This window comes from Hippopotamus amphibius, chromosome 12 (genome assembly GCF_030028045.1).
Source record: "Hippopotamus amphibius kiboko isolate mHipAmp2 chromosome 12, mHipAmp2.hap2, whole genome shotgun sequence".
In the NCBI taxonomy this organism is placed as follows: Eukaryota; Metazoa; Chordata; class Mammalia; order Artiodactyla; family Hippopotamidae; genus Hippopotamus; species Hippopotamus amphibius.
In genome coordinates, this window is record NC_080197.1 from 237447 (window position 1) to 372686 (window position 135240).

At 60.3% G+C, this 135240-nt stretch overlaps 9 protein-coding genes and 1 non-coding gene across 41 annotated transcripts in view; 5 read left to right on the forward strand and 5 right to left on the reverse strand.

The window, feature by feature from the left end:
• The first annotated feature begins 10210 nt into the window (after positions 1-10210).
• SOX18 (SRY-box transcription factor 18) lies at positions 10211-12076 on the forward strand. Its single transcript, XM_057703913.1, has 2 exons — positions 10211-10650; positions 10796-12076. Exons 1-2 carry the CDS (start codon positions 10302-10304, stop codon positions 11605-11607), a joined length of 1161 nt encoding a protein of 386 aa, XP_057559896.1. The 5' UTR covers positions 10211-10301; the 3' UTR covers positions 11608-12076.
• An 8345-nt stretch (positions 12077-20421) lies between these two features.
• C12H20orf204 (chromosome 12 C20orf204 homolog) lies at positions 20422-21512 on the reverse strand. The gene is given in 7 exon segments (XM_057702156.1): positions 20422-20568; positions 20687-20839; positions 20922-21213; positions 21286-21302; positions 21305-21402; positions 21405-21430; positions 21475-21512. Coding segments are annotated over 7 exon segments (771 nt in total).
• A 3261-nt stretch (positions 21513-24773) lies between these two features.
• On the reverse strand, positions 24774-58497 carry PRPF6 (pre-mRNA processing factor 6). 3 transcript variants are annotated; one of them, XM_057703038.1, is made up of 21 exons: positions 58319-58497; positions 57417-57585; positions 56056-56174; positions 53488-53566; positions 52839-53015; positions 52444-52599; positions 47242-47336; positions 46659-46815; positions 45709-45871; positions 41487-41605; positions 40450-40668; positions 35046-35168; positions 33025-33146; positions 31450-31588; positions 29962-30081; positions 29558-29734; positions 29149-29282; positions 28411-28502; positions 27450-27564; positions 25437-25563; positions 24774-24994 (listed from the first exon to the last, which is right to left on the reverse strand). In XM_057703038.1, exons 1-21 carry the CDS (start codon positions 58387-58389, stop codon positions 24848-24850), a joined length of 2820 nt encoding a protein of 939 aa, XP_057559021.1. In that variant the 5' UTR covers positions 58390-58497; the 3' UTR covers positions 24774-24847. The 3 variants fall into 3 exon arrangements, with proteins under 3 accessions (XP_057559021.1, XP_057559020.1, XP_057559022.1); XM_057703037.1 differs by having other exon boundaries at positions 24774-25000; XM_057703039.1 differs by lacking the exons at positions 24774-24994; positions 25437-25563; positions 27450-27564 and adding an exon at positions 27896-27988.
• On the forward strand, positions 50704-50810 carry LOC130834251 (U6 spliceosomal RNA). The gene has a single exon (XR_009048634.1). It is a non-coding gene; the product is annotated as a U6 spliceosomal RNA (small nuclear RNA).
• A 144-nt stretch (positions 58498-58641) lies between the features above and the next one.
• Positions 58642-64532, forward strand: SAMD10 (sterile alpha motif domain containing 10). Of its 2 annotated transcripts, XM_057704243.1 has the most exons (5): positions 58642-60188; positions 62024-62205; positions 62286-62457; positions 62804-62944; positions 63151-64532. In XM_057704243.1, exons 1-5 carry the CDS (start codon positions 59825-59827, stop codon positions 63171-63173), a joined length of 882 nt encoding a protein of 293 aa, XP_057560226.1. In that variant the 5' UTR covers positions 58642-59824; the 3' UTR covers positions 63174-64532. The 2 variants fall into 2 exon arrangements, with proteins under 2 accessions (XP_057560226.1, XP_057560224.1); XM_057704241.1 differs by lacking the exon at positions 63151-64532 and having other exon boundaries at positions 62286-62938.
• Positions 64533-66722: 2190 nt separating this feature from the next.
• ZNF512B (zinc finger protein 512B) lies at positions 66723-76990 on the forward strand. Of its 7 annotated transcripts, XM_057701820.1 has the most exons (17): positions 67521-68349; positions 68980-69105; positions 69393-69535; positions 69800-69928; positions 70022-70734; positions 70840-71066; positions 71184-71255; positions 71349-71495; positions 71660-71784; positions 71855-71947; positions 72156-72254; positions 72334-72504; positions 72736-72930; positions 73132-73233; positions 73509-73571; positions 74070-74168; positions 74440-76990. In XM_057701820.1, exons 1-17 carry the CDS (start codon positions 68088-68090, stop codon positions 74686-74688), a joined length of 3015 nt encoding a protein of 1004 aa, XP_057557803.1. In that variant the 5' UTR covers positions 67521-68087; the 3' UTR covers positions 74689-76990. The 7 variants fall into 7 exon arrangements, with proteins under 7 accessions (XP_057557804.1, XP_057557803.1, XP_057557799.1 ...); XM_057701816.1 differs by having other exon boundaries at positions 69800-70734; XM_057701819.1 differs by having other exon boundaries at positions 69800-70734; positions 72171-72254.
• Positions 76991-77971: 981 nt separating this feature from the next.
• On the forward strand, positions 77972-89632 carry UCKL1 (uridine-cytidine kinase 1 like 1). 12 transcript variants are annotated; one of them, XM_057701831.1, is made up of 16 exons: positions 78038-78169; positions 79172-79476; positions 83847-84037; positions 84256-84362; positions 84618-84788; positions 84865-84936; positions 85628-85817; positions 85893-85954; positions 87590-87609; positions 88257-88355; positions 88439-88532; positions 88616-88678; positions 88762-88884; positions 88995-89102; positions 89180-89302; positions 89419-89632. In XM_057701831.1, exons 4-16 carry the CDS (start codon positions 84300-84302, stop codon positions 89569-89571), a joined length of 1341 nt encoding a protein of 446 aa, XP_057557814.1. In that variant the 5' UTR covers positions 78038-78169; positions 79172-79476; positions 83847-84037; positions 84256-84299; the 3' UTR covers positions 89572-89632. The 12 variants fall into 12 exon arrangements, with proteins under 12 accessions (XP_057557813.1, XP_057557812.1, XP_057557807.1 ...); XM_057701832.1 differs by having other exon boundaries at positions 78044-78169; positions 79354-79476; XM_057701830.1 differs by lacking the exon at positions 79172-79476 and having other exon boundaries at positions 77972-78169.
• Positions 89633-91429: 1797 nt separating this feature from the next.
• LOC130833010 (basic proline-rich protein-like) lies at positions 91430-93073 on the reverse strand. Its single transcript, XM_057702163.1, has one exon. The coding sequence runs from the start codon at positions 93071-93073 to the stop codon at positions 91430-91432; it is 1644 nt and encodes a 547-aa protein (XP_057558146.1).
• A 5595-nt stretch (positions 93074-98668) lies between these two features.
• On the reverse strand, positions 98669-123967 carry DNAJC5 (DnaJ heat shock protein family (Hsp40) member C5). Of its 5 annotated transcripts, none has more exons than XR_009048353.1 (6): positions 122213-122969; positions 101138-101255; positions 100148-100361; positions 99414-99585; positions 99258-99330; positions 98669-99018 (listed from the first exon to the last, which is right to left on the reverse strand). XR_009048353.1 is itself a non-coding variant. In XM_057701319.1 (6 exons), exons 3-6 carry the CDS (start codon positions 101242-101244, stop codon positions 98915-98917), a joined length of 597 nt encoding a protein of 198 aa, XP_057557302.1. In that variant the 5' UTR covers positions 101245-101255; positions 122213-122386; positions 123719-123966; the 3' UTR covers positions 98669-98914. The 5 variants fall into 5 exon arrangements, 4 of the variants coding, with proteins under 4 accessions (XP_057557302.1, XP_057557300.1, XP_057557301.1 ...); XM_057701319.1 differs by lacking the exon at positions 99258-99330 and adding an exon at positions 123719-123966 and having other exon boundaries at positions 122213-122386; XM_057701317.1 differs by lacking the exons at positions 99258-99330; positions 122213-122969 and adding an exon at positions 123719-123967.
• A 3043-nt stretch (positions 123968-127010) lies between these two features.
• TPD52L2 (TPD52 like 2) overlaps positions 127011-135240 on the reverse strand; it is a 16703-nt gene continuing 8473 nt past the window's right edge. For 2 of the 8 annotated variants that reach the window (XM_057701429.1, XM_057701427.1), the window contains 3 exons: positions 133884-133985; positions 129086-129134; positions 128339-128583 (listed from right to left, as the gene is read on the reverse strand). In XM_057701429.1, coding sequence (XP_057557412.1) covers positions 128488-128583; positions 129086-129134; positions 133884-133985 — 247 coding nt within the window. In that variant the 3' untranslated portion in view covers positions 128339-128487. The other 6 variants (XM_057701423.1, XM_057701422.1, XM_057701426.1 and 3 more) reach the window with 6 other exon arrangements.

Here is a 135240-nt window from a genome sequence, read left to right on the forward strand (position 1 = left end):
CGCCTAACCCGCGCTTTCCTCCTGACACCGCGCGGGGGCGTCCGGGGGCACGCTGGGGTCCGTCCCCTCTCCCCGCTGCCTGAGCCCTCCTCCGCCACCTTCCGCCTCCCGAGGCCGCTGCCCGACCCCCAGCCCTGCGCGGACCCCTGAGCGCTCTGGCCGGGACTGTGGCCTCGGGGCCCTCCGGGCATGGTCGAGGGGGACCCTCAGGCTGGTTTTCCGGGGTGTCTGAATGCCCGCCCCCAACCCCCAGCACTTTGACCTCCTTTGCCCTGCGGAGAAATCAGATGGGCACCGGCCTCGGGGCTGGCTCCCCAGCAGTGACCTACTCCCGGGGGCTGTGCTGATGGCCTCGACCCTGCCCCAGCTGGTGCCTCTGCCGGGGTTGGGCTGTCTGGCATGAACTCCCCCACAGCCCACGGGAGGCTTCTGAGAGGCCTCTCCTGATCCTGGCCTTTCTGACCCTAATCTTAGGGACCGGAAGCTGTTTTGAGTTCTCTCCGACGCACATCTGCCCACTCCAGAGGGGAGAGGCTGAGTGTTTTGCGGCATGTTGACACTCTCTCCGCTGTGCTCCAGCCTTTGTCAGAAGCAGTGGCTGAGCTCAGCATCTCAGGATGCCCTGTCATGGTGCTTGGAGGGGGAGTTTCCTCCTATCAGCCGTCAAATCAGCTTAACTCTTGTCTGTTGGGGAGGCCTTGCTGGGCAGCCTCCTCTTGCCATCACAGGGCCTCTGCCCTGGCAAACCATTGCTGCCTATGAGGAATTCCATGCTTTTTTCCTTAGGATTACTGAGGGATCTCGTAACTGACCATGTTTCTCTTTTCACTTTGACTGCTGGGAAGCTCAGTCATGTCTAATTAATGCCACTCTCAGTTCACGGCATGGTCACCCAAGGTCATCCGGACATCCCATCTGCCACCTGGTCTCACAGTAATTTGGCCTAATTTTCAGTGACTGTGGGGCCCACACCACTATAGACATCAGTCCTGGGCCTCTACCCTGTCCCAGAATTGCACCCCCTACAGCACACCACCCAGCCTGTGCATCACTGAGAAGGTGACAGACAGCTGGTGGGGATGCTGGCCCTGCCCCTCTCCCCGCCCTTCCGCAGGCCAGCATCCCTCCAGCTGAGGGCACTCTGGCCCTTCCCAGGGACCTCCAGCAGCAATGGTCATGACAGTCCTCTTGCTCATGCTCTGTCCCCTGCGCTGTTCTTGGTGCATGACGTGCGTCAGCTCACATCATCCTGACAGCTGCCCTGTGAGGCGGACACCGCCACCATCCCTGTTTCACAGACGGGGAGACGGAGGCCCAGAGAGCCTGGGATTTGCACCTGGTAGCTGGCTCCAGAGGCAGGGGCCCTGGCCACGCGGCCTCTGCAAGCCCCCGGGTGCCTTCCTAACCCCATCTAGTGCCAGGGGCTTTGAGTGAGGGAGGCTTCTACGTGTGTGGCTGGGTTGGATGTTTTAAGCCATAGAGACTCTCAAGCATGACCTAGGAGCCGGTTAAAAAGGAAGAGCCCTGCCCTTCGTCCCCCAGGGGTGGAGCCCTGTCCTCTGTCTTCAAGTGGCAGAAGCACTGGCCCCCAGCCAGCCAGCTGGACACTGAACATTGGGCACACAGAGGAGGGCAGGGGCTTGGGGGGTTGAGGGCTGTATTCCAAGGGTGAGGAGTTTGTACCCCAGCCCCCGTGGTGACTGTATCCAAGCTGCCGAGGGGGACAGAGGCAGCTGCAGGACAGGGACCAACGCGGGGTGGGGGGAGGAGGAGATGGAGACAGGGCAGGTCTGGGAGCTGAGGAGGGGGACTGAATTGGGCAGGAGGGAGAATAGGACAGGGTGTCAACCTGGGGGTCAGGGACCAACCCCCTGGCAGAAAAGAAACCCGGTGGGAAAGACTCCCAGTCACCTCTGCATTGCCCTCTAGGAGACACATGTTGTCCCTTCGGTTACACGTGAAGCAGTGAACCGTGTGTCACAGCAGGGCCGGGACTGACCACAGCACCAACTAGAGCCACTTCGTGTCACAGCCGTCCTGCTGATGCTCCAGTGTCCTGCCAATGCCCACTGCTGCCGGGAGCTGCAGCAAGAAAGAAGCACTTAGGTTCTGTGTCACACATTTTAGAAAATAACTTGGTAACTGTGTTTCAGTGTCATTGGTTTCTATGGTAACCCCATGAGCTTATTTTGTGTGCTGCCCGGTGATGCAGCACCAAAGCAAGGACCGGGCGGGGGAAGGGGCTGTCCGCTGAGCACCACGGCGCTGCTCCGGCCCGGCCAGCGTGGAACACCCAGACCGCCCACCTCGGGACCTCCTCCTCCTCCTCCACGAGAAGCCAGGTGGTCTCTACCTGTGGGGCCTCTGGCAAAGGCCACAGAGACAGCTCAGCCGCAGCCTGGCGTGTCTCAGAGGCTCTCGACGAAGGCCGCCGAGGCTGCAGGCGAAGGGAGACCAAGGCACCACGGCCCTCAAGAGCAGTGGCCAGGAGGTGGGGGCTCCTGCGGGAGGAGGGCCCAGCCCGGGGAGCCTGGCCCAGGGCAGCGCGGGCGCTGGCGAGGTGGGGGTGAGCAGGCTGGGGGTGGGGGGGGTGGCAGGGGAGGTGGAAGGACTCCCAGCAGGGTACCTAGGGCCCACGGCCCTTCGCCCCGTGGCGGGAGCCCTGAACCCTGACGTGGTGCAGTCCCGCGTGGAAGCCACCACCGTAGGGGGAGGGGTGTGACCCCACGCGGGGTCCGGGCCTGGGGACCCGCCTTGTGGCCTGCAGGCCCCACAAAAAGCAGAGGCCTCTAGGTGGCAGGAGGGAGCCACAGACGGCCTGGGGCCAGGCGGCCACCACCCTCCCCTCTGGAGGTCCAGTTGTGTCTGGCCGCAACCTCGAAGCAGCCCAGGTGGGGCTGTGGTCAGTCCTGGAGAGGGACCTCACATATGGGGTCTGTCAGTGGGTCCCACCCTGGCCCAAACCCCCGACTCCCCACCTCAGAAGTCCCTGACGCCCAGGCCCCTCATGAATTCACAGCCCCCGGAAGCTTGCTCAGGAGCGTCGTAGCCCACCCAAGACCCCCTGGGCCCTACCCAACCTTGGGCCCGTCTTCCTCCAAGGAAGGTCCCCCAACCAGCTGCCTGGACCCCTCGGCCCTCCCCCGCCCTCAGAAAGCTGTGCCTGCAGGGTGACGTCACGCCCCAAACCTGGCCACAAACACAGCAGGGTGCTCACTGGGACCCCAGACCCCCTGTCCTCTCTGCTGCACCTGGGGAGTCGGCACACAGCCCGAGTCACGTGGGGGAGTGCGTGAAGCTGCCCACGTGTGTGCACACTGGGCACAGTACAAGTCACATACGTGCACACACGAAGGGGCCGTCCGTGAGGCGTCTGTCTCCCCAGACGCTCAGCCAGGAGAACCAGGCCTGAGCGTCACCCTCTGCTGCATCCCAGCCCCCAGACACCTACTGGGTAACAGAGGGAACGTGGCACCGCAGCGGGCGCTGGAAAGAACGCACACCTTCCCCTTCGGGCCACCCCCCACCAGGGAAGCCCCAAAGACACCCACCCCCGCCCCAGAGAGGCCCGCTCGGGACGGCCATGCCTGCTGCTCTGGGCTGGAGCCCTGATGCCCAGACCCTCCTGGGACCAGGCAGGGCCCTCTCCCCAGGACCCCAGCCCCTCCACCTCCTGCTGAGATGGGCCCAGGAGGAGCAGGCGTGCGGCACGGAGAGTCGAGGGCCACGGACCCCCAACCAGGAGGCGCCAGGCCGTGTGTGGAGACTGCGAGCCACAGCACGGGGGGCGTGGGCAGGGCTCCTGGTCAGAGGTCGCGCTGAAGAATCAGCGAGGAGCAGGGACGGAGCCCCCACGGGTGGGGAACACCCGAGCTCGGCTTTCCAGACCCACCCAGCCCCCTCACTCCAGGACGGCCTCCGGGACACCCCGCCAGCCCACTGCCAGGCGGCCTCCCTCCGTCCCCGCGATGGTCCCCAGGGAAGCCCCTAGTAGAAGCCCTCTTCCTGCCCCCACCCTGGGACTGAGTTCCCAGCCCATCTCAGGGGTTGTTCCCCCCGGGCAAGGGTCTTCCACACCTGACCCCTTTATGGCAAGAGATACGCGGGTCTGCCCTCAGGAGCCCTGCTCTGTAGGGAGACTGGCCCTGCCCTGGGGGCTCTGAGGGGGCAGACACAGCCCTGGCAGGGTTCTGGGGACGTCCCAACAACACCTCCAGGGTCCATCCCACACGGGATGGGCTGCACCTTTGGCCCAGAGACCTGCCCCACCCCCACCCTCCGTCCGCGGAAACATGGGAAGCTCAGGCCATTTATTTTGCTCTGTGTGTGTCCCCCACCACGTGCCGCCCAAAGCAGGCCCCAGCAGGTCAGATCCGCGCTTCCCTTCTGGCTGGGGCGGGGCCTCGGTGGGAAGGCCAGTGCTGCCGCACTCACCCGGAGCCCGCGTGCCCTCTTCCTGTGGCCACTGGCATGGGGCAGGGAGAGCGTGCAGCCACAGGAGCCCCCACCCCTCCCCTGCCACCCTGCGGGCAGCCCAGCCCGGGCCCCCAGCTGTTCCTGTACCCTATTTCATCAGAGCCTCCAGCCCACCCTGGGGGCTGCAGGTCCCCCCCAGAGCAGCTTTGTGGGGCTCGGACCCCAGCCAGCCCCATCCAGGCCTCCCTCAGATCCCGGCCTCTGAGGTCAGGCAGGGCAGTGACCAGGGACCAGGTCCAGCCCGAGTCCCCTGTCACATGTGCCATCCAGCAGCCTTCTCTCTGGGCCTCAGTCTCCCAGTCTGCAGAATGGGAAGAACCGCCGCCCCCAGCAGCCTCTCTCGGAAAGTCCCAGCCCAGCCCGTAGCCCTGGCCCAGGCCCAGCTCCCTCCCCCAGAGGCAGCACTTTGGGGGAGGCAGGAGGCGTCCCCCAGAGGCCACCAGTTGGGCGGCCCTGGCGGCCTGCTCCAGGCTCGCTCTAACAATGCGCTTCCCCCACACAATTCCCAGAAACACCGCCCTCCCTGCCCTGCCAGCCCGCCAGCCTGGCGGCCACTCCACCCTCCCCCTCCCCAGGGGCTCCAATGAAAGCAGGAGGTCTGACTCACAGGGGTCCCCAAGGCAGTGCCTCCCGGGGGTCCCGGCACACCAGCGCTGTCCTGGTGGAGAGAGACAAAGGAAGCTCCTGGGAGAGGCAGGCTGGCGGCTGAGGAGCCAGGCCTTGGGAGGGGACCTTGGCCAGGCCCTGCTCTCAGAGCAGACCCCTGCCCTCCTCTCCTAGTGGTGAGTTGGCGGGTCCATCCTTCTGCCTGCACAGGCCCATCTCCACAGAGCCGCTGTGGAAAGCTAAATCAGATCACACCCCTCCTCCGCTCTGAACCCTCCCAAGCCACCCAGCCTCCTTCAGATAAGGAAGCGAGACCCTCCCGGGCCCCACACAGCCCCTGGTCCCCTCTACAGCACATGTCCCTGCCCCAGGGCCTTTGCATGTGCTGTTTCCTCTGCATAGAAGACTCGTTGCTTTCAGATGTTTCCTTCAGGGTGGGCTCCACAGTCACCCCCTGAATGGGCAGGCAGCGAGCGCCCCGACACAGCCCCTCTCTCCTCCACAGCCTGGAGCCCCAGATTCGCACTGGTTTGTGGATTTGTTGATTGATTGCCTGTCTCTCCAACAGAATGGAAACTCCCCAAGAGAAGGGCTTGGGTCCGTTTTGTTTGCTGCTTAAATCCCTATCTCCTGGAACAGGGCCTGACCCAAGGTGGAGTCAACAACCAACGGGTGGGTGGACGCGTGGGTGACTCCTGGCCCTGAACGAGAAGGGGTAGATGGTCCCCAAGAACAGAGGCCTGCCCCCCACCCCGTGGGCAGCCCCAACCCGTTGGACCCTCAAAGCCATTTGTTACCAAAGCCAGGGCATCAACAGAAAAGAAACACACAGCTGCAGGACCCGCCAGGCCCCAGGGGCTGGAAACTGCCTGGGGCGCTCTGCTCCTTCTCTCCATGCTTTCCAGGGCAAATGAGAACTGTCACCAGAGCACGGCAGGGGAGAAGAGGAGCCGGGCCAGCCCAGGGCAGGGCAGTCGGGGTGGGGGCCCAGGATACCCAAGTGTGTCAACACACAGCCCCCCGGGCAGGGCACACAGAGAGCCCCAGCTCTGCCTCACCGGGAGCCCCAAGGGGCACCAGGGCGCCACTCCTGTAGGACCTGGGCTGGGGGCACTGAGGTCTGAACAAAGGCAGACTTCCCAGAGGCTGCCTGGGGCCCGAATTGAGTGGCATGGGGGCGGAGCCAAGGGCAGGAGCTCTGGGCCTGGCTGGTCAGCCAGGCCGGACAACTGGACAGACAGAGTGTCTGGCGCCTGCTCAACCAGGCTGGCCCTCGTCTGCCTCCTCGCAGCTGCTGCCTTCCTTCCTGAGCTGGTGTTTCCTGGCTCCTCCCTGCTGTTGCCATGGAAACAGAGAGCAGCCCGGGCCACCCCCCGCCCCCACCGCCGCCTGGTTCCCACGGAGCCCCCGCTGAGCACCAAGTGGGGCCCACACAGGACACAGGACACTGGAGGACGAGCATGGCCCCGACACCCCAGGACGCCCCCGCTCAGCACCCCAGCTCCCGTCCGGCACAGAGACCCAGCGTCCGGGAACGCCTCTGCGAGACCCCGACACCTGGGACACCCACAGAAGTGACCCAGCTCGACCACCCACAGCCCACCTGCCCCCCTGAAGCCACCATCACGGGGGCTTCCTCACACACACTGCATTCGGTGCCCCCCCACCCACAAGGCCCCCTCAACCCAGAGAGGCCCCCCACCCACTTGGTCCTGCTGCCCCAAAGCACTCAGGGGCAGACCCGCTCCCCTGCATGACAGCCCTGAGACCTGCAGCAGTGCTAGTCTCTCCACGTGCTCAAAATGCCCCCGGGGAACCCCCACGGGCACACGGACACCCTAGTTCCCACAGCACCCAGCTTCCCCAGGACTCCCAGGTCCCCACAACGGTGGCAAATCACGCACTGACCCCGGCACTCCTGAGAGCATCACCTTCCCAGTGTGAGCACCGTGCCCGCTCCCTCGCACCCCCACGGCCCTCTGCACACTGGGCCCGGCACCCCAGGACTGAGAGCAGGAAGGCACGGGCGAAGCAAGCCCACGGCCCCAGGCCTGAGCCCTAGGGTCCACCAGGATCAGGCCTGCCGCTGGGTGAGAGACGTGCACGTACGTGGGGCGTGTGCCCATCGGACTCTAGGCCGTCGGGCAGCCTCCCCAGAAGCCACCCTGACCCTCACCCCCACCCAGCCTTCGGCGCAGCCTCAAGGACGGGCAGGAGGATCCGGGCCAGGCCGGGAGACCCGGTGTCCAAGACCACAAGCAAGAGTCTGCACTGGGCGGCCTGGCTCCAAAGTCGAGGTGTCAGGAAACCAGAGACCGCTCCACCTGGACCAGCATCTGACAGGGACCCCCCACCCCACCGGAAGCAGGAAGGCCCTGCCCTACAGGACTCAGTAACTGGTCCCAGCCCCGCTGCTCCTGCTCCTGCAGCAGCCAGGCCTGGGCGGCTGGGAGCCTGTGAGGTCTATGCCCCGGGCAGTGCCTGGGAGGTCCGCCACCCTCAGAGCCCAGCCAAGCCCCCGCTCAGAGCCGCCGAGGGGATGACCCAGCATCCTTTGCAGGCTTCAGCCAGAGCCTCGGGGTCCAGTCCAGGCTGAGGGAGGGAGTGGGCGGAGAGCCAGGAAGCCAGTGTCCACTGGATGTGAGCCCCTGCTCACAAAGCAAGCTTGCCGTCCACCCCACCTTCTGTCTGGGGTGATGGGGGCTGCAGGAGACCTGGACCAGGCCAGCCTGAGGTGGGTCCTGGAGACACAGGAATGCCCCCAGACTGTGGATGGATTGGGGGCCACAGCTGGGTAGCCAGAGAAGTCTTGGGGAACCCCTCCCTTGGTGGGTGTCCAGGGCCAAACCTCTACTCTACTCCCTGCAGGGCCCCACCTCCTCACGGCAGAGTCCAGCCTCACACCCACACCCAGGCAGACAGACACGTACACCCAGGCCACACACAGATGCAGAGACACACACCTCTTATGCGCAACGAGCCACGCCCATGCCAGCTCCCCTACGGGCCCCGGGGAGCACCCCCAGCCCGGAGGCTCCAAGGTCAGGGCCACCCTGACTGCAGCTCCCACCCCACTGTTTTCCCATCTGGATGGTGGGCCAGAGCCACCGTCCTCGCCCCTGCCAGGCGGCACACAGGGGAGGGTAGCCTGACCCCGAGGAGGTGGGGGGTGACCCCAGGAGGCTCTCCCCTTGCCCTGCCCAGCCCTGGCCCACAGGACATGACAGCCGGACACCTGAGTCCCGCAGCTCAGCCAAGAGGGAGGGTCACTGGCTGGTGCCCGGCGAAGCAACCATCCTTGGGGGTGGGGGGCGGGGGGGGGTCACTGGTGGTGAAGTAGTTCTGCGCACTGCCGGCCACTGCACCCCCAGGGGCTCGAGCAGCTTGGCTGTCAGGGACTGCACGGGGCCAGGCAGGGCCCCCAGGGGAACCGAAAATCCATCCCGAGGTAGGGGCGGCAGTGGAGGAACCCGGAAGCCTCCTTCCCAAGCCCAGGGATGGTCATCCCAGACCCACAGCTGCCCAGACGGAGCCGGGCCCTGGTGACCCCAGACCGCACCCAGAGGGCTGCAGGCAGAGGCAGCTTCTGCCAGGTGCTGGCCCCTCGGACCCATCCTTCAGCCTGGAGTCCTCCTCACACATCTCTCCCCGCAACCCCTGCAGGCCACCCAGTCCACCCACCCACGCTGGTCAAAGGGGAGCTGGCGCCACGGGGAGTGTCTGTGTACCCGTTCAACCCCAGGTCCCCCATTCTCGCCTGCCTCCCAGGAAAAGCCTCCCATCTTACCCCCCGACCCAAGAGGACCCACCGTGACTGTCCCCAGGGCACCAGCGGGGGCTCGGTGTCCGTGAGTCAGGCGCCAGGGCCCGGGAGATCTGGAAACCACTCGGAGCCACCCGGCCCTACCTGACAAAACCTGCCGCGGGGACAGGGTGCACACCCAACCGCCCTCGTGTCAGAGGACCCCTGTGGGGGCGCCGGCCTCGCCCCAGGACAGCTCAGCAGCAGCTGCTGGGGGAGCTGCGGGACCCACGGGGGACCCGCCACACTCTTAAGTGCTGACTATGGCCTAGAGGAACTACCAGGGACAGAGGACCCAGAAGCTCTGGCCACACAGACCCAGGGTCACCGACACCTGTGGTCACACACGGTGGCGCTCCCAACCCATGGGGTGGGGCTCTTGATGTGGTAGTGGGGCTACGGAGCTCCCAGGTGTCCCACCCCCAAGAGAACCGCCCTCAACCGGAGGGGCGGGGAAGGAGCCTGCCCCCGGGGAGACCTCGCAACGTCTGGAGCCCTGACGGGGTGGGAGGAGGCTGCAAGCTGCTCTGGAAGGCCCTCGGGCTCTGATGGCCCAGGGGAGTCCCCTCTTCCCCCCACCTACCCCACCCTGGGGTCCTGCCTCACTCTCTTGCGGCAGCGCCGGCCTGGCCGACGGTCCCGGCAGGCCCTGGGGAGGGGGATGAGGCCTGGGGCTCCACCCACTCTGGACCCCCTCCCTCCGGCTCTGCGACGGGTCCAGGGTGTCCACCCTTTCCCTCCCGGTGCTCAGCTGCGGCTCGCCCAGTTCCCAGTCGGTTTGCGAGTCGGGTGGGGGACACGGAAACCATCTTCTCCTTTAACCCCATGAACAGGCCTGGGGGCGGGGCGGGCTTCAAGCCCCCAGCGCTGCAGGTGCCCCGTGTGGGTGGAGGACGCAGAGCTCGCCGCCCCGCGTCACCCAGAGCAGCTGCCCCAAGACACAAGTGCTCCTCCCAAGCCCCCTCCCTTGGAGCCAGCCGGTCGGGAAGGCAGCCTCCCCCGGTTCCTGCGTCGGGGTCTGACGCCGTTGGGGGGGGGGGGTTCCTCTCTGAAAGCCTGACAACCCCCACGAGGAGGCCCCCTGCCAAGCTTCGGGCCACAACAGCCACCCTCTCCCACTCAGGGACCGCTCCTTCGGAGGGGGCGGGGGGCGCTGCGCCGAGGAGGCCACGGCGGAACCCGGCTGGGCCGAGAAGAAAGGGAGCCCCCGGGGGGAGGGGGCGGCCCCGGCCCGCCCCGCCCCGGCCCGCCCCGGCCCGCCCGTCACACCGCCCAGGGGCCCCGCGCCGCTATATCTGCGCGCCCACCCGGCGCGAGGCCACCGCCGTGCCCACCGCCGCCCGCCCGCCCCCGACGTGCCCGCTGCCCACCGTCCGCGCTCCAGCGCTCCGTTCCGCCCAGGCCGCGCCCAGCTGGAATGCAGAGATCGCCGCCCGGCTACGGCGCACAGGACGACCCGCCCGCCCGCCGCGACTGTGCATGGGCCCCGGGCCCCGGGGCCGCCGCTGAGCCGCGCGGCCTCCCTGCCGCCCCCGCCGCGCCCGCCGCGCCCGCCTCGCCGCCCAGCCCGCCGCGCAGTCCGCCGCGCAGCCCCGAGCCGGGGCGCTATGGCCTCAGCCCGGCCGGCCGCGGGGAACGCCAGGCCGCCGACGAGTCGCGCATCCGGCGGCCCATGAACGCCTTCATGGTGTGGGCGAAGGACGAGCGCAAGCGCCTGGCGCAGCAGAACCCAGACCTGCACAACGCGGTGCTCAGCAAGATGCTGGGTGAGTGGCTGCGGGGCGCCGGGGGCGGGGGCGGGGCGGGGCGGGCGGGGCGCGGGGGGCCTGCACGCCAGGGCCAGGGCGCGAGCGGGGCTCGGCGGTGCGCCCGCCCGACGGCACCCGGCTGACCTGCGCCCGCGGCCCGCAGGCAAGGCGTGGAAGGAGCTGAGCCCGGCGGAGAAGCGGCCCTTCGTGGAGGAGGCGGAGCGGCTGCGCGTGCAGCACCTGCGCGACCACCCCAACTACAAGTACCGGCCGCGCCGCAAGAAGCAGGCGCGCAAGGCCCGGCGGCTGGAGCCCGGCCTCCTGCTCCCGGGCTTGGCGCCGCTGCCGCCGCCCGAGCCCTTCCCCGCGGCCTCCGGCCCGGCCCGGGCCTTCCGCGAGCTGCCGCCGCTGGGCGCCGACGTCGACGGCCTGGGGCTGCCCACGCCCGAGCGCTCGCCGCTGGACGGCCTGGAGCCCGGAGAGGCCGCCTTCTTCCCTCCGCCCGCGGCGCCCGAGGACTGCGCGCTGCGCGCCTTCCGCGCGCCCTACGGCCCCGCCGAGCTGCCCCGGGACCCGGGCGGCTGCTTCGGGGCGGCCCCGGCCGAGGCGCTCAGGACCGCGCCCGCCCCCGCCGCGCCGCTCTGCGGCCTCTACTACGGCGGCGGCCCCGGCGCGCCCGGCCCCGGCCCCGGCCCCTACCCCGGCCCGCTGTCGCCGCCCCCCGAGGCCGCGCCGCTGGAGGGCGCCGAGCCGCTGGGGCCCGCCGCCGACCTGTGGGCCGACGTGGACCTGACCGAGTTCGACCAGTACCTCAACTGCGGCCGGACTCGCCCCGACGGCCCCGCGCGCCCGCACCACGTGGCGCTGGCCAGGCTGGGCCCGCGCGCCATGTGCTGCCCGGAGGAGAGCAGCCTGATCGCCGCGCTGTCCGACGCCAGCTCCGCGGTCTACTACAGCGCCTGCATCTCCGGCTAGGCCGCCCGGGGCGCCGCGCGTCACCGGCCCGCCGCTCCGGCTCTCTCGCGGGCGCAGTTGCCGCCGCCCGTCCTAGCCACGCGGGAACCGGCCATGCCGGGCGCCGCCGGGCCGAGGGCGCCCCTGCGGGCCGGTCCCCCCACGTCCCGGGCTCGGCCTGCAAGTCCGGGCCTAGGACGTGCGGGCTGGCTCTGCCGGGGCTGGGTTTTGGAAGCGCCTGATTCTTTTCTTGCAGTGTATTTTCTAGAACTAGGCTGTATTTTGTACTTTGCCGTTTTTATATACATGAGACAATATATTTAATTTTTAATGAAACTGTTAAACTTTTTCTCCCAAGGGGTTTCAGTGATGCAAAGCACCAGTGTAGCAAGGGCTTTTCAAATAATGTTTGTTTGCTGTAAAGGAGGAGCGGGGAGCCGGGTCCCGCTGGGCCAGGCGGGGCCACAATAAAGCGCCTCACCTTTCCTCCCAGCTCCGTGTCTGTGGTTGTTGGGGGAGGGAGGAGCAGTTCCCCCCGGGGCCCCGGACCTGCCCTTCCCTCCAGATTCCCAGAGAGCAGCTGGGCCCCACAGCATGCGGCTCTCCATCCTTCCAGGACCCTACCCCAGACAGAGCTGGTGGGAGGCAGGAGGTGTGGGTACGCCCCGCCTTCCCTGCCTTCCATTCCCATCCAACCCTCATTTTAACTGGAGCTTAATAGGGGTCAGACTACACCCTGAAAGCCCCCCCCCCACACCCTCACCCCGGTTTCACCATCCTCATCTCATCCTGAAAACTTTCTTCAAGCCCAGTAAGTGCCCAGGACAGCGCCTCTCTCTGAAGGAGGCTGGGGTGGGGTTGACGCCTGTCTGCAGACATGACGTTCTGGGACCCCCCCCCCCCCCCAGTCCATCATTCACACTCAATTCAGTGTCCCCAGAGAGGACAGCACCATGACAAGTCCACGCTGCTCCCCAGGTGAGTTGTGCAGACCCTGCCAGTGAAGCACGTCAGTGACCAGAGTAGGGGCTCAGGCCTCACTTCTGAGGCCTCCAACTCTGAGACCCATCCCACTAGCCCTGTGCCCCCTCCCAGCAGGACCAGACACCCTCTTGCCACACCGCCTCCTGGGTCCCCCTAGTGCCCTCTCACTGGGGAGCCCACGGGTGCAGGGAAAGTCTGCAGCGATCACCTTGGGCAATTCCTCTTTCCTGAGACAGGGTCCCGCAGTGAGGCCTCTGCACACTCGCAGCCTTCGCAGGGCCTGGCAGGTCTCCCAAGCCGAGAGGAGGGGCCGTGTGTCCCCCTGACCGGTCCTTTCCCAGTAGCACATGGGGGGGTCCAGCTGATTTCTCACAGCCCTGATGAGGTGCGTGCGCCCGGGGACGCGGGCATCTCGTGACGGTGTGCGCTGCTCTGTGGCTGCCCATAGCCTGAATCCGACTGCACGTGTGTGAGTGCGTGTGAGCATCTGTGTGCACATGCTGCGAGCACGGCTGTGATGCTGTGACGGCGTGACCATGTGACTCAATGTGAGCCTCCTTGAGGGTGACTGTGACACCCAGCGTGTCTGAGACTCCGTGCACGCATGTGTCTGTGTCAGCCTGGGTGTTCGTGCGCACGGGTCTGCTGCCTGAGTGTGTGTGCAGAGGTGAACAGGGTGTGGGGCTGTTCTTACAGGTGTCCCGCCTCCAAGAGGCAGGGTGACGTCAGCTCTCTGTTAACTGGAATGAGCCCCACACCTCAGCTGGTGGAGTCGGGGAGCGGCACCTAGGCCCCCACCCCCACCTCACTGTGAGCAGCGCCCGGAAACCTCAAAGGCACAGAGAAAGGCAGGCTGGGAGAGTGGGAGAGCGATTCCGAGGTGGAGAGAGGAGCCTTGGTCAGGTGGAGGCACAAGGCAATGGCCTGCAGGACACCAAGGACAGTGCTGGTACGCAGGAAGGCGGCGGGGAATGAGGCCCGAAGGCACAAGAGTGCTCCAGTCCAGACGCGTTTGTTGGGGGAGGGGGGCTCTGAGACACCAATGCTGAGCCCTGGGCTCACGCACGAAGGCTCCCATCACCCATGAGTGTGTACACTCAGCTCTCACGGACCCGGACTCCCACTCTGGGCCTGCCGCTGGTATGGGGACAGGTGACCCACCCACCGGAGCCCTGGGTCAGCCGGGCCAATGCGTGCCTCCCCCCCTCCCACCGCGGGGACGGCCTCTGTAAGGATGGAGACCCACAGCAGCCAGAGTCCAGGAGCCTCTGCCTCCCCCCACTCTGGGGGCAGACCCTCCCATCTCAGGCCACCCCCTGGCCAGGGCAGTGGGAAGGGAGGACCAGCCCAGCCTCTCCTACTGCCTAGAACCATGTGAACAGCCCCTCGGAGGGCCCCCCTGCCTGGGCCCAGGCCTAGCCTCACCTGTGTCCCCACCCCAGAGATACCTACGGACACACACACAGAGGTGGCGGACGGGCAGGCACAGCTGTCACTCTGGTACACGGAGCCCTTTTCTAGCATCCTCCTCACCCCACCCTCGGGGTCAGCAGGAGGGGGGCCTCGAGATGCCTGGGGTGGCACAGGTCCCAGTGTCCAGGTGGCGAGGGGCCAAGTAGCTTGCTCCCCAGAAGCCCCTCCCTCAGTGCCGGGTGGGAGGCGGGAAGTGGGGAGTGGGACCGCAGCTGCAGCGGGGCCCAACTTGGACCAAGTCCCTGGAGCCAGGGGCTCGGGGCATTCAGGAGCAGAGTCAGGACTGGGGCCACACACACACACACACACACAGAGGGCAGCTGTTTTCAGGGAGTGCCTCAGGTGGGCACCATGTCTGGGGCCCTCCCAAGGGACCCAAGGCAGACTGGGCAGCCCTCCTCGGCAGGACTACAGGCCCGGGGCCTGGGTGGTTTCAGCCCTGGTCAGGCTTCCCACCCCTCCCCCTCCTGGCTCCACCCACCTGGCTTCCCCTAGGGTCAGGGAAGGGAAGTCCCCACCCCCAGCTCCCGCTGAGTCAGGCCCGCCAGGAACAGACCCAGGCGACCTGGCTCCTGGCGGGAAGTTCTAGCAGCCGGGCCTGGCCTAAGCCACAGCTCCCACGCCCAGGACCCAGCTTAGCCCTGGGGTGACCTGAGCTGATGTGTGGAAGCCTCCCCGGTAAGCTGCCCAGAGGAGGACGTTGCGGGGGCAGAGTAGGTAAGATGCACCCCTCTCCCAGTAGACACAGTCATCACCTCAACACCCTCAGGAACACCCCACACACAACCAGCCACACACCACACCAGGACCAAGGCTGTGCTCGCACGCCCGCCCCCAACAAGGCCAGGCCAGGCAGGTGAAGAGGGACTTTGTCCACTCGGTGGACAAACACGCTAGACAGTCCAGCTGCTCAGCTCACTGCCCACAACACCTACAGACACTTCTAATCTGTTCCTGGGGTGGTACAGCTAATGACTACTAACTTCAGCACTTTTCTATCACCCAAAAGAACCTCGTCCCCACTAGGTGTCACTTCCCATCCTCTGTCCTCCCAGCCCCTGGGAAACACTGATCTGCTTTCTGTCTGTGCACGCACCTATCCTGGACTTTCCACATACGTGGAATCACACAATAAGCGGCCTTTTGAGTCTGACCTCTCACTGAGCGTCGAGTCTTCAAGGTTCACCCATGTTGCAGCCTGAATCAGTACTTCATTCCTTCTTAAGGCGGAGTAATACTCCACTGTATGGATGGACCACATTCTGTTTATCTCTTCACCAACTGATGGACATTGAGGTTATTTCCATGTTTTGGCTGCTGTGATGACTGATGCTGTGAACACGCCTGCGCAAGGTTTTACGTGGACGTGTTTTCAGTATAAAGTAACATAAATGTGTGTCTCTAATGACCAAGTCTGATCAAGTAGATTAAGTACCTCGACTTCATATGCTGGAGCAGCTACCGCCAAAAGGGGGGACCAGAGCAGCTGACCTCCAATCTCAACGGGGACCCTCACAACCAAGACCCAATCCTGCACCCCGCCCCAAGGAGCAGGCCCCAGTCCAGTCCACAGAGAGAGCTTTGGCCAAGTGCGTGGGAATTCCTGGCTCAGGACAGGGGAGGGATGGGAGCACCCACGTTCCTCCTCTTTGTGTTTCGGAACACAGCCCACTCCGCTTCCTCCCCCCACCTCTACCCCTGCACGAGCACCCAGCCTTCCAGGGAAGCCCGGCGGCAATCCTCACCCTCCGCCTCGTTGTCCACTGCCCCGCCCCGCCCCGCCCCGCCCCGCCCCGCCCCGGCGAGCGCAACCCCGCCCCGCCCCCTGGAGCCCTCCCCCACGCCCCCGCCCCATGCCGCCGTGACTCCACCCCTTGCCTCACAACCCGCCCCTCCCCCACGCCCCGCCACACCGCCCAGCCCCACGACCCCGCCCCGTCTCCCACGACCCCGCCCGCCCGCACGAGAAAACAGGAAGGGGCCCCGCGGCGGCGGCGGCGCTGGAAGGAAGCGCAGGAAGCGGCGGCGGGTGCGGCGCTTATCTCGGGCTGCAGCCGGACCCCTGGCCTCACGCCCCGCGCAGCCCGGGCAGGGGACGCGGGGGCGGCTGGAGGACAGGCCTGCTCACCTGGCGGGGGGCCCTGGCCGCCTTAGCAGCGAGCCACAGCTGTCACAGCTGGGCCATGGAGGGAGGCGACAGGACCGGGCCAGGCTGTGCCGGGCCAGGCTGTGCCCCTCCAGCCCGGTGACCCCGGGGCTGATGTGCAGCCCTAGGACGCCCCACCTCGCGCACAGCGCTCACTGCCCTGCCCCGCCCCCGGGGCCCGACCTCCCCGTCTCCCCCCACACAAGGACTCGCTTCGCCCGGCAAGGGAGTTTGACTTCCGGGCGTTAACTGGGGGCGGGGGGAGGGGGGCCGCGGTGGTTGTTTTTGTGTTTACAGAGCTGGGTCTTTTCCCGGGGAGGGGGCAGGATGGGGACTGTCCCTGGGCACCCCCCAAGGGTCCCGCAGGCCCTGGCAGGGACAATGGGCTCCAACACCTGGCACTCTCCCCCTCCCGTGAGCATGTGCTTTGCTTCCTGGAGTGAGGGGCCCCGTGTGTTTCCGCGTCAAGCACGGGCTGGAACAGCGCCTCCGCGCACACCTGCAAGGCAGGGACCCCACACAGGCTCACAGGCCAGGGCGAGGGCCCTCGGGTCCGGTGCAGGTGTTTCCTCCCGCGCCTTCGTGGCACCCAGTGCCCCATGCAGAGTCCAGCCGACTCACGTCCTGTCCCAGGGCCCTGGCTCCGTGAACACAGGAGGTGCGTCTGTTCTGGGCCTGGCATGGTGGGCACCCGTCTTTCCTACAACCTCCCGCCGACTCCTGGCGCTCAGCTGGGCTGGGGTGGTGGCCCGTCAGGGAGGGGACATGGGGAGGTGCCGCTGGAGCCCATGCGTGGGCCCCCGGCAGGGCAGAGGCACTCTGCTGCCCTCAGAAGGACCAGTGCTCTAGGTTGGCAAAGACCCCACCCCTGCAGTCTGTTGGCAGATTGGGAAGGGGCAGAGGTGGGGGTGGGGAGAGAGGGGCCTGTGGGCAGGGGTGGGGAACACACACGTGGCACAGTTGGGATTCACTTTTTGGTTTTCCAAATCCAGAGACTAGTTTGCCTGTCGCCCGCGTTCCAGATGTTCTTTCAAAGGCTCCCAGTCTGGGGAGGCCGTGGGACCCAGACTACCCTTCAAAGCCTGCCTGGCTCCTCCTTGCAGCGCTGCACATGGGGGGTCTGGTTCCCTGGCCAGTGCCCTGCAGCCCCATCTGCCACCCTGGCACAGCCCCTCCCCCGGGGCCCCAGCCCCAACCCCGGTGGAAGCAGCTGAGAAGACATGCGTGTAGGACAGGACACCATGGGGTGCAGGCCCCAACCCACCACACGTGTACCCCAGGAGGTGTTTAATGGAGGAAGAACCGGGCTCAGGCCACATGCCCAGGGCCTTGGCAGGGAAGGCAGAGCACTGGGGCCTGGCAGATGCCTCGAGTCCACAAAGGGCAGGGCCCATCCACCAGGTCACACCACCTGCACTCAGCCCTCGGTGGCCCCGTGACCCATGGCCACTGGCTCTGTCCTCACTGTTGAGTCTCTTTCCATGTTGCTGTTGGTTCTGGTTAGTTCCAGCCAGCAAACACTTGGGCAACTCATGTGCCCAGTGCCGAGCCTGCACCTCAGGTCTGAGCAGGGCGGCCCCAGCCTTCCCTCCACCTGCCCCAGGCGTGGTCTGGCTGGGATGTCCCCGCCCTGGACAAGTGAGCTTTGTCCCAGAAGCCAGGGGCCCACCCTGCATGAGCAAAGATGCTGAAGTGAGTTGAATGGTGGCCCCAGAGCTACATCCACCTCCCAGAACCTGTGAGTGGGCCCTTATTTGGAAAAAGGGTCTTGGCAGGTGTAATTAAGGATCTTGAGGTGGGGAGATCATCTTCCTAGATTACCCAGGTGGCACAAAGTCCAGTGGCAAAGATCCTCGGAGAGAAGAGAAGGCCACGTGAAGCAAGAGGCAGGCATTTGAACAACGTTGCCACAAGCCAAGGAATGCCTGGAGCCACCAGAAGCTCCAAGAAGCAAGAATGGGTTCTCCCCTGGAGCGCCTGGAGGGAGCACAGCCCATCCGCAAAACACCCCATTTCAGGTCAGTGATACTGATTTTGGACTTCCGGCCTCCAGAACTGTGAGAAGAAATTTTTATTGTGTTAAGCCACCTAGTTTATGGTAATTTAGCAGCTCTAGGAAACTAATATGGATGATTTCTGAGATACGAGGACAGGGGCCCATGTCCCCGCCACCACGATGCTGACCCATCATCTAGGGGGTGGCAGAAGCAGGCCTGGGCAGGAAGTGAGATGGGGGAGGGGCCCCTGTGGTCGTCGAGCTCAGGCCACAGGCCTCCCGCCCCCACTCCCAGGTGGTCAGTTTGCCCGGACAGACGAGGGTTAGACATCAGGAGGGTTTGCCTGAGAGAGGGGAGCCCTGCCGGGCAGGGCGAGGCAAGAACCTGGACCCGTGCGCACTCGCACATCCCCGTGTGCACACACTTCGACGTGCACACTTGTGTCCACTCACACACATGCCCACTAGCGAGGAGGCTCTGGCAGGAGACCCCAGGGAGGACCCGCGGGGCTGGGGTGCAGGAGCATCTCGTCCACTCCTGTGGTTGCTGCCCAGGACTCAGGTGGGGATTGTGACCCCGTAACTGAGGCCTCTCTCCTCCTAGCCCTTCTGACACTGGGGTTTGTTGGAACCTGCCTCAGGCATGGGTGGACGGAAGGGCTGCCCACTGCCCGCCCACCATGGCAGCAGAGAGTGCTGTGGGTGGACAGCAGCCATGACGGCCCAGGAGGCCACGTCCAGGTGCCGTTAGGAGGAGCACTGTCCCCACAGGCCCTGGGGCTGGGGCAGGTGCCTTGGGAAAGCAGGGGCATGGTGGGAGCCTCTGTGGAGGGCCTGTCTGCTTCCAGTCCCTGCACCCAGACCCCCAGACTCTCTTACTGACCTTATCCAGGCCCAAGTCAGCTCCCCCATGCCTTGTGCTCCAAACAAAGCAGGCCTTTCCCCCCTCCTGGACACCTGGCCACACCCCTAAGCTTGCACAGCAGGAGCCAGCGATGTGACTGCTCCCCTCAGCCTGCTCCTCCATCAGTGGTCCCCAAGTTCAAGATGAGGACTCACCCAGGGACTCAGGCCAGGGCCCTGGGGTTGCCTTGACCTCCCCTCAACCCATTCAGGTCCAAGCCCACCTCTTTCAGCCTCACCTCACTCACACAGTTCCCCTGCACAGGCCCGCCTCCCACTCAAGAGTGTGGCCGCATAGCCTGGAGCCTGTGAGGCAACTGAGTGCACGCTGAGGCCTGCATCACACACACAGGGCACACGTGGGGTGTCACTCTGCCCGGGGTCTGGCTCTCGTCCCGGCTCTCACACTTCCTGGCTGTGAGACCTGGGGCAAGTCCTGTAACCTCCTGGTGCCTCAGTTTCCAAGTGTAGTTCCTGCTGCTCAGGCTGAAGGTGTCACCCACACAGCGGGGGCAGTCAGGGCCAGCTGTGCCCCACTGACAGCTCCGCCACCAAGGCCTGCCTCGCCTCTCTTCTGCCAGGGTGCCCAGGGCCAGGCCGGCTTCGGTGCCCACTGGGACTGCCCACCTGCCAGGGAGCAGGGAGGAGCACGACGACCGGTGTGCCGACCGGGGACCCACCCTGGCCAGGTGCTCTGCCGGTCCTGCTGCACCCCTTCCACAGGTTGTGATCTGGGAGGGGCCTCGGGTCTCCAGATCTACCTGGCTGTAGGTGAGGGACTCCGGGGATCGGCCCCCCACCCTGCCACACAGACACAGGGTCCCAGGCCACAAGGCGGTGGGTCCCTGGCCGGCCTGTCTAGTCCTGCAGAGGGGGCTGCTGCTACCCTTCCCAGGCCACAGGAAACGGCCTGGCCCAGCTCGCAGCCAGGGCCGCAGCTCGCTTCCCTTCAGGCCCGTTTCCTTTATCCGGTTGTTTTGCTCCAAATCCACAAAGCTCAGCCTTCCCCTCCCCTCCATTTCCACCCTTCCCCCCTCCCGGAGCGGAGCGGAGCGGGACGGATGCGACGCTACGTTTCGGGGCCGGGAGCGCCCCCGCCCGCAGAGCCGAGCGCGCGCGCGCGCGCGCCCCCTGCTGGCCGCGCCTGGGGGCACCGCCGCGGCCCCCGGCCCCCGGCCCCTCCCCACCCGGGCGCGGACCCGGGGCGGCCGGGCCGCAGAGCGGGCCGGCGAAGAAAGGCAGCACCGGGCCGCGGCACCAGCTCCGTTTATTGGGGCCTTGCTTGGGGAAGGAGGGCCGAGGCCGGGGGCGGCCGGCCCGCGCGCCCGGGGCGCTAGGGCCCCCAGGCGCCGTCGGCGGCCGCGGCGCGCAGCGAGAAGAGCTTCTCCCAGCAGGTGGCGACGGCGTCCAGGGCGCGCAGCAGCAGCCGCCTCCGGCCGCCGCGACGCCGGGCCGGGCGCGTCTCGGGCCGCCGGCTCCGCTGTCGGGGACGCGCGGGTCAGGGCGTGGGCACGGTCCCCGCCCGCCCCCGCCCCAGCTCGCGTCCAGGCCCCGGGGAGGGAGGCCGTGCGGCCGGGGGAGCGAGCGGGGACGCGCACCTGGCGCAGCGTCCGACAGTGGCGCCGCATCACCGCCTCGGTGCGCACGGCCACGGTCCAGGCCGCCTTCTCCAGAGCCCCGCGGCGGCCCCCGGCCACCGCCCCACGCAGGGTCCGACCCAGGGCCGCGATGGACAGTAGGATCCTGTGCTCCTGGGGAGAGGCGGAGACGGGGCCTGGGGGAGGAGCCCCGCGGGGAGGGGGCCGGAGGGCTGGGGTGGGGGTGTCTCCGTACCTTCTGGGCCCCGCAGGAGGCTGCCACCCGGCCCCGCCGTCGCGAGGCTGCAGCTCCAGTCAGGTTTCTCTGAAGGAAATGGAGTTGTCCGGAGCCCGGCCGGGTCCCTTCGACCCCTGGCCCGGTCCACCTCACCGCGGCCTGCAGGTCCTCGAAGATGACCGCGCGGTAGTGGTGGAGCACGTCAGGGACGCTGCAGGCGCCGCGCCTGGCCCGGCCTGGGGCAGCCCCCAGCAGTGCCAGCAGGAGCACCCAGAGCGCCGGCTGGGGGAGCCCCTGGAAGGGATACCGGCTCAGAGCCTGTGGAGGAGCCGACCCTCTCGCAGCACTGCGGGCAATGTGCTCCCCCCGCCACCCCACATACAGGGCATCTCTGAGCTGTCATACAACGGAGATGTTGCCATGCCACTGAACGAATGCTCTAGTCACCGGGCTGGCTGGTCTCGGGGAGAGACAACAGCACCTGCAGTTCTGGTCTGCAAGGTGTGAAGACCCACGTGCCCACAAGACTGGAGAGCAGGGCTCACCCTGACCTGGGTACAGCAGGAAGTACCCTCTGCGCAGCCTCACCCCGGCCATGCCCTGACGCATGCCCACCGGAGCTAGGCTCTCCTCTGGCTGGGCACCTCCACCCCCCGCAGTCTGCTCACCTCCAGGTGCCCCACAGGAGAGGGCAGGACTGACCTGTACCCCCTCTATGGCTGGGCAGCTCCCCGCCCCCCCCCCAATGGCTCAGCTACCAGTTCTGAGAGCCACGGGAGCTGGGGTTCCCCTGTGCCCGCAACTCAATCAGGAGAGGGGTGAGGGCTCAGAGCTCAAAGTCACACCCCTTGGGAAGGAGAAGGCTTGGGAAAAGCCCGAGGTAAAGGGAGAAAGAGGACCATGTTCCTCCCCACCAGGCCTCCCCTGCCCCCAAATGCAGATCTGGCTCTCACAGGGAAGAAGCCCATCCCAACTCAGAAGCCCAAACATCAAGAAAGAGCAGCTCTTCCGCAGGCTCCCAGCCCCCAGGCTGGAGTCAGACAGCAGCTGGAAAATCAGTCATGCGAACCCAGTGAGACTTGGGACTCAGACACAGGACTCGACTCTGCTTCACAGCCCGGCAGGAGAGCCTGACCACGTGGGGCTCCCACCTGGGGCACCCGGTAGCGCCGGCCGGAGGATCAAATGCAATTAGCTGTGGCCCTTTCTCAAAACCCACCCCCTCCCCAGAGACCCTTGGCACAATGGCCAATTCAGTCGCCAGTTCTGTCTCCTGAGGGTCAGAGATCCTAGTAAGAACAAGAGCCGTTGGTGCTGGGAGGATGTCCAAGTGGGGTAGGTTCGTTGCCCAAGGGGTCCTGGGAAGGCCCATGTGCCCCTGCCCAGGGCCCAAGGCTCAGGCCAGTCCAGCCTGCGAGGACAGGGTGGCCCCGGCACTAGGAGGGCAACTCCCTCCCCCCGTCGCTGCCACTGCCAGGAAAGCCAGGCAGGAGCACCCAGGGCCAGGCTGCGGCCACAGGAGCCAAGGGGGATTTCCCGGTGGGAGCAGAGCAGGACAGCAGCCCCTCCCGGGCTGTGCAGGCCGCCTGCCCCTCGGCCGCAGTCAGCCCCCTCCCCAGCGGCCCACAGCTGCTCACCATGGGCCTCTCAGGATCAGGCCCTCCCTCACGCCCGCCAGCGGGCCTCGGACATGATCCTGGGGTCCTCAGGTGGGGAGTGCGGCTGCCCCTCCAGGTCCTGCTCCAAGCCCAGCCAGCAGGGCTTCCCTGGACAGCAGGAGGACGGGCGGCAGGCGGACAAGGCTTTTGAAGTTGGCTCCTCTGAGCAAAGGAGGGAGGGAGCAGGAGGGAGGCCCCTGGATCCCAGCCCTGCCCCCCTCCCTCTCCCCACCCCCTATCCAATCGCTTCTTCAATTAACCTGACCCTGGAGCCCAGCCCCACCGGGCTGTCTTCCCACCCAGTGCATGGTGGATTAAGCCATGGGACCAGATCTTCTCTGCCGAGGAGGGGGTAGGGTGCTCGGTGGGCAGAGAGCAGCGTAGGACCCAGCTGGTGCGGAAGGGGGGCCCGGAGAGGCAGGGGCCTGCCCACACCCTCCTCCTGGGCCTTCCTCAGCGGTCAGCAGGTGCTGCCTCTTCCAGGAACCTGGCCGCCGGCAGGACCAGGTAAGCAAGACTTAACCCTCCCACCCTCAGCTCCCCCACCCTGACGTCCGGGGGTCCTGCCCCAGCAAGTCCCAGGCAGGGGACTTCCCGGGCTCCCCGCTGGCCCAGCACTCAGGGCAGAGGTGCCTCCCACTGCCTGCCCCTCGTGGGCTGAGGGGGGCCTTTCACTGGCAGAGCTCATAGCCGCTCGCCCAAACAGGCTTGCAGGGAGCTGGGCCATAGCACCCTGCCGGGCGGTCTGCGGGTGCCGCCCAGCCCTGCCCCCAGCAGTGCCTCGGCACCAGGGAAGCCTAGGAACTCAGCTAGCCTAGAGCTGGAACTGAAAAACGTCCGTGGAAGAAAAGCTGATATGTTTTCCCCAGGGAGAAACGCAGTTTCACCACCACCTCAAAGCATTGAGAGAAGACAATTGCACGTGGACACTAAGATGCTCTGGAACCTTCCAAGGGCCCTGCGGGAGGCCTCACCTAACCTGAGATCACAGGACGTGTCAAGGGGAAGCCACACCCGACTGAGGGCTGCCAGCTGCCCCATGGCCACGGCCAAGTCACTGCCCCTTCCTGGGCCTCAGTTTCCACATCTGCGCAGAGACAGGCTGGCTTTCAAGCTCCTAAAAGCTTCCGGACTCACTTTTCAGTGCAGTGGGCAGCGTCCCCTCCCACCTCCACCAAAAGAGAGCAAAGGACACGCGTGAGGATCCGTGAAAACACCCAGGAGTCTCCTGCACGGCTGTCTGGGAGGAGCGGAAGGATTTCCAGAGTCACAGACCATCCAAGAGCGGGGCCACCCCGGCCGCCAGCCCTGGCACTGGCAGTTCCTGACCCCACACAGGGATGGTCCAAGCCCGCCCCAGGCTGGCCGTGTCCCTGCAGCTCCCAGAGCATCAGCGGTGGACCCGGCAGGGCCCGCACTCTGCGGGCAGGTGCCCAGGCCCGTGATGCTGACGAGGAGGGTGTCCTCCCCGACCTCGGCTGCTGCCAAGGGGCTAAGCCACGGCTCAGTGACTGGCCCCAGCACGAGGCACCGAGGAGCCCCTCTGGGATTACTTCTTACAAGAATGTGTGGGAACAACTGCCAGCCGCCCTTCTTGCCACCACGTGACAAGCCGCATCTCTTCTCCCTGGCCCACGGCGTCTGGACCACCCCGACCTCCAGCCAGATGTCTCAGCTGTGGCCAACACACCCCCTTCCAAGAGAACTGGCTCGTTTCCAACTGGGCATGCACACGGGGTCCAGGGCCCGAGGAGGTCTCCTCGCCCCACTTGGTGAGAACACACTTGCGGGTCTCCCACGCAGTGAGGGAATGTTCCGTCTCTCGAGAGGACAGTGACAAGCACTTTAGGATAAAACTGCTGACTACAAATCAGCAAATATGAGTTCACCTGCCAACGGGAGACCCTCTTACACACCAAGGGCAGCACGTCAGGGGCCAGGCGCAACGGCACTCAGGAAAGTCACCGACCCTGGGGCACACGCAGCCTGCCGCTGTGGAGGGCAGGAGAGCGCCTGTACCCGCAGGGGCACTGGAGTGCCTCTTACCAGGAACATGAGTTCCTGCCACCGTCTCCAAAAAGCCCCGGAGAGTCACACTGCTCCCCTGGCGTTTCCTCTGTGGGGCACGGGCCCTCCGGGGCCTCCCGGAAAGCAAGCCCCGTCCCGCGTGGGGGAAGGCTCGGAGAATACCCCCCAGCACAAACCCAACAGCTACAAGAAAGCCTTTAATCAGAGACCAGGACGGACAGCTGGCCCCCGCCCCCACCCCACGCGAGGCCGCAACAGTCAGAAGGTGTTCTTGATACGGGCGGCCACCAGCACCAGGATCTCCCCAATCTTCCGCTGCCAGTTGGCGATGTCCTTGGAGGTGGCGCACCACAGCTCCCCGTGCCGGGGCTCGGCGTTCTCGCAGCGCCGCCTCACCTCCTCCCGCTGCTCCTGGGTGGGGACCGCAGGCGCCTGAGGCAGCTCCCCCACCACCAACCCTGCCGCCCCCAGCCCCACCCCCGGGGGAGCAGGCCCACCGCATCCCGCCGGGCCTCACAACCAGGGCCCGCACCTGCCCCCAGGGAGGAGCCGACCAGGTCCACCAAGCCTGGCTTCCATGTCCCGTGGGAACCCGACAGCTGGGCTCCAGGAGGGTTCTGCCCAGCAGGACAGGACCCCTGAGGCACAAGGACGACCCAGCTCTGGCCCCATTTTTGCCACGGCCCCGAGCCTCCACCACAACCGACTCACGAGAAGATGCCCCCAAACATCTAAACCTCAAGCTGAGAGGCTCCAAAGCTGCAGCTAGAAAGCAGCTGTGGAAGCCGAAACAGCCAGCGGCACTGTGGGACCGTTCAGGCGAGGACGGCGGACAGCGGGCGCTCACCTCCGTGCCGTGCTGCAGCTCGAACTTGTAGAAGAAGGCCCAGGCGTCCCCCAGGTCTGAGTCGATCTTCACGGTGCGGTGGAACCACTCCCGGGCCTTGGTGATCTTCCGCTCACTCCAGAACAGCCTGTAGGGAGGCAGCAGGACAGGACCGACTGAGCGGCCACGGGACGGCGGGGGAGGCCTCTGGGGCCACAGGAGCCACACCGGGTGGGCTGGACCATGGGCCTGGGGGCTCACAGCAGCGGCACGGAGCCTGGCACAGGTGCCGCTGGGCCTTGTCCTCTCCCTGCAGAGCCTGGGCCCCCCACAGGGTGCGGGGGAGTGAGGCTGGGCCACCCGGACACCGCTCCAGGTCGCTGACCTGACACCCTCCCCCCTTCAAGTGTCTAACCAAAGCATCGCTTAAAAAAACACCCACAGAGCAAGAACTTCAAACTCCCTTAAATTATTATTTTCCCTTGAGTAAAATACAGGAAGATGAAAATAATAAACCTGACAAAAAACTAAATCAAGGCTTTGATCAAGGAAAGTGAAGTTTCCGCCTGCTCCTCCACATCACCTTCTAGAAAGCTCTGCCCTACCAGGCAGCTCCAGCAGGAACCCAAGCCAACACCAAGAACCTGGGCCACAAGCAGACACAGAAACCTGAAAGCTGGGCCCAGGAGAGAACCGACAGCACCAGAAACCAAGGCAGGGCCCAGGGAGCCTGCCTGCACACCAGCGAGGAGAAGGCGGGCCAGGCCGGCGGAAGGCACAGACGGAGGGCGCCCTGACAGCCCGGGCCTCGGGGCGGCTTCCATCCTCCACCCAGCTCCACGACCAGCAGCCCCAGGACAGAGGTGCACCATGCACCCTCCAGGCAGCTGTTTGGGCTGGTCTCAGCAACAAAATGGAATCATTTCATGCTCTGATAGCCTGATTGTTTTTTAAGCCTTGTGGTATTCTTAATTGCTTAGTGTTAGATAAACTGTGATTTAAAGAGCACAAACCCAGATAGCAGCACACCGAGCACCAGCCTGGGAACAGCCAGGAGGGAGCTGTTTACTTTACAAAGCCTTTTACGAGGTTTTATGGCAGCCCTATCAGAGTGGAGCGGAGAGGGAGGGGAAGCACGGGGGACTGGGGGGTGCCCCAAGCTGGGCCTCAAGAGCCTGCGGGAAGCCCCACCACAGTGCCCTCGGCAGCCTGGGAGGAGGTGCTGGCAGGAGCTGAGGAAGCAGGCGGGCCAGGCTGCTGCCAGGGCGGCGACAGCACAGGGGCGCCCCTGGGCCCCACCCAGCCCGGCGCCGAGGGGAGAGCCCGTCGAGCCCCGCACCCGACCCCAGCCACCACCCAGCCCGACCACCCCGATCCCTGCCCAGCGCTCGGGTCCTGCTCCTCTCAGGCGCGCGTCCTCCTTCTGGAAGGGAACAGGGACCCTGTGGGGTCAGGAGGTTCGGAAGCCCCCGCGCCTGCCCAGGGAGTCCGGACCCAGCACCTGCACACACCGGCAGCGGGAGGTCGCCTGCTCACCTCCTCTCACCCCCGAGGCCGGCACCCTGAGGGAGCGGTGGCCTCCACACCCCAGGCACACTGACGGCCTGACCAACAGGCCCTGGACTGTTCCGGGGTCACACAGGTCAAAGGTCTGGTTTCCAGCCTCAACACGATGGAAACAGTCACCTTGCTTACAGCCCTCTGAACCAAAGAAGGTTCATGTGGGGCCTAAATGCCGTGTGGACCCGCGTCAGCAAGCCTGTGTCTGTCCTGCAACCCAAGGCCCGTGTAGGAATAAACTGAAAAGCAGTAGAGACTGCAAGAGCAGAGCCACGAGGAAGCAGCAGGACAGAGGGAAGGAGGGTCGGGGCCCAGAAAAGGTCGCCCTCTTGGCTCTCTGGGACGACCCAGCCATCCAGGTAGCCGCCGTCCGTGTGGCCTCTACCCAGAGACGCGCTCCGTCGTGGAACTGCAGCGACCGAGGACAAGGGGAGCCCAGCGAGAGGGCCCGCACCGCCGCCAGCACCCACTCACTTGGCCACAGCCAGCAGCACGTGGGGGTCGTGCTCACACTTCTTCAGGGCGTCCACGCTCTTGGTCTTCCGCTGGGGCCTCGCCTCCAGGAAGATGGCTTCAGACCAGAGGACCCCTGAAATCCAGACATGGACGCCCGCCTCAGCGTTCAGAAATGTGCCCATCCGCACACAGGCTGCCCAAGGGCAGCCTTCAAAGACTCAGGGTGTCCGCAGCTGCGCCTCGTGCATGGCCACTCACCTCTGCTCGGGAGAAGAGCAGAGGCTGCCTGTGCCGCCCATCCCGCTGCCCACCCGGACCCACAGGGCCCCACTGGCAAAGACGGGACGACGTCCTGGGGGCGGGGCGGCGGGACGTCCCAACAACCTCCAAGGTTTCATTCCCAGGGACTCAGGGACTTCACAGCTGAGAATTTATTGTAACAAAATAACCAAAAGGGCTACCTACTAAAGATTCAGGCAGCAAGACAACCTGGGATTGACACCAGCCTGCAAATCAGCCCCCAGGTGAATGGTGTATTCTGACATACCCCAGATAATCTACGATGCCACCAAAAAAAAGTACATTCATAAGGATTCAATGATGAAAAATTTTCAGCTTTAAAAAAGGGCACAAAACTAAACACACAGTATGACTGACTTTGCGCAATAACACAAGTTGTAAAAATACGAATAAGCCAAAAGCGGTGATTCCCAAGCACTGGCCTTACACGTGATTTTCATGTCCCCTTTTCTGCTCTAAATCTGTTTATACTGCATGTGCACTAACTTACAGACTTGGGGTAAAATAGTAAAAAATTAAATTCTAAAAGAAAAAGGTACGGTAGCACCTCAGAACATGAGGTCACATTCCCCAGGTTGAGACGTGAGCTCAACTGTCTAAACAACTGAGTATAACGGACGTGTTTTCGTCTGTTTGAACCTGACGCCTGCTGCCCGCAGCCTGGGAGCAGGGCGCTCACCGGAATTGGGGCACTCCTGCAGCGCCTTGGCCATGAGCGTGCTGGCGATGTTCTTCAGCCCCGCGCGGTACTCCAGCCGCACAGACTCCAGCCTGAGGAGAGAGGCCCGAGTGGGGGGACCAGCGCCATCCATGGCAGCCCGACAACAAGCGGAAGGTCCTGGGGGGCCGCAGCGGCTGGAGTTCCCTGCTCTGCCCAGCGGCTCATCCACCAGAGGCGGGAGACACTGGCAACCCCACCCTAAAGCTCACTGGAAGCCACAGCGGCTGCCAAGACCTGGGACTCTGATGTCATCCAGGTGCGAATGGAGACGGGCGGGATGAAGACACAGGCCTGCTGGTGGCTGCTGGGGCACCTCAGGGAGCAGACACCCTGAAGTGCCACGTTGTACCTCTGTGTGCGCAGCCGCCTGTGAACAAAATGCCATCTTCACCCAGCAAACTCCTATTCACCCCTCAAGGCCTTTTCCAGATATCCCCTCTTCTATACAGTCTGCTTCCTTGGCGTCATCCACCTCTGATGCCTCATCATCAGCTCCCAGCTCCCCCGGGGCACCCTCAATCGGACCACAAACCACACTGCATCAAACTACCTTCAGGCCCGTCTGAACCTCCCACGGCCAGGACCAGGACCCCTCATGGCAGTACCTTCCCACAGAGCCTGAGCTGGAAATGCTGCGCCAAAGGACTCGGCCCGAGCATGTGAGCAAGGCCAGCTCGCAGGGGCGTGGGGACTCACCACAGACCGGGGTTCTTCGGGTTCTTCAGGCGAGACTTCTCCAGAATGGCACGAGCTCGGGTCAGCTGCCCAACTTTCTCTTCCAGCCGGGAAAGCAAAAGCCACAGGGGTGTGGAATGGGGACATTTCTTCAACTGCGGCCACAGACACAAGTGAGAGAGGGCTCAGCTGGCGTCTGGGAGGGGCTGTGACAGCCGCAGTGGCTCCTCAAGCCGGGAGTCAGGGCCACCCGCGCTCCCCCGAGACGTCCCACCCAGGCGTGTCTACACGTGCGGCCGTGCTGTGCCCATGTGCACACGGGTGTGAACTCAGCGGCCTGGGCCTTCCAGGGGCCGTGACCCACACAGCGCGGTGGGGGCAGAAGCCCGGGGCTGGGCTGTGGACGGGCCTGCCCCGGGCCGAGGCTCACCCCCTGGCCGTAGGCGTCCCGGGCCTTGTCCACGAGCTCCTGCTGCTCCTCGACCTGCCCCTTCATCATCCACAGCTTGGGGAAGTCCTCGTAGAGCTGCAGGGCCTCCGCGCACAGCGCCCGGGCGGCCGCGACGTTCCCCAGCACCCACTCCAGCTTCACCGACTTCATGAACACCTGGCGACCAGACTGCCTCAGCCCGGCTCCCGCGCTGCGGCCGGGCGGGGCCGGCCCTGCCTGGCCCTCGCCTCCCCGAGCGCTCACCCCGAATGCTGTCTCGTGCCTTTCGGGACAAGCTAGGGCTACACGTGCGAGCACGTTTAAAAGCCAAGAGTGAACAGATGAGCTCCGCGTACCGAGGCCTCGGGGCAGGGGGCAGGCGGCGGCAGGGCGGCGGGGCTTACCCGGGCGGTGGGCGCGCTGCTCCGGGCCTTGGCCAGCAGCCTGCGGGCCCGCTCGTACTCGTTGTTCTCGGACTCCAGCTTCACGGCCGCCAGCCAGATCTCCTCGCTGTTGGGGTTGGCCTGCGGGGCGGGCGCGCAGCATCAGCCGTGCGGGACGAGGGGACCCCAGTCAAAGGCCGCCAGCCCAGGAGCCGGCGGGGCCTCGCTCTGCAGCAGGACGGTCCGCCAGGCGGGCATGCCCGGGGCTAACAGGGAACAGAGCCGAGTCCAGCCCCAGGATGGTGACCTTCTCACAGACCAGCAGCCGTCTCTCTCGCTGACACAGACGCGCGGCCTCCGCGGCACTGGGGTCGTACGCCAGCCGCACCCTCTGCCTGCCGACGCGGGTCCCCCAAGTCCCACCCAGCCCTGCTCTCTCCTGAGCCCGGCGACAAGGAACCAGCCGTTGCAGTGTGTCAATGTGGGTAGGACGGAAGGATGCCCGGGGCATCTTGGACAGTGTGGAGAGGCTCCCGGGGTCGGGACTGCGTCAGGTATAAACCAGAGTCCAACAGGCGCGTGGGCATGCCCTCCGACCTCCCGCATGTGCAGCCAGCTGCTGGCCACACTCAGCCGGATCGTGTCCCCAGCCTAAGAAGCAGCCCCATGGTGACAGGTAAGGAGAGGAGAGTGCAGGGGCGGAGACAGGCAGCACTGCCCAGGCAGTGGCAGGAGAGCGTCAGGACCACCTGGAGAGGAGCAGCGTCCTCCACCCTGGGCGCCAGACAGACAGCTGAGAGCAGGGACCCAGGCCAGCCTCCTCCATGTATTTACTCAGGGAAGGACAGGCTTTATTATACCAGCCTGGGTGACAACAACAAAGTGACACTGACTCTCTAGTTTATAAAAAACCATGCTGCAAACCACTGACACCTGTGTTGTCATAAAGTATTAGGATGTTACACGTGACAATAAAAAGCAGGTCCTAAGAAAATCGCACAGCTCCCAGCATCAGCCACGGTAAGCCTGGCCTGGCGCAGCTGTCGGAATGCAGCTCCACCCACTGACAGGCCTGGGCAGCACCAGGTGGCCCATGTGTGACCCCAATGCAGGGGCCTGTGCTTGGGTACGGGGGACAGGTCTTCCTTCTGCAGGGACCGGACACCCTAATGTTCACGTAGGAGTGTGGCTGTTGCCGTGCCCTCGTGTGGGGAGGTGGTGCTCCGGCTGCTGCCCCGTCCCTCCTGTCTCCCTGAGTCGCTGCTGGGGAACACTCAGCCCGAGGTCACACCGAGTGGTGGCAAAGGAGAGGCAGGTGTCCATTGTCTGGGCCGTTTTTCCTACTCTCAGGCCCCCTCAGGGCCCCAGCTGCCCACAGAGCAGCCCAAGTCCCACGTGGCCTGACCACGCTCGGCCCCTCTCGGGTTAGCTGCGGTCGTCAAGGAGGGGAGGGCTCGAGAAGAGCAGGGGACCCTGGAGCCCTCGAGCCAAGGCCCACCCCTCACCCACCTGGAAGGCGAGAGCCAGGATGCTCCTTGCTGCGGGCACGTCCCCGGCCAGCCACTTGGACTTGGCGCCCATGAGCCACAGCACCTCTGCTTTGGGGCAGTGGGCCACGGCCCGCTGCAGCAGGGCCTCCAGGGACTCCCTGTAAGACAGAGGGCTGGTCACCACCAGAGCACACGGGCCGCTCGCAGCCAAGCCGCAGGCGCTGAAAAGACAGTTACTGCTTCAAAGTTCGACGCTGTAAATGATTTACCAGACTTTTACAATGGGGAGAGTGTGGGGAAATCTTTTCTCTCCATAAAGGCTCTAAAATCAACTACTGAAGAGGGTGCTACAAAGCAACGCATTGTTCAAACAGCAGAGTCTGATGGAACTTCTCAAGAGAGACTTTTACAGCCGTGTGTCCTGGAGGCGCGATAACTTCGAGGTCTGGGGCCAGGGGCCTTTTCATCTCTAACCACAGAACCGCCGATAAAGATTACGACCCGAGTCTACTATTTGGCATGCAGAGAAATTGTCTTATTGGAAGAAAGTTATTTTAGGTCACTATTAAGCAAGAAGCCTGGCTTTCAGGTGTGAAGCCCCAACCCCTGTGCGGCCCACCACCCCTGCAATACCCCCAGCACAGACGAGTGCGCATGGGATCCTCTGCGGGGCATGAAGCCTGGCACCAGAACCAAGACCCCCAGGTCCTGAGTGCTCGGCCCGCTCACCCCACCAAGGGCGACAGAGCCGGGGGTGGGGAACTGCCCCTGAGCCCAGGGACCAAGACCCTCGGGAGAGGCCCTGCTCTAGACAGGACTGTCTGGGTGAACTTGTACAGGGTGAACCAGCACAGTCACTTCAAAATGTCCCCAAAGGAGTTAACTGCAAAACACACAGCAGCTGGTGGGGGTGGGGAGGTAACAGGAGCTTCAGCAGCAAAGACTCCCTGGAAAGCCTGAGACTGAACAATGAGACAAAGAAAAGAAACGGGGTCTCCGTGCTCCCAGCTGCAGCCCAGGTGGGACCAGTAAGGCCCAAGCACAGGGGACGTGGCAGAGGACTCAGGCAGAGGCTGCCCACCTAACTGCAGACATTGCAACATCTAACTTAATCAGCAGTTACAGCCAATAAGGCAGACCCAAAAGGTTTTTTCAATTAAAGAGGACAATTAAAGAAAATTGTCAAGGACCTCCTCGGAGCGCAAAAACCAGCCCAAACCCAAATCCAGCACAGCTGAAATGAAAAACAGGCCTGCCTGGGCCCAGATGCTGTACCGCCCATGCTGCCGAAGCCAGAGCCCCACAGACATGGGACTTTGGGCTCCAGCCCTGCCCCAGGGACCCCTCAGACCACCAGCACCCCCGGCTCAGCTGTAGACACTTGGGCAGGCAGGCCCCGCAGTGCCTTGGCTCCTCGACTACACAACAGCAGCAATGCTACTGCAGAAGGTGCCAGAAAGACAGCCTAGCTGAAAGGCCCAAGTGCTGCAGGAGCTCCTGGCCCTTGCCACAGAGGCTGGACCTCAGACGAGGTCCTCGCCCACCGGGGACATGAGGCCTGAACTGAGCGCAGGGCGGCGGGCCCGCCACATACCTGGTGCCGTGGTTCTTCTCGAAGTATGCGGCCCGCAGCCACACGCTCTTCTTGCTGGGGAAGACCTGCAGGGCGTAGGCGTAGATGGCTCGGGCGCACTCCAGGGCACTGTGGGCCACGCACTAGGGTGGAGAGAGGGTGTGAGGGGCAGCCGGCACCCACCCAAGAGGGGGCACCCACTCTGTAACTCCCGACCCGGGCCCCAGAGGCCAGTGACAAAGCCTCTGGGGCCTCCGTGGCCCCACAGGACCAAGTGACAGTCACCCGGGGCCCGGGCGATGGGCGAGCCGGCCCGTCCCTGGGGGTGAGCCCCGGAAAGCTCCAACCCAAGCGAGGAGACGACAGAGAAACGGGAGAACGTGGGAGGACGTCTGAAGGGGCTCCCGAGTTTCTGCTCCCACGATCTCTCATCTGCAGGGCGGCCCACCGAGGCCCCCATGTGGTCAAGATGGATGAGGTTAAGTAAGGAGAAGCACAGAGTTAAAGTCCACCCTCGGAACTGAAAGGGCTCAACGACCACAGGGAGCTGGGCTCTTCCGCACGTCAGGGGTCTCCTCCCAGGGCAGAGACCGTGGGAGTCTGTGAGGTCATTCTTCACACTTTTCTGTCTTAAATGTCATGTAACAAAAAGCTTGGAAACCACGACGGCCGGCCCTGGAGCACCTTTAGAGCTCACAAGGCACCCAGGTCACACACGCAACACCCCGTGAGTTCCGCGCACAGCGGCCACGGCCTGAGTCCAGAAGGAGCAGCAGGCAAGCGCCTGCGTGAACAAGGAAGCAAGGAAAGCTCCGAACCACAGGCGTCCAGCTACTCAACTCTCGTCAAGTGGAGATGCCACAACATTCACAAAACCAGCACCCGACAGACACCACAGTCATAACTGACACAGGCCAAAGGCATCACTAAGGGACCCTCAAACTAGTCGGTCAAAGTTTGGTGAGAAACAGCATGTTTACATGGTCTCAGTGTCTCCCCACAAAATACTGACTAGGTGCAGAGGGCCACAGCAGCCTCCAGCGGCGGAGCCTGGCAGACACCACCCGAGCTGCCCAGAGTTGGATGTGCCCCTCACCGACCCAGCAGCACAGAGTCCTGCGAAGATCAGAGCCCAGCCATGAGGACACAGCATGGAGAGCAAACCAAGGGGCCTGTACCCTCAAAAACTCAGTCTCATGAAATAGCAAGACAGACCAAAGCTCTCCCCCAGACTCGGGGCCATGGAGACCTACAGATGTGACCCTGGGCAGCTCGCCTCAACCAGAACACAGCTGGGTTTCTCCCTTCGCCAAGAGGCACGGAGCGAGCTAAGTGGTGAAATCCGAATAAGGCCTCAGGTTACATCACAGTCCGACATCAACACTGATCTCCTGAGTCTGATAGCTGTGCTGTGGTTGCATAAGAGACGGTCCCCTTTTAAAGAAATACACACTGAAGTGTTTAGGGGGAAAGGGCCACCACATGTGCAATGTATTCTCAAACCGTTCGGGGAAAATAAGGGGCATGTGTGTGCAAGCCTGTGCACATGAGGAGAACAAAAGCCAATATGGTGACATGGGTAAACCCGGGGGACTCTAGGTGAGGGCATAAAAGAGATCTTCATACAGTTTTGCAACTTTTCTGTAAGTCTAACGTTATTTAAAAATAAAAGCCTATTAAAAAGAGAGGGCCACATTTAAGATATGAAAAGCCTCAAACGTGTTTATCGATGTTGAACCCATAATCTCTTCTCTGAAACACCACTCCAAAGAAATCCTCTCTCAGTGGGCAAGAGCTTCATATGCAAATGTTTTCTGAAGCTCAGCTTATGGCAGAGACCAGGGATGAGCAGCTAGGAAAGCGTGGAGCTGGATTCCAGGTCCAGGTTACTAAGTGCTCAAACTCTAGCTCTGCAGAAGTGGGTTACTAGAAAACTGTACTCCTTACAGTGGCAACTATGTTTAAAAACCAGCAGAAAGATTTCCAAACCACAGCCAGTGCCCCACAAACACAGACTCCACATCCACCGTGGCCATACTCACACTGTCAGCATCTTCCATCCACGTGTGCTTCCGGTCTTCCTCCTCAATTCCAATCCCGATCACGGCACGCATGACCGCCTGGCAGGTGGCAACACTCCCGGCCTTGTCACACTCCTCGGCATCCTGAAAGAGGGACACAGAACTGAACTCACTGCCCAGAGCGGCCTGTGGGTGGACTGTGCCTGGACGGAGAGGGCTGCAGGCGACGGGCCCCGAGGGTCCAGTGCCTCGCAGCCCCGCCGCCACCTGCCAACTGTGAGGCGTCCCTCCCTGCCACGCGGCAGATGATGCTCCACAAGTCCCTAACGTATCCACTCAACCAACGTTACAGAAGTCCCTACTGAGTACAAAGTACCACAGTAGGCAACCACGTGGCCATAAGGGGTTCCTACGCTAAGAAAGTCCAAAGCAGTAGGGGTAAGAGACGAGGTCACATACGCTCGTACAGTCGGCCTAGACTCCAGATTCAAAATGGACAAAAGGAACAGCCACACTAACCCAAAGAGACAGACGTGTAGTGGGGAAGGAGCCCAGCACACAGAAGGTGAGACAGAAACCTGGGGTGGGGCCAGCCACCGGGGTGCTCCGGCAGGCAGGGGGGCAGGCTGACCAGCAGAAAAGCACTGGACTTCAGGAGAGCAAGGCTCAGGACAAGCAGAAAGACAGTCGTGGTTCGAGAGACGAGACACCAAAGGCCACTGAAGCCTCCTGCGTGGCGGGTGAGAAGGACCAGCAACGCAGAGAGGAGGCTCACTTACGCGTCAGACCAGCCACATCGATGTGTGCAGGCAAAGGTGGGGACAGAGGTGTGTGCACGCGGCTGCAGACAGACACAGGGACAAGCTCTGCCAGGGCAACTCCAAGCTCTCTGTCAAAACAAACTCACAGGCTGACCCAGCAATGCCTTTTAAGGAACATACTCCCATTCGTGCAAGATGACAGGTGCGCCAGGACACTTCTATAGCGCTGTTTGCAACGGCTGAAGACGTAGGAAGCACCCTGCTGTGGCCCTCGCCGAGAGGCCCCAGGCTGGCTGGACACGCCGAGCCAGGCTTCCCTGGCTGTGAAGGAAGCACAGCACAGCAGCCCGAGCCCGAGCCCCTCGGGCACAGTAGACACCAGAAAGGCGTCCCGAGCAGAGTAGAGCCAAGGGCAAAGGCTCAGGAAAGGGCACAGGCTGACCCACAGCCGGGGGGCAGAGTTCAGCGCTGCGCGAGAGCATGGAGGGCAGAGCACGCAACACCAGGCATGGGAGAGGAGGGCCGCTCAGGGAGGCAGCCCTGGGCGTCCGCTCTGCAGATGGCCCCGGCGGGCTCCACTGAGCACCACCCCGCACAGGAGGGCTGGGAAGAACGGTCCTCGGAGCACACCTGGGTCCAGGAACAGCACCTGTTCCCAATGGCCAGAGTGGAGACCCCCAGGAGACACAGGGCACTGAGCAGAACACCAGAGAGGCTGCCCCCAGAGGACATGGAGTCCCAAACTGCACCACATGGACTACGGTCGGTTCCACCCAGCAAGTGTCGAGGCAAGACCCACGGGATCAGAACACCTCCAGTAACAGGACTGTGCTCCAACACCAAAGCCCAGAATGCTCACAGCAGCACAAAAGCATCTGGCACCCAACAAGGGAAAATGCGGTGTCTGCAGCAAACCAAAGATCATCAGGTGTGCAAAGAAACCGGGAAAGGCAATTCACAACGAGGGCAAAATAATATCTACCAAAATTAACCCCAAACTGACACACATGTTAGAATGAGCAGACAAGGGCACTAAAACAATTACTGTAACCATGATCACCTGTTCAAAATGTTATATGGAGACATGAAAGACGCGAAAGGAGGTTTTTAAAAGGTTTTTAAAAAGATCAAAATTCCTAGAAGTGAAAACTACAAGATCTGAGATGAAAAATGTCCTCAATGACATAAACAGCAGATTAGATGTTACAGAAGAAAAGATTAGTGAAACTTAAGGACAAAGCAACAGAAGTCATCCAAGACGAAACTGAGAGAAAAAAAGAGTATTTCTATCACTGACCAGAACATCAGAGAGGGTATGAGCTCCCAGTACGCCCACAGGAAAGACTAGACGTCCCCCAGGACCAGGACCAGGACCAGGACCAGGACCAGAGGTAGGGCTCTCACCACTGCTCTTCAGCACATCCTGGAGGCTCTAACCAGGGCAAGTAGACCCGAAATAAAAGGCATTCATGTTGGAAAAGAAGTAAAACTGCATTTGCATGCAGCATAACCCTATATATAGAAAATCTTAAAGAATCCACTAAAACTATTACAATTTAATAAATGATTTCAGCAAGGTCACAGGACATAAGATCAGTATTTAAAAAAACCTGTAGGGACTTCCCTGGTGGTCCAGGGGTTAAGACTTCATCTTCCAACGCAGGGGGTGTGGGTTCAATCCCTGGTCAGGGAGCTAAGATCCCACATGCTTACAGCCAAAAAACCCCCCCAAAACATTAAAAAAAAAAAAAAAGGAAGCTATATTGTAAGAAATTCAATAAAGACTTTAAAAATGGTCCATATCAAAAAAATCTTCAAAAAAAAAAATTTAAAAATCAATTGTAGGGACTTCCCTGGTAGTCCAGTGGTTAAGACTCTGCTCCCAATGTAGAGGGCCCGGGTTCAATCCCTGGTCAGGAAGCTAGGTCCCACATGTTACAACTAAGCCTGCGCAGGGCAACTACTGAGCCCACTTGCTCTAGAGCCCTCACGCCACAACTAGAGAAGCCGAGCGCTGCAATGAAGACCCAGCGTAGCCTAAATAAGAAAGTAAATAACTTAAGCACAGAATTACCATGAGATCCAGCAATTAAGATATACTCCAAAGTAAAAGAAAAAAAAAAATCAATTGTATTCCTATACACTAACAACGAACAACCTGAAAGTGAAATTAAAAAATAATAAAGTACTTTAGAATATATAAAATAAGTGCAATACTAGTACACTGAAACATAACTGGAAAAAAATTTTTAAAGAACTAAATAAATGAAAAGACATCCCATATTCATGGATTGGAAGTCACTATTGTTAGGATGGCAAGAGTCCCCCCAGCTGATCTATAGACTCAGTGCAATCTCTATCAAAATCCTAGCTGCTTGAAAAAGGATGGAGGGGTCAGGGAAGGGAGGGAGTACGGGGATGTGTGTATGCAAACAGATGATTGAACCTGGTGTACCCCCCAAAAAAATAAAAAATAAAAAATAAAAAAAAATAAAAAAAATAAAAAATAAAATAAAATAAAAACGTAATAATAACTTAAAAAAAAAAAAAAAGAAAAAGGATGGAAAAAAACATGGTGCTAGCACAATGTGATACTCATATGCCAAAAAACAAAACAAAACCTTCCCATCCATAGCTCTCTCCAAGTACAAAAAAAAAAAACTTGACCTAAATTAAAAAAAAAAAAAAAAAAAAAATCCTAGCTGGCTACTTTGCAGGATCTGACAACTTGATCCTAAAATTCACATGGAAACACAAAGAACTAAGCATAGCCAAAACAATCTGTAAAGAACAAAGCAGGAGGACTCACTCTTTCTGACTTCAAAGCGTCCTACAAAGCCACAGTAAGCAGAGCAGTGTGGTGCTGGCGTAAACCAGATGGGCAGCCTAATGGAGGAGAACTGAGACTCCAAAAGTAAACTTTCACATTTATGGCCAACTGGTTCTCCACAACAGTGCCAGGACTACTCAAGGGGGGAAGATCTAGTGGTACGGGGACAACGGGACACACTAGTAAAAGCATGAAGTTCAACTCTTCTAACGCAAATGGATCACAGACCTAAATGTAAGCATCTTAGAAAACACAGGAGTAAACCTTCATGATTTCGGGCTAGGGAAGCCTTCTTTGATATGACACCTAAAGCATGAGTAACAACAAAAGAAATAAATAATTTGGACTATATCAAAAACATCTGTGCTACAAGCAATACACTCAAAGTGAAAAAACACTTCACAGAATGGGAGCAAATATCTGCTAATCACATAGACTGATAAACGACTTGCATCCAGAAGATATATAAAAAATTCTTACAACTCAATAATAAAAATGGATAATAATAAAAAGATAACCCAATATACTAAAACCACTAAATTATACATTTTAAATGGGTAAATTTTATGGAATGTTAATTACAGCTTAATAAACTGTTAAAAAGTGCAACAGAAAAAAAATTTAAAAAAAGAATAGTTTACCATGAGCTATAAGACAGCTTCAAGTAGCCTGATGAGCATGTAACTGTATCTGAAAGAGGTTAAGTTGAAGAAACAGGGGACACAAACTTTCCAAATTTAATAAAATCTGTAAATCCACAGATCCAAGACACTGAGTGAACTCCGCAACAGAAACATGAGAAAAAAACCACACCAAGTCAAATTACAATCAAACTGCTCAAAATCAATGATACAGAAAAACATCTTAAAAGCAAGGAGAAATCTTTTAATTTAGAAATTTAAAAAAATTTTTCATTAAATTAAAAAAAAAATGCACAGAGGATCAAAGATGACAGCAGGTGTCTCTCTGGAAATAACACAGGCAAGAACAGTATCTTTAAAATACTGAAAGAAAAGCTGTCAACCCAGAATTCTACACCCAGAAGAAATATCTTTCAAAAACAAGGATGAAATAAAGACTGTTTCCATACATTTAAAAACTGGAAGAACTGACCATCAGGCCTGCACTGTAAGAAATGTTCAAATAAGTCCATCAGGCAGAAGGAAGATGACACCAGCTGGACACCGGGACTCACACAAAGGAATGAGAATGTCAAAAACGGTAGCAACGTGGTGAAACACAGTAAGTAAGCAAAGGAGCTGACTCTGGGTGACGAGATTCTGGGGGTGCACATGAGGCCTTGCACCTGAGACTTTAAAACACCGCCCAAACACAGGACGGGAAGAGAACAGGAGCCGGAAGCAGCACCCTGACGCCGCCCCCTCAAGAGGAGGGGGATGCTGCAGCAGCTCCAGCACAGCAGCTGGGGCCGCTGGGAGGAGGGTAAGCAGAACTGTGGCGGGGGGGGGCACAGGACGGGAGGAGGCAGAGGTCTGGGGCCGTCTTCCCAGGCTGAGGGGCCGCGGGTGAAGTGACGGGGCTGGCTGCAGGGCCCCTCCAGGCAGAACGAAGCAGAGGGAGGTAAAGAAGCGCTGCCCCTGGCTGCCCACGTGCTGCCTGGCCCACGGAGAGCTCGTGCAGTGGGAGGAGGCAGCAGGAGAGGGCACCTGGCCTCGTGGCTGGGTTAGAATACTTTCAGAGACCTCGCTGGCCACGGTCTACAGAAGTTAAAAGATAGGGAAGAGTGATTGCATAAGGAGAGGCCACCCTGCAGTCCCCACCCTCGGAGGGACATCCATGTCTAAAGCGGACACCACGGCATCTGTGACCTCACCTGGATCCACTGCTCGCGGTTGATCTCCACGCCGTTGGCCCTCAGGGAGGTGATGGCCCGGTCAACGATCTTCTCCACCATCTGCGTGTTCCCGTTGGCCTCCTCCAGCTTGGCGGCCGTGATCCAGATGTGCCGGTCCGTAGGGATGTTCTCCCGGGCCTTATTCAAGACCTTGCGGGCATTTTCGTAGGTTTCTAGCCTCGCCAGGGCAAGCCAGAGCTGCACAGAGAGACCCACCAGGTCAGCAGGGCCCTCCATGGGCCGCAGCACTTGCACAAAATCCTTTGTACAAGCTCTCGGGGACCCTTTCGGCAGGCCCAGGAATGTGCAGCAGCACCTTCCACCTCCTCTGAAAGCTGCTTGGTTATGCTTCTGACTTACCTAGTGACCTGGTTAACATGAATACTTGACGGGTTCTCGGCCCTGCATGCCAAACACTGGTTAAAGGTACCAAGTGTTAGGACAGAGGTGAGCAGGGCGGGACTGTCACCTTCAGAAACTGAAAGGACACGGGTGCTCAGCCGCCTGGACTTCTCACACCCCAGCTTTTGATTCTGCAACATTTCATCACCAGAAATGTGTATGTGCTCCATTTATGTTTATGTAAATAAATGAAGATTAATTTTGTTTGGAGAATTTCACAACACCCCTTAGGATAATTAAAGACAGACTGGACATCATAAAACCACAACTAAAAATCACTTCACAGAATGCTGTGAACCAGAAAATTTTAAACTAAAGCAATCCAAGTAGCTGAGGCAGCGCCAACCTCCTGCTGGGCCGGCAGAAAGATGCACTAGTCTTTTCTGTCACCCCCCACCCTTCAGGTCCCACTGAGAAACTCTGAGCTGAACTGAACTCCCTGTGGGGTCGGGGCCAAGCTGAGACTCTGCACTTCTACGGGAGCACAGGGACCGTGCTGCCTGGCAGCTGGGCCACGGGGTGGCAGCCCAGGAGTCCCTGGGTGAGTTCAAGGCCCAGCGGACGGCTCCGACAGACGATGGCCTCGGGCTGGGGCCTGGTGGGGCAGGGCTCACCTCCACACTGGTGGGGCAGCACTCCACAGCGCGGCTCAGCATGATTCTGGCGTCTTCGGGCTCTTCCAGCTCCACAGCCGCCTTCCACAAGCGAACCGAGTTTGGAACATGCTCAAGGGCTGGGAAACCAGATCATAGAGAAAGGGAAGTGAGAGTAGGAGAAGATGCTGCCAGCAGGCCCTGGTGACCGGGCTGGGACCTCACACGGGTCCCTCGGGTCTGGGCAGACACCAGCGAGACCAGCATGGACGCCCCGAGGCAGCAAGCAGGGTGGCAGAGGCGGACCTTGCACCGTCTCTGCCTGGTCACGCTTGGAAATCGACGTCAGAAAAGGAGGCAGCGCAAACCAGGCACCCGCTGCCCACGAAGCCAGCCGCACAGGCTGCATGTGAGTGAGTGTGCAGAAGTCACGGGGACAGAAAGTACCAACGGCGGCGGTCCGTGTCTGCTCGGGCTGGCCGAGCAAGGGCTCCTCCCTGGACCCCAAGGAGCAGGCGAGCAAAGGCACTACGTGCTGCACCGCACTGGAAGCTGCAGGGCCTCAGCTCACACAAGTGACAACACGGGGCGGGGACCAACTGCTAGGAGAGGCTATGACATCCTGCAGTCCAGAAATTTCCAAACCTCTGTTTAAGCACCAGAGCCCTTCCTTCAGATGCAATTTACCAAAAAGGCCAAAACACTGGGCAGCTGAACACAGAACCCTGCAGCAGGGGTACTAGGGAGGCTGAGATGAGGCCTCCAGTGAGCCCCTGGCAGGAGGGATGGTGGCTAAGAGCTGACGACAGCAGGAAACCAGAACAGCCCAAAGGAGCTCTTCTTTCTAGAAAACACACGGGTCAAGCTTGAGGGAAACAGACCTAAGACTCAACGGTGCAGAATCGGTAGACCCACAAAGTTTCTCACGTTTCTCCCTCCGCCAGAAGCAGCCCCCTCCTGCTTCTGGGAGATGGTCTTCCCTCCTCCACAGGCCCTGTAAAGACGAGACAGCCCACTCCCCTCTAGAGGCCCTGTAAAAAGGGATGCCCCTGCTCTCGTATGGCCAAACCGGGCGGCCGTCGCTCCAGGTGACCACGTGCCACACCAGCCCTGGTAGGGGAGCAGGAAGCAGTGCGTGCCTGAGGTGCCCACGGGCAGCGGGCCAGACGTGCGGAGGCACACCCCAAGAGCCCCAGGGGCCCACCCCCGTGATTCCAAAGGTTCCCATGGTCTAGGGCTCACGGGACCTCCCCGCTATGATGGAAAACAAGCTGCCACTCCGGAACCACCTGCCGGGGAAGAAGACCCCCCAGCCCGGAGCCCAGGGCTCTCTGCCAGGACCACAGCGCCACCACGCCTGCCAGAGAGGCACAGCCAAGGCTTGGCCCCTGGGCTTCCCTGTTACCTGGCCCAGTGCCAGCAGGGCGCCAGCTGGGGGGCCCCTCACAGCAGGCCACACTAGGGACCCCCAGGGCAAGAGGGAGCACCAACAGGCAAGCGGCCCCGGGAATGCATGTCCTTGTCCCTGGGGAGGCCTGCTCCCTGGCCCCACGAATTGGAACTCGGCCATGCAGAGGTCTTGTCCCAAGGGATGATGTGTCTACCCAGGCCCGCAGCTATGGTTCTCCTGCACTGGAGGCTGAGGCTGACCCAGCTCTCTGGCCTCCAGGTGTCGCTAGACCAGCCCCGGCTGGCGAGCTGATCCCTGACCCTCACGGCGAGACCGAGCTGCCACTGTGCACGGGAGGGGAGACTGCGACCACAGCCCAGAGCGTCCTGAGGCCTGGCTGAGCAGTCCCACTTCCCGGAGTGACAGTCACCGGGAAGCACAGCAGCCCAAGAAAGCCAAGACCACCAAGAGGACAGCCCAACAGCAGTGATGTCAGATAAAGAGGCCCAGGGGGCCCGCCCTGCCCATTCCCTCCGCGTGGCCACAACGCACACCAGTGGCCGTGGAGACAGTAACTTCACACAGTGATGGGCACGATGCCCAGGACTGTCCCCGCTTTTCGGGAAAGACCAGGAACTCCTCTGCTGGCGTTTCATCAACAGCCCACGGGACCGGAGCCGAAGCCGGTCACTGCTGACCAGTCCGGCTCTTGCCAAGGTGCTCCCCAGAAACCAGCCACCACGCCGGGTCAAGGCAATCTCCAAGAGCCGTGGCCAGCTGGGGTGGAAGGGCCCGCCCGGGCAGGAACGGAGCAGTCTGAACTAGATCACCTGTGCGCAGAGGCCAACGCGCACTCTGGCCTGCGGCCCCATGGCGGGGCGCACGGTGCCGGCCCTGCACTCACTTCATGGACGGTCTGGTGACAGTCCCTCCACTGTTCCGAGCCTGCACAGCTGGCAGAGGAACAGCATGCTTGACACCTTCATCGTGAGCAAAGCCCACGTGAGGCAGCTGCAGCCTGGCTCCCGGGGCGCAGCGCTCACAGGCCCACGGGTGCCCTTCCAGATGACAACACGCAGCTCGAGGCCAAGCACCTGCCCCGCGTCACTCAGCCGCCTATGGCCTCAGGCCTCAGAATAGCACATGAAGCTCAAGTTCTCCCCACAAAGGACCAGGACATCCATGGAACCAGCTAGGACCTGGAGCTCGTGCAGAAACTGAGGGCTGGCACGGAGTCCTCCGCAGTCACTGACGGAAGTAACTGTCCTCAGTTTCCAAACGTCAGCTCCTTCGAGCAGGAGCCATCGGGTTCACCAAGAGCTAAAGGAAGCAGTGCCAGCTGTGCCCCAGGCACCTGGAGAAAGAGCACTGTTTTTGGAAACACTCAAAGGATGGGGCAGGCCAGGACCGGGACTAGGACCAGGGAGCAGGATGAAGGCCAGCTTCGGGGCACCATGAGCTCCCCACCTCCACGAAGCCTGAAAGAAAGCAGAGCCAGCAGGCCTGCTCCCGAGGCCCAGCACAGCCTGGAAACGAACCACTTGACACTCCCCTGGAGGCCCCCTTCCAGGCCCAGTCCCCTCTCCAAATCTGAAGCCAACTGGAAATGAACCCAGGTAATCTGGGGGGTGAACAGGGAGCGGCCACAAAGCCATTCTGACCATTCATCACACTGTGGCAGGGGAAATTCAGTAGAGTGTTCCTAAATAAATAGTGCTAATTACCCAGACTTTAATGTGTTTGTCATTAGAGAACTATTCTCCTGGCTGAAAAGAGATGAGCTGATTTCTGTAAACCAAGACAAGTGCTAACTTTCTGCCCCGGCCTCATTCTAAGTGCAGCAGGACTGCTATCAAGAAACCAGACCCAAGAGAGGAAAACACACTGGAAGGCACACACATTCACGCACGGTCAGGGTCACACACGAGGTGGTCACCACCTAGCCCCTATCAAACACAGAGAGTAAATAAAGCATCAGAGGCTGCAGCGGACAACCCCTGCACGTCTGACATCACACGCCTCTGACGGTTCACGCAAACGCACACCTTAGAAACGAGAGCTGGAAACCACCCGTGGCAAGCTGCCCTCAATTCCACAAAACACACCTATTTTACCCACGCTACCAATTCCAGGGGAACAAGCCGTCTGCACAGGCTACTCCAGGTCAGCCCTTTGACAAGCAGGTGCTGAACCTGGAACAAAGAACAAAAGCAGCATCTCCGCTACAACTCCAGTGAAGGGAGCAACGCTGTGCTTTTCTCACTTCTGCAATAATGAAAAACCACCCACAAAAGCTCCACCTTGGTGGTGACTCCTTGGTGGACTCGGTTTCCCTGGCGTGCAAACCGTTCCGTGTGACACAAACCAATGGCACACACGCCAACACGCAGCCCTGCAGGAGTTGTACGAGCCGGGAAGGAGCCAGTCAACGTGCTGCTCTGGTAGTTAAGACTCAGAACGCAGCGGCGCCTTCTACCCGCCGGGGGCGGAGACGGGAACTAGCACCACGAGGCCAGCTCAAGCAGCTCCCTCGCCCTGCACACAGCACCCCTTGGGGCCACAGAGCACCTGCCCTCACTCAAGGTCTCACAGCAGGAAAAGGCACACGTGAGCTCTAAGCCCAAGCACCTCAACCAGAAGTTTCCCTGACAGAGGGTTCAAGGGCAGAAGCAATCCAGCCCGAAAGAAGGCCTGGAAAACGTCCACTGCTCTCTGATCCCTCCCAGTGAGCCCACGTGAAGCAGCGGTGAGGCTGCTCCCCGGGCTGGCACCGGGACGGAGAGGTGGCACCCCTTCACCTTCAGGGACGCAGCCCGGTGGCAGTGTTCCTGCCAGGTCCCTAGGGAGGCTCACCTTTTCGAAGAACCCGCTTCTTGGCGCGGATGTCTGTTTCCAGCTCTGCTGCCCTGATGTAAATCCTAACGGACTGTGGGAGGTGACGGACAGCTTGGGCCACCACGGCCTTGGCTGTGTCCCCGGGCTGCAATCTGGCTGCCTCCAGCCACACATCTTCACTCTATGGGCAAAGGGGCAGAACAGTAGACACGTGTGCAGGCCGGCAGTGTAGCAGACGCCCCAAAGGGCACACACAACCCTCAGAAACAGGAGGGGCTGGGCTCCTCACACCCACAGAGCCCGGGGTTTACCGTCAGCCGGGCCTCCAGCACACCTGCACCAGAGACCCCTTGAAACCTCCACATGTGGAAACATAGCTACAGCAGGTCTGTGCCCGCATAGGGGAGGTGCACCACCATCCTCACACCGTGAGGAGAGGACAGCCTGCCCTCAGGGTAAGGAGTCAACCCACGGACGAGGTGGAGACACACAGGCAGGCAGCCATGCGTCTGCCCGCAAGGTTCGGACAGATGCTCACGTCCTGGGGGAAGAACTCACAGGTCACCTCTTGCTGTGAGGGTGCCCCAGTCTTCACAGGGAGCGTACAGTCCCTCAGAGGGTCTCAGGACTTTCTAGAGCTGATCGAATCACGACCCCTGGAGACAGGCCCACCTTCAGGTTTCTGACGTCAGGGAAGGGAAGAGCTGACCAGTCCTGCTCTCTCTAGTTAAGGGTATCTTGCTGTTGAACTAGCGGCAGTCGGGCTTTCACTCCAAGTGAAAATAAGCAGGAAAAACCCTTTCCCACCTTTTTTTCCCCTCCTCATCCTCGCACATCCCACTGCCTGTAGCTTCAACACCAAAAGGCAGGCAACACCTCTAAGTCCCGCTCACTCCCATGGTGTCCTGTGTGGCCCAGACACCGAGGCCCCGCAGGGCTGTGATGCAGCCTCGGGGAGGGCGCCCTACCTTGGGGCACATCTCTGTCCCCTTCATGATGAGGTTCCTAGCCACTTGCAGTTTCCCAGTGACTTCCTCCAGGCGGGCTGACGCGATCCAGGCTGGCGGGTGGTGAGGGTTTGTCTCCCGAACAGACTTGAGGAGCAGCCGCGCCTTCTTGATGTCACTGTGCAGGTGAGAAAGCACAGGGTCAGGCCACCATCTGCTGAGGACGTGCCCAGCCCACGACGTCCCAACTGTCACATCTGATGCCCCTGCTGACAGAACCAAGTCAGAACTTGGTCAGCACCCCTCCAAGCCTGCTGCACCTCCACGCGCACAGGCACCAAGCACAAGGGCGAGGTCCGGAGCACGGGCCCTGGTCAGCAAGCTGCCGGCCGGCTCAGCCCACACAGGTTGGGATGTCATCTGCAGCAGGTTTCACGTCCACAATGAATGGGTGCAGATATATCTTAAGTGGAAAATAAAATGATTCCACTCAATCCTTCTTTGAACATCCACATGCTATTCTGGCTGCATATTTTTCAAATAAACCCCAGCACACTCCCAGCAACCTGAGCCCGCCCGGCCGCTGGCCCTGCAGGTCACTCACTTGATGTCCCCTCCGTGGGTCGGAATCATGGAGTTCAAATCCGTCAGATAGCCCTTGGGGTCAACCACAGTCTGCCCGCTCACTGAGTCAGACACCTGCAAGACAGGCCAAGCCCGGCTGGTCGGACAGAGCCAGGAATGCCTGGAACAAAGTCCTCTGAGGGTCCCTAAAGCCCGTTTCCACAATCCCAACGACCAGTGGACATAGAAACTTTTAAGGAAGAAAAACAACAGTTACCTATTAACTATTAACTCAAACAATAGTTTATAACGATAATAAGCAAATGTCACCTACACAGAGCAAAGAGATGTAAAACAAAGAAACCATAAGGGTCCCGGGGTGGGGGGACACTTCCTTGGTGGCCCAGTGGTTAAGAATCCACCTACCAATGCAAGGGACACAGGTTCAATCCCTGGTCCGGGAAGATCCCACATGCCAGGGAGCAACTAAGCCCATGTGCCACAACTGCTGAGCCTGCGCTCTAGAGCCTGCAAGCCACAACTACTGAGCCCTTGTGCCACAAGTACTGAAGCCCATGCACCTAGAGCCTGTGCTCCACAAGAGAAGACAGTGCAATGAGAAGCCTGCACACTGCAACTAAGAGCAGCCCCGCTCACCGCAACTAGAGAAAACCTGCCTGCAGCAACAGAGACCCAATGAGCCAATAAATAAATAAATAAATTTTAAAAATAAACAAACTGTGACATTAAAAAAAAAAAAAGTCCCGGGGGGGAACCTAACTGAACATAAGGTCCATCTAAGAATGAGTGAAACCCAGAAATCACAAAGATTGACGATTTCAGCTAACAGTCTTGAAATTCTCATGTAGCAGCTCATTGCAGCATTCTCTCGTGCGTTGTCTTTTTCCTATTAATAAATTCATTTATTTATTTTATTGGCTGTGTTGGGTCTTTTTTGCTGTGTGCGGGCTTTCTTTAGTTGCGGTGAGTGGGGGCTACTCTTCACTGTGGTGCGTGGGCTCCTCATTGCCATGGCTTCTCTTGTTGTAGAGCATGGGCTCTAGGCGCGTGGCTTCAGTAGTTGCAGCACATGGGCTCAATAGTTGTGGCGCATGGGCTTAGTTGCTCCGCAGCACGTGGGATCCTCCTGGAGCAGGGATTGAACCCGTGTCCCCTGCACTGGCAGGTGAATTCTTAACCACTACGCCACCTAGGAAGCCCCCTTGTGAGTCTTAAAGTTACCATGACAACAACAAAAAATCTGAAAAAAAAAAAGGGCAAAAATGCAGCAGGACAAGAAAAGAATGAAAGGAAAAAATAAAACTCCCTTTGTTTGCAGGTAACTTGATTTCATAGAAATCTGAAAGAATCAACAAAAAACTCCCGTAACTAATAAGTAATTGCAGCAGGGCTGTAGGATACAAGGTTAATATCTATCACCACCCTACACACCAGCAGTGAACAGGTGGGATCTGAAATTAAAAACACAACATTTACATGAACACCCAAAACTGTAAAACACAGTGGACCCTTGAACAACACGGGTTTCAACTGCACAGGTCCACTTATACTTGGATTTTTTTGCCCTCAACACGTACCACAGCACTACATGATCTGCAGCTAGATGAACCCACCGCTGTGGGACCACCCATAAGGACAGCCCCCGACTGCATTACAGGGTCAGTTCCCCTAACACCCCACATTGTTCAAGGGTCAACCATACCTAGACACTCATCTAATAAATACATACAGGATCTATAAGAGGAAAACTACAAAATCTTAACAAATGAAAATCAAAGGAGAGAGATTCCATGTTAGTGCAGAGGAAAACTCAGTAATGTCAAGATATCAGTTCTTTTCAACTTGATCTAGAGATTCAACGCATTCCCAATCAAAATCCCCACAAGTTACTTTATGGATATCAACAAGCTGATGCTAAGTTCACATGGAGAGGAGGTGAAAGATTCAGAACAGCCAACGCAATATTGAAGCAGAAGAACAAAGTTGGAGAACACGACGCAATTTAAAGACTTGGCTATAAAGGTACAGTAATGAAGACAGTGTGGTACTGGCAAAAAAAAAAAAAAGACAACTAGATCAGTGGAACAGAAGAGAGGACCCAGAAACAAATCCACATAAATACGGTCAACTAACATCTGACAAAGGAGCAACGGCAACGCGATGTGGAAAGAATAATTTTTGACAAATGGTCTGAAACAACTGGACATCCACGTGCTAAAACGTAAACCTAGATGCAGACCTTGCACCTTCACCAAAGTTAACTCAGAAGGAATCACAGACCTAAACATAAAATGCAAAACTATAAAACCCTTAGACAATAACATTGCGGAAAAGCTACATGACCTGAGGTTTGCCAATGACTTTTTAGATACTCCATCAAACCCACAATCCATGAAGGAAAGAACTGATAAGCTGGACTTCATTAAAATTAAAAATTTCTATCTATGAAGGACACTGTCAAGAGAATGAAAAGACAAGCTATAGTCAGGAGAAAACACTTGGAAAAGATATATCGGATAAAGAACTGTTATGCAAAATACACAGGGAACTCTTAAAACTCAAGAAAACAAATAACCCGGCGAATTCTCTGGCGGTCTAATGGTTAAGACTCAGTGCTTTCTCTGCCAAGGGCCCGGGTTCAATCGCTGGTCAGGGAACTAAGATCCCACAAGCCACACAGCATGACCCAAAAAATAAAAATAAAATAAAATAAAAACAAATCCAAAAACAAAAAAGGGGAAACAACCTGAACAGACAGCTCTCCGAGGAAGAGATACAAGTGACCGATAAGCACATGAAAGGCTGTTCTGTGGCCCCAGGCAGGGAAATGCCAACAAAAGCACCATGAGCTGCTGCTTCACATCCACGTGGACAACCGCCGCCGCCGCCGCCAGTCACCAGAGATGACCAACGCTGTCAACGATGCAGAGAAACTGGACCCCCTGTGCAGTGCTGCCCTGCTGGAAATCTAAACTGGTGCAGCTGCTGTGGAAAACAGCGTGGTGTTTCTTCACAGAAGTAAACCTAGAATTACCACGTGATCAGAAATTCCACTTCTGAATTTATACCCAAAAGAACCGAAAACAGGGATGTGAACAGATACTTGTACACCAAGGCTCCCAGCAGCATTACTCACAATTGCCAACAGGTGGAGGCAACCCAAGTATCATGACAGGTGAAGAGACAAACAAAATGTGGTTTATACATACATACAATGCAGTATCCTTCAGCTGTAAAAGGAAGAAAATCCTGGGACTTCCCTGGCAGCCCAGTGGATAAGACTCTGTGCTCCCAATGCAGGAGGCCTGGGATCAATCCCTGGTCAGGGAGCTAGATCCCACACGCATGCTGCAACTATGAGTTCACATGCTACAGCTAAGGAGTCCACCTGCCGCAACTAAGGTCCTGTGAGCCGCAACTAAGACCTGGTGCAACCAAATTAATTAACACACATATATTTTTAAGTACTAAAAAAGGAAGAGTGCTCGCTTCAGCAGCACATATACTAAAATTGGAACGATACAGAGAAGACTAGCATGGCCCCTGCGCAAGGATGACACGCAAATTCGTGAAGCGTTCCCTATTTTTTCGAGGATGGAAGATGCCTTAGAGGACTGGGACAGGGAGCGTGGGGGGGACTTGAGGGAGGGTGGGGGGGGAGCCGAGGGAGGGAGGGAATACCGGGATATGTGTATAAAAACAGATGATTGATTGAAAAAAACAAAAAACAAAAAAAACAGATGATTGAACTTGGTGTACCCCCCAAAAATAAAAAATAAATACAATGTACTTGGGGAAAAAAAAAAAAAAGGAAGAAAATCCTGACCCCTGCTACAACATGGATGACCCATAAGGACACAAATGAAGCTAAGTGAAATAAACCAGCCACAAAAGGACAAACACTGTATGACTCCATTCACGTCAGGTCCCTAGAGCAGTCAATTCACAGAGACAGAAAGCAGGACGATGGGTGCCAGGGGCTAAGGCAGGGGACGGGCAGCGAGTGTTCACTGGGGACAGAGTCTCAGTTTGGGATGACAAGAAAAGTTCGGGAGATGGTGGTGGTGAGGGGCACACCATGGATGCACTCGATGCCCCTGAGCTGTACACTTAAAAATGGTTACCACTGTAAACTTTGTCTTATACCTATCTTAGCACAAAAAATTACAATAAAGCTTTCTTTAAAAAAAAATTTCTATAGTCTACACACAAGTGTGAAAGACAAACAGCAAACTAGATCCATGCAACACAAATGATGCTCAACTGCACCACCACCAAGGAGGCAGGTTAAGAGGAGTCTCGGTGGAAGGGATGGGTTCTGCCTCTCAGAATGGGCAGGCTGCCAACAGGGCGATGCAAGCCAGCTCCCCCATGCTGCTGAGTGGGAAATGTCCTGCCTTTGAGAGACAATTTGGCACCTAAGTGAAAATATGCCAGTCCAACAACTCCACTTTGAAGATACGATAAAAATGCTTACCTAAATCTGCAAAGATAGAAACACAAGTTCATCAAAACGTGGTTTGTGACTACAAACAAGCAGAAACCACCCAAAAGGTCCATCAATCAAAGACTAAACCGTGATATTCACAATGAACTACTCTCCACTTTATAAAGTAAATAACACATACCTAGTAACATGAAAATGTGCAACTTTTTGGATCTGTAAGCTACCTTTTTTTTTTTTACTGTAATATATCTGCTTACAGTAAAAAATTCAAGTATAGGGTTTTTCCCTGGTGGCACAGTGGTTAAGAATCCGCCTGCCAATGCAGGTGACACGGGTTCCATCCCTGGGCCAGGAAGATCCTACATGCCTCAGAGCAAGTAAGCCCGCGAGCCACAACTACTGAGCCCACAAGCCTAGAGCCTGTGCTCCACAAGAGAAGCCGCCACTCTGTGCAACGTGACAGGGAACTGGACACATCACAGGTCTGTTTAACAGGTGACAAAGCACTTCAAAAGGTGAACTTTTCACAAATACATATTAGTTTTCTAAGCAAAACCAAAAATTCTTTGGGACTTCCCTGGTGGCGCAGTGGTTAAGAATCCACCTGCCAATGCAGGGGACACAAGTTCGATCCTTGGTCTGGGAAGATCCCACATGCCGAGGAGCAACTAAACCTGTGTGCCACAACTACTGAGTCTGCGCACCTAAAAAAAAACAACCCCAAAATTCTTCACTGTAATCTATAGGAAAAGAACGCACGACATGAGCTCTCACCTGGCTCAGCCTCATGTCCATCAAAGTGTTCCTGGCTTGGCCGATCTTCCTCATGTCCAGCTCGCCTGTGCCAGGGGTCATCAGTCCAGGTGTCATCCCACCTGGGTACGGCGTGTTCAGTCCACCTGGATAGGGTGTGTTCAGACCTCCGAATTGCTGGGGGAACAAGGACAGAACGCTGGCTTGTGTTTTCATGCCTTTCATTCTCACTTCTGGAAAAGCTTTCCACTGGAGCCAACATCTGAACCCTCGGACAGACACCCGCAGCCACAGCACAGCTGCTGAACTGCAGGAGCAAGAAGTCCAGCCCCAGCCCCCGCCCACCCTCCGCTCACACCACTGATCTGCCCGACCAGATGCAAGGAGCCCCGTCTGCCTTCTCTGCAGGTGCTCACAGTTTGCCGGGGATCTACTGACGTGTGGTTCTCTCCAGTCTGTAAATGTTTGGCAAAGAAACTGTCGGGAACAGGCGTCAGCTTCTCGTAGCGGGGGTTCCGCTGGCGTTTGTTTCTGGCGTCGCCGACCTCAGGGATGCTCAGCCACTCTTCTTCTGTGACTTCTGCCAACTTCCTCTGGAAACACCCGGCCCCAAACATTAATTCTCCGGCAGACTTTCACATGCACGTGAAAAACTATATTTTCCCTGACCCCTATCGCCCAAATCACAATGCCGTTGGGAAGGACTCTGATGTGGACGTGGTTTATCTGCTTCACTCAGAAAGATCAACCTGTTGGATCTGCTCTACTTCACTCAGATGTAAACTGTTCTGTCAAAGCCCAGAGGACACAGTTCAGAAAACCTGATGTCTAAATGGACACATTCACGACGTTACAAAGAAAATCAGCCCCTCTTGTCCCACCTTTTCTGGGGAGGAGAGGCTTTCTGTACACACGTGCAGAATTAAGCACACCCACGAAGGGCCCTTCTTCCACCCTCTGAATTAGACAAAGAGAAGAGTGAGCAAAGTCTCATCAGCTGTGCCCCAGCGTGTCCGCTCTTCCCTGGGGAGGCCGGGAGGAACCACAGGCCACCCATCTGCTCACCTTGAGATCTGAGAACTGCTGCTGGATTTTGGGGCGCTCCATACGGTATTTCTCAATTTCTTCTTTCTCCCTTTGTTCCCTAGAAGTAAAATGTGTGCACACGTTAGAAATCCTCGGTGTCCATTTTGAAACAAAGTCAGTTTATTACCCTTCCTAATTAAATCACCAAAAAGAGTAATTCCACACACTAAGCAGCTAAATCAAATCTACTTGAAGGCAACAATGGATACGTTCACAAATAACTCAATTCGCTACCAAATGAAAACATGCAGAACTCACTAAAACGAAAACAAGTTGTCTTACTCCAATAAATACATGCATTTGAACACAAGTACATTTACTGCTTTAAAATTCTATAAAATCCTGAAGGTAGGGCCAGCCTATAAATAACTCAGCTTGGAAGAAAAGCTGAACCACTGTCCTAGTTGTCCATCCAAATGGGTTCCTGGTGACTTAGGACCAGGTCACATGTGAACACAAAGAGCAGTGGGCAACGGTGACAAAGTATCAACCAAGCTGGGTAAACCAGAGTAGAGCCGGACGTCGACACTGACATTTTCCTCCACGAGGTTAGATAGGAATTTGAATGTTATCATGAAAAATGATGTGCTTGGAAAAGACAAACACCTCTCCATGGGCTGCAGTCTGTCACCACAGCTCCTGATGGGAAGCAACACACACACATGCACCGTCAGGTTTTCTGGCCAAAGACGTTCCACCTGATTTGAATCAAGCCTCAGCCTCCAACTTCCAATCCACAGGAAACGCTGAGAGCGTAACAAGTAAAAGGGCGCCCTGAGGAGATGGGCAAACATTCTGTAAAGGGGGGTGGCACCTAGGAGACATGCCCGAGAAGTGCTTCTGACTGTGTCCTGGCTCGGAAAAGGCAGTTCTATGATGTTCTGGGGACAAGCAGGGAACAGAGGATGTGGACTGGCTACCAGGTAACAAAGACAGACTGCTCAGCACTGGGGCAAACTGACCCCGATGGGACCCAGTAAAACCCACCTAAGGAAGCATTAGAAGCAAATGTGCAACTGAATAGAGCAGACGACGTGGGGGCACACACACGTCTGCTGCACGATTCTTTCTGCTTTTCTGTACTGTGAAGTTTTCAAAAGCCAACCACTTCCCTAAAACCACTTACTGCACAACTTTCTGTGTGTGTCCATATCACTCAGGATTTTTATTTTTTTATTTTTTTATTTTTTTTTTTGTGGCACGCGGGCTTAGTTGCTCCACGGCATGTGGGATCTTCCTGGAGCTGGGATCGAACCCGTGACCTCTGCATTGGCAGGCGGATTCTTAACCACTGCGCCACCTAGGAAGCCCTCACTCAGGATTTTTAATGAATAAGTTCCAGAAGACTGGAATCAAGCCTTCTTCAATATGCAAAACCACTTAATTATGATACATATAAAATTGTGCACATCAATTAAATAACGTGCTTTTAAAAAACTCTCCTGAAGAATGGTACTTCACTCTAATATGATCTTGAGAAAATTAAAAATTCTGTATCTGTTATGAGAAGTAAGAAAGCTGTCTGTATAATGAGCAATAGAAAGAAAAAAGTAAACTAAAATGTTAACTGTCAACTTCCAGGCTTATGAATAAACAGTATCCTCTTACTACACTTAAATCTCACTGCCCTAACGTTCTACTGTGAGAACGCATTCCTTTTGTAGTAAACAATATAAAAAACTTATAAAGCAATAAAACTTACTATAGTTTGCAAGATCCTGTGCTGACTTTGCATAAATTTCCCCCAAAAAAGGACAAGGTGGACTTCCTAGGTGGCGCAGTGGTTAAGAATCTGCCTGCCAATGCAGGGGACACAGTTTCGATCCCTGCTCCAGGAAGATTCCACATGCCACGGAGCAACTAAGCCCGTGTGCCAAATAAATAAATAAATAAATAAATAAATAAAAGGACAAGGAATCAGGAAGTTTCCACTGAGGCAATGTCACTATGACAGATGTGCCGGCCCAGGTTCAGGGCAACACACCCGTCCCCACCAGCCCAGGTCAGCAATGACATGGGCGCCAGGACCCTCCAGACGCAGCCTCCTGCCCACGAGGACTGCGATGGCCATTTGCCATCTTCAGCGAACCTCCAAATTACGTAACACCCATTTCAAAGATGGTAACCCTGATGCGCAGTCAGAATAATGCCCCCAATTCTGTCGATTTCCAGAAAGTCAAACCCGGAATTCTTAAGCTCTCCACTCCAGTCCCCAGGCCCCACGGCTACTCTGCACAGGCCAGGGTTTTCCAAGTGTGGCTGCCGCAGACCAAGCCTCAGGCAGCCTCAAAGCTGAGCAGACACACGACCTATTCTTGCAACTTTTCTACAACTCTGAAATAAATGAAAATAGAACTTTTTTGGGACTTCCCAAATGGTCCAGCGTTAAGACTCTGTGCTTCCACTGCAGGGGACACCAGTATGATCCCTGGTCAGGGAACTGAGAGCCCGCCTGCCACCTGGTTCGGCCCAAAAACAAACAAACAAACACTTTTCTTTTTTTTTAAGTTGGATAAACACCGCATGAAGAGTGATAATTTGTCTTACCGTCTCTCTTTCCTTCTTTCATCCATCCTTTTGTCCAGGGCTGCATAGATAGCATCTGCTTCCTCATCGTCCTTTTCATAGGGCCCACTGGAGAAGAGGCTCCCAGCATAGCCGTTAAACTGAGACCAAACAACACGCTTAGAGCATCAGCTATTCTTCCAACACAACCCGCACCAGCAGAAGTATCAACAGAACACGTCTAGCTGCAAGATGCCTACTCAACCACTGTTTTCAATCAGTTGAAGCAAACTGAAGGATAACAAAACAGCTGATGAGTACACCTCAAAAGTGTTAAGGGCACAAAAGAGAGCAGCCACACCATCAGAGGAGACTGCGGGGCACAACAAATGCAAGGCAGCTCCTGGAGTGGGTCTTGGCCAGAAGCAGGACACAGGTGGCAAAACCAGTGGAATTCAAGTAAGATCTATGGGTTAGTTAATAGCGCTGTGTCAATGTTAACCCCCTGGTTTCAATAACAGCACTAGGGTGCACAGAAAACTGAATTCAACATCCCGGGATAAACCCTAATGGAAAAGAATATAAAAAGAATGTATACATAACTGAGTCACTTTGATGTACAGTAGAAATTAATACAATACTGTAAGTCAACTATACCTCAAAATAAGAATAAAATAAATAAAAAACTTTAAGAAATAAAAATAGGGACTTCCCTGGCGGGCCAGTGGTTAAGACTCTGCACTTCCAACGAAGGGGGCACGGGTTCGATCCCTGGTCGGGGAACTAAGACCCCACATGCCATGTAGTGTGACCAAAAAAACTAAAAAATGAAACTATTTTAAAAATTAAAAAATTTAAAAACTCTTAAAATTTAAAAATGAAAAAATTGTAACAGTACTAGGGTCCTGTAAAATGGGCAAAAACTTATAAAGGGCATGCAAGAAGTCTCTATGTTATTTCTGAAAGCTCTCTGTAACTTCAAAATAATTTCAAAACTGAACTTTTAAAAACCTGTTCCTCAGAGGGAAAATGTCATCTGCTGTAACATACCTGTAGAAAGCTTCAACAGACCAAACGTGAATTAGCTAAGATGAACACTAAAGCAAAAGAAGCCAAATATCACCACCAACGCCACTGAAAATTTTCATCACTAAAGACCAGCCGAGACACAACACCAACGCACCGGCTCTCACGTTCACAAGCACCTCTCTTTAGAAGAGACCACAAAAGGGCACACTTCTTTATGTTTTTCCTGCCCCTCTCAGGCTCTGTTCGCGTGTACCCTGGTCCCCGAGGAGCAGAAACAGTGCATGCGCCCGCCACAGCAAGCGGCTCATCCCAGGCACCCAGCGAGCGGGGCTGGGAAGCCGGCCGCCGGCCAGGGCCACCCCCCACCCCCGCACCTCGTCGTAGTTGGTGTCGTTCAGGTCCTCGTCGTCGTCGTCCGCAGCCTGGCTCTTCTTCATCTGGTCCCCCACGGTCCTCTTGCCCGGGGGTGCGTGGCGGTCATCCACAGGGTCGTTGGCATCCCGGGCAGGCCCGATATCTGAGCGTGTGGTGAAGCCGGTGGCACTGTAGGCAACCCAGAGATGCCCATTTACCCGAGTGGCCTTGTTCCCGTGCCACGGCCCTCCACCGCTGTCACCTAAAGACACCTCTTTTTCTAACTTCTCTGGGAAACCCCCAAAGAGCCCAGAGGCAGTGAATGCCACACAGCTGTGCTCTCAAACATCGCCAGCCTGTCCTCTTCAAGAGAGAGACCTGAGGAGGTTCTGAGGCTAGCTTCTGCCACCCCACATTCTCCTTGAGGGAGATTCGCCCGGGCACCAGACTTTCCTGCTCCCAGGTCCCACCCTCCTGTTTCCACCAGCACCGCAGGGGAAAAGCGAGGTACCACCGGGAGCGGGTACACGGGACTCCAGCCCGGATCGCGGGGAGGGAATCAGCCACGCTCAAGACGGGGGTGGGCTGGGGGGCTCGGCCCGGCCTGGGGCGGAGGGGAGCGCGGCGCCCCGACTGCAGGACGGGGACCCGAGGCCTCGCCACTGCGGCCTCGCAAGGCGGCGCCGCCCCCCGCCCGGGGACACCAACCGGGCTGAGACGGCGCGCCCGGGCTGAAACGGCGCGCCCAGCCCGAGCGTGCCGCCTCCTGGGGACGGACAGACTCCCTCGGCTCTACCCTAACGCAGAGCGCCGCTCTCCCCACGAGGGTCAGGCCAGCCCTGCTCTCACCCTCCGCGTCACCCGCGGCGGCCGCCCGGCCCCGGGCCCCTGCCCGCAGCGCGCGGCCCCCCCCAGTTCTCACCCCCGGCCCAGCCCCGGCACGTAGCCGAGCGGGGCGGGCATGCCCAAGAACGGCTTCTTCTTCTTGTTCATGGCGCCGGGGACGCCGACGGCCACGGCGGGAAGGGAGGAGACCGCGGCCGGAGGCGAAGGGCCACAGGCGTCCGAGGTTCCGAAGCAGGAAGGGAACGCAGCTCGCGTCACCCGCGCCCCGGAAGTAAAACCCCTGGTCCGGCGCGGCCCCGCCCGCCGAGGATTCCCCGAGCGGAAGTTCTCGGAAAGCGACTTCCGGCGGCTCCTGGCGGCGGCCGAGGAGCCCGAGACGCGACGAGCGCATGCGCGGGAGCGCCGGCTGCTGGCGCGCGGGGCGGGTGAGGTGTTCTTCGACTAGGCCTGCGGGACCTCAAGCCTGAGCAAAAGCGGCCCTGCTTATCGCGTGTTCTCGGCGCATTTCCGAGACCCACCTGTACGAGCGGGACGCCCGGGGCCCTCTCCTCCCTCAGTCTCCCACCGGGCCCTTCAGAGTCGCTGTGGCCCCGGGGCAGGGCCTAAGGCACCCGAGCCGGTCGCACGCCCAGCCGGCCGCCGCAGGGCCTGTGCGGGGGTCGCGGGCCTCGCGCGCGGACGGCCGCCCCAGCTCCGCGCGCGAGGCCCGGGCCCCCTCATTCCCCACCCCCACCCCGAGCGTGCGGTGGCGGGGGGGCCCGGGCCCTGGGGAGCTCCCCGAGGGCAGTGGATACACGCGGCAGAACACGCCAGGAGGCGGGCCTGGGCGGTCACGGCTCGCGGGCGGGCCCCGTGTGTGTCGGGCGCAGGTGCTAGCAGGCCGCCTGTACCCCCCTGCGGTAGGGGGGCGCGCAGGACCGCTCTCTGCGCACCCGCCTGCGCGTCCAAGCGCACCTTTCCCGAGGTGGCTGCGCGGCGCTCCCAGGGCCCCGCGTGCACGTGGGAGAGCCCTCGGGCTCTTCGCAGAGCAGGCACGACGCCAGTCCCAAGTCTGGCCTCCTGCTAGGCCAGGCCGCCCCCAGCCCAGCCTACCACTCCCCGCTGGAGGCCTGGAGCGAGCACGTCCCTCCTGCCTGCTGCCGCCCTCGGACTTTCTACCGCCTCCCCGTCCCCTTTTCAGCCCACCCCTTTTCGGCACCACATCCTGGGCACCGAGTCAGAGTCGGGGGAGAGGGGGAGACCCTGACGTCCTCCTGAAGTTCACGGTGGGGGGGGGGGAGTTAAGAGAGGGTCAGACTGGCTTCTCTGGGGAAGCAAGTGCCCATTCGAAGGAGAGACCTCCGGAGAGGTCTGGAGAATGTGTGAATAAAGGAATGAGTGAGTAAACTGACAGGACCGTGGAAGGAAGAGGTGCGTCTGGCCCTTGACCCAGGCCCCAGGGGGCAGAGGGCCCCAGGAGCAGGTAGGATCCCCCCTCCCCTCCACACACACAGGGGATTGAGGCACCCTTCGGTCCCTGCCTCAGACGCTCCTGCAGACGCCTGGACCCCGTGCGGCCGCACAGTCACTCGTCCTTGGAAGCATGCCCAGGTGCGCACGGCCGCCCCTTGCCCTGGCAGACGCTCTCCGCGCTCGCGGATCCGCGCGCCGCCGACACCCCTCGGAGCTCCCGGAGCGCGCCCCGCTCTCAGGGCTCGGCGGCAGGTGCCTCGCCGCGCAGACTCGCCGGGCGCGGGGACCGGCTCGGGCGCGGGGTCGGCTGGGGCGGGGCAGCGGCGCGCGTTCCCCGCCGGCCACACGGGCCGCCCTGCGCCCGGCGAGGGGCGTGTGCACCGGTTGGGGACCCGCGGGCCCCATGTTCACGGAGCTGAGGACCAAGCCGAGCCCCCCACGAGGCCGCGCCGGGACTGTACGCGGCGGCTTCGGGGAGCGCCGGGATGTGGACGGTGAGCGGGGCCGGACCGGGGCGCGGAGCTATCGCGGCCTAGGGGCTCGAGGACCGGAGGGACAGGGGAGGGTCCTCGCGGACTCCGAACGCAGCCGGTCTCGGAGTAGAGGGCGCGTCCCGGCCGAACGGGGTCCCCGGGGTCTTTGTCCCGCGCCGGGGCGAGGGGAGGTGGCCCGGTGGTCAGGCCTTGGGGATCGGCGCACCCTGGCTTGGGGGAGGTGACCCGCCGGGGCTCATGTCCCCAGGCTAGCACCCCCCTGCGGTCACCTTTTCCTTCGTGCGGAGAAAATCTTCCCCTGCCCCTTCAGTGGGTCCCAGGGGGGGCCGAGGCCAAGAACGGCTTGGGAGCCCCCTGCCCATTTCCTCCTGGAATTCTGCTGTTGGGGCTGTAAGGGAGGGACGGACCGACGGACGGACGCGGACGGAGAGCCCTCCCCCAGGGCAGGGAGGAAATGGGCGGGGCCTGGCTGGCCCAGGACAGGTGCGGAGCGGGCGGAGGAGTCCGACTAGTTCTCCAGTCTGGAGGCCCCTCCAGGCGAAACCCTGGGACTTGGGCGCCCGACCCCTGAAACGTGCCGGCTTAGAATGAGAATCCTACCCGCCCCCCACTAAAACCCACCTTGGCAGCGGCAACACCAGCCACACCCTCTATCTGACCACAGGTCTCAAGTTTAGAATTGCCAGAGGCCATCTAATTCCTGAAAGTTGCAAGAATGGGGAGGAAGGAGGGGGGAGGAAGATGCAGGTTTCCCTCATTACTGAAACCTCCTGGGCACATCACCCAACCCTGCCCTCAATGGGGGTGAGGGCCTGCGTCTGTGATAGGAGGGTCTCTCATTCTTCTGCTGAGGGGCTGGGTGAAGGACCCTGGCCTGGGAACCTGATCCTGCCTGCTGAGTCAGGGCCTGGATGCTGTAAGATCGGGCCTGTCTCTCCCAAGGGCTCCATTGACTTGTGGATACCACACGGAGCCGTCATCCATCCATTCAGTCATTCACAGTGTTTCTGGGCATCTCCTGTGTCCTAAGACGTGTGCAAGGTCTTGGGAGGGGCCTGTCCTGGTGTCTGCCCTCCCCTGACTCATGTTAACAGCCAGCACAGAAAATGACGGTAAAACTAAAACATGATGAGTGTAACGAAGTTGGCCTGGGAAGAGAAAGCACAAGGTGTCAGCCCGGGGCCCTGAGCGCGTGGCTGCAGCCTGTTTGCCTGTGCTGACACTTCCATGCGCTGGCGTTGCCCTGGGCCAGGGGGCCTGTGGGGTGGGGGAGCAGGAGCCTTGTGGGCTTGCCCAGTGTTCAGGCTTCTCATTCACGCGTCACAGCCAGCGTGCCCAACAGGACAGAGGCCGAGCCTCCAGTGAGCACCAGGTAGGGCTGCAGGGACCGGGTACTTCTGACCATGTGGGCAGGCAGCCCAGCCACAGGGGTCTCCTTGCTGCACAGGGTCTCCCAGGATGCTGGGGCTGCGTTTCCTCACAGGCAAGTCCTGTGCGTGTGCCTTGGTCTGATGTGGCTGTGCCAGTCCAAGGAGGAGGTCAGAGCTGTCCTAGGATAGCCCCTCACCTGGCTCTGAGTGTGAGGCTCCCTGGTGGGCACATCTCTAACTAGACAGAATCCATCCTGCTCCCCAGAGCATAGACTGTGCTTCTTCAAGGTGGAGTCCTCAAGACAGCTCTTGCACACCTCCTTCTGTTTGGGGGTCTTGGTAACCCCTAACTGGGAAAGTGCCGCTCCTCTTCAGCCGAGGGAAGATGGGCTGAGCAGGAAGCTGGCTCATAGGGAGAGGAGCCCCTGCCCCTGCCCGCAGTGACCAGGCACCCCTGCTCCACAGCCACCGCCCACTTCAGCTTCTGCCGGAGCCTCCTGGAGCACACGGTGTCAGCCGAGAGCACCCCCTGCGCCCTGCCTCGCACGCCGGGCACCAGCCTCACGTGGCATGACTCCCGCAGCCAGAAGGCAGCTGGCGGCCGGCCGGTCAAGCTCCTGCAGCAGCCCGGCACCGAGGCGCCCCAGGTACCCAGCCAGCCACTGCGCCCACCTCAGCCCCCTGCCCTCCTTGCCACTGCGCTCCACCACCACGCCTCTCCCCACAGGGCCGACTGCACGCTGACCACTGTGGCCTGTACCGCACAAGTCCCTCCCTGGGTGGCCTGACGAGGCCTGTGGTCCTGTGGAGTCAGCAGGACGTCTGCAAGTGGCTCAAGAAGCACTGTCCCCACAACTACCTCGTCTATGTGGAGGCCTTCTCCCAGCACGCCATCACTGGTGCCGTGGGGGGAGCTGGGGGGCAGGGGTGTGGCAGGGGTGCGGGACTCCTAGGAGAGCCTCCTCCCCCCTCCCCTCCCTATCCTGTTCCTCCCGAGTGGGCCTCTCCTTCTGGGTCTTTGTCTCTGTTTCTGTCCTCACCTGGCTCTTCTCTGCTCAGTCTCCAGTCATCTTGCCCTTCTTCCGCCTCTCTCCCTCTCTTGCCCTGTCTCTGAGTCTCTCTCTGCACCTCTGTCCCTGCCCACCCGACCCATTTCTTCCTGTCTCTCCCATCTCTCTCTCCACCTTTGCTCTCGAAGCCCCTTGGATGGTGACCTCAGCTCAATCCCTCTCCCCTCCCTCGCAGGCCGGGCGCTGCTACGGCTGAACGCGGAGAAGCTGCAACGGATGGGGCTGGCGCAGGAGGCGCAGCGGCAGGAGGTGCTGCAGCAGCTGCTGCGCCTGCAGGTGCGCGAGGAGGGGCGGAGCCTGCAGCTGCTCAGCCAAGGTCAGTGGGAGGAGCCCGGCGTGCCAACTGGTTCTGAAAGGCCTGGGGGTGGGGTGGTGAGCTGGGCCTTGAGGCCCCGGAGCACAGAATGGGTGGGTTGACCTCAGGAGGGTGGCCGGGAACCCCAGGAAGGGCCATCCTGCACCTGGGGCAAAGGGGATGATGCCAGAGGCTCCCGATCCTCCTCACCACCATCCACCCCATAGCTTCCTTCGGAAACATGTCCTAGCTGCTGCCTAGGCTTGAACGCTGGACCTCAGCACTGTGACCCGAGCCCCTGAGAAGGATGAGGCAGAGCTGGGCGTGCAGCTCTTCTCCGACCCTGCGTGAGGCCCCAGGGGCCAAGCCCAGCTCAGGGGATGGGGGGGACCAGCGTTGCCTCCTCTGGCCACCTCTGGCTGTGCCTGGGAGTGGGCGGGCAGGGGCTGCTCGAGTGGGGCCCTTCCTCCCAGGACCTGAGGCCAGGCCCACCCCCTGGTGCTGCTGGCGGCACGCAGGGCAGACACCTGGAGCCAGAGCGGGTTTGGACATCCCCCTAGACTCCCAGGGAGTCTGTGTATTTATATTCCCTTCACCCACATTGATGTCCACCCTCCATCACCTGCTGAGTCAGGTGTCTTTTACGCATCCTGCCCTCTCCCAGGGCCAGAGGTCTGTCCCCTTGCCTGTTTATGCCCTCCCCTGTCCCCTAGAGGACTGCCCACACAGGTGGGTAAACTGCCAAGTCTCCCTTTGGTGTGTGCCCCTCCCCGTCCTTGCCCAGAGAATGGTCATCAGCATAGCCCAGCCGAGCACCATGCCAAGTGCTCTCACACATTTTTGAAACCCTTACCATGCCTTCATCTACTCACGGGGACTGGGACACATGCCCAAGACCTGACCGGCACCTGGAGGACCCCAGGCTCAGTGCCCAGCGCCAGGCTCAGCTGTGTCCTGGCCTTGGGTTGGGGGACAGCTCCCTCCGGCCAGGGCCGTGGAGACTGCCTTCCAGGCTTAGCCATGGCTGGGTGTTCCCATGGCCCCTTTCCCAGGAAAACCAGGATCCACACAAGAACTGTCCTGACAGTTGCACCCCCCACACCCGGGGAGACCCAGCCAGCACCCAAGCAACCACTCTGTGGGCCAGAAGGCCCCAGGTTTGGGGCTAGTGCTGCCCAGCAGAGGGATAGCTGGAGCGGTGCTGGCAGCCCCTGCTCTGGTGCTCCTCTGCCCACACACTCCCCTGGGGCTCTGAAAACCTCGGGGACAGCGGAGGCTGAGCCGCCAGCCCCTCATCTGGGCCCTGAGGTGGGCTCAGGATGGGAGGGTGGTTGCTGCAGGTCCCGTGTGGAATGTGAACAATTGGCCTGGTGCCGCCCATCCCACACACCTCCCATGGGAAGCCCCTCCTCCTGCCCAGCTGCCCTGAGTCTCCCTGGCCACCTCATAACGTCATGACATGACCCTTTCCAGGGAGCCCCTTCCTGTCTCTCTCCCCTTTTCCCTCCTTGTCTTGCCCCCTCAACCCTGCTGTGCTCCTGTCTCATCTTCCTTGTTTTGCGCTAACTTTTTTATATTCTGACAAAAAAAATCAGAAATAAACTTGGTTCTCAAGTGCCCGAGTGCAGTGTCTGACTGCCCATCCAGGCACGTGGGGGGGCCTCCGGGACCTGGGAGGAGGGGTGCCCGGATCAGCTCCCTCCAGCTGGGGCCACCAGGGGGCAGCGGTGTCCCATCCTGGTGGGGCGCCTGTACCCCAGGACCCTGCCCACCACAGCTGCCCTGTGGGCAGCACGCAGACACCCGGACGCAGGCGAGTTAGGTTCCTGGGGCTGCCGTAACCGGTGCCCACAACGGGGCGGCTTAGCAACGGAAACGAACTCCCTCACTGTGCTGCAGGCCACAGGTCTGAAACCCAGTGGGGCAGCACTCCTTCCAGGGCTCAGGAAAGACACGTTCCCCGTCTCCCCCAGCTCCCAGGGGCTGCCCCGGGGGTTCCTGGGCTCACGCACACACCACTGCATCCTGGATTGCGGGGTCACGTCACCTCTGTGTTCAATCTCCCTCCTACAGGGACACTTGTCACTGGACATAGGGCCCACCTGGATAATCTAGGATGATCTCTTCATCTCAAGATCCTTAAATGAATCACATCTGCAAAACCCTCATTCCAAATAAGGTCCCGTTCACAGGTTCCAGGGATCTGAAGTGACTATCTTTTGGGGATCCCCATTTAGGCCCCCACACAAGGCAATGCCCTGACATAGAAAACACACAGGTGACAGCACATGCCCCCACACACACCCACACAGCAACCAGACACCCCAATACTAACAAGAGGCACAACCCAAGCCCTGCAGCCTGGACACACGTGCACCAACACAGAGACATGACGACACCAGCATCCAGATCCACAACACGCTAACACACAGGGTCCCAGCATCCTGCGACCACCTAACATACAGGCACAGTGCATCCCACACACAACACACACGACATCGCACGTAGCCCTCACATCGAGACACACTGTGGCCTGGGCACACATCCCCTCAGACCCAGACATCCCCTCACATCCTCTGTCCAATCACTTGGATACTAACATACGGCAGGCTTCTTTCTCACCTAGTACGGGCCACACAGACACACCCTGACAGCTTGATGGCCAAACAGGACACGGCTTGACACACGTGGTCATGCAGACACACACCTACCAATAGACGTCTACTTGCAGACTTACATGAGGAAAGCTGTAACCATGGAGGTACCTCAGGGCACACACACTGACCCTCTCCAGAAATCCTGCATGTCTTGATCCCGGGGTGGGCACAGTCACTGAGGGAGGGTAACACAGGCTTCTCCGGCTCTCATTTCCAACAGAAGGACTGACTGACCCCTCCGAGAGGGCTCTGCCCTGCCTCTGCCCCGGCGTGGACACGTTGTGCCTTGAGAAAAGCGCTCCCAAGGGGCCCTGTGAGAAAAGGAGGACCTCAAGTCTGCCCACGTGTTTTGTGCCCTGCCCACAAGCAGAGAGCCCAGCCTGCTCCAGCGTGGACGGCGCAGGTGCAAAGGGCCTCAGGGGAGAAGGAGCACCTTGTACCTCTGTTTCCAAACTCGCGCTCCTCCTCCACGTCAGTCATTCCCAAGTCTTGGTGAGGTGTGTGCCCTGTCGCCCCATACCTGATACCAGCATCCCTGCCAAGAGCCCAGTTTTGGGGCACAAAGGAGCAAGGCACTGACTCCTGGTCTCGGACGCCCCCCCCCAAGTAGACAGCCTGGTCAGTCACCCCAACAGAGCCCACCGCCTCAAACTGCCCTGGAACTGCCAGAAGCCAGGCCATTTCCCGAGGGTGGCCACGGGGCTGGGTGGAAAAGAGGCTGGATCCTGCTTTGCAAGCTCGAGGCCCCTGGGGCCAGGAGTTCAAGGTCCCAGAAGAGGGCGGGCCCCCTCGCCGGGCCAGGACGTGGAGACACCCGGTCGCGTCTATCCGTGCGCGCTGGGCTTGCGGCAGCGCCCCGCGCCCCGTCATGCCTCGGTTTACCCCGCTGCCCGCAAGACGCCTGCCGCCCGGCCTAGGCGGGACGGGACGCCTCGGCCGGGAGGCCCAGCCCACGCAGGCGGCGGCCGGAGCGCCGGGCGAGCGGAGCGCCGGGCGGCCCCCTCCCCGGCGCGGAGCAGCGGCAGGAATACCGCGAGAGTTCGCCCCCTCCCCCCCCACAGTAAAACTGTCAAAGGTGGGAGGGGCGGGAGCGCGCATGTGCGCAGCGCGGCGCGCAGCCTGCGCCGCCCGGACCCCGCGCCCCGCGCCCCTCGCCCCGCGGCCCGGCCCGGCCCGGCCCGGCCCGGCCCCGCCCCGGCCCCCGCCCGGCCCCGGCCCGCTGGGCGCCGCAGGTAAGCGCCCGGCCGCGACCCCGGCCGCGACCCCGGCCGGCCCCCGCGCCTCCGGCCGCGGCCCCGACCCCGCGCGCGGGCCGGGGGAGCGGAGCCGCAGCCCCCGCCCGCCCGCCCGCCCGCCCGCCGCCCCCGCCGCGCCCGGACCCCCGCGCCCCGCGCCGGCGCCGCGTCCCTGCCTCCTCCTTCTCCAGAAAAAGTCGCCATTTTGGTTGACTGCCTTCGGGCCCCCCTCTCCCCAGGCGCCCCGCATCGGCCCTTCCGGGGCCAGGCCGGGCCCGCTCCCGCCGCAGGTGACAGGTGGGCGGCGAGGCCGGCCTGCAGGTGTGCGTGCCCCGGCCGGCCTCGTCCGCGCGCCCGGGCCGAGGGGCCTGGGCCGCGCGGTCCCGCCGCCGGCGTCGCCTGCGGTCAGCGCGCGGCGCTCCCCCCAGCCCCAGCCCCGAGGGTCCCGCCTCTGCGAGCCTGCTGGCCCCTCGGGGAGGGTGGAAGCCCTTTCTCCTCCCGGTGCGCGAGCCACGGGCCTTGAATGGAAGGGGCGTCTCTGCCTCCTAGGCCAGCCCTGGCCGCGGCCCCCCGACTCTGAATTCTCCACCCAAGCTTGAGGAAGACTGGAGCGGGGGGGCTCGGCGGGTACCCATGCCGCCCGCTGCCGGGGTCGTCACGGGCTGGGGTGACTGGTGTCGGCATGTCTCCCTGGAAGTACCAGTGAGGACGTCCAGAGAAGTTTGTTCAGAGCCCTCTGGACACTTACCTCCCCCAGGCCCGGGATATAGGCAGCCCTGGTGGCCGTGGGCAGTGACTGTCCTGACCTCTGACCTCAGTCTGCCAGGTGGCCTCTGGACACCCTAGGCACGGCACAGCGTTCCCTTTCCCTCTGATAGAAGTTAGGGGACTGCTCTGGTGGTCCAGTGGTTAAGACTCAGTGCTCCCAACACAGGGGGCCCAGGGTTCCCTCCCTGGTCAGGGCACTGGATCCCACATGCATGCCACAACTAAGAATTTGCATGCCACAACTAAGGAGCCCACAAGCCGCAATTTAAAAAAAAAAAAAAAAGACTGCATGCTCCCAATGCACGGGACACAGGTTTGATCCTTGGTAGGGGAACTAAGATCAGTTAGAAACCATCGGGGAGGGGTCACCTGCCCACAGCTTCTTCGTCCTTGGGTGTCCCTGTGGGAGGACGCAACAGGGCTGAACTCAGAGTCACACCAGCTCTCAGAGCCTGGGGTCCCCCAGCAGAACAGGCCCACAGAAGCCCAGCCTCAGGCAGCGGGATGTTCCCTGTGGCCAGTGGCCTGTGGTCTCTAGAGTGGCGCTGGTGGGCCTGTAGTTTGGGAACAGAGAGTCTCTTGAGGGTGGAGGTGAGGAGGAGGCCAGCCAGGTGCAGAGTGGCTGAGGGGTCCAGCATGTGGCATCCGTCTGGTTGGAGGGGCTCCAGCTGGAAACGTGGGGCAAAGAGTCAAGGACGGTGGCTCAGCTGGCACAGGGACCAGAAGCAAGTGCTGCAGGGTCCTTGGTCTGCTCCCCCCGGAGAGGGTATGTGTGCAGTTGGGGAGTGGGCTGGGGCCCTGAGTACCCGCCTTGGTCACTTTCCAACCACGTCCTAGAGAGAAGGGTGCAAGGGCGCCCAGCTGGGTCCCAGAGCAGGGCCTTGGGTCTGGGTGGGGCTGCGGGGGAAGGTGTTTCTAGGTGCCAGGCCAGTGCAGCCTAAGAGCCGGCACAGCCTGTGAGACTCATTAGCCCCGAGGGGTGCCGTTGGCCTCCCTCCCCTGGGGCACTCCTCCTCTCCTGGGGCTGGCCGTGCCCAGCCGGGCACCAGGTATGAGGTGCACGGCTCTCGCGCGCTCTGGGATTGTGTATCTGGAGACAGGGAGCCCCCTGGAGCTGGTGAGGGTCTCAGGACAGGCCCAGATTCTTCCACGCTGATGGTGTGTCCTGGGTCATACCAGGAAGCTTTGGCTGAGCAGCCCCTCCCCTAAACCAGACACTCCTCACGGCTCCCCCCACCATGTCACCTGCTTTCCCTTGTGGCCAAGAGCACAGGCAGGCAAGCTGCCCTTCCTCAGGCCTGAGAGTGGGCCTGTCTGGGGAAGGGTCGACAGCAGCCTGTTTCAAGTCCTGAGTTGGGCCCGGTGGGTCTCATAGGCCTGTCCACTTGCTCTGCAGAGATGACCGATCCCTTTTGTGTTGGTGGAGGCCGCCGCCTCCCGGGGTCCAGCAAGAGTGGGCCTGGGAAGGATGGCAGCCGGAATGAGGTCCGACTTCCCATGCTTCACGACCCACCGAAGCTGGGTAAGAGGAGTCAGGGCAAGGTCAACTCCAGGTCGTCATGGGCAGCCAGTGCTGGGTGTGGGCCTTGGAGTCCAGCTTCTGGGTGCCCAGTCTAGGCTCCTGAGAGGCTTCCCAGGGTGGGGGCAGCTGGGGGCCCAGAGTTCCTGACCTGGGTGGACCACGGCCTCCTGCCCCCCGTGCCTCAGTGCAGGGGGAGTGAGGCTCATTCGAGGCGGGACAGCCCCCTGGGTGGCAGGCAAGGCTGCAAGGGATGCAGCCTCCAAGCCTTGGTGTGTCGTGTGCTGCAGGGCTGCCAGTGGTCCGGGGTGGGCAGACGGTGCCCAGCCAGGCCCCACTCTGCTTTGACCCGGGAAGTCCAGCCAGTGACAGAACGGAAGGGAAGAAAAAGGGGCGTCCGAAAGCCGAGAACCAGGCACTCCGAGACATTCCCGTGAGCTCCCCAAGGGCTGGGTGGGGCCTTTGTGGGGTCTGCCTGGGAGCCCACTACCTTTCCGGGCTTGCCCGCCAGGCGTCCAGTGCCAAGGCCTCAGCCCGCGGCCGCCGCTGCTCCGTGTGGAGGGCTGCAGGACGCGGCCTGGGGCCCAGGGGACTGCGTGCAGGGCTCCCGCTGGCCCGGGCGCAGCGCTGAGTCTGGGGCTGGCCGACACAGGCCTGGGGGCTGCAGGGTCAGTAGCCTCACCTTTCCCATGCCCAGCTCTCCCTGATGAACCAGTGGAAAGACGAGTTCAAGGCACACTCCAGGGTGAAGTGTCCAAATGCTGGGTGCTGGCTGGAGTTCCCCAGCATCTATGGTCTCAAGTACCACTACCAGCGGTGCCAAGGGGTAAGGGGCTGCGGCCCGGGGAAGGGGAGGCCTGGGGCCTGCCCTGCCCTGGCTGTTGGCTTGGGGGTGTCCATGCCTGCCCTCTCCACCCAGGGTGCCATCTCAGAAAGGCTGACCTTTCCCTGCCCCTTCTGTGAGGCTGCATTCACCTCTAAGACCCAGCTGGAGAAGCACCGGATTTGGAACCACATGGACCGACCCCTGCCTGCGCCCAAGCCTGGGCCAGTCAGCCGGCCAGTTAGCATCAGTCGGCCTGTTGGGGTCAGCAAGCCCATTGGAGTGAGCAAACCTGTCACTGTCAGCAAGCCTATCGGCATCGGCAAGCCAGTGCCGGTCAGCCGGCCCGTGCCCGTCACCAAGGCTGTGCCGGTCACTAGGCCCGTGCCGGTCACCAAGGCTGTGCCGGTCACTAGGCCCGTGCCGGTCACCAAGGCTGTGCCGGTCAGCCGGCCCGTGCCGGTCACCAAGGCTGTGCCGGTCACCAGGCCCGTGCCGGTCACCAAGGCTGTGCCGGTCAGCCGGCCCGTGCCGGTCACCAAGCCTATACCAGTCACTAAGTCTGTGCCAATTGCTAAGCCAGTGACAGTTAACAAACCCATGCCGGTCACCAAACCAGTGACCATCAACAAGCCGGGGTCTGTGACAAAGCTGGTGACAGTTACGAAAGCCGTGCCAGCTGCGAAGCCGGTGCCGGTCAGCAGGCCCGTCGCCATCAGCAGACACGCGCCGCCCTGCAAGGTGGTGCTGCTGACCGCGTCTGAGAACAAAGCTCCTCGGGCCGCGGGGAGGAGCAGCGGTAAGAAAAGGTACGGGAGCTCCTGCCGGGCTGGGGTTGGCTGTCCCCAGCGGCGGCCCAGGGGTAACAGGGCCCAGGGTGAGCCTTCCCGCCCCTCACCTCCCGCTCCCTGCAGGGTGACGGACGGCCTGGACACCTGCCCCATCCCACCCAAGCAGGCAAGGCCGGAAAACGGGGAGTACGGCCCGTCCACCGCGGACCAGATCTCGGCCTTCCAGCTGAGCATGGACCCCAGCAGCAGCCCCCTTTCTCTGGGCAGCGGGCCCTTGGGGGGCAAGGAGGCACCGAGGGCCACGGGTCCCGTGTCCCCGCCCGAGGAGGGTGCGGAGCGCACGAAGCACAGTAAGACGAGAGTGGGGGTCGGCGGCCAGAGGGGGCGAGGGCAGAGGCCAGCTGGCCCGAACCTCCCAATGGTTATTTGACCAGAGTCTTGGTCTCTGTTTTCTCTCCCCGAGTCAGGAAGGAAACAGAAAACACCCAAGAAGTTCACGGGTGAGCAACCGTCCATCTCAGGGACTTTTGGACTCAAAGGTGAGGCCTGGACCCTCCGGGCACCCACGCGGCCGGGCACGCGCGGCAGCCACACCCACAGCCCACACCTGCTCGCCCCGCGTGTGCACGCAGGCCTGGCCAAGGCGGAGGACAAAGCCCGCATCCACCGCGCCAAAAAGCAGGAGGGGCCGGGCCCCGAGGACGCGCGGAAGAAGGGGCCGGCGCCCACCAGCGCCGTCGGCAAGGAGGTGCCGGCCCCTGTGGCCCATCCAGCCCCAGGTGGGGGCCCCCGGGTGGTGGGGCACGGGCGGGTCCCGGTGGCGGGGCGCATCCTGCACCACAGGGACGGAGGCCGCGTGGGCCCCGGGCTGTGTGCTTGGCGTCTGGGGCACCTGGGAGCGCCCGCCTGCCCCTGAGGCCCCGGCCCTGCCCCTGCCCCACAGGTGGCCCCGAGGAGCAGTGGCAGCGGGCCATCCATGAACGGGGGGAGGCCGTCTGCCCCACCTGCAGCGTGGTCACCCGGAAGACCCTCGTGGGGCTCAAGAAGCACATGGAAGTGTGTCAGAAGGTGCGGCCGCCCCCGGGTGCTGGGAGGGGAGGTGCCCCGGGGCCGGCTGCTCACGCACGCCCACCTGCAGCTGCAGGACGCCCTCAAGTGCCAGCACTGCCGGAAGCAGTTCAAGTCCAAGGCCGGCCTCAACTACCACACCATGGCCGAGCACAGCGCCAAGGTACGCCCCTGGGCCCCGCTGCCAGCCGGCCCTGCCCGCCGGCCACTGGTCTCCTGCCCTCCTCCACCCGCCCACCTCTGACCGCTGGCCTCTCACGAGCCGAGCTTAGCGGCTCCCGTGCCTGACTAGGGACGTCCGCGGCCCCAGCCCCCAGGCAGGGGCAGGGGCCCTGTGCCCGAGGGGGCGCTGAGGCTGGCCTGCCCTCCAGCCCTCTGATGCCCAGGCCGCAGAGGGGAGCGAGCAGGAGCAGCGCGAGCGGCTGCGGAAGGTGCTGAAGCAGATGGGGCGGCTGCGCTGCCCTCAGGAGGTGAGCGGGCCGTGCGGGGGAGGGCGCCAGGAGGGCGGCCTGGCCGCTCGCCTGCCCCTCACCTGTCCCCGAACCGCAGGGCTGCGGGGCTGCCTTCTCTAGCCTCATGGGCTACCAGTACCACCAGCGACGCTGCGGGAAGCCGCCCTGCGAGGTGGAGACCCCCTCCTTCCCCTGCGCCCACTGTGGCAAGACCTACCGCTCCAAGGCCGGCCACGACTACCACGTGCGCTCGGAGCACACGGCCCCGGTGAGCGGCCCACAGCCCGGCCCCCTCCCTCGGGCACCGGGCGGGCGCGTCCGTGTGTGGCCGGCCGCGGGCACTCTGCCTTCTCTCCCAGCGGAGCCGCGTGTGTCGGCGGTTGCGGGGAGTGAGCCTGGGATGGGCTTCCGTGTCCCCCGCGCACCTGCTCGTGTGCTCCCTCTGTGGCAGGTGCCCCGTGGCTCTCGTGGCTCATCTGGCCTCCTCCTCCCCCTACAGCCCCCCGAGGAGCCTGCAGACAAGGCCCCTGAGGCTGAGGACCTGTTGGGCGTCGAGCGGACTCCCAGCGGCCGCGTCCGCCGCACGTCGGCCCAGGTCGCTGTGTTCCACCTGCAGGAGATTGCCGAGGACGAGCTGGCCCGAGACTGGACCAAGCGGCGGATGAAGGACGACCTTGTGCCGGAGACTGCGCGGGTGAGCCCAGCCTCCCGGGTTCTGATCCGAGGCCCCCCCGCCCGCACCCCGTGATTGGGGCCATCCGCCAGCCTCAGGGAGCAGACCTCCCTCCACGTCCACGGAGGGCACCGTTGGAGGCTGTCTCAGCTCAGCGGGGAGCGTCTGGGTCATCTCCAGCCCACGCCCCGTGCTCACTCCGGCGCCTGTCCGTGTCCGCAGCTCAACTACACGCGGCCCGGCCTTCCTGTGCTGAACCCTCAGCTGCTGGAGGCATGGAAGAACGAGGTCAAGGAGAAGGGCCACGTCAACTGTCCCAATGATGTGAGCCGGGGAGGCTGCGCAGGCGTGGGAGTGCTGGGACACAGGACAGAGGACCCAGGGGTGGCCTTGGGGGGAGCCCTCCATGTGGCACCTGCAGGGTCCTCGGACAGAGCCCCACAGGCAGAGGAGCCTCCGTCTCAGCCCTAGCAGCCCAGCCTGCCCACACCCCATCACTTCTGGGATCAAGTCCCCCCACGTTCCCCAGATGGGCCCCAGGTGTCCTGGGCTGGGCACCTGCCAGAGGGCCCACGCCCACAGTCGCCTCCTGCCCCCAGTGCTGCGAAGCCATCTACTCCAGTGTGTCCGGCCTCAAGGCCCATCTGGCCAGCTGCAGCAAGGTCAGTGCCGGGGCCCTCCCCACGGCCGGGCGTGTGCTTGGTGTGCCCAGCTGTCCCCCAGGGGTCCCCCATACATCGGGTGTGCACCCCCGCCTCTGTGGGGCCAAGGGCCAACGCAGCCCAGGACACTCGCCACCTCCAGCCCCAGCCATAAGTCCGTCAGTCCTGGGTGGTCCTGCCCGTGGGGGTTCCTGGTCTGTGCTAACACCGCCCGACTTGGACTTGGGGTGAGGGCCCTCAGCAAAGGGCTGCGACCCTTCCCCGGAGCCCCTGCCTCTTCCCACCCTCTTCTTGCTCCCTCCCTCCCCTGCAGTGGGGGCACCTTGGTGGTCCTGCCACAGAGTGGCCTCATGGGTCCCGAAAGCCCACCCATCGGGCAACTGTCCATAAAAGCCACACAGGTTGAGGGGGTCCTGACTGCGTCTGGGTACTTCTAGTCCTCCAAGGGCCGGTGGTGGAGGCCAGCCTTCGGAGGTTGGGGTGCCCTGTGCCTTCCAGGGGGACCACCTTGTGGGGAAGTACTGTTGTCTGCTGTGTCCCAAGGAGTTCAGCTCTGAGAGCGGCGTCAAGTACCACATCCTCAAGACCCACGCGGAGGTGCGGCCGGGACGGGGGCCTGGCGTGAGAGCCCTGCTGGGCCTGCGGCTGGGTCGGCCGGCCCCCCAGAGGGGGCTGGCCAGGGCCGGGGTGTCGGGGTGATGGCTTCCGTGCCTTGGTTTGAGCGAGGGGCCGGCGCCGAGGAATCTGCTGGCTCCTCTCCAGAGCGGCCTCCAGCTTCGCCGGGCGCTTGGGTGCCCCAGACCCGCTGCCCCACCCTGCAGCGCCCTGGGCCCCAGGGTGCTTCTCCACCGCTGCCTCTCTCCCCCAGAACTGGTTCCGCACTTCAGCAGACCCGCCCCCCAGACACAAGGGCCCGGACCCCCCAGTGCCCAGGAAGGAGGAGAAGAGTCTGGCTGGCGGGAAGAAGCGGGGCCGCAAGCCCAAGGAGCGGCCCCCTGAGGAGCCAGCCCCCGGGACGCCTCCCCGCCGGGACGACTGGCCCCCAGGAGGCAGAGACAGGGGGGCCCGGGGCTCTGCTGGCCGGAAGGTGGGAGCCGGCAAGGCACCTGAGAAGTGAGCTTGGAGCCTGACAGGTGGGTGGGGCCCGTCCCCACGCTGCCTTGGCCCCCTCTGTCCGGGGTGGGGCTCCGGAGCCTCCTGCCCTCCAGGTCTCCACCCCCGACCCCTGCCTGTTCCTCTGTCCAGCGGGGGCGGCCAGTCCTCTCCCCTCCCCGAAGGTGGCCCTGATGGATGCGGGCTGCCACAGGGCACCCTGGGCTGGAGCTCCCGGGAGCGCCGGGCAGCTGCGGAAGTGCAATAGTCTGGAGGGACCGTCACGGGCCGGGGAGGAAGGGCTGCAGCCTGGGCTTCGGTGCCGGCGTGGCGTGGAGCAGGCAGGTGGCCTTCTGGCCCTTGGCACGTGCACTCCGTGCCCTATCTGCTCCCTCGGGCCCAAGGCTCGGGGTCCCTGGTGGCCTGTGGCTCTGGGCTGATGAGGGTACCTGAGCAGCCTCACCTCTTGACCCGACACTGGAACCCCAGCACCCCCAGCTACCTCCCAGGACAGAACCCAAGTCTGACAGCTGCCGTGCTCCCGTGACAGCCTGCCCCCCACCCCCCATCTTCTGGTTCCCACACTTCTGCTCTACCTCTCCAGGCCCACCCTGCCCTGCTGTGCGCCCCCTTCTGTGCTTGGGCCCCTGCCCCACTGGCCTGTGTCCGTCACGGTGGGGGCGGCAGCCCTGCTCTGCCGTCCCTGGTAGTGCTCCCCCCGTGGGGCCCCGCAGAGGCTCTGCTGCCGCCACTGCAGGGCTGCGAAGGGGCCGCACAAAGTGAGCTCTGGTCTCAGCCTCAAGCTTTGCTAATGCCGCTGGCCTAGGTCAGGTAGCCCAGTGGGTTTAGGGGTGAGCCAGTCTGGGTTCCAGGGTCACCTGGGGCCCACCGGCGTGTGGGACGGGGACCTAGGGCCTGGCTCGAGCAGTGACCACTGTGGGATGCAGCCTCTGTCTGCTGGCCTGAGTTGGCCCATGGCCAAGCTCCCGTGGGAGCTTCCTTCCCCCTTTTTTACTTGCTCCTTCATTTCTGGTTGTGTGGCCTTTTGATGTGAGAGCCAAAGGCCGGGGGGAGCTTGGCCAAGGTCACCGTAGGTTGGTGGCATCTCCAGGGCTCTGTCTTGGCTCCCTTTGGTGCCCTCAGGGCAGCAAGGTCTGTAGGTTGGGTCAGGTGGAGTCCCGGGCACCCTGAGGACACAGCCACGTGGTTTCTGACTTCCTGCCTAGGCCCCACCTTCCAACCATGGCATTGCTGGGACAGGGAGGACACTCAGAGCTGCTGGGTTTGGATGGAGGCTGTTTTCCATTGGGGGGTGGGGGTGGGCTGAGGGCTCGGCCTTGCCGATCCCGGATGATGTGAATTTTGATAGTTGCCCGTGTGCGTGTGTCTCCTGGGTGTAGTGGATGCCAGTCTTGTTGCTGTGACAAGTAACAAACCTTTTTTTTAATTCTGTTTTTTATACAAAAATCACAACAATCTGACATTTTGGTGCTAAGGGTTTCCTGGTGCCGACGGTGGATCTGGGCGCTGGGCTGGGGTCCCTCCCCTGCTCAGGGAGGCAGTGCTGACTAGGCACCGCTCTGCCCCCAGCTCCTGTCCTCATGCAGCCCCTGGAGAGGAGGGGCTCCAGTCTGGGCTCTCCTCGCCCTGCAGTAGGGAGACAACACTTTCCAGGAGGCTTTGGGGCCGCACTGCCTGTCTCTGGCTTCTTCCTTCAGCCAGAATGCTCTGACGCTGGGCGGTCCTGGCCGGATATGCTAGGGACGGGGTGTGGAGATGTGGACCCCCCCCCACACACACCCGATCTGATCAGAGGGCGGAGGCCTGGGCAGGTGCAGGTGATCCAGCACGGAAGGCTGAGGCAAGCAGCGTGGTCTCGGGGTGGCAGGGCTTCCTTTCCTGTGCTCCCGGGTGTCACTGGTGTACAGCTGGTGGAGGCAGAGGTGGGTTGAGCAGCCACAGCAGGGGGGGCTGCCGGGGGGGGGGGGGTGAGCAGGCACGGGTGGGAGCCCCACGCACACTTTGTCCTTGTCACCGATGGCTGGAGGAAATTGGACCTCGACACCTCTGCTGGGGATAGCCGCCTGCCCCCACCTCTCAGGTGGCCCTTGGGGGGCGGGGGCTGGTTTTGGCTGGGGGAAGAGTTTCATTGTCACCCCCCCGAAGTCCACGTGTGGTCTCCGGCATGAGAACCCCACCAGATACGTGGGAAGAGGTGGGGTCCCGGGTAACTTGACGCTTAGCACTTTAACCCCCTTCTTTGTCTTTAAGGTGGGTGTGGGGACTGCTGCCAAAGTGGCTGCTGGGTTGGACCCCTTTCCCTCCCCGCTTCCACGTGCTGGCTGGTGGGTGGCAGCGGCAAGCTGGTCTGCAGAGCCCTCCCGTGGCTCAGCAGGATCTGCCCCCTTCCCAGTCCGGTGGGAGTGCAGCCGGGTAGCCTTGACCGACCCCTTCGATGAGAGGGACCGAGTGGCAGACACCCCTCTCTGTGCAGTGGGCGTGGACCATGCCTGAGACCCCAAGCCCAGGGCCCAGGGTCGGGTCCCTTTCTGAAGATCTACCTCTGGCCCAGCCCACCCCCCCTTGCCCTGAGAGCAGGAAAGGGTCGACTTAAGGGACCGACGCTTCACACAAAAACAGGATGCTCCTGCAAGGGCAGATGAGTGTCCCCTGGTGTGACGGGTGGGCCTCCCAGCCGTAGCCCCCTCCCGTCCCTCTGGTTTGGAAGGGAACGAATGGGTGCACCCTGACCCACAGAGGGGAGGGCTGTCCCCACGTGTCCCCCTCGGTGGGCCCAAGGCAGCTGTCCTGGAGGCCTGAGGTTCTGGGGGCAGCCAGCACCTCCTGCCTGGCAGCCACACATCCTGTGCTTCGGGTTTCTTGGTTTGGGTTTTTTAATGCCAGTTCTCTGTAATAAGTGCATTTCGAAAGAGAGGTTCCAGCTATCACTTGTAACCATATATATACATATATATTCTATCTACAAAGTGTTTATTTGCAAGAAGTTTTGACGGTGAGCCCGGGCCCTGCCCGCCTTGTGACCATCTGTCCCCGGTCCCCGTCCCCGCTCCCGGCCCCAAGTGGCACGGGGGGCGGGGGGGCATCAACTGTATGTATTAAAAATGACTGTATCAAATAAATGTTTATTGATTTTTTTTCAGGGGTTTTGTGCAGCTGAGTTTGTGGTAAAGCGCGCTTTGGGGTCCTTCCCCCGCACACCTGCCGCAGGGCCTCGTGGGGTTTGTAGTCCGCGGGGCGCGCGCGGCCTGGTGGGACTTGTAGTCCGCGGGGCGCGCTGGCGGGCGCGCGGTGCCGGCCCCGAACCACGGCTCCCGATAGCCTGCGCGGCCGGCCCCCGAGCCCCGCCCCGCCCGCGGAGAGGCCCGCGAGCTCATGGCTGCGCCCCCGGCCTCAGCCGCCGCCCCCCGCCCGGCGCCGCCGCCCCTCGCGGCCGGAGACGCGCCGGACCGGCCGGAGGGGAAGAGCGAGACCACGTGCGAGGATCGGTAGGCACGGCGCGCCCCTCCCGTCCGGTGGGAGGAGCGGCCCCGGGAGCGGGGCCGGGGGCGCGGGCCCTCGCGGATGGCCGCGGGCAGGGCCCCCTCCTGGGGCCCTGGTCTGTCCTGAGCAGCCGCGGCGCCGGGCCAGCGGGCACCCGGGCTGGACTGTGCGCCTGCCGGGTGCTCCCCGGCGGTCGGTTCCTTCCCGGAGCCGCGCGGCCTCGGCCTGCCCCACCTGAGGCCAGAGATCGTGCTGCCGGCCGGGCCCGGCGAGGGGACCCTCGAGGCTCTGGAGGCCTTGCAGGAGGGGCGGCTGCAGGGGGGGTCCGTCGCCAGGCTGGGGAGGCGGCTCCCGGGTGCCGGCTGCGCAGCGCTGGGGGAGGGCTGGCCACTCACTTCCGGGTCTGAACCCTCTGCCGGGACAGGGCCAGCGCTGTCCACAGGCTGGGGCCAAAGGAAGCCTCTCCAGCCGGGCGCCTGGTCCTGGGAAGCGCCGTGGCCTAGGCTGCGCGGGACTGCCTGGGTGCCGCCAGCAGAGCCACCGTGGCGGGCGGTGAGGGGCTCCCGGGGCCTGGAGGGGCATCTGGTGTCTCTCCAGGCCCACTCCTGCCTGTGAGCAGTGACTTGGAACCTGGCATGGGGTAACAGGGTGGGAGACCCGAGTCTGTGACACCCCTTAGTTCCAGAGAATCTGATGTAGCCCCAGACCAGATGAGCTCCTTGAAAAGAGCGCTCCCTACAGACACAGGTGGGCAGCAGCGGCCATCTGGCTCTGCCCCGTGCACAGACTCACGGGGCCGGCGTGGCAGTGGTCCTCCTCTCCTCAGAGCATGGTCCCCAGGGGACAGGAGGGGAGCCGGGGCCCGGGGGCAGTGAACAGAGACCAGAGCGTTCTCCCACAGACGCCCACGGGGGTGGCCCTGGATCTGCCTCTGGACATCCTGGGGAGTCGCTCCCATTAAGCCTTGAGACGTTCCTCAAGCACGTGCCCCCTCCCCCACCCCGCAGTCCCCGTGTGGCCCAGGGAGGTCAGAGCTGGGTCCGGTCAGCGTCCAGGTGTCCGTGCGGATGCCTCCAAGCTGAGGCTCTCCCTGCCTGACCGCGGCTCTGGCTTCGCTTTCCACATCGTTGTGGCTGCATGAAGTGGTCAGTCTTCCTTGTCTTGGCTTTTTGTGTGCCTCTGCCTCCAGAAGGTCAGTGTGGTGGGGACGGGTACCTCGGACTCTCTTTGCACTGGATGTGCTGGTGGACGCGTGAGCACCTTGCAGTGGTAGAAGGGTACCTATCCCTCCGCTGCCTCCAGCTGTCCCCTGGTAAGGTGCAGGTGGCTGGGGGCTGGGGGTTGCCACGGGGCTCCTGGAAGGAAGCTGGTTGGACTTGCCCGGAGCAACGGGAAGGAGGGGGTCCTGTAGGGGGATTTCCCGCGGTTGGGGTGGGGACAGTGCCAGTCACTGGAGCAAGTGGCACGCCTTTAGGGCTGCAGCCCCCCAGCCCCCTCGTTCTCTCTCTGCCCTGAGAGAGCTGCCCCGATGTCCCTGTTCCCAAGCCTTTCTGGGACACCCCCCTCCCCAGCCCCACGCCAGGCCCTAGCAGGCCAGCTTCTCACGCCTGCTCCTGACTTCATTTTACTCACTTGCCCGGGAAACTTTTCTAAAGCAGAACAGGGTGTCAGGGCCCCTGCTACGCAGCCCTGAGCCTGACTGAGGTGGGCAGGGCCAGGGCAGGGGGGAGCAGCTCCCATGGGGCAGGCCTGCTACCCTGAGGCAGCGCGGGGAGGGGGAGGGGGAGGGGCAGAAGACCCCCAGGTGGAACTCTTTCTGCCCTGAGCCCCTGCCAACCGTCTGGATGTTGTCGGAAGACAGTAGAAACGCGGGTGTGACGGGCTGGATCACCCGCAGGGAGAGGGCCGCCGGGGGCCTGGGACGGGGTGACTGCTGCAGCCCTCCACCCACCCGAGGGCCCACGCGTCCTCCTGCTGCCGGACGGGCATGGCTGTGTCCCCAGCTGAGCACTGAGCAGGGCTGGCCTTGGGGGACGTGCTGGAGCCCGTGTGGAGGGGGTGGGGCTGGCAGTGATTCTCGGCGGAGGCCTCGGGGTAGAGTTTCAGGTTGTTTATGCCTCTCGGAGGCACCTGGGGGTGGGGGTTGGGTGCTCCGCTCCGCTCCGCTCCGCGCTGACAGCTTGGCCCAGCCAAGAGACGCCTCAGATTTCCTTGTCCCGCTGGTGGGGGTCGGGGGGGTGGGCCCTGCAGCCCCGGCAGACCAGGGGTCTGGAGCTTTCTCCGGGGTGTTCTGGTGAGGGGGCACAGCAGTGCTCAGTCAGCCCTGGGTGGGCAGCATGCCAGTGTGAGCACAGGAGGGGCAGTTCACTTTCACACCCGCCGCTGGCCTGAGGTCTTCCTGGCTGTTCTCCTCTGCGGGGTCAGTGCTATTAATATCAGGTCCGTGCACAGCCCCCAGCTGGGTGATCCTCTTATGCCCGTGGCCCGGCCTCTGAGGCCAGCCGTGAGTGCTGTTGTTTCAGCACAGGGGCCCCTGGGGCCCCCCGCCTGCCAGCGGGCAGCCTCTGCCAGCCAGGGCTTGGACCCCACTCTGCCCCTCACCCGCTGTGCTGCCCACCCATGGAGGGGCGGTTCAGGGGGCTCCTGAGTTGTCCTGGGAAGCTGCCAGGGGTCTAAGAGGCAGTGCGGTGATGCCCCTGCACCTACCTGGCATCACCCTGCTGTCCTGGTGTCCCCTGTGTCCCGGCCATGAGCAGCCCCCCAGCTTACCCTGGCCTCAGGGTCTCGGGGTGCTGGACCCTTGGAGCGGAAGGCAGGTGAGTGGCAGGGCTGTTGTTGTCCGGTGAGGACGCCTGTCTCGCTGCATCTCGGCTGCCCCCAGCCCCGTGTGCAGTGTCTAGTGACCATCGGGGCAGAGACAGGCCAGGCAGGTGCTCGCTGGGGCCAGGCAGGCCTGCCGCCTGGAGGCGCCACTCTGCTTGGGGCTCTCAGTTACTGGCCGACCTGTGTCCATTGTGGCTTCTAACCGTTTGGGTTGAAATTACCTTCCGTCCTTGTGGCCGGCAGCATCCTGTCCATCTGTGAGCAGGGAGGTGAGATCTTTCCCATCTCAAAGTCTGTCCTCTTGTGAAAATGGGGAGAGGCTTGCTCTGAGAGCGCGCTGAGGCTTTGTCCGTGGCTTCCAGAGACAGCCAGGCTTTTGGAGGAGGCAGTGGAGCTGGACTTGGCTGTAGACACGACCTGATGCCATTCAGGCCCGGCATAAGGCCTCGGTGGGCAGGTTTCTGGCGAGGTCACCCTGGCTTACCTTCCGCTCTTCCCTGAGGAGGTGCTTGCCCCGGGCTGTCGGTGTCACAGGCCTCGGAAGTCATCCGTGGTGGTGGTGGTGGCGGTGACCTCGGTGAGACAAGGGGCGGTCACAGAGAAGGGGCGGGCTCCTGCTGGAGAGGCCAGGGCGCCAGCCTGGGGTGAGGAGCAGGGGAACAGCAGCGGCGCGGCCCAGGCCTCCCGTCGCGCCTCGGGCCGCGCGTGTGCTGGGCGCAAGGACTGGTGTGCTGGGGCGGCGAGGCCCTGCTCCTTTGCAAACCAGGCTTTCTGTGTTGGCGTTTCCTCCCCACGTAGGAGGCACAGACCGGACGCTTTCCTCCGGGGCGTGCGGAACTCCTTTCCGGCTGTGGGCGGTGGGTCACCTCCGGGCTCTGGGGGTCGCTTGCGGGGAGGGCAGCTGTGTGTGAGCCCCGGGGGCCCTGTGCTCGTTGTCGGGGTGTGAGCGTGTCCAGGGGAGAGGCCAGCACTGCCCTCGGCCGGGGCCTGGAGACACCACTGCTTGTGCTCCGTCCATCCCCTGCCTGGCTGAGCGAGATGCCGAGTGAGCTGTCACTGCCCTGTCATCTGGGTGTCCCGCTGTGTTGCTTGCAGTCAGCTCCACGGATGAGTCATGGCTACCTCCGGAGCCACAGAGTGACACAGCCCACAGGCGGCCAGTGGTTCCCGGGGCTCGCTCCCCACGCCGTCCCCGTGACGCAGGACCAGGGCGGCCTGGTGCTCTCTGTCCCCCGGATGGCGCTGTGCACCTCCTGTCACATCCAGTGGCTGGCTTTCCTGCTGCTTAGCTTGTGCGGACACGGCCCTGTGTGCCCTGGAGAGCGGCTGCTGTGGCTCGTCACGTGTTAGGCCTGAGCTAATTCCTCCCACTGCTCCCCCCGCCCCGCCCCACACACGTGTGCACAGAGACGCCGTCCTCCTGGTCCTTGGCAACGCTGGGCGTGCTGGGAGCACCAGACAGCTGGAAACGCTGGTGTTCCCAGCAGGGCATGCTCAGGCCATCTAGAGCAGCAGGCGCCCGCCACGCCCTGGGCCAGTGGGCCCTGCCCTCGCCGGGACATCTCCCCGAGGCCAGCTTCACAGTGCGCCGTGCCCCGCCGAGCTTCAAGGACGGACGGAGCCCGGTTTGGTTTTTGATGAGGAAGGGGCAGGTGCTCATCAAGCATGCAGACCTGGCGGAGGTCCTTGCCCCGCCTTCGCGGCTGAGGCCCTCTGTGCCTCACGGGCACACGCTGGCTTTTACGGCTCGTGGCGCTTTGCCTCTCACCTGATGGCTCCTCGAGGGCGCCCCCGGCATGTGGCTTCTTCTCAGGTTCCGGCCCATATCCCAGGCAGCATCCGTCACCGGGCTCCTGCCAGGTTGTTCGGTGCGCCCCCGGGTTCCCTGTACTTTCTGCCTGCCTGGACAGTCAGCCTGCCTTCCGAGTCCCTGGGGCGGGTCTGCAGGCTGAAACTGTGAGCAGCCCGGTCTCTCTCTCAGGCAGTGGCTAGAAGTGCCTTCTCTCTAAGCTGGTCCTGCCCCTGGGGCCACCTTTACACTGGGCTCTGCGTCCGAGCCTCTCAGCACAGACTGAGCCGGCATCAGGCAGACGCTCTCTCCCATCGGGCCGCTTGGCCGAGCTGAGCCTCCCCAGCTGTCCCTGCAGGCTTTGAGACCTTGAGGCCGTGGGCCAGTCATCGCGTCCATGCCCTCTCAGGGTGCAAACCTCCAGGGAAGTGAGCACAGCCCTTCTTGGGCGGCGGCGTGGTGAGAGCAGATGCAGTCTGCCTCCCCCAGGTCGTGTTCCCACCTCGCGTGCAGCCTTTGAGGGCCTCCGCCCTCCTCCCTGGAGTTGGCAGGGTGCCCGGGGTCTCCCTCCTGCTCCGTCCACACCAGCACCAGCCCAGCCCTTTTTGTCAGTGGGCTCTCTCTCTGGAGCCCCTCTCCCTGCGTGCCCTGCAGGGTGGCCAGGGTTGGATCTCACAAAATGAGAGGGCCGCCCAGAGTGTGTCTGGGGAGAGGACACAGTCCTTGACAGGGTCTCGCCGGTCTTTGGCATGCCCACGTCTCGTCTCCTGGGGGAGCAGGGGCCCTGCGGCCCTGCTGACACCATCCACGTGGGAGGAAGAACTGGGCCCGGACAGCGCTCCCCTTGTGTCCTCCGCCATCACTTGCTGTCCCTCCGGACTTGTGCCCAGTGGACGGGCTGCCGCTGGGTTTGCTGTGCCCCCCCCACACGTCCACTCACCTTGCCGAGCGCGCGTGCCTGTGTGGGGGCACCCTGCGGACCGGTCACATCAGGCCCGCTGTGAGGTGGCAGGGGGGCTGGCGGCCCTGGCTCGAGGCGAGCGTGTCCCCACCGCCTCCCCCCCCCGCAGCAGCAACGCGGAGTCCTTGGACAGGCTTCTGCCGCCTGTGGGCACCGGGCGCTCGCCCCGGAAGCGCACCACCAGCCAGTGCAAGTCCGAGCCGCCCCTGCTGCGCACCAGCAAGCGCACCATCTACACCGCGGGGCGGCCGCCCTGGTACAACGAGCATGGCGCCCAGTCCAAGGAGGCCTTCGCCATTGGTGAGCACGGCCACCGCCTGCCCGCACCCCCGAGCGGCCGGGCCAGGTGGGCCCCGGCCCCGTGCCCAGGCCGCTGTTTCCGTGACCCGCACTGCTTGGGCCCCTCAGTCCACGTCAGCCCGGGCGGAGGCGCTATGGGGGCGGCGGGCACCACCGGGACCCCTCTGGGAGGCTGGCCTGGGCCACTCCGCTCAGGGCCTTTCCACCCCTCCCCACAGGCCTGGGAGGCGGCAGCGCTTCTGGGAAGACCACCGTGGCCAGGATGATCATCGAGGCCCTGGATGTGCCCTGGGTGGTCTTGCTGTCCATGGACTCCTTTTACAAGGTGAGGGTGCCCTGCGTGTGCAGCTGCTGCCTGAGTCCCACGGCCCCTTCCCGGGGCCTGAGCCCGCAGCTGCTCCTACCCCCGCCCCGCAGCTGCTCCTCCTCCTGCAGCTGCTCCTCCTCCTCCTGCAGCTGCTCCTCCTCCCCCCGCAGCTGCTCTTCCTCCTGCAGCTGCTCCTCCTCCTCCTGCAGCTGCTCCTCCTCCCCCCTGCAGCTGCTCCTCCTCCCCCTGCAGCTGCTCCTCCTCCCCCCGCAGGTGCTCACAAGTCAGCAGCAGGAGCAGGCCGCCCACAACAACTTCAACTTCGACCACCCAGATGCCTTTGACTTCGACCTCATCATCTCCACCCTCAAGAAGCTGAAGCAGGGCAAGAGCGTCAAGGTGCCCATCTACGACTTCACCACCCACAGCCGGAAGAAGGAGTGGGTAGGCCCTGTGGGCTCGGCTGTACAGGGTTGGCACAGGGGCCTCGGGGCTGCTTGGACACGCGATTCCTTTGCAGAAAACGCTGTACGGTGCAAACGTCATCATCTTCGAGGGCATCATGGCCTTTGCCGACAAGACGCTGCTGGAGGTGAGGTTAGGCTCAAGGCCTGAAGGCCCGGCGCCCTGGTCCTCCCACGGGACTTACCGTAACCTTGCCTCCATCCACGTCCCATGGCGCAGCCCCAGGGTTGGGTGAGGAAAGGCCTTGCCTCCTGAATCTCACTCCACCCCTTCAAGTCAGGGTTTCAGCTGCTGTTCTCTGGGGTTCACGTGGCTGCCGAGGTCAGAGCGATATGGGTGGAAGTGGGTTCACTTGTGTGTTCGCACATGCGTGTTCTTGCCTGGGAGGGAGCCAGCCTCCCACGTCTGCTGTGTCTGCAAGGGCATCCCGGGCCCTGGGAGGCCTGGGCTCCTGTCCCAGGTGTGAGCCTCCCCGGGCCAGACTGCAAGAAGCATCTTGCCCGACCTGCCGAGGCCCAAGGGCGGCCCATGTGTAGCCAGCTGTGCCCTTGTCCTTGCGCCTCGTGCTGATGCTGCGTGTGCGTGTGGGTGTGCTCAGGCGCTGGGAGCCCCGCTGCCTGCCACGCACACACATGCACACGCACAGACGCTCCACGCGCGACGCACACCCCGCCCGTCTACCCTCAGCCAGGCTTCACATACACACGCACTCCCCCCACCCACCTCCAGACCCGAGAGGTGCCCCGTGGGCCTGGTCCGCAGAGGCCGCCCCCGTGGCCGCGTGTTGGGCCCTCCAGCAGCTCGCTCTTTCCCTCCAGCTCCTGGACATGAAGATCTTTGTGGACACAGACTCTGACGTCCGCCTCGTGCGGCGGCTGCGCCGGGACATCGGCGAGCGGGGCCGGGACATCGAGGGCGTCATCAAGCAGTACAACAAGTTTGTGAAGCCCGCCTTCGAGCAGTACATCCAGCCCACCATGCGCGTGGCGGACATCGTGGTGCCCCGGGGTGAGCCTGCGGGCCCACCTGGTGGCGGGAGGGTGGGGGCAAGGCCGGACCTCACCCTCCCCCTGTCCCGGCCAGGGAGCGGGAACGCAGTGGCCATCGACCTGATCGTGCAGCATGTGCACAGCCAGCTGGAGGAGGTGAGCCAGGGGCCGTGCTCCCGCAGCCCGCGGCCCCGCTCCCCGCTCCCCGCTGCCACTGCCCGAGGCCACCTGCCCGGGCAGCCCCTGTGTTTACTGGCCCTGAGGGCCTGTGGGGCACAGAGCATCTCCAGTGCCCCCAGCCGGAGCTGGGCCTTGCACGGAGGCGTGCCCTGCTGTCCCTCCCAACCCTTCTGGGTGACTGTTGGGTTTGGCGCTGAGTCCCCTGTCCCGCGCACCCCGGGAGGCCACACACCCGGGGCTGGCCAAGTGCACCGCCCACCACTCTGGCAGGCTTCACGATGGGGTGCTCGAGGCCTGCGGCCTGCAGAACAGAGCCCCAGGGGTCCTGGCTCTGGCGGCCCAGCCCAGAGGTGCCCACATTAGAGGCCACGGGGAGCCGGCCCCTCCCCTGGCAGGCGGCCCCTGGGACCACCCCTTCCGGGGCTGTGGCGTGTCCGCTCCTGGGCGGGGGCGGCCCGGCTGGCTGAGGCACACGGCGACGGGCTGTGCCGTCCGGTGACTTCGAGGTGAGCAGTGCTGCCATCACTGACGCCCCACCCCGTCCCCTTGTGTCTCCCTGTGTCGCTGCGGCAGCGTGAGCTCAGTGTCAGGTAAGACTTCCCGCACCTGCCCGTGCAGACGGAGGCATTTCCAACAGCCACAGGGAGCTCAGAGCCTGCGCTGTCACCCAGGCAGGCAGGAAGGCCCCTCCCACCATGCCCACTCCCTGTGGGGGCCCTGCCCTGGGCACAGAAGGGGCAGTGTGGTGACCCCCACGCTGCTTCCACCTGGCCTTGCCCTCAGTCAAGGAAATTAAGGCCCAGAGAGGTTAAGGGACTTGCCCGAGTTCACACAGCACCCTGCCCCTAGGCTGGCCAGACCTCTCTGGAGGCTCTTGCCCGACGTGGGGCTGGTCTTGTGTGGGGTCTGAGCCGAGGGCACAGCTGTCCTGAGCCAGCACTGCTGGGCCCCAGGGCGGGGGCCACAGGTCTGTCCTGCAGCAGCCGGAGGGACCGGGTGTGCACCTTCTCTGCCTGAGCGCAGGGGCCGCTCTTCACTCTCCCAAGCGGTGCTGAGGCACACACCCGGCCCCCGCCGGGACCCCGGCCACCCTGGCCCTGGAGCCTAGGTGCAGAGGGCTAGGAGGAGCCCCTGCGAGGCCTGGGCCGCGTGTCCTCGCTGCGCACGCGGCGGAGCCGGGAAGCACCAGGCCGAGCCCCGAGCTCGCGCCGTGTTGGAAATGCCTCCGGGCCCGGGCGCCGGCCTCCAGCTTCCTGCCTGCGCATGCGTCTCCGCTTGCCTCTCACCCGCCCGGGGCGCCTGCGGGTCTGGCCACGGCAGGTCCTCTGGAAGCCTTGGTTCAGAGAAATAAAAGTTTCCAGGAAGGGTGGCTGCCGAGGGCGGGAGGGACCCGCAGGGTGCTCGCAGGCCCGGGCGCGGGGCTGCGGGGTCTCCCTGCCTCCCACCCGGCCTCCTGCTCTTCCCTTCCCCAGGCCAGCTGGTGGCCGCGGGGACCGCGGTGCTCCCCGCTAAGTGGTCTTTTCTCTTTCTTCTTTTCCTCTTTGTAAACCCTGGGGTTTCCTGCCCTGTTCCCTCCCTGACCTACTCTTCGCCTGGTCACCTGGCGGGCAGAGGAAGCTGCGCTGGGATCTGTGAGGACAGAGTGCTCTGGCCGTGGTGCTGCCTGCGCGCTGTGTGCCCGGCGCTCCGCAGGCCCCGCCCCGCCCCGCCCCCGCCGCTCCGCCCCGCCCCGCCCCGCCCCCACGCCTCCTCCTGCTCCCCTCCCCCGCTCCAGGCTGGGGGCAGCAGGGGCTGCACGAAGCCAGCTCTGCCCCCCTCTCCTGAGGGGGGGCGCCCATCACCCCGCGGGAAGCTTTTAGGCGGGGCTTGGCCCCAAAGCGCAGCCGCTTCCCCAGGGACAGGTGTGCTGAGGGTGGGGTGCAGAGGCCAGCTTGAGGGGTACATCCGTCTGCCAGTGTGAGCTCCCTCCCGCCCACGGTCAGGGCCTGGCCAGGGAGGGGACCTGGAGCGGGAAGGGAGGCTCGCGGCGCATCCCCTGCTTCCCGCCTAACGGTCAGCTGCTCTGCCTTCCACCGTGTCCTTTAACCCTTGTCTGGCTGTTTGGGGGGAGGGCATCTCGGGGTGGGGCCCTCCCTCCGGGTCAGCCACAGGGAGGGTGGCCCCCACCCCACACAGCCGCCGTGCCCACCACGACTGCCCCCCACAGCCTGCAGCGGGAGGATGGGGCTCTGGGGGGAAACGCCTCTTCTTGAGTTTCCCCATCGCTTCGTGTCCCCAGGGCCGCGCTGGCCTCGGCCCACCAGTGCCACCCCCTGCCCCGGACGCTGAGTGTCCTCAAGAGCACGGCGCAGGTGCGGGGCATGCACACCATCATCAGGTGAGCGCCCCCGCCCCCGCCCCCCCCCCCCCCCCGGCGCGGCGCAGGCGGGGCCGCCCCCCGCTAACGCGACCCTGCGGCAGGGACCGCGAGACCAGCCGCGATGAGTTCATCTTCTACTCCAAGAGGCTGATGCGGCTGCTCATCGAGCACGCGCTCTCCTTCCTGCCCTTCCAGGTGCGGGGGGCGGGGCGCGGGGGGCGGGGGCCGGGGGGGGGGCTCCTCGCCCTCACACCCGGCGCCACCCCCTCCCTGCGCAGGACTGCGTGGTGCAGACCCCGCAGGGCCAGGACTACGCCGGCAAGTGCTACGCAGGGAAGCAGGTACCGGGGGCCCGGTCTGGCGGGGCGGGGGACTGGGGCGGCCCGGGGGGCGGGAGTCCAGGCAGCTCCGCCTCGCCCCCCAGATCACAGGCGTGTCCATCCTGCGGGCCGGCGAGACCATGGAGCCCGCGCTGCGGGCCGTGTGCAAGGACGTGCGCATCGGCACCATCCTCATCCAGACCAACCAGCTCACCGGGGAGCCGGAGGTGGGGCTGCGGAGGGCGGGGGCGGGGGCGGGGGGCGCCCTGCGGAAGGCGGGGCGCGAGGAGCCCGGGCGCCCTCAGGTCGGGCTGCTCAGACCCTGTGACTCCCGCAGCTGCACTACCTGCGGCTCCCCAAGGACATCAGTGACGACCACGTGATCCTGATGGACTGCACAGTGTCCACGGGCGCGGCGGCCATGATGGCCGTGCGGGTGCTGCTGGTGAGTGGGGGGGGGGGGCGGGGGGACGGGGGGGGGGGGGACAGGCGCCGGGCCCAGCCAACCCCCCGGCCGTGCAGGACCACGATGTGCCCGAGGACAAGATCTTCCTGCTGTCGCTGCTCATGGCAGAGATGGGCGTCCACTCGGTGGCCTACGCCTTCCCGCGTGTGAGAATTATCACGACGGCGGTGGACAAGCGGGTCAGTGACCTCTTCCGCATCATCCCCGGCATCGGTGAGGCTGCCCGGCCCAGTCGGTGACCCTGGGGGGAAGGTGGGCCTGAGTCCCCACCGCAAGGACCTGCTTCTTCCCCCAGGGAACTTCGGGGACCGCTACTTCGGGACCGACGCTGTCCCCGACGGCAGTGACGAGGAGGACGGGGGCTCGGCAGGGTAGCCGCCCGTCCCACCCCCAGCCCCTCGTTTCCTGTGGGACCTACAGAGCAGAGATGTTAACTTATTTTAGTTAAAGAGCGTGTTACCAGTGTACCTGTCCAAACGTTTTATAAAATAAAGCATCAGGAAAACGAAGCTGTGACTGGTTAGCTGGGGCCTGGGAACGTTGTCCTGCCAGGGCCCTGGGCTTGGGGGGTGGTCCCCAGGGCTGCCCCAGTCCCCGAGCTGGGAGGCTACTGTGGAGAGAGAGGGACTGAGAGTCTGGCCTCTTGCTGGGTCCTGGTTAGGCCCCCTCCTTCCCCCCCAGCAGGACAGGGGCTCCGGGTCTTGTCCTTGGTTTTCCTCGCAGTCCAGGCTCAGTGCCAGATTTAGGAGAGGGCAGAGCTGGGCCTGCAGCTCCTGGCCCGCTGGACAGGCCCCTTGGTGGCCACCTGGCCTGGACTGAGGGCTCTGGGTCTTACAAGATGTCAACAGCCTCCACGGCCACTTCCCTTCCCCCCCCCCACATGTTTGTACCTTGGGGGGGGGAGCGGGGGGCGGAAGTTAGTGTGTGGGCGGCTGGAGGAGTGAGAAACCGGCCTGGGTGGCTCGCGCCCTGCTCGCAAGGGAGATGGCCGGTGCCTCGGCGAGCCAGCCACACTGCTCAGGGTCAGAAACCACGTCCGGCCCTGACGTCGCTGCTCCCGGGCAAGGGCAGCGGCGAGGGCTCAGCCTGCCTGGCTCGCGAGGCTCAGGCGGGTTCCCGGCTGCTGCGGGTGGGCGCTCAGGTGCCCCCTCCTCCTCTGCCTCCCAGCCTGGCTCTCGCCCTGTCCCGCCCTCCTGGTCTCCTCTGTTCCGTTCCCCTCACCTCACAAAGGCCATGTCATGGAAAAGCTTGTCGTGGGGCGGGGACAGGAAGTCCCTGGGTGGGGCCAGGCCAAGGGCAGCAGATAAAGGCGGGAGCCTGTCCAGAGGTGGCCGGGCGCCAGGGCCAGAGGAGCGACACAGTCCCGAGGTCCGCAGGAGGGGCCTCTCCTCCGCAGCCCGGTGAGTGGACCCTTCCCCAGGTCTCCCGTTCATCCCTTCATCCTATGCGCTGTGCCCAGAGCCTGGAGGCTGCAGCAGGCCTGGCCCTGCTCAGGTGCTGTGACAGGGCTGATGCCCTTCTGTTGGGCCAGCTCCTCCCAGATGAGACATGTGGCAAACAGTTGACAAGGAGCTGGGCAGGAGCTAGGGCCTCCCAGGAGGAGCCCGGAGTCCAGCTAGAGGCTGAGCAGCTCCCAGAGAAGAAATCAAACTCACATGTGCTCACGCGTGTGCAGACAGCACATGGCCCCAGACTCACACGTGTGCGTGATGCAGCTCGGGGCCCCACCCCCTCAGCCACCAGCCTCGGGTGGGACAGCTTCCTCCCGCTTCTCGAGTGAGGGTCAGTGGCGGCCTAGGGCCGAGCCCTGCCCACTCAGGTTGGGGTTCCCTTATCAGAGACAGCCCCGGGAGGTGAGGTCACAGCTTAGGGGAGCTCTTGGGCCACTTCCTGTCAGGACCCTGAGGGGTGGTAGAAGTGGGTCACCTTCCAAATAGCCCTGACGTAGGGTCTCCGGGGTGCCAGTGGGAGGGAGGGGCACTTCCTCCAGCCCCAGGGAGCCTCCAGGTCCCCAAAACAGGACCAGGATCGAAGGTCCAAGACTGTCGTGGGAACACCGCTCAGCACAGCTGTTGGAGACATCGGGGCTTCCTGTTTGGGAAGAAACCTTGGGTGGTGCCCTCCAGGAGCCCACCCTGGGGAAAGCCTCTCAGGCAGCCCCTTGTGTTGCCTTCCGGGCACCTGGGCTCCTGTGGGCCCACCAGAGGCCGAGGGGTGGGGGGCGGGGGGCACTGGGGCTGCAGCCTGGAGAGACCCTCAGAGCCGGGACGGGACAGTGTTGGGGAGGCAGACCCGGAGCCCCTCCTTCACTTGTCCCGAAGCTGGGGCACGGGGTGAGGAGCCCCTAGGAGCAACGTGCCTGCTGAGGCCCCATCAGCCTCCGGGGCGGTGCCTCCAGGACTGTCCAGCCTGAGAGTGGTGAGCGCTCCAGACAATCTCAGGCTCGTCAGCCCGTGAGGTGCCACCCCCTCCCAGCAGCAGCTGCCACGGGCCGAGGGGCACCTGTACTTGGGCCGGTTGGCAGAAGGGTCCGGAGGGTCGGTACCACCTGGGGAAGGACTCCGCCCGCCACACTGTCTCTGCTGGGCCACCTGGCATCGGGAAGTACCCGCGAGATGCCTGCACGCTGGGCCTGGCTTGGCGCAGCCCGAAGTGCTCCAGGGTGAGTCCCGGGAAGGGGCGTCTGTACAGGTTCCCGGGCCAGGCCCCGCCAGGCCCAGGCTACGAGGCAGCCAGAGACGCTGCGGGGCCGCTGGGGCGGCTGGGCTGCGTCCGGGCTCCCCGAGGTCAAGCTGAGGGAGTGTGGGGAGCAGGAAGGGAGGGAGCCGTGGATTCAGATGTGAAGGAACAGGGCAGGGGCAGCAGGTGGGTTGTAGCTGTGCTTGGGTGAGGAAAGGGCGACTGGAATGGGGTTCGTGGGGACCCAGGCCTGTGACCCCGGGATAGGCCCGAGGAGGGCCGGGGTTGGGAGCCACGGCGACATCAACAGTGACACATCCGCCGTCGCGGCTGGCCGGTGGGTGGGCCTGGCTTCCCGGCGCGGGGCCCTCTGTGCATCTGGTCACCGCCCGGCTTCCACCTGGGGGGCCGAGAACCGCCCGGGAGCCACGCGTCCGGGAGCAGGGCCGGCGCTGGCTTGGACCCTCCCCGACCGCCCCCGCGCCCCCGAGTCCGCGCACGGGCGGGGCGTCCGGCCCGGGCCTGCGGGGGGCCACGCGCCCCCGACGGAAAGGGGCGAGCGGCCAGGGCTGGAGGCAGCCGCGGTCCGGGGCGACCTCGGCGGGGCCCGAACAGGGGGTCTCCCTGAGGCCGGAGGGAGCCGAGTCCCCGGGACTCGGGGCGGCTGGGCGGCCCGGGGTGGGGGTGGGGGGGCCGCGGGCAGGGGCCGCCCGGACGCTCCGCGCCCACGTGCCCCGCGTCTCCGCCGCCTTCCCGTGCGCCAAGTCCCCGGCCCCCGGCCCCGCCGCGGGCCCCCGGTCTGCGGCCGCCGCTCCGGGTCCCGAGACCGAGCGCTTCACGCGGGGACGCTTGCGGGCGCCGTCGGCGGGGGACCCCACGCGGCGCGGCCCCGCGCTCACCCTGCCTGGACGCGGATCCCCCGAGCCCGGCCCGCCGGGTGGGGGTGGGGGTGGGGGTGGGGTGGGGCCCGGGAGCCGCCACCGCCCACACCCTGGCGGCAGCCCCGCCCCCCTCATGGCCGCGCCCCGCGCGCCCGCACCTGCGGGCGGGGCTGCCCCGCGGCGCGGCGGGCGGGGGGGGCGCGGGGGTCTGCGAGCGCCCTGCCCGCACGCGGCGGCTTCGGTGGCCGCAGCTTCCGCAGGCGCCCAGGGGCCTGGGACGGGGCGTGGGAGGGCCAGGGGCACCGGGCGGACTTCCCAGTCGGCCACGCCCGCGGCCCTCGGTCCCCCTAAACCAGGGCCAGGAGGGGCGGAGGTCCCGCTGCCCACCATCCTGAATGCCCGTCATTAAAGCTTGGTGTCGCGGTATCACGTGCTGTTCCTTTGTAAGTATCCCGGATAGAAAATAGTGAAAACGGAAAACGTCTGAGGACGCTAAGGTTGGCAGGGAGATGGGAAGGCGGCCTTCCTCTCTGTGGACCTGCGGGGCCTCTGGAGCACCAAGTCGGGGAGGGCTTCCGGACCCTGCCCAGGGAGGGCCCCTGGCAAGAGGGCAGGGCAGCTGTGCTTCCCCGGCCAGGCTGTGTCCCGTCCTCAGTGAACAGGACCAGCCACCACCTGTGGTTAGTTCATATGGTATATGCTGTACAGAAATGAAAATACATTAGCTAGACCTATATATAGCCACATGGCTTAAAAAAAAAACACCACATTGAATGAACACTCGCAGTGATTTAGTGCTGTACAATTTATGTAAATCTTAGAAATCAGCAGTACACGTTATTGATGGATGCTGAGACTGGCAGTCAGGGTTTAAAACCACAAACAGAAGTGAGCCGAAGTGCCTAGTGGCCGCCTCCGGGCCTGGCAGGGAGAGGTACAAACGGGTCTTCACTGCCATGTTTTCTTTTGTGGAAAATCTAAATTAAACGACTTCATATGTGTATATCCAAAGAGTTTCATGGTGTTTGTTACATTATTCTTGTATTTTTAGGCTGCTTTGATTTTTTTCAAGTCATTTCTGCCTTGCCCTTTGCTAAGACCAAGGACACAGAAGGAAGACCCAGCACCCTCACCCAAGGCAGGCAAAGGCACAAGGGGGCCACCACCCCCCAGGGGGTAGGTGGCAGCACCTGCAGCCAGGGCCTGGTGTTCCTGGAGGCAGCTGCTCCCTACCACCCTGCGGGGCCAGGCAGTCAGACCCATGGGCCTCCTGGGTTAGGGTCGCCTCTCCCACCTAATGCCGGGGTCTCCAGGGCCGGAGCCACCCCATGTATGCGGAAGAGCACACCTGGTGGACACGGACCCCCATGGACACACATGCCCTGGGGCAGAGATGGCGCCTCTTGAGAGCCCAAAACTGGACGCGCGTCTCATGTGAGGAGATAGGTGCAAAGGCAGCTGCCTGCACCGTGCGCAGGCAGTGGCGCCCGCCGGGGCTCAGGCTGTCCTCTGTTCCTCTCTCCCCACATCAAGGTGATGGCGGGAGATTTATTTCGGAACCCCCTGGGGGTCAGATGGGAGGACGGGCCCTGCCTGGGAGATGGAAGAGTGCAGGTCCGGGTCACTAGCAGCTTGGAGACGACCCAGGAAGACGGGGCAGCCAATGTCCAGGCGTGAGGACCTGACCAGACTCCACACTGATGCCCTGGGTGGAGCAGGCAGAGGAACACCCAGGACACCTGCCCCAGAATGGTCAGGAGCTGGATGTGGGTGGGGCTGCCCAAGGGGCAGAGGAGCTGGCCAGGTGCCCTCTGGGGTCACCCATTCCCACCTTTGTGTTGCCAGCCAAGGACAGGCCCAGGACTGGCCTGCTCTTCCGGACAGCTCCAGTCCTGCTCACCCGGCTGGACAACTGCTCACGGGCTGCAGAATGCAGGGGCCAATGTATGAGCGGGGCAGAATGTCTGAGGGTGGCAGGGATGTCCCAGAGGCTGAGGTGGTAGGACGGTCAGCCGAGTGGATAGAGGGGGACAGTGGACCCGTGGTCATCGGCCACTGGCTTGCCAGCCATGTCCCAGGAGGGCTCCAGGACCCACAGTCCAAGCTGCCCTTGACATGCAACTCTCACAGCTCACACATTCCTTCCTTCACCCTAGTTGTGCTATTTAGAAAACGGAGGGGCATCTGTCCACACTTGAACCAGGCGGTTGGGAGTGAGGTCCCAGCCCCCAGGGGACTCAGAAGGGCTGCCGAGGTCAGCTGTCCCCAGAGTGCAAGAAACCCCCAAGCAGGATTACGCAGGGACCATTAAGACACACACCTGGTCTGCAGTGAAAACATTTATTTTTTACAAGTTATCTTTATTATAGGTCAACATTCAGACATAAGAGACCGTCACCATGGGAAACCACCGTGACCCTCCGGCCCAGCCCCCGGTGTGTGCGCAGGCTCAGGGCAGAGCTCGGATCCCAGCAGCAGGACAAAGCAGCACACGGAATCGCAGTCCACGCGCCTGCATTTAGCTTCTAACCACAGCGTATACATGTTTCAGTGTAAACTGCTGCCCCGCCCAACCCTGAAACATCATCCCATTCCCAGGGAGACAAAATCTACCACCAGCTGCTGCCCGCAAGACCCTGGGCCCAGCTCCTTCCTCCCCCGGGGACCCTTCAGGGTGGATCTGGGGTCAGGACAGAGACCCCTTTGAATGTGGCTTTGTCACTGATTGTATCTGATGCTTAGAAAATTGGCTTTAACGTCTCGAGGGACGAAGGCGTTTCCAGCCACCTCGGATGTCACCAGACGCTCACCCCTGGGTCAGGGGAGCCCCCAGGGATGGGTGTGGCACTTGCAACCGTAGCCACCTTGGCAGCCCTGCGCCCTATCCTGGCGGGGCCGACACCAGCAGCGCTCGGGCACCCGGCCCGCCGTGCACACCGATTCCAGGGCCACGACAGGCCAGTGTTTCCTTCTGTGCACCTGGCTGAGGACCTCGCCCAGGCCCCTGCCCCTGCCCCGACTCCTCAAGAAACCAGAGGCTGTTTTGGAGCCAACTTTTATTGTACTGTCACTTCGCCCTGGACGGCAGCAGGCCCGCCGCTGGGTGATACAGACATACACACACACGTACACACACTGCCCACACCTGCAGCAGAGCTGCCGCCAACCGTGCCTGCGAGGACAGTAAAACAGAGCTTTTGCCACTTCCACAGGAGGAGGGGTCACAACCAAAACGGCAGAACAGGTGAGTCCTGTGTCATGTGGGTTCACAGCTCAGAATACTGGGAAAGGAATGAATGAGATCAGTCACTTTTCACACCCCTCACCGCAACCCCCATGAGCTGCCCCCCTGGCAGGACACCCAGAGCCAGGGAAGAACGGGTGGGGCCCCTGGGCTCTGCCCCTGCGAAGCCTGGCCCCTCTAGGGATAGCCCACGAGCTGGCGCCCGCTCCACTCACTGGTGGTCTCATGCCAGGTGCCAGGGAGACTGTCCGTCTCCCCAGACTGCCAGCTGCACCGGTGGGCACTGCACGAGCTCCCCTGCAGCACACTGCCCGAGGCCGGAACACGCACGATGGTTCCGGCAGGGCCCCGCCCCGAGCAGGAGCCCCGTGGGCACAGCGCACCGGGGCTCCTCTCCCTAACAGGTCCCAGCAGTGCCGGCGGCTCGACTGATCAGAGAAGCAGGAAAGCTCACGCGCGAGCGGTAATGTCTACAGCAGTTTGAAAACAGAGGAACGCCCAGAGAAGACACGAGACCACGCCACCGAGCGGACACAGAAATCTACGTGCCAGCCTCTCCCACCTGCGCCCTGCAGCCTCTCCCATGCCCCCTGCAGGGCACCCAGCCCTGGCCCAGGCGCTCCTGTTCCCACCACAGCAGGCAGAGGCTCGTCCCCTCCCAGCACATGAACAGGGCGCCCTCCGGACACCACGCCCTGCTCACCAGGGAAACAGATGGGCCACACAAGGGAAAGGGCAAGGCAGCCAGGGACCCAGGTCTTCAGTCGGGGGCGGGCCTGGAAGCTCGGCTGGGAGATGCTTTCAAAGGGCTTCTGCTTCCAGATCAACAAGTGGACATGCTTCAGGAAGGCGGGTCGGGGTGGGTCGTGTGGTCCAGCCCCCGCGCCCGGCTCCTGGGTCACCTGGGCCTCGTGCAGTCACGACCATCACCCCGCAGGGCTGCTGTCGTCACCGGCATCATCCATCCAGTGTTTACAGATTCTACAGGAGACGGGGCTCAACTTCCAGACCCGCCCTCCTGGCCCCGGGGGCCGTCCCGGTTCCAGCCCACGATCAGTAAGATCCTGGGACCGAAAGACACCTGGCAAAGGACTCGCCCGGACGTGTGACGGGCCTCGGAGTTTTACACCCACAAAGCAACACAGCCACTGTAGAAGGGGTGGCTGCGTACCTGAGGTCCAGGCTTTGAACTTGGTTCTTGGCCATGCTGGGGAAAAACAACTCATTTCCCAAGTTATTTCCAGAAACATCAGGAAGGCTGACTAGGACTTGCTCTCAGGCTGCATTCTTGCTGCTGGCCTAGGACTGGCACCGCAGACCGTCCTAGTGTCTGGCCTCCTCCCTGTTCCAGGGTAGGTCAAACAACGCATTTCTTGTCCTTTTGAGACGTCTGATTTTAGCAGATTATTTCTCATTTAATATCAGTGCGTATCTCCCCTCTCACTGAAGGTCTTCACAATCTTTCTCAAGGGCAAAACCCCAAACAAGATGGTACCAACAAGCGCCCATGGGCCTGGAGCCTGCAGAGCCGGCTGCGCAGCCCTCGGGCCATGGTGAGGCAGCGGGTGAGCTGGGGCCGCGGGTGGGAGGTGGGGAGGGGATCAGCGGCTTCCGGAAGGTGTCCTAGGGCATCTGACCCCTCGCCTGCAGCAGCCCCAGCCCCATGGCCTCCCTCACCGGACATTCAGGAAGAGCCCAGCGGTCACTAGATTCATGCTGCAGAAACCAGACCCACTTGAGCCACGCGGGTCTTGGGGCAGGTGCAGGCCCGGCACAACCAAGTCTCCAAGCCCTCACAGCAGGGGACCACCCACGGGTCTGGACGCAGACGAGACAGACTGGCTTCCGACAGAGACAGAGGTGAGAGGGGCTTCCGTGGTCTGGCTGCGGGCTAACAAGCCCAAGGGCACCAGGGCCTCCTGGGGAACCAACCCTGTGCCCAGAGTGTGCCTTTGGTCCAGCTGGTCCTTCCTCCGTGAGCCTCATGTCTCTAGCTCTGCCCAAACCATCAACGAAGACCAAAGGGAGCAGGCGGGGGAAAGCGGGTGGGTGAGAGCTCTGGGAAGCACAGAGGGGAGGGCCGTGCAGCCCCCTCGCCACCGGCAACCTGGATTCTCTGCCCCTCTGACGACCATTGATTGGGCCACTGCTACCACCTGTGGTTCTTAGAGGTCCAAAAAAACATTACGAAGAGGCCGGGTGGGCCTGAAGGAATGTGGAGGACGATGCAGGGAAGGGGAGAGTGGAGGCTGCTGGGGAGGGCCCTGTCCTCCTGGCTCGTGGCTGGGGACCATCGGGCACATTCCCACCCCAGGAGGGAGCACAGGCGAAGCAGGGGGCCTCAGGTCAGATATAGGAAACACCTGCCACTAGGCTGCGCAGACGAGGTGGACGGGTCCCACACAGGCCTCCTCGGCACGAACAACATGGAAACGCCCCGGCACTGGGAGGGTGGGCCCAGCTCCTTCCTGGCAGGTGAGTCCAGAGGCCCTGCCTGTGGCCGCACGGCTGGCTGGCACAGGGCAGGGAGCAGATCCCACGGCTCCCGCCAAGCAGCACCTGCCTCAGGCCCACGGGCACAGGGAACGGAGCGCCCGTCCTGCGGCGCCCACGCGGCCGTGAGGGACCACGCAGCACGTCGGTCCACCCACTGCATCGACCTGCCCGAGAGCCCTGACGCGGCCCCACGTCCAGTGAATGCGGTCTGGCTGCAACACGCCCACGACACAGACAGACATGGAACATAACCCCATACATGCTATTACAAAAGGAAACAACAGAAGAAGAAGACCGTAGCTAAACTGCTTTAAATACTGCATGCTACGCACTTCATGTGTTGGGGATCGGTGGATGGGCGGGCACAGAGGCGGGTCGGCGGCCTCCTGGGGCCAGGGCGGCTCCCGCCCCATCTCTGTGACCACAGTTCATGATTCTAAGGTTGAGTGGCTGGGTGCTGACTGATCCTCCAATCACAGCTTCTCCTGAATCTAGTTGAACCCGTCGGTGTGGTAGCTGGGGTGGGACTCGGCTGTGAGCTGGGTGGTCTCCGTGGCGGACGCCGGCTGGATGACGATCGGCGTGTCTGCGGCCTCTGCAAGCAAGCGAGCAACAACGGCCTGAGGTCGGGCCGGCAGGCCTCGCGGCCCCCGCGCCATCTCTGTGCAACACGCTCGGCCACCCGGTGGCTTGAGCGGGGCTGGAGGTCATAAGACCAGCGCTGGGGGAGCGAGGCTGCCAGGACCTCCGTCCCTCACGACCTTCCTCGGTGGCCTCGGCCCTCGGCCCTCCCCGCCTGCTCGGCCGCCACGGTCCGCGGCGGGGACGCTTTACCTCCATCATCCACGTCCACACCTCAACCGTCCCGCCGCCACCACAAACACTCCCGCACAGTGTCAGTGCCCTCCTGTTTGACGAGACAGGGCGACACGTTCAGGGCCCGCTGCGGCCCCGCCCCTCGCGCGCGACCCGGGCGACGGGCGCGCTCACCCCTCTCGTCGGACTGCAGCTGCGCCTCCAGGTCCTCGGGGGACACGTAGAACTCGGTCTCCTCGCCCTCGGGCGCCTTGGGCTTGCACTTCCCGCAGCAGCAGTTGAAGCAGCAGCAGAGGCAGCAGCAGCAGTAGCAGCAGGTGAGGAGCCCGCAGAAGACAAACAGGGCCTGGGGGGCGGGGGGCGTGGCTGTGCGCGAGGCCCGGACGCAGCGCACAGCCCCGCCCCCAGAGCCGCAGAGCGGCCCTCGCGCCCGCAGCGGGCTCTCTTCCAGGTCAAGGAGACCAGGGCAGGCACTTAGCCCGGGGAGGCAGGGGAGGAAGGGGGGCGGCTAGGCCCTGCGGGGAGCCCCGCTCTCAGGCCGCACGCGACAGAGGCTTTGAATAGAATCAGGAAACCAAGTAACGTGAAAATATAAAACAACAATATGTTTTCAAAAGTTTCTCAAGCTAGACATGTCAAACAAGTCTACCCTAATCACAGAAATACATCTATCCAGAACGTGATGGAAAAGTTTGTTTCCTGCGTCTATCAGGGTGGCTCACGAAAGAAACGGCTGTGGCCGCTACCGCAGGGCGCAGGCCTCGCTCTGCACTCAGGCTCCGCGGGCGGCCACCAGGCAGGCCACACACCAATGGCACCGGGCCTTTGACCACATCCACGGGGACGAGGAGCCCGCCACGTGCCCAGATCCGCCCGTCAGGATGCGCGTGTGGGAGCCACGCCCTCACCTTGGCCCACCAGCTGGAGAGCACGAAATAGGTGTTCACGTTCTCCTCCCCGAACTGCTCGGCCACATAGAGCCCCAGCGAGCCGTACTTGTCGTAGATGTTTCTTTTTGTGGCGTCCGTCAGGATGGCGTGGGCGTTGTTTATCTCCTTAAACTTGTCTGCGGCCTCTGGGTTATCTGGGTTCTTGTCAGGGTGATATTTCAAGGCCAGCTTCCTGCAAACCAAAATCATCTGCTGGTCTCCCATTTCATGTTCATCTGCTGAACGGAGGGCCAGCAGAGGGGCGTTTTCCCATCACCATCTCCCTTTCCAACTTTCCTCCTGAGTCGAGAATGCCAGGGTCAACAGAAATCGCTGCAGTCGTTTCAGGGCGAAGCTGCCGTGCTGAGCCACCCACAGAGGAGCAGCTTCCCGGTGAGCGCGGGCGCGGGCGGCTGGCCCGCGTGCAGCCTGCACTGTCGCACCCAAGGACGTCCGTCCCCGCTGCTGCCCTCTAGCGTCCTGGCCGCTCACTGCACATGTGCCAAATGGAGGGCCAGGCAAGGAGGGTGTAGCAAAGGCATTTTAATGTGTCTGATAAGGAGATAAGCTGAGAGCCCAGAGGACTGTGTCATGTGTCTGCACCAATGAGTGTCGGTCCCTGACAGCGGCTAGGTGACACCATACGGGAGGGGCACGCTCAGCGAGATGGCTGCCCTGGGGCGTGGAAACTCCACCATCACAGCTCAGCACCTCCAGCCCTCCCGCCCCACCCCCGCCCCCGCCCCCTGCTCCAGGGTAGGCAGTCTGCAGGACCCACAAAGCACTATTTCTCGCGGCCAAGGAAACATGAAGGTAACAACGATAAGCTATAAGAGGACACACTACACACACAGATGCAATGGAACCGCTACCAGTGACACAGCGAGGAGGCCGAGGAGGCCGGGGAAACACAGGCAGAGGACAAACGGGCGGTGCGGGAGCCGCCTGCCTGGGGCCAAGGCCTCTTACCGGTAGGACTTCTTGATGTCATCCGAGGTTGCGTTCTTGTCCAGCCCCAGAACGTGGTACAGGGAGTCCCCAGAGGTAGAAAGTGAGCGCTGTCTCTGGTCTGCCATGGCAGGCTAGTCTACAAGCAGAACGCAGAGAAAACGTCGAAAAGTACACATAAAAACTCCAAGCGCAGCGCTGATGGACGTGATTCCATCTGCCTATTTTAAGCAAAAAAAAAACACAGCACCTTGTGCGGGGCACAACGCATACCGATGTCACCCATCGGACTACAGTGGGAAGTAGGCGTGGCCCCACGGGGTGGGGGAGGGCGGAGGGGCAGTTTCTACCTGTGCTACGACACCACCACCCTAAATAGGCTGTAAAAATTGAAGTGTGTTTATTGTAATCCCTCGAGCAACCTCTAAATAAAGAAGCAAGGCCGCAAAGCTAGAAAGCTGAAGGGAAAAGGAAAATGAAACTCTACAGACTAACAACTCCAGTAAGAGGAAGAGATTGGCAAAATGGATAAAAATGCAAGACCCAACCAGAGTCTGTAAGAGACACTAAAAATAGGGCCTCAAAATACATGAAGCAAGTGCTGACTGAAATAAGGGGAGACGCAGACAACTTCACAGTCACAAAAATCTTAACACTCCTCTCTCAGAAACTGACAGAACAGACACACACGCAAAGCCAGGAAAAACACCAACAATCTGAAGAACACTGTCAGCCACCATGACCTGTGTGACACCCACAGCCACAGAACAAGCTTTTTAAAAATCACCAAAACGTGCCACACGATGGGCCTTCAAACAAGTTTCAACAAATTTACATGGACTGAAATTATACACAGTAGGCCCCCAACCCTAACAGATTAGAGACCCAGGTATCTAGGAAAACCTCAAGGGTTTAATATTAAACAATACACTTCTAACTAACACGCAGTTCAAAGAAGAGAGGATGGACATAATTTCTAAACTCATTACTGATCTGATAACCTGTGATTATAGGCTACTACTTAAAATAAGTTGATATATTCATAATTGCCAAAACTCAGAAGCAACCAGGATGTGCTTCAGTAGGCGACGGATAAATAAACTGTGGTCCATTCAGACAGTGGAAGGTTATTCAGCACTAACTGAAATGAGTTATCAAGCCATGAAAAGACACGGAGGAAGCTTAAATGCCTTTAACCAAATGAAAGAAGCCAATCAGAAAGCTACTTACACATGGTATGACTCCAACTCTATGACAGTCTGTTAAAGACAAAACTATGGGACTTCCCTGCTGGCGCAGTGGTTAAGAATCTGCCTGCCAATGCAGGGGACACGGGTTTGACCCTGGTCTGGGAAGGCCCCACATGCCACATAGCAACTAAGCCCGCAAACCACAACCACTGAGCCTGCACTCCAGAACCCGAGAGCCACAACTACGGAGCCCACGTGCCACAACTACTGAAGCCCGAGTGCTTTAGGGGCCCACGTGCTGCAACTACTGAGCCCTGTGCTGCAACTACTGAAGTCCCCGAGCCTAGAGCCCATGCTCCGCAATGAGGGAAGCCACTGCAATGAGAAGCCTGTGCACTGCAACGAAGAGCAGACCCCGCTCGCCGCAACCAGAGAAAGCCCAAGCGCAGCAACGAAAACCCAATGCAGCCAAAAGTCTTTAAAAAAAAAAAAAAGACAAAACTATGGAGACAGTAAAAAGATCAGTGTTTGCCAGGGGTTCGGAGCTCAGAGAGGGAGGGATGAACAGGCAGAGTACAGAGGAGTTTTAGGACCGTGAAACTATTGTGATACTATTGGGGGTTGGCCAAAAAGTTCGTTCTGGGTTTTCCTGTAAACTGTTACAGCCAACCCAATACAACTGCAGACACATCATTACACGTCTGTCAAAACCCACAGAGTGTGCGACACAAGAGTGAGCCCTGATGCAAACTGCAAACTGGAGCTGTTCTGTATCAACGCTGGAGGATCACACGAAACAAGGTACCACCCCAATGCCGATGCACCCCGGCACCAACACACCCCGGCGCTAATACACCCAGTGCTGCTGCACCGGGGGGCAGGGAGCGCAAGGGAACTCTGTACATTCTACTCAAATTTTGTGTAAACTTAAAACTGCCCTAAACAACAGCTCTGCTAGAGACTGAGATGACAACGGGCACAGAAGGGTAAGAAGTGTCTAGAAATCACCATCTGAGCAGTGAGGTTGTCAGGAAGCTGACGGGCACGACGATATGCCTGAAACGGCTGACAGCAGGGCACAGAGAGGGAACAAAGCAGGAAGCCTTTGAGGAGAACCAGCACAAAGGAAACAGAAAATGAGAAAATCTATCCAGCAGGAATTTGAAAGGCAAAGAATACAGCCAAGTGAGAAAAAACAGTCAACTAAAAACAAAACAAAACTCAAGCTGAAAGAAAACACAAGAGAACACAAGTGTGCAAACTAAGGCCCCACCAAGCAGTCCACACGTCAGCAGCCTAGGTGCTGAGAACTCCCCAAGCAAAACACATTTCGAATTCTAAGGAGAAAGGAGTCCACCTCAGGATTCCATCATGAGCAAGGTGTAAAGTCAGAGGAACGTATAAACGCAAGCGTCTGGGTACAGTACTGCTCACACATCCTAAACGCAACAATGATCTGAGGAATATTTCAACAAAATGAGGAAGGAAATCAAGAAACAGGAAAAGATGTGATAAGAAGAGTGGTGGTGTCCGGGCCTGCAGGGGAGAGGCCCACTTCTGTTCCCAACACAGGACACACAGGTGAACGCCCTCGAGACTGGGTTCCACAGAGGCTGGGCTGCCCCAGCCCCCTGCGGCCTCACGACGCAGGCACGAGGACAGTAACGTCACGGACACAGAGACGAGAGCCGGAGAGGTGGTCAGGGCCTGAACCAAACCGAAGGGCACGGCCTCTGGCAGAGGGACCCTAGGTCAGCCACCTCGGCGCGAAGCATAAGGGCTGGTGGTGTGTCACCGAGGGCAGGAATTAAACACGCTCGCTGACATGGGGGGGGGGGGGCGCTTTGGACTCAGGGTGTGACGACTGTAAGCCCAGTTCTGACGGCGTCTGGCAGGTTGGCATGGCCAAGTCGCTGCAGCCATTGGGGCCTCCCTCCTCCCCTGGACTGGAAACAAGGACCCCCCCACTCCCCTGCCACGGTGGAGCTGAGCGGAGCCCAGGACCCTCAGTGATGTTGGCGGCGGAGCCTATTCTCATTCACTGACTGCACAGCAGAAGCACCAGGACTTTGTCAGGTTTATTTACTACTTGCTAAGTAAATTTTTCAGTCCTTAGGTACTGTTCTAGAAAATACAACTTTGACAAATTATTTTTTATTCTCAATTAGTCAGTGCCTACTAAATAGGGCTTTCAGAGCCCACCAACAGAAAAATATCGATAATTAATACTTTGTATCTGCTTATAGAAGTAACTATATATCAGACTTCCAGAGGCAGTCAGCTACTTAAAAGCTACTTAATTTGACTAAGAGAATTCCCTGTGGAACTTTCACACTTAAATCAGGATTCTCCCTCCAGCACTGCTTACACCAGAGACCACAGATGTTCCTGCACCAAGTGGCAACATTTCCTGGTCTAGGACAGAACCACTGTAAGAAAAATCAGCACACACCTGGCTTAGCTACCAGGTAAGCTAGTCACTGTGGTTCATCACCTGCTTCTTCACAGGTACAGACAGATCACTGACTTTCAAAACCTTAGAATTAATTTTCTTAGTTTCAATGAACTGCCAGCAACTATATCCAAACTTTAAAGGCCAATACTTGTTTAATAATAAACACATCTCCTCAAACCCAGGGATTAAAAACCAGGTTCCGCACTGAGTCCCCCAGTGCCCAGCGGCCCCGCCCCCAGGAGCAGCGCGACCCTGTGACACTCGGGGACAGGACGCGGCAGAGCGACGCAGGGCCTTGCGACTGGATGCTGTCACCATCCGGCACGTTCTCCCCACACAGAGGAACAGGTTAATGCTCATGTATGGAACCAAGAGCTTCCAGAAAAAACGGCCTGGTGATAAAATCCAGCCAGTGAAGACGTGAACCAGAGGGAAGTCGTCAAGGACGGAAGCCGGGGCAACAGGGCTGCAGGCAGGTGACACCCAAGGAAACGCAAGAACCGACTGAGGAGCGGCAGGAGCTCCGGCGGCAGGCCTCCGGGCCCAAGAGCGGGTCAGGACACAGGCGGGCAAGGTGTGCGCAGCCCCAGGCCCCAGCAGAGCCCGGCACACGGGTACCCTGGTTACGGGGGCAGGTCTGCTGTGCTGGGGGGCAGCAATTTCAGCAGAAACACCTCTATCTTCTGTTTGCCAGACGCGAGGAAAACTGGAACAAAAGCTTCTACTTAAAAGAGGAAGTGAATATCTTCGGAAGGTAAGTATCTGGTGATCTGGTTGTTTCTGGGAAGAACCAGGGAGCAGAGGTTAAAAGACTTCTTTGTTGTCTACCATTTCTTTACCTATTCCCACACTACTGTTTGATTTTTAAAACCACGTTCTTCTGCAGGCTTTTCTGCATTGCAGGAACTGTTTATAAATGTATACATCGCTTTTACAACAACTACAAAGTTGCCGTTCTCCTCGTGCTTCCAGTCGCATGTCTGCCCCTCTTAGAGGCCACTGTCACGAGTCACTTCCGGGTCACACCACTTCAGCCTGTCAGCCTGTCAGGGGTACTGGGGACCCAGCCTGCCTGGCCGACAAGGCCCTTGAGCCCCACGGGGCTGGACCGCATTCCCACGTGCGACCAGCAAGTCTCCAGTAGTCCCCACAGAATCCCTTCTCACCAGAGCTCAAGAGCAAGCTGTCCATTTGGGGATCTATTTTGGCTACTAGCCAATCAAAGGGGCCTAAACAGAGGATCCAGCCAACCAGAATCTAGTCAACTCCAAGTTCTCCTAAGAGCCAGCAAACTTCCTTAGGCGGACTCTCTCCGACCCAATTCTGAATCATCAGAGTTTTCTGACGTCACAAACAGTAACAGTGAGAGACTAAATAACCTTCCTTATATTTTAATCAAATCACCGACAGCACAGCAATCGGCCTGGAGAGCTCAAGCCTAATTTAATTATGTCAAGCCAAGTAGTCAAACACCAGAAAAGAGCAAGCTGGGTCCAATAAGGGCGGCACAGACTTTAACACCAAGGCCTGCTTTGGTGCTACTCGTCAAAGGACTGTTACTCTAGAAGCAGGTGTGCAAGCTTCTCTGTGAAGGCAACAGTAAATATTTCAGTCTTGTGGGCCACATGGACGGCCTCTGGGTCCCGAGTCCTCAGCTCTGCCTCCGGAGCGTGAAGGCACAGTGTCTAAAAGAACGGGCACCAGCGCGTGCCCGCACCCCTGACCTCATTACAGAAGCGGCCACAACCCTTGCTCCAGGGCTCAGGGAATGGCTTCTCACGAATTATTTTAGGGAAGTTGGGTCTTGTGAACAGGCACTGACATTTGTGTGCTGTGGGCAACTGTAGGCTTAGTTACTGTGACTCTTTTTCAGTCCTCAAAGTTAACTTTGCGCAAATACAAAATGAAGATGTGGGCAAGAAACACTGTGAATATGCATTTCCGATAGAGATGGTAAAATTCAAACAAATTTGTTGCAACATGAAGCACTTAGGCCAGACAGTAGGAAGAGCACGACCCCCCGTCCCCAAACAGCAGCCTGCCGGATGAGGCGACAGCATTTCCGACGCCGCCTGTCCAGGAGTGCTTGCTGCCATGCCCGCCAGCGCCCTTCTCCCTGCAGCCTGTGGCTTACGCACCGTCTGCTCTGGCGGCGCGCCTGGAAAGCCACCACCCGGCAAGCGGGAAAACTTAAAACAAGACAAATCCACCGTCACCCTTGCTGTTGCTACCACGTGGCCTGAGGATCCCCTAGAACAGTGTGATGGGAAGAGGCAACCGAGGCTCGTTGTAGGGTCACCTGGCCACAGAGGACAGAATGAACAGGGACAGAACCAGGCCCAGGCCCGCCGGGCACACTGCTGACAGCCAGGGAACAAGAGAAAATGGACGTGTTACAGAGGAGCACGCACGTGAACTATACTTTCCTCCTTAGAAATCACAGGAACCAGATGGCAGTGGCACCCAACCTGAAAGCGCGGAGATAAAATACCTGTCAAACCAGAATTCTATTTCCAGCAAAAACACCCCTCAGAAACAAAAGTTGAAACGAAGACATTCTCCAACAGAGACTAAGAGAACTCATCACAAAAACCTAAGATACAAGAAACACCAAGAGTTACCTGGACCAAGGTGAAATGACACTAGACAGCAACGTGCATCTTTAGAAGGAATAAAGGCCACTGGACATGGTGAGAGTGTAGCTTATAAATGTGTTTTTCCTTCGCATTTTTTAAAAACAACGCAGGCCTGTTGGAAGCAGGAGCTATCAACCTTGGCCTGTGGGGCTCACGCTGCGCGTAAGACAAACAGGGGCGTCTTCGCAGAGAGGAGCAGGGAGTGGGGAGCAGTGGGCGTCTTCTGTGACATGGACAACATCAGCTCTAAGAAAAGCGAACACACACGGCCATCAGCAGAAGCACTGATGACGCTGGGGCTACTCTACACAGAAAATTACTCATCAATAAAAAAAGAATAACACACTGATACAAGCAATAAAATAAGTAACTCAAACATGATGTGTTATGCAAACAAGCTAAACACAAAATGACTCCATTTGTACAAAGATTAAGAACAGCAAAAACAATGTCATGATATAAACCAGAAAAGCGACTGTTTCAGGGAGGTAAGTGGACCTTCTAAGAGACAAGAATATTCTTAATTTAAATGGGCAGTGATCTTACAAGTGCACACACCAAAACTCACTGAACTCCAGTTAAGATCTGTGCCTTTCACTGTCTGTTAACTTTACCTGCAATAAAAAGAGCAGCTGCTGTAATCAATGCGGTTTGTTCTCAACATAAATTAGATGCTACAAGAGAACCAAATGAAACATAAAATCCTCTAATCTGTGAGAGCAGGCTGCTTGTGTTTACGACAACTTTCATGGAGACACAAAAACATCTGTTTGTCTGTCATTCTGTGGCTGCTCTCAGCAGAGGCTGTGTTACCAGAAAGCCGAAAATACTTACTATCTGGTCCTTTAAGGAAAAAAAGGTGCAATAAACATGATTCAATATTCTATAATTTTGCGTCAGAAAATGAAATAAATGCTGTCCAAACATAAAAATTATTAAATGTTGGGCTTCCCTGGTGGTGCAGTGGTTACGAATCCACCTCCCAATGCAGGGGACACGGGTTTGAGCCCTGGCCCAGGAAGATCCCACGCGCCACGGAGCAACTAAGCCCATGCGCCACAACTACTGAGCCCACGAGCCACAACTACCGAAGTCTGCACACCTAGAGCCCGTGCTCTGCAACGAGAAGCCACCGCAATGAGAAGCCTGCGCACCGCAACAAAGAGTAGCCCCCGCTCACTGCAACTAGAGAAAGCCCGTGCACAGCAACGAAGACCCAATGCAGCCAATAAATAAATAAATATTTTTTAAAATCATTAAATGTGGGCTTCCTAGGTGGCGCAGTGGTTAAGAATCCGCCTGACAATGCAGAGGTCACAGGCTCGATCCCAGCTCCAGGAAGCTCCCACATGCCACGGAGCAACTAAGCCCGTGTGCCCAAAAAAAAAAAAAAAAAAAAAAACATTAAATGTAAATTTCTACACCATTTTCACACACGTTCCAGAAGTTAACATTCTAGTGAGACGCTACCCACTGCCAGGAAGGACACACTTTCAGTTTCATGCTCAGTGGAGACACAGTCTTGTAACTAAACGACAGACTTAAACCGCAAACGCGGGATTTCCCTGGTGGCACAGTGGTTGGGAATCTGCCTGCCAATGCAATGGACACAGGTTCAAGCCCTGGTTCAGGAAGATCCCACGTGCCACAGAGCAACTAAGCCCATGAGCCACAACTACTGAGCCCACGAGCCACAACTACTTAAGCCTGCACACCTAGAGCCCGTGCTCTGTAACAAGAGAAGCCACCACAATGAGAAGCCGGAGCACCACAACGGAGAGTAGCCCCCGCGCACCGTAACTAGAGAAAGCCCGTGCGCAGCAACGAAGACCCAATGCAGCCAATGAATAAAAAATAAAATAACTACATAAAAAAAAATGCCCAAGTGACAAACTGCAGGCCCCCCCCCACCGCACCAGGTTAGCACTCTCCCCTCCCCAGAGGCCGTTTCTCCCATTGTCCTGACCTGTCTCTCCTTCCCTCCGACTTGCCGGGTCTCCCCAATCCCTGGCACCACAGGCACACAGCTCCAAGCTGAACGCCATGAGGCCCCACTGGAGTGTCATGGGGGAAACCAGGTGTCCTGTGCCACCAGCCTCAAGGCTCAGGGACAGGCCAGCTGTGCTGAGTGGGTGGCCAGTCTTTGCCCGAGGAGTCTGGGAGTCCAAAATCTGCTATTTGTTTTGTTTTGTTTTTGGCCGTGCTGCATGGCTTCTGGGATCTTAGTTCCCCAACCAGGGAATGAACCTGGGCCCACAGGCGTAAGCGTGCCGAGCCCTGACCCTTGGACCACCAGGGAACGTAGTACCTGCTATCTGAGGTAGCACCTCAGCATCTGATTTTTCCTAAACTCGTTGTGATTACATCTCAAAGGCATCCCCGAGGCCCACGTCAGCACCTGGGGAGCAGCCCCGTCTACCTGAACTACACCTGCTGTAACTCAGGAATTGCCATCCCAGCTATGCTCCCAGCCCTGGCTCCAGGAGGGCTAGGTCCTGATCTTTAGGCTGCATCTTCTTTAGCAACACATACCTTTCAAAGCAAACAAAGGGCACACTCTGCAAATCTGTGGTGTGTTCTGGTGCTGCTATGAAGAGCACCGGGGCCCCTCCACACTGCCAGGCAGACAGGCCACACAGGAGCAGGGAACAACAGGCTTTAAACCCGTCAAAGCTCACCAGCCCCCAGAGGCAGGGGTCTGACGAGGGGAAGGCTGTTCTGGAAGACAGGCGCCCGCCTGCCCGCCCCCCACCCCCTCAACAAAGGAGGAGCTTGTGGAGCATGGCCCTCGGCTCCTTCTCCACCGGCTGCAGCATCAAATCCCACTCCTGGGCCTGCCCTACGAGGTCCTCTTGGACACGGGCCCTGCCGGACTCCCGCCTCTTCCTGCCACTGTGCCCACTGGGCCTCACAGCCTGACAGCTCCCTCTTAGGCAGAGGAGCGCGACCAACCCCGAGGCCCTGGGGTCCCCTCAACGCCCCGGCCCCTCCTACGGGGGGCGCCTACTTAGACCTCCGACCCTGCAGCGACACCCCTGGTCCTGGAAGGCCTGTCCCGGCAGCCGCCCCACGGACACACGGCGGAGCCCGTCCCGTCTGTGGCACCGTCCTGGGCCCTGAGCACATGTCTGCTGTTTCTCTGTTCAACAAATAAATGTGCCCCACTCTGCGCTCAAAGCTGGGGATTTAGCACTGAACAAAATAAACAAAACAGACAAAAAGCCCTGTCCTCACAGGCCACATCTATGTTCCTCAGGAGACTTAAACCCCTTCAGAGGAAAGAGGTGTGTATTCTGACTCTTGTATCTCCACGTGCCATCTCAGCATGCACTGAATGTTTATAAAGAGTTGCTGTTGAATTCAACCTACTACTGCAGGAAAAAAACCAAATGCCAACTTCAGAAGAACAGATTCGAAGACATCTTAAAAAAGGAAGGCTATTTTGGTTCTGTTTCAAATGTTTTATAACATGATACCTGATACACAATAAGGAAGATATGACACATGTAAGCCATGATGCCTCGCGATAAAATCCCACCTTCAATTTAAAAACTGGAAGATGACCAGTAACTGTGAAACTTCCTGCATTCTCCCCACACACACTACCCTGAAGCAATGTTCATTACAATCCCCTGCTCAGAGACATTTCCCTCATGTTTCTCCCTAAACACTATTTAGTTTTCGCTTTTTGAGCTTAGATAAGATGGTCTTAACACTGTATACGCAGCCTTCTGTGACTTTTTTTTTAAGGTTTTCTTGATGGGGACCTTTTTTAAAGTCTTTATTGAATCTGTTACAACATTGCTTCTGTTTTATGTTTTGGTTTTTTTGGCCCCCAGGTATGTGGGATCTTAGCTCCCCAACCAGGGATCAAACCAACACCCCTTGCACTGGAAGGCAAAGTCTCAACCACTGGACCACCTGGGAAGTTCCTGTGACTTGGTTTTGAAACTCAATGTCTTTCTAAGATTCTCTCAAATTGCTAGATGTATCTTCCATTCACTCACTCCTAGTACTGGACAAATTCCACTTTGCGAACAGACTACAACTTATCAATCCGTTCTTCTACTGGAGGATGCCTGGTCGTTCCCAGGTTTTGCTATTACTGGGGTCCTCTGAACCTTCTGAACAATTCCTGCCTGCAGGTTTCTGAAGGGCAGTGCCGGGCAAGGCATGCCATCCTGGCGGCTCAGGTTAGCGGTAGGCGCAGAAGATGACAGCAAGACTCACCCGACTGTCAGAGCGACAGCAAATAAGCACAGGAGAAGATACTCGACGCCTCCACTCGTTTTGGAAATGCAACTTAAAACTACAACGAGATACCACTACACACCTATCAGAACTGCTTAGAAAATAACCTGACAACACCAAGTGCTGGTAAGGGTGAGCAACGGCTAGACCTGCACACCACTGGTGGCACACAAAACGGGGCAGCCGCTCTGCAAGAGAGTTTGGAAGTTTCCTATAAAGTTAAAAATAGGCTTTCACGTGACCCAGCAATCCCACTCCTGAGCATTTATTTGAGAGAAATGGGAATTGACGTTCACATGGAAAACCTGTATGTGAATATTTATAATCATTAAACCCAGAAGCAACACGTCTGTCTTTGTGAAAGGACAACAACCCAGAAGGTGAACACAACAGGACATCACTCAGCAGCAGAGAGCAGCGAAGCGCCCACTGCACGACGCGGAGGGTTCTCCGCGACGCTGAGCTGCGCGAGAGGCCGGCCGCAGAGGCTGCCAGCTCTAGGATTCCACGGACGTGACATTCTGGAAAAGACAAAGCTATCCCTACAGAGAGCAGACAGTGGGCACCGGGGGAGGAGCAGGGACTTACGATCGTGCCCCACGTCCTGAGCAGGGTTATGGCTACACATGCTCTATGTATCAGAACTCAAGAGAACAATACATCAAAAAAAGGTCAATTTTACTGTATTTTTTTTTAAATTAATTTATTTATTGGCTGTGCTGGGTCTTCGCTGCTGCACTCGGGCCTTCGCTAGCTGCGGCGAGTGGGGGCCACTCTTCGTTGCAGTCCTTGGGCCTTCTCACTGCAGTGGTTCCTCTTGTTGTGGACCATGGGCTCTAGGCATGCGGGCTTCAGTAGCTGCAGCGTAAGCTTCAATGGTTGTGGCTCGCGGGCTCTCGAGTGCAGGCTCAGTAGTTGTAGCATACGGGGTGAGTTGCTCCGAGGCATGTGGGATCTTCCCGGAACAGTGCTCGAACCCGTGTCCCCTGCATTGGCAGGCGGATCCTTAACCACTGCACCACCAGGGAAGTCCCACAATTTAATTTTTATGTACCTGAATATATCAAATCTTTGTGAATGTATCAATCTATTTTTTCCCTTTTTTGTTCAATAAATCCTTCTTCATCCCAAAATTCAAAGTGAACTCTCCTACACTTTATTCTAAAGCATCGTCATCCGCAGGTAATCTGCTCCATCTAGAGTTCACCTGGGCCCAACACGGGACACAGACTAGCATCACAGAAGCCCGCAAAGAATGGCCTGTCTCTCCCTGGGACCTGCAGGTGCACGCTAACTGCCACATGGGAGGTCTGTGGTGGTTGGTGGGGGCGGGGCTCTCTATTTGGTTCCATTCTCAGGATACTTCATTCGGAAACCTTCAAAATTACCTGAGACAGTCTCAACAATTCTTACAAAAGGTACAAATTCTTTGTTACTTCTACACGTCATTAAATAATACTTTAAACAATCATATTTTAATACAAGCATCCGTTACCAAGACAAGGGGGGTTTAAAACAAGGAGCAAGTAATCCCGTGAGCCACACCTCCCGGTGTGCAGATAGGTTTGCTCCCTGTGTCCCCCGGGGACAGGCCGTGGTGGGAAGGCCACACCAGGGCTTCTCACTGTCTCTGGGGATGCTCCTCTGAGATGCAGAGGTTTCTAGGGCTGCCACCTGGCGCTCCAGCCTCTCCATCTGCTGCTGGTCACCCCAGGGATGTGGCTGGACAGGCAGCCTTGAAAGCCTCTGTGTTGCCAGGGGCAGGAGGACAGAATGCCCAGAGGTAAGCTCCAGGCCACAAGACACCACATCATATCATGGGCAGTCTGAAGATACAGAAGCTGAGAAAAAGGCTAATAAGGTAAGAGAAAGGCTGCCAGGAAGCCGGGGAGGGAGAGGCGCTGCTCTAGGAGGAAGGCATCATCAGGGCGGCACCAGGCTCTGCCATGAACACTGTTTCCGCACGTGGGACCGCGGACTCTCAGCACTAAACGTACAGACAAGCAACTTTACGGGTACAAAACACAATGGCAATTTCTCTGCCCTGACAATGTAAAGGTAAAAGGACAAATGAAAGTCAGAGGAAGAGAAGGAAGAAAGGAAGAAAGGCCAACACCCTCAAGGCAGTGAGACGACAACGTGTGTGGCTGACTCCCGCAGGAGACAAAGGTGAGCACAGCGATGCGGGGACAGGAGGACAAAGATGCTGCTGCCTGAAGTCAGGACAGAAGGAACCGGGGATCCGTCAGGTGACAAGTAGGGACACGGCCCATGAGATGCAAGACTGTAACCATTAGTCAGCACCTCAGGGGAGCCTGGTGCGGGCACGGCTGCTCTGCCCCCCCCCCCCACTCAGGGAAACCCCCAACTCCACAGAAGAAAAACTTCACTACAAATAAAAATACTAAAGACAAAATACAACTGGTATTCCAAAGACAGCTGACCTCCCTTCTTTGAAGGAATCTTCATTTAAAATCCATGATGAACCTTGGAGAGAGGACATTCAAGAAGCAGCTGGGGGCCTTCCCTGGTGGCGAGGTGGTTAAAAATCCGCCTGCCAATGCAGGGGACACGGGTTTGAGCCCTGCTCCGGGAAGATCCCACAAGCCGAGGAGCAACTAAGCCCGTGTGCCACAACTACTGAGCCTGTGCTCCAGAGCCAGCGAGCCACCACTATTGAGCCCACGTGCTGCAACTACTGAAGGCTGAGCACCTAGAGCCCGTGCTCCACAACAAGAGGAACCGCCACAAGGAGAAGCTGGAGCACCTCAACGAAGAATTGCTCCCACTCACCGCAACCAGGGAAAGCCCGCGCGCAGCAACAAAGACCCAACGCAGGCCAATAAATAAACACGTAAACAAATAAAGATAAACAACTTAAAACAAAAGAAAACAAAACAGAAAGAAGCAGCTGGGGAACTTCCCTGGTGGTCCAGTGGCTAAGACTCTGTGCTCCCAATGCAGGGGGCCTGGGTTCGATCCCTGGTCAGGGAACTAGATCCCAAATGTCACAACTAAAGATCCCACATGCTGTAACTAAGACCTGGAGCAGCCAAATAAAATAAATATTAAAAGAAAAAAAAAGCAGCTGGGCCTGCAGTACCTCCTCAGGCAAGGGCGGGCCAACTCCTACCAGTGCAGGGGTCCGGCTCAGAACACAGTGGAAAACCAGCGGTTTGAACGCGTGACTCTGAACTCAGTATCTATTCCAGAAGAGAAAGATGAACACACCGCAGAGCAGAAGGAAACAGCCACCAATGAGCTCCACAGACGCACCTGAAGAAATTACAAGCAAGAACCAACAACCACGGAAGGTGCAGAAGGGACAAAGCTGAGGACCAGTCATCCGAACTGAAGATGAATCCCAAATGTAAAGAATCCTAAATTCTTTAGGAAAATAGAGGAACCCCTAAAGATTTCACCTTTCTTCCTTAATTCTAAGAAGAATAAAAAGCAACAGTGATGCTAAGCCTTAAAACAAAGAGAGAGCACTAAATGAGTAAACGGACCCCTCTTTAAGAAGAACCCCTGCCAATCATCAAAGTACAAGAGAGGGAACAGATCTAAACGCCAGGCAGAAGGAAGGACCAACCTACCAAAGAACAGTAACTAAGTCGCACTTTCACGTAACAGCCAGCGTGATGCCTGGTCACAAGAAGAGCGTGTACTTCTGCACTAATGCCAGCGAGCACTCGGCCCTCACGGAGGCAGCATGGGGCTGACCAGCACGGGCACCCGAAGCCCTTCTGAGGCATCAACTGAGCGGCTGCCCCAGTCGCAGCAGAGCATTCAGTACAGCGTACGGAATTAATTTAATCAGTAGTGACTTATCTCCAGAAACCAAATAAGGATTTTCTTTCATAAACTAATGCTTACATACAGTCAGTCAAAAGGAAAAGTTCAGAAGTTGAGCAAAATAACTACAAATACATGTTTGAATACAAGGAGAGTCAAGAAGAATTGAACATTCTCAAAAGCCTATGACTCAGAGAAGGCTGCCCATGACCCGACGTGGACAGGAGCGCCTCACTTCCGACCTGGCCCTCCTGGTCCTGCCTGCTACACACCCCTGGGGTGCAAACAGCAGGGCGACACTGCCTCTGCATAAAGGGAGCCCCAAACAAGGGAGAGCCCTGATACCCACAACAGGACCGACAGGCACAAGTCACCTTTCCACCAGCACAGCGCTGGGGCCAACAGGTACTCACCTGCGCACAAGGCTGCAGAAGGAGACTCTGGGCGGGCTGCCGCTGTGACCACACACTTCCAGAGAACCTCAACATATTCCCAGAGCTAAATATGAAACTAGGGAGTGGAAGGCAAAATTATTTCTTTTAAGAGTAACGTGCAGGGAGCTTTCTAGGTGTTGGTGTTCTAACTTCACAACCCCTATGATCTCAGGTACTGAAGGCACAGCTACCCTTCAACCCAGGTAGTCACCTGCTGCCCCTGGCTCTCCGAGGACCAGGCCTGCAGATCAGCAGACAGACTGGAGAATCGGGGGGATCTGTATCACGACAAAAAGGGCACAACGTGGCAGGCAACCAGGTACAAGTCCACTCCCGTGAATGCCCACCAGGGAGGATTTCTTATCATCTACAGATCATCCCAGCATTCAAACTCTCAACTCTGAATATCACACGAAAATACCTGTGACAAAAATCAGTCCCTCAGAAGCATGCAGGCTAAGAGACCTACTTAACGCTTCTGGGACAGCCCACAGGCGCAGCACCGTGTGTGACACTGACAACCCACCACCCCGGGGGCGCCTCCGCCCCCACGAGCCGGCCGGGAACCCGAAACGCACACAGTGGCTGAAAGTTCATCACGTGCAGCAGATGCAGCCATAACCTTCTGTGTCTCCAGCAGGAACGTGTCCCCACATGCACCTGCTAGAAACGGCACTGCACCGTGATGCCCCGGCCAGGGCGGCCCCATGTGAAAGCCCCCGGGAGGCGCCAGCCCCAGGTTCCCACTGGCGGACGGACCGCCTCTGATGAAGCAAGGGACTGGCTCCCTGCAACCGTAAGCAAACCCACCACCCCATCAACGCCGGCCCGAAGCCAAGCGTGAGCCGCACCCATCACCCAGGACAAGCCGACTGTGAGGAGACGCCTGTCATCAGAAACCTGAGTGTCAAGGCACACACGTGCTGTCACAGGCATACGGGTGACAGGACTTGTGATACCTGCTGCCATGTTACCAACATGGGAGCTACAACCACGTGCAGGCATTTGAGGGCACACATGCTCTGCACCAAGACGTCTGTGGGGCAGGAGCCCAGTCCAGTGGGTGGTGGGAGGGCAGCTCTCGGGGCACCTGCCTGCCCTGGAGCCTGGCTCTGCCACTCACGGGCTCAGGGACCTGGGCAGGGACTCAACAGCTTCATCGCCTCCTCACCCAGGGGGGCTGCAGACAGCGCGGCGCAGTGTCTCTGTGAGCAAGTCATGCAAGGTGTGGAGAGCAGTGCCGGGGACACGATTAACACGGGCCCTTCCCGTCACGGCCTTCAACGTACAGATGAGGAGACGAAGGCCCAGAAACACTGAGTTATCGCGAGGCCACTCTGCCAGGGACCAGGGGGACTGTGACTCAAATCCAAGTTGGACTCTGAAGTGCTGCACCACGTGACTGACTCCTGGTAACCGTTTTACAAAGGGGAGTAATGTTTCCCTGCCCTGAGCACAAATAACTTATTTTCTTGTACTAACCTACAAGCCTTACCTAACTACGGTACTATATTAACTCTTTACTGTGTTCTTAAAATTAAATACATATATAAAGTTTATAACGGTGAATAAAAGTTATGTAGCTTATACTTTACTTAACTCTCAGCTTGAACACTTAATATTAATTATTGTTGTACACATTTTAGATGTAAAAACCGTAGTTCACTAATTTGCCTTAGTGTGTCATTTGCCTTTTAAAAATACAGGAAAAGACCTGCCTTCAGCTAGCATCCAATCAGGTAAGGCCGTATCAAGCTGCTGTTCACTGAAACACGCTCTGCCCCCGTGACCACCGCAAAGAGGTGAGCTGTTCGTCAGCTGGATGGTCATCCTGGGGTGCGGAGAGGACAAGACCCCTCCCCACTCCAGGGAGCAGCAGGGAGGTCTGATGAAGCGACAGGTTTGCCTCTCGACCCTTCGACTCCACGAGCAGTTTAAGGCACACCACAAATAACAGGCAGGTCACAGATGCTCATGAAGGGCTGCACAGCTCCCCCAGAGGAGAGCAGGTCCAGAAGTGCCCCTAACACCTACGGGCACTGCAGTCCCCCGGCCTGAGAGGGACGTGAGCATGAGACGGTGTCAGGAGCCACCAGGACAGCCCCTCAGGTGATGGGTTAGCCACCCTTGTCACGGGTCAATTTTCATAAAAGAAAGGGCAGGGGCAGGTGAAGCAAGTGTGGGAGCCATGTGGATAGTGCACACAGGGAGAAGGATGCTGTGGTAACAGCCGGTCAGGGTCACCCAACCAGGCGGGATGGCGCAAGAGAAGACAGCGCCAACAGAAACGGCGTTTTAAGAGGTAAATCCCGTGTTGTCATTTTAAGGTGTGTGATGGCTTTATCTGTGCTTATTCTTCAATACCACACCCTCATACTAGAGAAAACACGGAAACCTCAAGTTTCCTTATCTATACAGCTGGATAACAGCTATCCTGCAAGGCGGTCCGGGGGTTACAGCTGGTGCACAGTGGGTGACCCCACCTGCTTCAGCGGGTTTGCTGTAGGAGGAGGGGAGGCAGCCTCTCAGTGACTTTCAGAAGAAAACAAACTGTTTCAAACAAGAGACAACTACTGCTTCCACAAGCTAAGCAATGCTCCATAGGTAAGCCTTAAACTGTAGACATTCTAGCTTCACCTCAGAATGAAACTGGGCCATTAAGCTGCATTAAAAATTTCAACTTGACATGGGATGAGCCTGACGATTCAAAGTACAAGGTAAACGCAGTCCAGTAAAAACTGTCACCCGGAACAGAGTTTCTTTTTCACTTAATTAAAAAACAAAACAAAAAAAAAAAACCAGATGTGGTCTGGTTTCATGCATCTTAAAAAGCCTATCACTAAATTATTACTCTATTTCTTAATTTATTTAAAATTCTTATTTTAAAGAACAAAGCAAAATTTACTGCAACTTGCCAAAGAAACCCTCGCATTTCACTATCAAACCCTACAGCAGTAGCTAAATTAGCAGCCAAATTTTATAAAATATAAAGTGTTAAAATCCCACACAGGTGAAGACGAAAAGACACCTACTGCCAGAGGGAACATAAGTATGGCAACATGTGGCAAAAGTAGTAGTCTGTATGCTCGGACCCAGGATCTTTTATTATTTATCTTAGAGAAACCCTCTCACAATTAAAGACACTCCTATTTAATAAAGAAAAATTCAATGGGACCGCCAAGCTAAAAATCCAGCATTTGCCAAGCTGCTAATCCCTTCCAACAATAGAAGGAAGACACTAAAAGCCAGGTGGTGGCACCTGCTCCCTCTGCAGAGCCCCGTCAGGCTTAGTCAGGGGCTGTGACAGGGAGCCCGTGGTCTCGGACCCCAGCCCCCGAGTTCATCACCTCTGAAGCACCGCAGAGCCCGAACAGTACAGGAGGGCTCAGTTCTGTTGGTTTCACTCTAACACATTTCCACTTCCCCAACGAAAAGAACTGAGGCGCAGGGCAGGGAGAGCTAAGAAAGGGGCCGGCCATCCCAGGGACAGCCAGGGCGAGGCACAGCAGATAGAGGTAGCAAGTCAGCATTCCAATCCTCTGACTCCCAGGACTGCAACTTTATAACCAACTGGCATACAATTCCTTAGAACACAGCAATGGAGACACCAAATGACTGTACATTTCACCTTGTAAACCGCCAGGGTTTCTGATGTTACATATTCACTGTAGAAAAATTAAAAGGACAATAAAAGTATAAGTAACCAGGGACCTCCCTGGTGGCGCAGGGGTTAAGAACCCGCCTGCCAATGCAGGGGAAACGGGTTCGAGCCCTGGTCCGGGAAGAACCCACATGCCGCGGAGCAACTCAGCCCATGCGCCACAACTACTGAGCTCTAGAGATCGTGAGCCACAACTACTGAGCCCACGTGCCACAACCACTGAAGCCCACGCGCCTAGAGTCTGTGCTCCATAACAAGGGAAGCCACTGCAATAAGAAGCCCTCGCACCACAAGGAAAAGTAGCCCCCACTCGCCACAACTAGAGAAAGCCTGCGTGCAGCAACAAAGACCCAACATAGCCAATAAAAAACAAAACAAAAACCAAAAACTCCCCAAACCAGTCACACAGATACACCTACAATGGAGAACGATTTGGGAATGAAGTGGACCTTCGATGTATACAGACATCCTTGAAAAGGAGACCCCTTAAGAGGCATTTTCAGTGACACCCACTGAATGTAGGGTCTCGCTGCACACTCTCTCTCTGGAGAAGGAGATGCTGTACTTCATTTCCACACTTTCACTGTGAACCACCAATATGCTTGTAAAACTCTTAGAATTTAAAACAACTCTTACCTGCTAAAGACCAAAGTCTATTAAATGTCTGCAAGTAGCAAGAACAGAGGCAGAGCATCCCATTTCACCAATAAAACATCCTCAAACAAAATTAATGCAAAGATGATGAAAGACAAAATCGAAACTAAAGAGTGTTTGGTAATCTAATCCTTAAATCTTCTGGGGGGAATTTCGAGTGACCAACAACAGACGCTGGTAATCCTCTCAGGGGATTTCACCACCTGAGCACCGAGCGCTGGCCCTGCTATCAGGACAGTAAAGGCATAACAGTTTCCTGTTTTTTTTTTTTTGGCTGCACTGCGAGGCATGTGGGATCTTAGTTCCCCGAACAGGAATGGAACACACGCCCCCTGCATTGAAAGCGCGGAGTCTTAACCACTGGGTCGCCACGGGTTAAGTCTCAACTGTTCCCCTCTCTTAAATAAGGGGTGGCATTTTGGTAAAATGACTACTGTCATTTCTCAGCATCTTTGTCACTTAAATTTAGGAAGCAGTTGATGACATACCTTCCCACTTACCATCTCTTATATTCCCCCGACAGGCAGTAAGGGCAGGTACCATGACCCTCATCTTAGTGGGGCCCCATCATGTGAGCCCGAGTCTCGTCCTCTTTCAAGAAGGAAAGTCTAGCACAGATTCTGCTGACACACAGACAGGGAAGAACTGTGACAGAGCAGGAGGTGAGTCTGCAGCTCAAGAATGCTCTGATCTGACCATCCAATAAGAACATACAAATGAGCCCCATTTGGGGAGTACTGCAGTTTTAACTGCTGTATGGGGAGCACCTAGACTCACGAGGGCACCGTCCAGAGCTGAGTCTTCTCCCCACTTTCTGTGTAAGAGCTGGTGGTCACACTCCACACCTGTCCCCTGAAGACACAGGGGTCTGTTTCCTTACTGGAAAACTGGCTGCTGGCACTGGCTGAGATATGGTTTGCCGACAGCCCTGTATGCTCCAAACCCTGTACAATGTACTCTACAAACAAGTTAAGGAATTTTTCAAGGGTGACTATGGCTGTGTCTGTCATGCTTATTTTGGGACTTCCCTGGCGGTCCAGTGATTAACACTCCATGCCTCCACTGCAGGGAGCACGCACTCCATCCCTGGTTGGGGAACTAAGATCCCACATGCTGTGCAGTGTAGCTGGGGGGGGGGGGGGGGGGGATTCATTTGTAAATCAATTATACCCCAATAAAAGTTAAACAGAGAGAATCATGTTCATTTTATTCCCCGACTTTAGAAGCAAACGTCCACCTTAGATAAAATTCCACCCTGCCCCCTTTACCCCCGCCTCACGGCATTTCAGTCATGCATTCAACACCTACTGAGCACCCCGGAGACCCCAGGACCACGGCAAACACGTCACACGTGGGCTCCGAGATGCACCGTCAGCAGCTTGCTAGGGATTCTGCCCCGTGGCGTCAGGTAGGTCAGCACGAGAACCAGGGCAGAGGCCTGGCTCCAAGTTCCAGGTCTGAGACTGAGCAAAAAGCCCTGCTCTCCAGGGCAGCTCAGCACTGAGCACACAGAGCCACCCACCCTCTGAAAGCGAGGGGGACTCCAGAACACAAAGGGCCAAGAGACATGCAGGATCTGTTCAGCCTCAGCACCACGTTAACACAATGAAGGAAAAACTAAGAACACACCTTCACTCTGAGTGAAGGTTCTGGAAACGACTTGAGTCCTTTAGTCACACAGTAGGATTCAGAGCAGGCCTTGGGAACAGCTCACTTTCATGTGGTTCTAGATTACCCCACCTCACTCATTTAATCAACAAATGTCACAGTATGTGAGACTAGAATGTGTGTTTTACTTTTGGGAGGGCTCACTGAAAACAGCACTTATAAAAGAGCTGTAATCAGTGGTGGAGCTGACAAAAAATCTTTTTATTTTGAACTAACTGTAGACTAAAGCCTGCAAAAAGATTTACAGAGAGGCCCCAAGTATCTTTCTGATCTACCTCTTAACTGGCTTTCCTTTCCCAAAAGGAAGGTGACTAGTCTCAGAATCCAGTACCCCTGGGTACTCAGTACTCACCCACAGTGACTTCTGAGTGACAAGGTCACTGTATCGCAGAGCTGCTGCTAAGCTCACCACTTCCATTCATTCCATCAGCATTTCCTGGGCACGCAGTAAGTGCCAGCCACTGTTCGTTGCACAAAACAGCCTCCCTGTGGACTTCACCTCTTAGTAAAAGATTAACTATAATACCTATATTAAACAGGACATTAGAAGAAGAAAGTGCTGTGGGGAAACTCAGCGGGAAAGGGAGACAGGCCACAGGAGGTGGCGAGCTGAAATTCCAGGGAAGGCCGTCAAGGAAGGCCTGCCGTCCCTGAGCCCGAGAGTGAGGACGCCAGCGACCCGGGCAGCGCCAGGAGTCTGCTGAGAGACTGGCAAACAGGCCACCGCGGCGGGGATCAGAGCGAGCCGAGGCGCCAGCGGGAGGGAGACTGGCCACAGAGCACGGGGCTGGCCTGGCAGGCACCCCCTGCCTTGCGAGGGTCCCCACCTGAGGCCACACTGGCTCCACAGCTGAGGCCCCTCAGCGAGGCCAGGTCTCCTCCACGTGCCTCCCTAGCGTCCGCCCGGCGGACAACCCCGGGGTGCTCTGCGCTCACCAGGGCCGAAGGAGCCAGGCACGGGGGTCCTGCGACGCGTGTGCCCCGCGCTGCTGAAGCACCTGCCACTCGGCCACGTGCCATCGGAGGCGACCCAAGTCCCACGGCCCGGACACAGGTGGAAGGAGAGCCGCCCACTCCCAGCCAGGAAGCTCCCCAAAGCCCGTCGAGTCCTGCCTCATCACCTGCTCTCAGAGCGCAGCGGGAGCCTCGGTCCCGAAAACTCAGCACCGCGTGTCAGGAGAGCGCAGCAAACAAGCGAACGCAACCTCTCGGCAGCTCTGCCCGGAGCCTGGCCTTGCGGCGGCCGGACTAGAGACGCGGCGGCTCGGCCGCGGGTGCCGGCGGGGCAGCTCTGCCGCGGGCACCGCGCGAGCACAAGGGTGCCCCGCGCAAGGCCGCCCGGGCCACGGCCCCGGGAGGCCTACACCGGAGGACCGGGACAAAACCAGATCGCTCGCCTCCTCTCCCCGCGGGGAACGCCTCGCTCAGGGACACGGAAGCAGGACCCTCCACCCAGCCGCTCCGCACACACGAGCCGCAGCTCCTGAGCCTCCCCGGCGCGCCCGGCCCACGAGGCGCCGCTCGCAGGCACGGGCTCGCGCGGCAGAGAACACACCTCTCTCCCCCACACCCGCGCACGTCCACCCGCGAGGCTCCCGCGCGTCGCGTCGGCGAACAAAGCTCCATCCCGCCCGCCGCCGGCCTGACGCCGCGCGCAAACCCCGGCGCCCCGACCGCGGCGCACGGCCTGGGCCTTCCGCCGCCGCGCGGCCCCGGGGGGGGGGGGGGGGGCGCCGCCATTTCCGGCTGCGGGCGCGCCCCCGCCCCGCCCCCGCCACCCGCACCTCGCGAGCCGCCCCCGCCGCCACCCCCACCCCGCCCGGCCTGACGCGAGGCCGCCCGCTCGGCGCGAGCTCACCTGTCCGCGCGCCCGCCCGCCCGCCCGCCCGCCGGCTCCGCGGCTCCGCTCCTCCCTGCGCGGCGCTGCCGGGAAGCCGGCCGACGCGCTCCTCAGCCGGTGCCGCGCCTGGGGACCCGGCGGCGACGGCGGCGACGGCGGCGGGGGCAGCGGCGGAGGGCGCGGGAGCAGCACCGGCTGAGGCGGCGGGGGCGCGCACGCTCACGCACGCTCACGCACGCACCCGCACTGGCGCGCGCGCTCCCGGGAGGACGTGGGCGCCGGCGGGTCGGGGCCGCGGGCGGGGCAGCCGCGCCTGCGCCCAGAGCGCGGGGCGCAGGCCCCGCCCACGCGGGGGCGGAGCCCCGAGTGACAGGAGGAGACGGCGGCTCCGGAGCGCCGCGGAGGGACAGCCCTCGGGCGGGGACCCGGGGAGCTGTGGGCGGAGCTCGCACCGCGGCGTCCGGAGCGCCCACCCCGCGGGGGCGGGGCCGAGGCGCGGGGGCGGGGCCTGCCCGCCCGAGCGTCGGGTGCGCTCTGGTGCGCCGGCAGGTGCCGGGGCCGGCCGCGCCGAGGGAGGGGCGCGGGGACCTGTCTTGGCGCTGCGTGGGTCCCGCGCCTTACGGACGATTGCGCAGACGTAAGTGTGCTGGCCTAAGAACGCGACGGGGAGCTGCTGCGACGCGGCCCGGAGGCCGACGGCCGCTGAGCCACTGTGTAGGACCGACACTTGCTCACCCCTGCAGCGCAGCGATGCCACCTCCTGCCTGGGCCCCGTCACCGACGCGTCGCCGCCACTGTCCGGCTCCTCCCAGAATCACCTGCAAACAATGGCTTGAGAGGGCAGGTGAATCAGCCTCCACTCTCTTCCCTCCGTGTCCAGGTCCGACCCCTGCTCATCTCACTGGCCCCCTGAGGGAGGGGAGACCTGCTCGGTACCCTTCCCTATCACTCTTGATAACAGAAACAGTTCCACCGTTTACGAGTGCCTGCTCTGTGCCTGGTACACCGGTGCGTGCCAGTTTTCATCCTAGAAGCCATCCAACAGACTTTTCTGGTCAGCCCCCTCACGTCCACCCTTGCCCATCGGCCATTTTAGGCTCAGCGGAGTCATATTCTTAACGCGGAAACTTTATAACATCCAAGGCTCCTTGTGACAGGTTGAGTAAAATCCGAACTCTTTGCCAACAAGCTCCAGCCCTGTCTACCTCTGCCCTCTGACACCTCTCTGCCATCAAGCTGGCCTTGAACTGCCCAGTTTGTCCCAGGCTCGGGACCTGTAAGTGGCAGCGAACTCAACAGGTCACCTGGCAGTCATTAAATTGTGCAACATCAAGCAGGCAGCGTGAAAAGGCCTGTGAAAACCAAGAAGCAAAGGGCCAGATTAAGATCTACATCTGTTGATTCATGAGCGTGAATGATTCCGAGCCAGAATCACAGGAGGGATGAGAGAACCAAATGAACCTGGTACCAATTTCAGAGTGACGCTGTTTTGGGCACTGCAAGAGGGAGTGAAGCAGGCCTAGTGAGTCCCTCCGTGACCTACTAGTTCCACTTCAGGGATATCCTAAGAAAATGTTCCCAAGTACAGAAAAAGATGTATGCACTAAGCTGCTCTTGATGGCGATATTTATAATAGTGAAAACGGAAACTTGCGCAACTATACAAATAAGCACACTCAAATGGAACAATATAGTTACAAGATGTATACAAAGGCTACTTAATAGCACTGAGAATTCTTTAGCTCCCGAAAGTAAAATGAGCAAAATGCATGACATATATCAAAAGTACATCATTACAAGTATGTTTATAAACGCACAAGCCAATCTGTTTGGAGAAAGTAAGACAGGAAGAATACTATCAAATGTGGCCAGTGGCTACAGTCTGACCCTATGCTTGGCAGGCCCTTTCATTGGGCTGGGTGGGAGCCCTTATCCTCATCTTGAGAGAGGAACCTGGGGCTTCAGGGAAGCAGGCGCCACGGCTGCCCCCCAGCGCTAGGCCCACCACTTGCTAGAGTCCTTCAAGCTCTCAAAGCTCATCTCATGGGTCACTTAGGGGGGACACCAGAGGGCTAGGTCCATGTCAGGGTCATCCTTGTACCCCACAAGAGCCTAACAAACACTCACCCAGGAGACATTTAAGTGTTGAATACGTGAAGACCACACGGAACCTATTTCCTTCGTCAATGAGGGTAAATGCGGAGTGTGGGCAGCCGCCTCATGCTGTGTTGCACTGCCGTGCTAGGGCGTGCACCTCATGCAATTTGAAGTCATCAACTTTCTCTGCTGCTGCATCTGGGGCAAGCCATGCCCTGTGACCCCAAAGGAGGTCCAATGCTCCCAATAAAGGGACTTCCCACTAGGCACACCCAAGACAGCAGGGACGGACACATGTGAAGCAAGGGCAGTGCAGAAGCAAGGCTCTCCCTGGAAGAGTTTTGGCAGGGGTGTGTGGCTAGACTCCAGGGCACAGCATTAAGAAGGAAAACCAGAGCGCAGGAAGTTGTAAGCCATCTTTTGAGTAGGAACAGGAAGGGAATGAGAATACACATTCATATTTGCTGGGTTTTGCGTGACGAAAGCACTGGGAGGAACAGGTGGACTTGAGCAGGCCTCGCATCCAGTTTTGACTTTTGAATCCTATAGGCAGAGGACCTTAAAACACTTAACAGAGAGGTCCTCCCTGCGGCATCCCCACGTTCCCCCAGGTCCCTGCTCCCCACTCTGCACTACCTGAGCTCATCTCCCTTCCACACCCACCTTGCTCCTCTAGGACTTTGCTGTCTGCCTGTGGTCATCACCCAGCAGAGTGAGGCTGTAAGGATGGGAGGATGGCCACACACTGCTGGCCCAAGGAGTAGGACCCTCTTCTTCGCAAGGCCTGCCCCCTGCTCGGTGAGGCCCTCCACCTGTCCACCCGGTTGAGGACGCGTGGGCCCCTCCTGCACCACATCTGTTACAGCTGCAGCCGGACGACCTCAGGAGTTCAAGCAGCTCTCCTGCCAGGCCCAAGCCCTCCAGTGGGACGAATCCTGTCCAGCCGGCCACCCTCTTGCTGCAGTGCCCACCTGCATGGCTCTGGCAGCTCAGCCTGGACTGGACTGTAACCGGCTGGCTCCTCCCCAACCTCCTTACCCCGCCCCAGAGACTCCGCAGCCTTGTCACCTACACACCCTCTCCCTGCACTGAGGATCTGGAACTTGTATCTGAGATCATCTATCTCCTGCCCACCCTGCCCCAACGTGCAGGCTCTTGACAACAGGGAGATTTCGGCACTCTTTCGCCACCTTCCTGAATGAAGACACACCACACGAGCTGAAGTGGGTTCTCCCCCAAAGGAATGCTTTATTGACAAATCACCCGCTATTTACTTTAAGGACAAGATAAATCACTTATTACCCCTGCATCCTGCCTTCCCACCACACCCCATCAGAGATTCCAACCCTGGGGAGAGCGCACGGAGCAGCGTTCCTCCCAAGGCACGAGCATGGACTGCAGCCACCCCACCCCCAGTGTCTAAAGTGACCAGCAGACACTCAGGTACCAGAGCACATCATGGTCCACCAGAGGATACTGAGCTGACGGCTCCTCCCCCTTGAGAGCGCACAGACGCAGGTGAGGTCTCTGCCCGCTAGAAGCCTGTAAGGCACAGAGCTGCCCGCCTCCAGGCGTGCCAGACGTGGGGCCCTGAGTGAGAGGCTGCTGGGCTGTGGCAGCATCAGAGGGGAAAGAGATCTTTGTAGCTCCTGAGAAGAGGCAACAACGGAGTCCCAGCTGAGCCGACGCCCCGGCCCTGAGCTGCCGCAGGGTCTGCCTGCTGCCTGCTGGCCGCAGCGGGCGGCACACACACAGGCTGGAGCTGCTGACCAGCGATGGGCCAGCGATGGGCCAGCCAGGCCCGGCCTGTGCAGGAGCAGCGTCGGCCCTCGGGGAGGTGCTGGTCTTTCTTTCTGCTGCCCCCGCCCCCAGTGGCCAGTGGGAGCTGCCCCAGTCACTGAGGGGAGAGAAGCCAGTTTCCTACACGGGGACGGAGTGTACTCGTAAAATAAAACACACCACCGGCACAGCCGTGCTGCCCCTCGGCTGCCTGCAGGATTTCACATAGTGCTCAAAACCCACTAAAGAGCCCTCCCTCATACATATAAAAACATTATAAACAGATGAAGTATAAGGCGACGTAAGGCGTGCATTTCAGCTTGAGTCCAAGGAAATAATATTTTCTAACTATGAGGCTAAAGCTGCTTGGCTTAGTTTTATTTTTTGAAAAACCCACCGCGTTTAAAAAATAAAGACTTCGCTTCTGTTAAAGCCGGACCATTAGTGTGATGACTAGGCAGCTGCTGATAATCAGCTTCTTTCTGGAAAGTCTGAGAAATTGGGTAGTTTTCTGGTTTAGCATTTTGAAATAAAACTGCAGCTCAAGGCAGGGCTTTCTGGATGACTGTTCCTGCTGTGACTTGGGGAGGGAGCTTAGAAGACACCACGCATTTTACTCTTATCGCTCCCCACCTTCAACATGCTGACTGACTAACAAGATTCCCAACAGGAGCCTGGCTCTGGCCCAGTCACCCCGCCCGCTTCCTGCCCTGGGGCAGGACGGCGCAGTGGTCTGCTGATCTGCCGAGAGGGGGATGCATCTGTGTACGAGACGTGTTCTCTGACCCATGCGAGCGCGGTGGCCACATCTCCATGGGGATGGCGTGACTGTCCTCAACACCTGCCGCGTGAAACTGCAGTTGGGGCGATGAGGGTGTGCTTGTTCCGTGGCCGGGCAAAGCCACTACGGGCTTAAAAGGGCGTGTGATCGGGCAGGGGTCTGTCACCACTCCCGGTCGGGGAGGGAAGGTTGTCACTGCCATTCTCTCTGCCACCGACAACCTTAGACTACAGATGGGAAAAGACCAAGAAAGAAAAACGTGAGACAGAGCATACACGCCTGGCAGATCCTAGGCCCGTGCGAGGAATTCAAGGTGTCCATTCTCTACACGCGTTTATGTAACACGAAGACAGCTCGTCAGTAAAACAGGCAACAGGCTGGCTCTCTCTCCAGGGAATCACGCAGAGTGCAAAGAGCCAATCCCCAAAAGGCTACACACTGTACGGCTGCAATTATATGGCATTCCTGACACGACAGAAACGGAGAGCAGGTTGGGGTGGCAGGGCGTAGGGCAGGGGCTGGGGGGCCGCGATCCCGTGGGGACGGAACTGTGCTGTCGTGACCACGAACAGCGCCGTCTTCTGGCTGTGACACTGCAGGAAGTTACCACTGGCAGAAACTGGACAAGGTACAAGGGCTCGCTGTACCAGCTCCCATAACTGCACGTGAACCCACAGGGACTGGTGACAGGCCCCACCCAGCAGAGCCGGGCAGTCCAGGTCCAGTTACCTTTATGGTTCCAACTCGGTCCTCAAACGACTTGAAGGTGGCAGAATTCCTTTAAAGAGAGAGGAAGACGTCGGTGTAAGGAGCACACGGTGGTGTTACCCTCCTAACCCTGAAGGGCCTCAGGGTCAGGGCCATCCTCTGGAGAGACCCCGAGAGGTCCCGAGGTCTCCCTGCAAAAATGTGACGGGCCGAACAAAAGGGAGGGGACACACACTCCGGAGGCCTCCCCAGGACAGAAGCGAGGACGGCTGCACCCCCCACCGCAGGACGGAAGATCTGCACGCCACCAGCGGGTGAGACCCAGACGTCACGTGGGCAAACCGCGGCCCCCTCGCCTGCGTGGCAGGGGTGGGGCGCCGGGCACGTTCCTGCTGCGCCCTAAACGCACGTGTCCTGGGTCATGGAGAGTCCCACGGGCTCTTCACACAGATCGCTCACAAAGTCGAGCAAGAGGAAAACCAAGGAGCACTCTGAGAGCAGGGGAGGGTGAGGCGGCCGAGGGGCGAGCAGGCCAGGCCCCCGGGGCAGCCGCCCAGTGCCCCCCAGCAGGCTCTGGGGGCAGCAGCTGCAGCAGGTCCTCCCGGGATGGGAACAGGGGCTCTGAGGGGGCCCAGGCGGCACGACAGAGCAGCACAAGCGCGGGTGCAGGCGTTACAGAGGAACAGGCCACGGCCCCGGCTGTTCTCAAGATGCAGATAAACAGTCTCCACGGACAGCTCAGAGGCACCTGAGCTCCCGGGTGCTGGGCGCACAAGCCTCTCCGCCCTTCCAGCCTGACCCCGCGGGAGGCCCTGCCTGGGAAGTTCCCGGTGGAGCCCAGTCTGGGGCCTCACCCCCACCAGTTCTTCCGCCTAGAAGGGGTATCTCCCAGCCCTGAGCCAAGAGGAGCCTGATGGGGAAGGTGTTCCTTGGTCCAGGGGTCTGGAGAGTGCGAGACGGACCAGCGGGAGCCACCCCTCCCGCCCCCTTCCACCGGCCTCCCAGCGGGGTCCCAGCAGGCTGGGGGAGCCGCAGGGCATGCGGGCACGTTACCTCATGGCCGGCATACTTATGGAGTGGCGGATGGAGTGGCTGCTGCTCGGAAGCGTGGCAGGAGCAGAGAAGGAACAGTTGAGGCGAGGACAGGACCCGCCTCCGCGTGCTAGAAGCTCAGCCCCCTCCCCCCGCACCACTGAAGCACAGAGAGGTGGTGAGAGGCCGCCCTCCCCCGAGGAAAACCGGACCCAAGAGCCCCTCACGTGGCCCCAGAAGCATGACACTGCTGGGGGAGGGCGCTGGGACAGGGAAGCTAAGGTCCCCTCCGCCTGGGGCGCTGAAAACACTTCTGGCGCAAAGAGCCCCAGGTGTCCCCACGTGACTTCACAGCAAACGCCAGAGAATCCAGCCAGGGAGCAGGAACACTCAAAGCTACGGGCCCTTCTGGATTTGGAGGAGTGGCTTGATCAACAAGAGGTAAAGGACGCTCGGGAGGCTGTCTGACAGATCCCGAGCGCCTGAGGCAGAAAGAGCGCTCAGGCAGGGAGGAGGGGAAGGACCGCTTCCGGACACGGTGGCTCAAGGAGCAAGGCCTCTTCCAGGAACAGAGTCAGGGGTGGGCCAACGGCTACCCTGTGAGGCCGGTCAGAGCGGGCGGTGACAGCACCCGGCCGGCCACACAACCAGGGGAGGTGCCCCGCACCCGTCACGCCACTGGCGACCACCTTGCTGTGCCGCACCCCCACCTTCATCTGCACAGCCTCCCCCGGGCCAGCCGGAGCCCCCTGCTCTGAACCTGGGCTGGCCCTGCCCGGCACGTCCGGCGTCAGTCTTACCTAAAGGAGTGCGAGAAGGGCCGAGCCCTGAGAGCCGCGGCAGGGAGAGAGAAGAGACACAGCGTTAGGAGGGCACCCGTCCCTGCCCTGGTCCCTCTGTGTGAGCTCCGGGGGAGCACAGGGGCCCAGGTGATCACCCCGCTGGGGAGTGACACATGCCCCACTCCAGCCTCTGCCCCGCCCTCCCAGACACGGTCACACACACGAGGGTCGCGGACACGAGGGGCCCTCGTATCTGACGCCGCCGTGGCCTGGGGCGGGGCCCGAAGGAACGAGCGGAGTGAGGGTGCGAAGTGCTCTTCGGGCCCTGGGGTTCCGTGCCTCACCCAGGTCGCAGGACCCCACCAGCCTGCGGTTCCAGCTGGGCAGGGGCATCCCTGCACCACGACAGGGCCTGCGACACCCACAGGGCTGAGAACGTAACACTTTGGCTCCATCACCACAGATGACAGAAGCTGACCAAGAAACCTGAGTGTGTCCAGGGGCAGCTGCCGGGGGCTGTGGGGGGGTGGACACGCCCCCCCCCCCCCCCCCCCGAGGCCACCCCGACACAGAGATGGTTTCAGAAGTGACAGTCGCGTGGCCTGATGTGCCGACACCACTCTGGTGGTTAGCAGGACCTGTTGCGCTCGGTGGGAAAACAAGCCAGATGGTGGGAAGAGGCCCATGGCCATCAAAGGTCACCCAGCTGGATGGAGGCCCGGCCCTGCTTTCATCGGGCTTTTGACCCCAATCCATTTCCCCACCGCTGGGGATGCAGAAGGCCTCTAGGCCTGGGCTGCTCCCTGACAGGCCCTTCGAGACACTGGTGTGGGGCTGCTGTCCTGAAGGACGGAGCAGCGCCTGACCCTGAGCTTGCAGGGGAGACCTCCCTGCGCCTGGTTCTCCTCCTGGAGAAGCAGGCCACTCCGTCAGCCTCGAGCTCCAAACCACGGAGGTTAACGGGCCTCAGCCTCAGAAACCACCCGAGACTGCGGGGTGAGGCAACGGGGACACGCCGTGGACCCCGAGACGCAGCGCTCACAGCACCGCTGGAGCACGAGAGCAAGACCAGCAGCAGGTACACGAGGCCCCAGGGTGAGACCCGGGCCGGTGTCTCCACCGGCCGGCCCCCACTTGGTGGGCACGGGACCCTCCGCCACTCAGCCACTCTGGGTTCTGAGCAGTGAGCAGACTGCACGGGGCCGCGCCGCTGTCCCGGGCGCTCGTGCGAGGAACGGCCCTGCCGGCTCGCCCTTGGCCACGGCCGCCTGTGCTGGGGCTCTGTCCTCTCGCCCGGTTTCCACCCACGGTGCTCTGAACACACTCGAGAGTGAGTGAGAATACGGAACACGAGTGCGTGACGCCAAAAGTGAAAGAGAACCTGCCCAGAAAAGGACGAAGCAGACCTCTGTCACCCGCCTCGGACGCCCTGCTGTCAGACCAGCCTCTGGAGCAAAGAGCAGGTGCGCACAGACGTGCCCGGCTCTGTGCCGGGCCCTGGCTGGGGAGGTGGGCCGCCAGGGGGTGAGCAGCCTGTCGCTAGGCCCACCCCCGCCCACGCAGGTGGCCACAGCACGCGTCCCAACCGGGGTCGGCCGAGACGCGGACCAGGAACACAGCCAGAACCAAGTGTGCGCCGAGCAGCCTGAAGCCCTCCTGCTGCCCCGCCAGCTGCCCCACAGAGCCGCCGCCTGGGGGTCCCTCTTGTGCCGGAGTCTGAGCCGCTGTGGGCAAGGCCTGCATCTGAGGGCAGCCTGCAGGGACCCTCAGGGTAGGGGTGCACCCCTGAGGCACGGACTGCCTACTGCTCGTTCAGCTTCTCCGCAGGTTTGAAGTTTCTCAAAGTAAAAAGCTGGGGGCTGCAGGAGAGCTGAGGGATCACGTGTCAAGCAAACGTGGATAAAAGGCAAGTGCAGCTCCAGGCACCAGCCGTCCTCTGCTCACCCGGGGCGGGGAGGCCCGGGCTTGTGAGTGCCTGTGGCCAAGCAACCAGGGCAGAGCTCCCAGCTCGAGGCCCATGAGGCAACCACGTGCCATGAGGCAGGGAAATGCCTTCCCTACGCAGGCAGGAAGGAGCCCACCCCAGGGGGAGAGCTGAGCGGTCAGGGCCCGGGGGATCCCCAGCGCCACGCTCAGCAGGCCAGGCCCACGGCAACGCCACAGGATTCTCCGCTGTGTGGCGACAGGGCGGGGCCGGCAGCGGAACCCAGGGCCGGGTCCAGGGTGCTGGCAACGGGGATGACCTGCACTGCCTGCTGCCCGCTGCCTCTCTTCAATGTGTCCCAGCAACCCCGAGGGAGGCCCTCGTGAGGGCGTGGCGAGGAGGGAGCTCAGCCCAGAGTCACACCCTGGCTTCTGGCTCCAGGGAGGCTTCGCGGGGGCAGCGGCAGAGCTCAGAGCGAAGCCTGGCTTGTCAGCAGCGTGGCCATCAGGCTGGAGGTGGGCACTGCCGTGTGCCATCCGCCTAGTGCTGGGCCCCACACGCTCCCTGGCACGCAGGCCCAGCTCCACAAGCACTCGGTGGCCACCAGGGTCTCATCCACCCCTCGGAGAGGACGCTCAGCCGGGGGCCCGAGCGCGCAGCTGCACGCTCTCTGAGGGCAGGCCGGGCAAACACCCCGAGAAGCATCACGCTGGTCCTCGACGTGTCCAGGCTGCCAACCCACCCAGGCCGCTGCCGCGCCCCGGACCGGAACCCTTCTCTCTCCGTGGAACTTCCACAAGAAGCACTGCCTCCACCAACCCCAAAGTACCAAGGTCACCCGCAGCCACCCCGAGAAACCCCAAAACGACAAAGCAGCAGCCAGTAAACGAGGGTCTGTGAACTAACTGGACCGGAGCTGCTGTGGCCGCACCTGTGGGTGCTGAGGGCCCCTGAGGCACGTGCACCTGAGCCCGGGGCTCGGGCAGGTTTCCTGCAGACCCTCTAGTGGATCTAAACCCCCTAAAACCCCACCTGCCCGGCCCAGGTCTCAGGGCAGAGGTGTCGAGCCACGGAGTCTCACCTCATGTCCCCGAGCTTCCGGCTGATGGCAGAGCCCATGGTGGACAGGGCCGCCGAAGTCTTCTGTCCCGCCTGAGAGAGGGTTTCCTGGGTCTTCTTGTAGCTGGAAGGAGAGACAGCAGTTAAACCAACCAAAGAGAAGGTGCAGCTACGGCCCCTGCACCAAGGACTAGGCGCCAAGGAGAGGGGGTTGTCGGGGCGCTGACTAAGCCTGGCCACCAGGGAGGGGACACATGTCTGAGGGCCCCCAGGGGACTGCATGAGGGACAGAAGCAGCACTGCCAGCTCAGGCCCCGCCGCCCCTGCAATGACCCTATTTTCTGCCCTTCCTGTGACGCAGGTTCTCCTCCCCTCTGTGGGAACGTACTTCCACCAGCCTTCCCGACTCCTGCAGCAAACAGGCCCACAGAGCCCAGGGCCTGCAGACAAGCCTCTTGGGCCCCCTCACGGGGCCTCTCTTCGCTCTTCTCTTCTAAGACAGTCCTCTGAGGACAGAGCAGCGTGACCGCACCCACGGGGGATGTGCTTGGCAGCTCGGCCAGTGCCGCGCCGGCCTTCAGACCCCAAGCAGCCCCTCCAGCCCTGCGACCTCCTGTTCGGTGTCTACCATGTCCTTTGAGAATTGGGGAGACCTACCTCCACCTCACACCACGGTTCTGAGTTCAAGGGAGGTGGTCTTGGCGCCCTGCAGAGACTATCCCCTCCACACCCTCCTGCCCTGTCCACCCGCAGCAAGATGGCTTGTGACCTCAACGGCAGTGGGACAGGCACGGGCAGGGAGCCTGGGCCACAGGGACAGCAAGGACACCCTCAGGCCCACGCTGAGAGCCAACACCTACAGCTGCCAGCCCCGTCCAGCCACCACCACAAACAGAAGACACAGCAGCCTAAACCCAGGAGCTCCTTTCTAGCCAACCTGGCAACCCCACGGTGACGGCTCGAGATGGCATGCTCTCGAGATGCCAGCCGACTCCGGCCCCCCTGGAATCCCCTGGTCACAGGACAGCACCGGCAGGGGGGCTTCTCAGCCCCTCTTTCCCATCCAACCGCCACTATAGCCCATGGGAGGCCACATGTGAGCGGCTGTCGCCCGCCTCCCTCAGGCTGGCCTCCTGCCTGGACCCCTGCACTCCCTGTCCTGTAGGGACGGCCTGGCCCCCAGCACCCTGGGGGGGCCTTCCTCCCCTCACCAGGACCCGGGCCTCAAAACATGCGCTGCTTCCTAGCGAGACGTCACTAAGACGTTGAGTTTATCTTAGTTTCCAGGAAGGTCAGTACTTCTGGAACATACTGCTAATAATGAGAAGAAATCCTTACTGGAAAACCTGCTTCTGGGTTTTCTGAATTCAATAACTAAT

Coding starts and splice junctions, on each gene's coding strand:
- UCKL1 (XM_057701830.1), top strand. CDS start 78,057: ATGGCTGCGCCCCCGGCCTCAGCCGCCGCCCCCCGCCCGGCGCCGCCG. Junction 78,170..83,846: donor GAGACCACGTGCGAGGATCG/GTAGGCACGGCG, acceptor CCCCCCCCGCAG/CAGCAACGCGGAGTCCTTGG. Junction 88,885..88,994: donor AGCTCACCGGGGAGCCGGAG/GTGGGGCTGCGG, acceptor TGACTCCCGCAG/CTGCACTACCTGCGGCTCCC.
- PRPF6 (XM_057703037.1), bottom strand. CDS start 58,389: ATGAACAAGAAGAAGAAGCCGTTCTTGGGCATGCCCGCCCCGCTCGGC. Junction 53,016..53,487: donor AGCAGTTCTCAGATCTCAAG/GTGAGCAGATGG, acceptor GGGTGTTTCCAG/AGGAAGTTGGCAGAAGTCAC. Junction 47,337..52,443: donor TGGACATGAGGCTGAGCCAG/GTGAGAGCTCAT, acceptor CCTGTCTTGCAG/GTGTCTGACTCAGTGAGCGG.
- DNAJC5 (XM_057701317.1), bottom strand. CDS start 101,244: ATGGCAGACCAGAGACAGCGCTCACTTTCTACCTCTGGGGACTCCCTG. Junction 100,362..101,137: donor GACATCAAGAAGTCCTACCG/GTAAGAGGCCTT, acceptor TTTGGTTTGCAG/GAAGCTGGCCTTGAAATATC. Junction 99,019..99,413: donor GCTGCAGTCCGACGAGAGGG/GTGAGCGCGCCC, acceptor GCTTGCTTGCAG/AGGCCGCAGACACGCCGATC.
- LOC130833010 (XM_057702163.1), bottom strand. CDS start 93,073: ATGGTGGGCAGCGGGACCTCCGCCCCTCCTGGCCCTGGTTTAGGGGGA.
- SAMD10 (XM_057704241.1), top strand. CDS start 59,825: ATGCCCAGGTGCGCACGGCCGCCCCTTGCCCTGGCAGACGCTCTCCGC. Junction 60,189..62,023: donor GGAGCGCCGGGATGTGGACG/GTGAGCGGGGCC, acceptor CCTGCTCCACAG/CCACCGCCCACTTCAGCTTC. Junction 62,206..62,285: donor CCGGCACCGAGGCGCCCCAG/GTACCCAGCCAG, acceptor CTCTCCCCACAG/GGCCGACTGCACGCTGACCA.
- SOX18 (XM_057703913.1), top strand. CDS start 10,302: ATGCAGAGATCGCCGCCCGGCTACGGCGCACAGGACGACCCGCCCGCC. Junction 10,651..10,795: donor GGTGCTCAGCAAGATGCTGG/GTGAGTGGCTGC, acceptor CGCGGCCCGCAG/GCAAGGCGTGGAAGGAGCTG.
- ZNF512B (XM_057701815.1), top strand. CDS start 68,088: ATGTTCCCTGTGGCCAGTGGCCTGTGGTCTCTAGAGTGGCGCTGGTGG. Junction 71,948..72,155: donor TGGCCGAGCACAGCGCCAAG/GTACGCCCCTGG, acceptor CCTGCCCTCCAG/CCCTCTGATGCCCAGGCCGC. Junction 72,931..73,131: donor TTGTGCCGGAGACTGCGCGG/GTGAGCCCAGCC, acceptor CCGTGTCCGCAG/CTCAACTACACGCGGCCCGG.